The sequence below is a fragment of the Molossus molossus genome, unplaced genomic scaffold (genome assembly GCF_014108415.1).
Source record: "Molossus molossus isolate mMolMol1 unplaced genomic scaffold, mMolMol1.p scaffold_m16_p_9, whole genome shotgun sequence".
Lineage (NCBI taxonomy): Eukaryota > Metazoa > Chordata > Mammalia > Chiroptera > Molossidae > Molossus > Molossus molossus.
In genome coordinates, this window is record NW_023425403.1 from 100,734,095 (window position 1) to 100,844,596 (window position 110,502).

At 39.3% G+C, this 110,502-nt stretch overlaps 1 protein-coding gene across 1 annotated transcript; it reads right to left on the bottom strand.

Moving 5' to 3' along the window:
* Positions 1–17,660: 17,660 nt before the first annotated feature.
* Positions 17,661–80,503, bottom strand: LCP1 (lymphocyte cytosolic protein 1). Its single transcript, XM_036250325.1, has 16 exons — positions 80,359–80,503; positions 59,938–60,025; positions 59,143–59,306; positions 58,811–58,940; positions 50,391–50,523; positions 49,009–49,090; positions 43,105–43,270; positions 41,366–41,508; positions 38,395–38,490; positions 35,778–35,973; positions 33,402–33,480; positions 32,712–32,826; positions 31,905–32,038; positions 25,377–25,500; positions 22,086–22,210; positions 17,661–19,402 (listed from the first exon to the last, which is right to left on the bottom strand). The coding sequence occupies exons 2-16, from the start codon at positions 59,999–60,001 to the stop codon at positions 19,270–19,272; spliced, it is 1,884 nt and encodes a 627-aa protein (XP_036106218.1). The 5' UTR covers positions 60,002–60,025; positions 80,359–80,503; the 3' UTR covers positions 17,661–19,269.
* Between the last annotated feature and the right edge of the window lie 29,999 nt (positions 80,504–110,502).

The window sequence follows — 110,502 nt, forward strand, 5'->3', positions numbered from 1 at the left end:
GAACTTGTAGAGATTTAGTTTGTGTCCTATTATGTGGTCTATCTTTGAGAATGTCTCATGTGCACTTGAGAAGAATGTGTATTCTGTAGTTTTGGGGTGTAATTCTCTGTAGATATCTATAAAATCCATTTGGTCTAGTGCTTCAGTTAGAGTCTCTGTTTCCTTGATAATTTTTTGCCTAGAGCATCTATCCCGTGCTGTCAACGGGGTGTTGAAGTCCCCTGCTATGATTGTAATGTTGTCGATTTCTCCTTGGAAGTCCTCCAGAAGATTTTTAATATATTTTGGTGCTCCTCTATTGGGTGTATATATGTTTATCAAGGTTATATCTTCCTGTTGGATAGATCCTTTCAATATTATGTAGTGACCGTCTTTGTCTCTAGTTATGGTCTTCATTTTGAAATCTATTTTATCAGATATGAGAATTGCTACCCCAGCTTTTTTTTGCTTTCCATTTGCTTGGAAAATTTTTTTCCATCCCTTCACTTTCAACCTATGTGAGTCTTTTGTTGTGAGGTGGGTCTCTTGTAAACAACATATGGAGGAGTCATGCTTTCTTATCCAATCAGCTACTCTGTGTCTCTTTATGGGAGCATTCAGTCCATTTACACTTAAGGTGATTATTAATATGTACTTATTTATTGCCATTTTTGTTTAGTGTGGTTCTATTTTTCTTCCCATTTCTTCTGGTTATTACAGCAATCCTTTTAACATTTCTTGCAGTGCTGGTTTGGTGCTAATGTATTTTCTTAGCCTTTTTTTGTTTGGGATGCTCTTTATTTGACCTTCTATTTTGAATGATAGCCTTACTGGGTAGAGTAGTCTTGGATTCAGATTCTTGTTTTTCATGACTTTGATTACTTCATGCCATTACTTCTGGCCTGTAGTGTTTCTTGTGAGAAGTCAGTTGAGAGCCTTATGCGGTTTCCTTTGTAGGTAACCTGTTGCTTATCTCTTGCTGCTTTTAGGATTCTCTCTTTGTCTTTAATTTGTGGCATTTTAATTACTATGTGTCTTGGTGTTGGCTTGTTTGGGTTCTTCTTAGTTGGGACTCTCTGTGCTTCTTGAACTTGAATTCCTTCTTTCTTCACTAAATTAGGGAAGTTTTCTGTCACTATTTTTTTGAATATATTCTCTATCCCTTGCTCATTTTCTTCTTCTTCAGGGACTCCTATGATGCGAATATTATTACGTTTCCAGTTGTCCCACAGTTCTCTTAAGCTGCTCCTGTTTTTTAACAGTTTTTTTCTTTTGTTTTTCTGATTGGTTGATTATTTCTACCCTGTCTTCTAATTCACTGATCCGGTCCTCAGCTTCCTCTACTCGGCTTTATAAACCTTCCAATGTGTTTTTCATTTCTGATATGTAATTTATTATCTCTTCTTGATGGTTTTTAATTTCCAATTGGCTTATTTTCAGTGTCTCTATGTCCTTACTCATGCTGTTCAGCCTCCTCAAGATCATGGCTCTGAATTCTAGTTCTGTTAACATGCCTAATTGCTCCACATTGATCTCATCTTCAGTGGAGGTCTCTTGCTCTTTCATTTGGCTTCTCTTTCTGTGTTTCACCATTTTGGCTATCACTGTGGGCTTTGGACCCTGTCAAGTTTTCCCTGTGGGTGTTGCTGTTCTGCTGTTTGTGGCTCCCTCTCCTGTGTTTAGATGAGCGAGGGAGGACCCCCGTTAAACACCACTGTCAAGTCTTACTTTCCTGGTTAAAGTTGTTAGTCCAGGAAAGGTACTGTTATCCTCTAGCTTTTTGCCTGGAGGCTAGCAGTCAAGGTTACTTGATGAGTTTTGGGTTGTCAGTTGATTGAAAAACTCCCTCAGGTGCTCAGCACAAGGGGATTTCATGAGGGTGGGGCAGATGCTGGTTGTTAATGAGCCTCAATTAGCACTTCAGTGGCCCATAGGGTGGGGTTGGATCTCTGAGGGAGGGGCTGCTGCCTCTCCCCAGAGCCCTGGGAAGGAGCAAGATGGCCACCGTCCTGTGTGACTGCCACTCAGCAAAAGCTCTGAGCGCCCCCCAAATCCCGAGTGTTCCCACACAGTTCCAATCCAGTCTTCCCTCCGTCTGCTGGAGCCCAAGGTGAGTGGCTGTGGCTTTTTTAGCCTCTGTCCCGGCTCTGCACTGTGGAGCTGCTTGGGAGTGTAACCGGAGGGCGCTGCTCCCAGCTAAGGCCGCTGCCGAGCTGCCCACCGTGGGCTCCCAGCCCCTGTCTCGCGCCTTCGCAAGCCTACCAGGACCGAGTCAGTGTCCCTCGTTATATGGTCCTCGCAAGCTGCTTTTCTGTTGCTTTTTCCCATCAGTTTGTTTGTGTTATAGTTGTAATTCCAGTTTGGTTCTGGGAGACGGTGTGTGTAGCTCCGTTCACTCTGCCGCCATTTTTTGTTTTTTCTTTGGGATTCTTAGGATATATTCCCAGAAGTGGGATTGCTGAGTCAAAAGGCAGCTTTATTTTTAATTTTTTGAGAAACCTCCATACTGTTTTCCAAAGTGGCTGTACTAGTTTACATTCCCATCAGCAGTGTACTAGGATTTCCTTTTCTTTCTTTCCTCACCAGCACTTGTTTGTTGATATATTGATGGCAGCCATTCTGGCAGGTGTGAGGTGATACCTCATTGTAGTTCTAATTTGCATCCTTCTATGATTAGTGACATCAAGCATCTTTTCATTTGTATACTGGCTATCTATATGTCCTCTTTGGAGAAGTGTCTATTCAGGTCCTTTACCCACTTTTAAATTGGATTGTTTGTTTTCTCTTTGTTGAGTTGTATGAGTAGTTTATACATTTAAAAAATTAGCCTATTATCAGAGGTGTCTTTGGCAAATATGTTCTTCCATACTGTGGGTTCCATTTTCATTTTGGTGATAGTTTCTTTTGCTCTGCAGAATCTTTTCAGTTTGATGTAGTTCCATTTGTTTATTTTTTCCTTTGTTTCTCTTTACTAGGAGATGTATTGGTAAAATTTCTCCTATGTGAAACATCTGAGATGTTACTGCTATGTTTTCTTCTAGGATTTTTATGATTTTGTGACTTACATTTAAGTCTTTTATCCATTTTGTGTTTATTCTTGTATATGGTGTACGTTGGTGGTCTACTTTCATTTTTTTCCCTATGTATCTGTCCAATTTTCCCAACCATTCATTGAAAAGACTGTCTTTACTCCATTGTATGTTCTTTCATCCTTTGCATCCTGGCCACTTGACCAGAAGATGGTGGCTTGCAGGACTGGAGGGAGGGTGAGTGTGTGAGAGAGTGTGAGTGGATGTGAAGGTGGACAACCAAACCCAAGCAGTGAAGAGATGCAGAGCAGAAGGTTCCTGTGCTGTGGATGGGAGCAGCCGGCTACCGTGGTAAGCAGCCCTTCAGGGTGCTTCTCCCTGCCCCATGGGGAGGTCCCACCATTTTGGAAGATCCCACGTCTTCACTGGGAGGAGGCAGTGGGAGCGGCTAGGGCTCAGCAACCTGAACCCACCAGCGCACCTGGCACCATTGGACCACTGGACACTCTGTGTCAACACAGATTGGTGCACAGTAGTGGAGCTCCCAATGTGCTGGTCCTGGAAGCTGTGGACAGCCCAGAGCCCAGCACCATCCTCTATAGTAGCAGCTGCATCAGAGTTGAGATATACCCCCAGCAACAGAGGCTGGGGAGGAGACAACCATCCCCAGGCAACAGAAGCACAGACCAACAGCTGAGACCCATCCTCCAAAACTAAAGCAAAAGCTGAGCAGGAGTTGAGCCGCATGGGGCAGCAGCACTCCCCAGCCACCAGCAGCAGAACCTGGGGCTCCACAGAGGCCTGTGCAGTCCATCTGCTGACCCGCAGGAAATGCAGGGTGCAGAGGCACTAGAGAGGACTGTGCAACCCAGCAGGGACTGTGTGATCCAGTTAAGGGAGGGACCTGAGGAGTGCTGAAGCAGAAGAAAGGGATGTGCGACAGAGCAGGGACTAGGCAATTCAGTTACCCACGGGACCTGTGGGGTGCTGAAGCAACAGAGAGGCCTGTGCAACCCAGAAGCCCATAACATAGGCATAGAGCCGGGTCCCCAAAGGGACTGTGTGATCCAGTTACCCGTGGGACCTGCAGGGTGCGAGGGCACCAGAGAGGTCTGTGCAACCCAGCTGCACACAAGATAGGAATAGAGGATGTGAAAATAGAGGCAGAGTGAACATAAACTACACAGACGATCTCCTAGGACCAGATGAGAATTACAACTGAAATAAAGACAAATCCTCAGAAAAAAGCAACAAAAGAGCAGCAGGACAGGACCATAAAACCAAGGATACTGGTAGGATCTGTGGAAGCATGAGAGGGTGGCAGGCTGGAAGCCCATGGACAGCAGCACACTTAGCTGTGAGCAGCGCCCTTGGGGAATAAAGACCAAGCCTGCTCCACAGCACAGAGAGCCAGGGCAGGTGCTAAAATAGCCACAGCCACTCACCTGGGGGCTATGGTAGTGGGAGGGCAGACTGGGATGGAACTCTGTGGGGACAGCTAAAATTTGGAGAGCACTCAGAGTTTTTGCTGAGTTGTGGCCACAAAGGATGGTAGCCAGTGTGCTCCTTCCCAGAGCTGTGGGGAAAAGCAGCAGATGCCCCCTCAGAGATTCAGCGTTTCCCAGGTGAGTCAAAGAAATGCAAATTGAGGCTCCTTAACAACCAGCATCTATCCCACCCTCTGGAAATCCTCTTATGCAGAATACCAGGGCTACATTCCAAGGCACTGAGTAACTGAGACTAAGCCACCAAGAAAAAGCTAGAGGATAACTGAACCTATCCTGGGCTTGCAAATCTACCCAGGAAAGTAAGACTTGAAAGTGGTGTTTAACGTGGGCACACCCGGCTCATCCAAACCCAGTAGAGGGAGCCACAAACAGCAGAACACCAACACCCACAGGGAAAATTTGACAGGCTTAAAAACCCACTGAGATAGCCAAAATGGTGAAACAAAGAAACACATCCTAAATGAAAGAACAAGAGAACTCTATTGAAAATGAGATCAATGAAATGTGGTTAAGCAAATTATCAGAGGTAGAGTTCAGACCCATGATCTTGAGGAAGCTCTATAGCATGAGGAAGGACATCAGCACCATGAGTAAAGATATAGAAACATTGAAAACCAACCACAAGGAAATGAACAATGACATAGCAGTAATAAAGAACACATTGGAAGGACTAACCAGCAGAGTAGAGGAAGCTGAGGACCGAGTCAGTGAATTAGAAGACAGGGTGGAAAAAAAATCAACCAATCAACAAACCAAAAGGAAAAAACAATAAAGTGACAAGATGATAGCTTAACAGAACTGTGGGAGAACAGAAAACGTAACAACATTCGCATCATAGGAGTCCCCAAAGAGGAAGAAAATGGTCAAGGGTTAGAGAATATATTTGAGAAAATAGTGACAGAAAACTTTCCTAACTTGGTGAAGGAAGAAGGCATTCAAGTTCAAGAAGCACAGAGAGCCCCAAGAACGAAGAACCCAAGCAGGCCCACAGCAAGACACGTAGTAATTAAAATGCCAAAAATTAAAGACAAAGAATCCTAAAGGCAGCAAGAAATAAGCAATAGGTTACCTACAAAAGAGACCCCATAAGACTCTCAGTTGATTTCTCAACAGAAACACTACAGGCCAGAAGGGAGTGGCATAAACTAATCAAGGTTATGAAAATCTAGGATCTCAATCCAAGACTACTCTATTCAGCAATGCTATCATTCAAAATAGAGGTCAAATAAAAAGCTTTCCAGACAAAATAAAAGCTAAGGGAATATATTAATACCAAACCAGCACTGGAAGATACGCTAAAAGGACTGCTGTAAGTAGTAAAAAAATAGGAAGAAAAATATAACCAGACTAAACAAAAATGGCAATAAATAAGTACATATCAATTATCACCTTAAATGTGAATGGTTTGAATGCTCCAATAAAAAGACACAGAGTAGCTGACTGGATAAGAAAGCATGACTCATCTATATGTTGTTTACAAGAGACCAACCTAACAACAAAAGAATCACATAGGTTGAAAGTGAAGAAATGGAAAAAAATCTTTCAAGCAAATGGAAAGAAAAAAAAAAAAAAAGCTGGGGTAGCAATAGTCATATCTGATAAAGGAGATTTCAAAATGAAGATTATAACTAGAGACAAAGAAGGCCACCACATAATATTGAAAAGATCTATCCAACAGAAAGATAACCTTGGTAAACATATACGCACCCAGTTTAGGAGCACCAACATATATTAAAAATCTTTTGGAGGACTTCAAAGGAGAAATCAAGAGCAATACAATCACAGCAGGGGACTTCAACACCCCGCTGACATCACTGGATAGATCTTCTAGACAAAAAACTAACAAGAAAATACAGACTATAAATAAAGTGCTATATCAAATGGATTTAATGAATATCTACAGAGAATTACACCCCAAAACTGCAGAATTCACATTCTTCTCAAGTGCACATGGGACATTCTCAAAGATAGACCACATGTTAGGGCACAAATAAAGTCTCTACAAGTTCAAAAAGATTGAAATAATATTAAGCATCTTCTCACATCACAATGGCATAAAACTAGAAATCAATTGCAACAAGAACAGGCAAAGACACTAAAAAACATGGAGGCTAAATAGCATGTTATTGAACAATGAATGGGTTACCAAGGAGATCAAGGAAGAAATTAAAAACTACCTGGAAACCAATGAAAATAAACACACAACTACACAAAGTCTATGGGATGCAGTGAAAGCAGTTCTGAGAGGGAAGTTCATAACAGTACAGGCCTACCTCAGGAAACAAGAAAAATTTCCAATAGACTAGCTAACCTCACAACTTAAAGAACTAGAAAACAAACAACAAGAAAAACCCAGAGAAAGTAGAAGGAAGGAAAGAGTGAAGATCAGAGGAAAAATAGATGACCTGGAGACCAAAAAACAATTCAAAGCATCAATGAAACAAAGAACTCGTTCTTTAAAAAGATAAACAAGATTGATGGACCCTAAGCTAGACTAAGAAACAAAGAGAGAGAACCCAAATACACAAAATCAGAAATGAAGAGGAGAAATAATAACTGACACCACAGAAATAAAAATGATCATTAACAAATATTAAGAACAATTATACGGCAACAAATTCGACAATCTAAGCAAAATAGACAAATTTCTAGAAACACATTGTCTCCCAAAAACTGAAATGGGAGATAGAAAACTTGATCAGATCAATAACAATAAAAGAAATTAAAGATGTAATCAAGATTCTCCCAGCAAACAAAAGCCCTGGCCCAGACGGCTTCACGGGGGAATTTTACTGAACATTCAAAGAACTAATACCTATTCTCCTGAAACAATTTCAAAAAGTTCAAGAAGAAAGAAGACTTCCAAACTCATTTAACGAGGCCAGCATAATTCTAATTTCAAAACCAAAAAAAGACACTACAAAGAAAGAAAACTACAGACGAATATCCCTGGTGAATATAGATGCCAAAATCCGGAACAAAATACTAGCAAATCAAATCCGGCTACACACAAAAAAATTATTCACCATGACCAAGTGGGATTCATCCCAGGGATGCAAGGCTGGTATAATATTCACAAATCAATAAATGTGATACACCACATAAACAAAATGAAAGACAAAAATTATATGATCATATCAATAGATGCCGAAAAAGCATTTGACAAAATCCAGCACCCATTTCTGATAAAAACGCTCAGCAATGTGGGAATAGAAGGATCATATCTCAACATAATGAAGGCCATATATGAAAGACCTACAGCAAACATCATACTCAATGGGCAAAAATTAAAAGCTTTTTCCTTAAGAACATGAAGAAGACAAGGATGCTCACTTTCACCACTCTTATTTAACATAGTACTGGAAGTCTTAGCCACAGCAATCAGACAGGAAGAAAAAATAAAAGGGATCCAAATGGGAAAGGAGGAAATGAAACTGTCATTATTCGCAGATGACATGATATTATACATAGAAAACCCTAAAGACTCTATCAAAAATCTATTAGCCTTAATAAATGAATTTGACAAAGTAGCAGGATACAAAATTAACATCAAGAAATTGATGGCATTCTTATACACCAATGATGAAATCACAGAAACAGAAACTAAAAAACAATCCCATTTACCATCGCAGCAAAAAAAATTAAGATACCTAGGAATAAACTTAACCAAAGAAATAAAGGACTTATTTGCAGAAAACTAGAGTCATTCAAAAAAGAAATAGAGGAAGATAAATAAAAAGTGGAAGCACATACCTTGTTCATGAATTGGAAGAACTAACATCAGTAAAATGTCCATAATATCCAAAGCAATTTATTCAATGCAATCCCCATCAAAATACCAATGACATGCTTCACAGAACTAGAAAAAATACTTCAAAAATTCATATGGAACCAAATAAAGATCCCAAATAGCCACAGCAATCTTGAAAAAAAAGAACAAATTTGGAGGGATCACATTAACAGATTTTAGGTAATACTACAAAGCCACTGTAATCAAAACAGCCTGGTACTGGCACAACAACAGGTAGATAGATCAATGGAACAGAATAGAGAACCCAGTAATAGACCCAAGACAATATGCTTAATTAATATTTGACAAAGGTGGTAAGAGCATACAGTGGAGTAAAGACAGCTCTTTAATAAATGGTGTTGGGAAAATTGAACAGCTACATGCACAAAAATGAAACTAGACCATCAACATACACCATACACAAGAATAAACTCAAAATGGATAAAATCCTTAAATGTGACTTATAAATCCATAAAAATCCTAGAAGAAAATGTTGGCAACATAATTTCAGACATCATACGCAGTAGAATTTTCACTGGTACATCACCTAAGGCAACAGAAACAAAAGAGAAACTGAACACATGGGAGTACATCAAACTCAAATGCTTCTGCACAGCAAAAGAAACAACCTCCAAAATGGAAAGGCAATCTACTATATGGGACAGCATCATTGCCAATGATACATCAGATAAGGGATAAATTTCCAATATATATAGAGTGCTCATACAACTCAACAAAAGGAAGACAAACAACCCAATTAAAAAATGGGCAGAGGAACTAAATAGACACCGCTCCAAAGAGGACATACAAATGGGCAAGAGACATATGAAAAAAATGCTCAACATCACTAATCATCAGAGAGATGCAAATTAAAACAACAATGAGGTATCACCTCACACCTGTCAGAATGGCCGCCATCAACAAATCATCAAGCAACAAGTGCTGGCGAGGGTATGGCGAAAAGTGGACTCTAGTACACTGCTGGTGGAAATGCAGACTGGTGCAGCCACTATGGAAAACAATATGGTGTTACCTCAAAAAATTAAAAATTGAACTTCCATTTGACCCAGTGATCCTACTTCTAGGAATATACCCTATGAAGCCTGAAACACCAATCAGAAAGAATATATGTACCCCACGTTTGTAGCAGCACTATTTACAATAGCTAAGATCTGGAAATAGCCCAAGTGTCTGTCAGTAGATGAATGGATAAAAAAGCACTGGTACATATATACAATGGAGTAAGTACTATGAAGCTGTAAGAAAGAAAGATCTCTTATCATTTTAGATCACATGGAGGGACCTGGAAAGTAATATCTTTTTTTTTTCCTCACCCGAGGACATTTTTCCATTTTTTGTTCAGGTAGAGTGGGAGGGAGAGAGAGGAACAGAGAGAGAGAGAAACATCGATGCGAAAGGAACACATCGAGTGGCTGCCACCCGCACAACTGACCAGGGCCGGGGACAAACTGCAACCGAGGTATGCGTCCTTAGCGGGAACCGAACCCGGGTCTCTCAGGACCACAGGCCGACGCTCTAACCGCTGAGCCAAACCAGCCAGGGCTGGAAAGTAATATCTTAAGTGAAACAAGTTAAGCAGAGAAAGACAACTATCACATGATCTTACTTATTTGTGGCATATAATGTACACAACATTTTGAGGAACGGGATAGTTCTAGAGATGTGGAAGTGGGGAGAGATAGACTGACGATCCCCAGAGGAGCGGGTGGTGGAGAGAGATAAACCACAGAACTTATATGCATGTATGCATGAACAATGGACATGGACAACAAATCTGGGGACCGGGTGGGGAGGGAAAGGGAGAGGCTATCAGTGGGGGGAAAAGGAGAAACATCTGTAACAAAAATGAATAAATGAATTAATTAAAAAATTAATTGACCATAATGGCATGGATTTTCTGGGGTCTCTGTTTGGTTCCATTGAGCTATATGCCTGTTCTTGTACTAGTAACAGGCTGTTTTGATTACAATGGCTTTGTAGTATAGTTTGATATACAGTATTGTGAACCCTCCAACTTTTTTCTTCTCAAGATCACTGCAGCCATTGGGGGTCTTTTTGAGTTCCATATAATTTTTGAAATATTTGTTCTAGATCTATGAAATATATTGTTAGTATTTTAATAAGGATTTTATAGATTTCTTTGGGTAGTATGGACATTTTAATGATGCTAATTCTTTTGATCTATGTACGCAGTATCTGCTTCCACTTGTTTTTAACTTTATTTTTTTAGTGTCCTATAGTTTTTCTAGTACAGGTCTTTTACCTCCTTAGTTAAGTTTATTCCTAGGTATCTTATTTTTTGTTGTTGCAATGTTAAATGGAATTTTTTTGGTTTCTTTTTCTGAGAGTTTATTATTGGTGTACAAAAATGCCATCCATTTCTGGATGGTATTTTGTATCCTGCTACATTGGCAAATTCATTTATTAAAACCTAGTAGTTTTTTTTAATCGAAACTTTAGGGTTTTCTATGTACAACATTATGTCAGCTACAAGTAATGGCAATTTTAATTTTTCCTTTTCAATTTTGATGCCTTTCATTTTTGTCTTGTCTGATCTTTGTGACTAAGAATTCCAGTACTACGTTGAATTAGAGTGGAGAAAGTGGACATCCTGTCTTGTTCCTGTTCTTAAGGAAAATGCTTTTAGTTTTTGCCCATTGAGTATGATGTTGGTAGGAGATTTGTAATATATAGCCTTTATTATGTTGAAGTATCATCCCTCTATTCACATTTTGCTGAGTTTTTATCAAAAACAAGTGCTGGGTTTTTTTCAACTGCTTATATTTTTGCATCTAGTTATATGATCATGTAATATTTATCCTTCATTTTATTTATGTGGTGTGTCACATTTATTATTTGCTAATGTTGTACCAGCTTTGCATCCCCAGAATAAATCCCACTTGATCCTAGTATATGATTTTTTTTTGTATTGCTGGATCTGATTTGTTCATATTTTGTTGAGAATTTTAGCATCTATGTTCATCAAGAATATGTGTCTGTAATTTTCTTTCTTTGTAATGACTTTATCTGGTTTTGGAATTAAGATAATGTTGGCCTTGTCAAAAGAGCTTCAAAGTCTTACCTCCTCTTGAAGTTTTTTGAATAGTTTGAGGAGGATAGGTGTTAGTTTTTCTTTGAATATTTGGTAAAGCTCACCTGTGAAGCCATCCAGTTCAGGACTTATGTTTGCTTGTGAGTTTTTATTACTGCTTCAATTTCATTAGTTATTATAATCCTATTAAACTTTCTGATTTTTCCTGATTAAATTTTGGAAGAGTATTTTTAGGAATTTGTCCATTTCTCCTAGATTTTCCATTTTATTGACATATCATTGTTCATAGTATTTTCTTACAATCTTTTGTATTTCTGTGATGTCAGTTGTTATCACTGTCATTTCTGATTTTATTTGTTTGGGTCCTCTCTTTGTTTCTTTTCTTTTTTTTTTTATCCTCACCCGAGGACATTTTTCCATTTTTTGTTCAGGTAGAGTGGGAGGGAGAGAGAGGAACAGAGAGAGAGAGAGAGAGAAATATCGATGTGAAAGGAACACATCGAGTGGCTGCCACCCGCACAACCGACCAGGGCTGGGGACAAACTGCAACCGAGGTACGCGCCCCTAGCGGGAACTGAACCTGGGTCTCTCGGGACCGCAGGCCGACGCTCTAACCGCTGAGCCAAACCGGCCAGGGCCTCTCTTTGTTTCTTGATGAGTCTAGCTAAAGGTTGATCTATCTTGTTTATCTTTTCAAAGAAACAGCTCTTGATTTCATTGACCTTTTGTATTGTTTTTTAGTTTCTATGTAATTTATTTCTGCTCTGACCTTTATTTTATCCATCCTTCTACTTACTCTGTGCTTTCCTTATTGTTCTCTTTCTAAATATTTTAGCTGCAGGATTAGATTGTTAATTTGAGATTTTTCTTGTTTCTTGAAGTAGGCCTGTAAAGCTATGAATTTTTCTCTCAGGAGTGCTTTTTCTGTTTCCCATAGATTTTGTGTTGTTTTGTGTTCTTTTGTATTTATTTCCAGGATGTTTTTATTTCTTTCATGATTTCATTGGTAACCCATTTATTGTTTAATAACATGCTATTTAGCCTCCATATGTATGAATGTTTTTTAGTATTTTTATAGTAATTGATTTCTAGTTTCAGGCCATTATGATCTGAAAAGATGCTTGATGTGATTTCAATTTTCTTGAAATTGTAGAGACTTATTTTGTGTCTTAATATGTGATTTATCTTTGTGAATGTTCAATGTGCACTTGAGAAGAAGGTATATTCTGCAGCTAAGGGTAAAATGTTCTGTAAATATTGATTAAATCCATCTGATTTGTTATGTCATTTAAGATAGCTGTTTTCTTGTTGATTAGCCTGTATAGAAGATCTGTCCAGTGATGTCAGCAGAATGTCAAAGTCCCCTACTAGTACTGTATTGCTGTTGCTCTCTCTCTTAAAATCCTCCAGGAGTTTTAAAATATATTTTGGTGCTCCTATATTTGGTACATATATGTTTACCTGGATAGATCCTTTTGGTATTATGTAGTGACCTTCCTTGTCTCTTGTTATGACCTTCATTTTGAAGTCTATTTTGTCAGATATAAGTATTGCTACCCCAGCTTATTTTTTGTTCCCATTTGTATAGAATATTTTTTCCATCTCTTCACTTTCAGACTGTATGTATCTTTTGTTTTCAGGTGGGTCTCTTGTAGGTAGCGTATAGATAGGTCTTGTTTTCTTATCAGCTACCCTGTGTCTTTTGATTAGAGCATTTAATCCATTTAAATTTAAGGTTATTATTCATAGGTACTTATTGTTGTCATTTTATTCTTTATGCTTATGTTTTTCTCTGTCTCTCTATTTCCTCTGTTCTTGCAACAGCCCCTTTAGCATTTCTTGCAATGGTGGCTTGGAGGTAATAAACTCCTTTAGCCTCATCTCTGCCCCCCCATTTTTTTTTTTTGTCTGGGTAGCTCTTTATTTCACCTTCAATTTTGAATGATAGCCATGCTGGATAGAGTAGTCTTGGTTTTAGATCTTTGCTTCTCATTACTTTGAATATTTCATGCCATTTCCTTCTGGCCTATGTTTCTACTGAAAAATCAACTGGCAGTCTTATGGGAGCTCCCTTGTAAGTAAATGTATGTCTCTCTCTTGCTGCCTTTAAAATTATTTATTTGATTCAGTGTTTGCCATTTAAATTTTGACGTGTCTTGCTGTGGTTCTCTTTGTGTTTATTTTTATTGCTACTCTCTGTGCTTCCTGAACTTGTGTGACTTTTTTCTTCACCATGTTAAGGAAGTTCTCTGTCAATATTTCTTCAAACAGGTTCTCTATCCCTTGCTCACTTTCTTCTTCCTCTGGTAACCCCATGATGCATTTTATGTTGCTCCATTTCATGTTGTTCCACAGTTCCCTTAAACTGTCCTCATGCTTTTTAAGTACTTTTTATTTTTGCTGCTTTAGTTGAGTAATTTTTTTCTACCTTGCCTTCTAATTTGCTGATTAGACCTCCAGCATCTTCCAATCTACTGTTGATTCCCTCTAGGTTATTCTTTATTTCAGCTGACATTGTTCATTTCTGACTGGTTCTTATTCATGGTTTCTATATCTTTTTTTCATGCTGATATAGTTCCCACAAAGGTCTTTATAGTTCTTACTAAGTTCCTAGTAGTTTTCACTGAGTTGTTTGAGTATCTTTATAACCATTACTTTAAACTCTATATCTGATAAAATGCTTACCACCATTTTATTTAGCTCTTTTTCCTAATATTCTTCCTGTTATTTTATTTGGGGCCTGTTTTTATTCCCCCCCCGCCCCCGCTTTTTTTCTGTTTCTTCCTGTGTATTGAATAAAACAGCTATGCTTACCTATCTTGATTTGGTGGCCTTCTTGTGGGAATTAGTGGTGTCATGTCCTTGATCTTCTGAGCTGGGTGCACTAGAAATGTCCCTTGTGTGGGTTATGTGGGCCCTCCTATTAAACTTGGGTTTTGATTGCTCTTGTCCTATTTGTGGGTGGGCTCAGCCCTCAAGCTTGTTGACTGTGAGTCTTAACCCCGACTATGGCATGCCATTTATTATACCAGTGTAGACAAAACAAAATGAGACAAAACCAGATTAAATGAAAACAACATAAAGGAAAACAAGACAACAAAAAGATAAAAACAACCACAACAAAAAAGGCTCAAACAAACAAACAAACAAACAAACAGAAAACACACACACAGAAAAACACCAGAAGACATGAGACCAACAGAAATACAGGAGGAAAACAACAACAACAAAACAAGAGAATGTTAAAGATGGAAGCAACAAGAAATAAAGTATACAATGTAAAAAAAAATTTAACAAAATAATAACTTTAAAAAGTAATAAAATATAGAGTAGGAAAAGGTAAAATAAAAAAAATTAAGTTAGAAATAAAAGTTTTTAAAAGTAGAAAAAAAGAAAAAAGTACACTAAAAGGAAAGATAGAAAATATGAGAGAAAAATCATACCAAATCAACCAAACAAACAAAAAACCCTTTAGATCTGCTATTTGTGGAGCTTGTTGGATTTTGCTCCAATGTTGTTGGATCTAGCCCCTTGCTGTGTTGGTCCCAGGCTTCCTGGAAAATTCTCTGGTGCAGGCCAGTGTGAGCCACTGTTCCTGCCTGGTCCTGGGCAACCTGACTGAAGCCCTGTAGGGTGGATCCCTAAGTAATCCGGTGGGCAGGGCCTCTCTAGCCCTGAAGCTGGATCGGCTTTGTGACTCGCACCTTGAATGTCCTTGTTCTGAGCTGCTCTCCTTTCACCCAAAGAACTGGGCTCTGCAGAGATATCTGGGTCCTGATCAGGATGATTTAAACAGATTCTTGTTAGGGGCGGTGCTCATAGCTTGTAGGAGGGGTGAAGGGGCACTTCCTCTTCTTCCAATGCCTCAGCTCTGCTGGGTCACTGGAATCCCTTGTCCCATTCTAATCCTCTTCATATATTAACAAACATGCTTGCCTAAATGGTACTCCTCAGTTTTGACAAGCCAGACAGCACAAACATTACTGCCATTTTACTGAATTAGTGGTGAGATAGATGGTAGGTATTGACTAGACTATCTATGTTTTTGTGTCTCACATATGGTGGGTTATTAAACATATGTAGACTTTAGATATGAGAAATATTTACACAGTTTTTTCCTGTCATCCATGAACAGACTCAGTTGGTGAACTCTTTCAGAAATGAAGAGAGAACACTGAGTAAAGAGCAGTCTTTGGCAGCTGAGAGTTTAATTACTAGGAATTTATTCAGAAACTGTCTGTGACTAAATTTTACAAGAGGATCATTCCGGGCTGCTAACTTGTTCTGAGCATCAGCTCTGGTCTCTGGATCATGAGGCTGGCAGGGATTTGCTGGACAAAAACAATGTCAAGTTCACTAACAGAGCACTGCCAGCATTTAATCCAAGTGGCCAAAAGTTAGTACAAACCTCTGCAAAGTTTTCATTCTGAGCTAATTTTCTACAAGCCCCCAAACTTTATTTACAACTTTGTTACACCATTTATCACATTCTGCTTTTTATTATATATATATATATATAATTTTTAATTATATTATTATATATATATTTTATATATATGGTGTGTGTGTGTGTGTGTGTGTGTGTGTGTGTGAACCTTATCTCCTTGCTGGATTAACATGCTTCTTTACACATAAAATGGAGAAGTTGGAATCAGCTTGAGGGTCCATCTCAATTCACTGTTCTTTGTCAAATAATTTGAGGAACCTTAGGAAGAGAATCTGTTTTACTATCTAATGTTCAATACCTCTGCTAGAATAAAAATTTAGCAAGTACCTATCAAATTAAAATGAACATTGTGTGCACAAGAAGTGGATATAATATTACTGTGACCTTATGTGCTGAGGCAAACTAAACAGCTTAAATATCTGTTTATAAGCCACTTGTTAAATACAGTTAGGCTCAACACACAATAGACTGCTAAGCATCTGTTCAAAAGCTTAAGGCAGATCATATGGACCAATATGGAACAATCTCCAAGACATAAGTGAAAAAAGTGAGACGCAGAATGATGTGTAATAAATTATTTTGTAATACACTTTGCAATTTAAAAAGGTGTGCAAAGAATATTTCTAGAAAGATACAAAATAAGTTACCAGTAGTTGCTGATGAGGAGGGAAACTAGACAACTAAGACAGAGGTATTGGCGGGTTGATAAACTAGCTCTCTGAAGATTAAAAAAAAGTCCTATTTGTAGAGTTAGATTATATCTGTGGTGTAACTACCCCCATCATGGACAATTTCAAGCCAACAATGGTCTAACAGTAGCTCACAAAATTGGGTTAAGTGAACTGAGGTGAGCTGGCTTCAAAGCACACCACGAGCTACGGGCGTGGGAAGGTGGCCTACTTTCCACTATAGACCCTATGGTACAATTTTAATTTTTGATGCCATGTTTGGACTATTTAAAATGTAACAATAAACTTTAAACTTAGAAAAATGATCATGCTGAGATTGCTGCATTCCTTTATCCTTCTCTTCTCCAAGAGAATCGTGGTTTTCCTTCCTCGAGAGCACTACCCTGCTATCCTGATCCATTCAGGAGACCTGCCAGTGCAGTCTTGTACAAAAAACACTTGATATTTTTAACCCTTTTACAAGTAGGGAGGGCAGCTACCTTCTTAGTGCAGAAGCTGCAAGAATGTTCTAGCCAGGAATGAACCATCACCAAGAAGCTGCTGCTAGTGCAGCCACGACACACAGCTTGAGCACAAAAGCTCAGTTCCCTAGCAGCTGTGTGCCTGTGTGATGCCTCATGGTAAGAAAGTGAAGATGCTTTTCTGTCACAGCAGCCCACCTGGCAGGGAGCCACTGCAGCAGAAGACCTCAGCATATCCCTCCCCTCTGCCTGCCAAAGTGAGGCCCAGCCAGTTAGTGAGGAGACCTGGGCACTGCCCACCCAAAAGATTAGTTCTCAAATCGCTCTAGAAGCTGTTTGACATCAATCCCCAAGACTGGCTTTTGTTCACAACTGGGTGCAGTGTGTTACTAAGAATTTGTGTTTCAACTCTAATTTTTAGCCTCCACTTTGTCAAACTCCCTCCATCTTATTATTCAGTTTTCAGCCAAAATATGTCTTAGTTTCCTCTGTTACAAGCTCCAGTCTCACCTTGTCCTTATCAGTCACTCACCACACCCATTGGTTTATTTGTTTAGCATTTGTTTATTTCCTGATCAGCTGACTACAATGCCTGTCTCATTTATAGGCATTTATAATTGAGTGCCTGGCACTCAGTTAGTGCTGGCTGAATGAATGAATTCATAAGTTATAACGCCATCAAAGGATATTCAATATGAGGAACATTTTATTTGGAGAGATTGTGAACATTACCTTCATTTTCAATTAAGGCAGTAACATTCTTCCTCAAGGCAGATGGAAGAGAATTGTCTGAGGCTACATTACGTGCAGATTAAGACAAAGCCAACCAATTTGTATTCAGATGCCACAGAAGCCACACATTGGCTTCCAGAGCCCATAGCCGAGGAGCATATCCAGGGTGACACATTTCAATGCTTTGAAAACCAGCTAAGTTCCATTACATACCACCCCTAAAGAAGATACTTCATTGATGAGTCCTTTCAGCACTGTAGAGAAGGTCTGGTTCACAATGTTCTGTTGCTTCTTAGCTTTCGGTAGGCTTTCATGGAAATTATATAACCTATTAGGTTTGCTTAAATTCACACTATTTCTCTGGCTTTATTTTGGAATTCTTTAAATATGTAGGAAATTTTATCTTCATAAAGCAACTAAGCCAGTTTTACATGATTAGGTATGGCTAGGTATGTATGTGAATATGTGTGTGTGTGTGTGTGTGTGTGTGTGTGTGTGTGTGTGTGTTGGGGTGGGAGAAGTGAGCTGGGGTCCTGTTCATTGGCACATATTGCCCCCCTGGGAGTTTGGGGGTGGCAAAAAGCTTTTACAGTACCAAAAAAGTAAACATTGATAATATGGTGGCCTGGCAGCAATCAAATACACTAAGATCTCAGAGCAAATTAAAGCAGAGCAGGATTGTTCCCACTCACCATATATTTAGCCATACCACAAGAGCTAGGTTCAACATGCAGGGCTCTGGACATGGAGAGGCAAGTACCAAAGGACAGATGCTTTGCTGTGGTTTTATGCTGCCTTCTGGTGGTTTAACGCTCAATTACATCCATTTTGGATCTAACCAAGAGTTAGGAATCTACCTGAAGGCATAGTATTAAAGTTAGATCTGGTCTGAGCCCAAATACTATTGGCTGAAAAAAAAAGAAACCCTGATAACAAATGGGACCTGAGCTCTGAGGAAAAGCTTGGATAATGAGTCATTTCTGCAGGTTACTAGAGATTCTTGGGCCTGACTGATCTGTCAGATGCTCCAAATGGCCTTCAGAAGTGGGTCACAAAGAAGGCATAGTTCTGTGAGGGTGGAGAGCAAAGTCACAGGGAGAAGGGAGACAGAAAGAAAGGCTTGTCACAGATCAAATGTCAGCCTCCAGAAACAGGCTTTAGGATGGGTTTGATAGTTCCCTCTGCTGGTCCTCACTTTAAAGAAAATAGCCAAATTAAGCTGGTTTGAAAGATTATGTTAAAATTAATAACACTGCAGCTTCTATACTTGACTAATGCAGGAAGCAGAAATGGTACTTGGAAAATAAGTTCTTTTTTTTCTTTCTAGATCTGTCAAAGAAGCAATAAATTCAATAGTAAAAAAATATTTGTAAGAAATTGGGTCTTTTGCAAAGAATGAAGCACTTTTTGTTAAATACAGAAGAGGCTAAATATACACTTTTTGGATCTTGTGTAATGTCACCAAGCTGAAGCTGCAGTGGCTTGAACTGTCTCCGCGCTTCTGGGGAGCCTCTGTGCTGAGCAGACAGGTGTGCTGCCTCCAGCCCCACCCTGCTGGGCCTTACACCCTCTTCATTCCTTTCCCCATGAGGCAGGCAAACACTGTCATGACCATTTTGGGGTTCACTTCAACCAGGTCTTCTGGAAGGGCATATACTCTTGCTCCAATTTTTCGGGCCATAGAGATAGCATACCTAAAAGGGAGAGAACAAGAAGAATGAGGAGAGCCAGAGCAACAAAGCATGAAGGGGACCCCTCAGGATCATAGGTATAATCATTACATAGTATGTACTGCTACATATGCTACATGACAGAGCTCAGTCCTGGTATGGCTAGAGCCAGTCACTGACATCCTCCCACCTTCATGGGCAAATCTTGGCTCGATAAAGCTCCTGACTCCCTCAGACTTGCTGTCTAGCCTACCAAATTTATTATTACTTGTCCTTAGATATCCTCCTAGCTCCTGCCACTTTTGATGCCTACACCATGAGTATTTTCTTGGGCTATATGGCAACAGAAAAAGTGATCAAACTGGAGAAGAATGTGTACTAGGACAAGTTTCAGACTATATTTCAACGACAAAAACATACTTACATGGAAAAACAAAGGAAAAATGCATCTGTAATACTTTGACCTTACACATCAATTATTTTATTCCTTGTTCCATTCCAACCCTTGTGCACATATACACGTATTTATTTATGTGGCTATGATACTAGAATAGTCAGAGTTTTATATTATACATTTTTCACATAAAATAATCATGAGAACATTTTTCTCTATCTATAGTTATAGGAATATAATTTAATTAGCTGTAATTTATTTCAAATGAGCCTACATTACTACCTGTCAGTTCTTTCATTCACTTTGTTATCTAGCAACTTCTTACAATAACTACTCCAGAGATTCTCCATTGCTCCCAAGTCCCCAGCACTCTCCTTGCTCCGCTAAAATAACTTTATTCTTACTTTATGGATCAATTAAATTAAGAATATCAGGCCAAACTAGTCCTTATAGTTTCTTCTTGTCCGTCTCACAATCATTTCCTCTATATTAATCATTAATAAAATAAAATATATTTTCAATTAGAAAATATAAAGAAAAATTATTTAAAAATTAGAAAATAGAGCTTCAAAAAAATCATGTACAATCTTGCCACCATAAGCGTTTTTAAGATTTTGCATAATTTCTTCTACCCATTTTTAAAGTAGTTTTGTATCTTGCCCTTACTCGGAGAGTGTTTAGGAGCCTGGGCCCTGAAGTCAGACATTGAATCTTAGCAGAACCACTTAATAATCATAAAAACCTTGGGCAAGTTCCTGAAACCTAGTCATATCCATCTTGAACATCTAGACTCAAGCTCTTTTCAAAGTCATTTTGTTATTGTTGTTGTTAATTTCTGGGTCTTCATACATGTTCTTCCCTCTGCTTGGAGTGTTCTTCTTATCTCCCTCATCTGTCTAGTTCCTTCTTATTTGTCCTTTCAATCCATCTCAGCATTGAGTTATCTGCTCTGCAAAGCTTAAGTTTCCTTCCTGTCTCCTTCATAGGACCCTCTACCACGCTTCCATACCACCCATCACACTCTATTGTAATTGTCATTCAATTATTTATCTTCTCTTCATTATATTGTGCTAAATATCAGCATACCAGAAACGCAGGTCACCACATCCCCAAATTGGGAACAGAGAGGAGGACACTGTTGGGGATACACACACACACACACACACACACACACACACACACACACAGTGGGTTAAATTGTGTTCCTCAAAAAAGGTATGTAAAAGCTCTGTCCCCTAGTACCTCAGATTCTGACCTTATTTGGTAATATGGTTGTTTAAGATGTAATTACTTGAGATGAAGCCATGCTGGAGTGATGTGGGCTCTAATGCAATATGATTGGTGTTCTTATAAGAATAGTGGAAGAGACACAGACAGACGCACAGGGAAGACAGCCGTGTGAAGTCACAGACGCACAGGGGAGAAGGCCATGTGGAGACAGGGGCAGAGATTAGATTGATGTGTCTGCAAGTCAAGGATTGCTGGCCAATGCCAGAAGGCAGGAGAGAGGCAGAGAACATGTTCTCCATCATAGCCCTCAGAACAAACCAGTACCGTTGACACTTGATCTTGGACTTGCCTCCACAGAGTGAGAGAATACATGTCTGTGAGATCACCTTGCTTGTGGTATTGACTATGGCAGTCCTTGGAAAGTAATACAACCTGCTCTGAGAAAGGCACTTCTCTAGAATAGAGGTCTCCACACAAAGGACAAGATAGTAAATATTTCAGATTTTGTGGAATTTGTAGCAGGGAAACATATAAATACACACACACACACACACACACACACACACACACACGGCTGTGTTTCAATGAAACTTTATTTATAAAAGCAGACAATGGGACAAATCTGGCTCCCAGACTATAATTGTCTGCTGATCCTCACTCTACACGGTCAAGCAAATGGCAGTTGCTTACAAGCTGGAGAAGACTGTGATCTTGAACACCATCCCCTGCCCATTTATATATATGGATATTCACAAAAAGGGTGTTTGTATTTGGGCTGGCCTGCCATAAACAAACTGAAGTCTCCTATAGATGTGATTAGAAAATTGGTTCTATGAAAAAATAGGCTTGCTTATCAATGAGAAGAATACCCTTGCTTTTTGTCTTGCTCCCTCTAATGTTAGAAGACTTAAACTACTATTGCACAATATCTAAAATAATGATAATGGGACACAATAAGTCATGAGAAGAGAAAGCATCAATAGTGAAACTAAAGTGTTTGCAGAAAGACACAAGCAATAGACTTTATAGGTACCCAGTTACAGTTGGGTCCTTCCCTCCCTGACCTCAGGTCTATTTACGTACTTTGCATTGTTGAGTTTCTCTTCATTGTTCAGGTTTTCTGTCTTCAGAAGGTCATAGTTAATGGAACCTGGTTGAATGGCATCAATAAGATCCAGAACAGGCAAGCTTGTACTAATCTTGGGGTCCTGTACACAAAGAAGAGAAGAGTGGGTTTTATCAGTATGCCTCCCAGGTTACTTCTGTTTTGCTCAAGGGAAGTGGGTGTTTCTTTCCTCTTAAATATGAAATATATACAGCCTGGTCTGGGAACTGCAACAGTGTTGCACATTAATTGTAGTTTCAGATCAGTTGTAGTTTCTGTAGAGGCACAAGTAACTTCCTAAGTAGCTCACTAAGCGGAGGAAACCCATTGTCTGACAACAGGCAGGGAGCCATTGCCAAATAGTGAGAGAATGAAAGTAAGCACAGCTAGAGAAAAGCAGAGAGGTTGAAATGTTTAATGCAACTACTGGTATGAGCAGAGGAAGAGATGATTTAAAAAAGAAACCATCAGAAAGGAGAGACCAAAGACGCTAGGAGAAGCCTTGCTTCATCTTGGGGGATGGGCAGGGATAGTGACAGGATCAGCTGGAGAGGAGTTTTAGTAGATGCTCATTTCTTGGAGACCTCAAGGGAAGGAAAGAGTCATAGGATCAGGGAGATAGTGTTGGCAACAGTAACTAATATTTATTGGTGTCTCACAGTTTGCTTACCACATTTTTTTTTTTTTCACAATTGTAGGTTGAATTTTCTTCTCACAATAATTCTTTTTTCTCTTTTTTAAAAATTAAGTTAATTGGGGTAACATAAAATTTAATTTTTATAAAATTAAAATTAAGAATCAAGTATACAATTCTATAATACATGATCTACATACTGTATGTGTTTACCACACCAAGTCGAGTCTCCTTCCATCACCATTTATCCTCTTTTACCCACTCCTACCTCCCCCCAACACTTCTTTCTCTCTGGTAGTCACCATACTGTTATCTGTGTCTGAGATTTTTTCTTGACGCCTACACTTTTTTTTTTAATCCTTACCGGAGAACATCTTTGCATTTATCTTCAGATAGAGCGGGAGGGAGAGAGCAAGGAAGAGAGGGAGAGAAACATTGATGTGAGAGAGACACATCGACTGGTCGCCACCACATGACCCCAACCAGGGCGGGGGACAAACTGCAGCCGAGGTACCTGCCCTTAGTGGGAACCGAACCTGGATTTCTCTGGTCCGTGGGCCAACGCTCTAACCACTGAGCCAAACTGACCAGGGCTTTCTTCATCTTTTAAAGTAAGTTACCTCACTTGTCACCACAGATGTAGGCATTTGATTTAATTTACAGTGAGTATAGGGAATCTCTGAGGTTAAATTACTTGCTGATAAGTGGTGGACCTGGGATCTGAACCCAGGTCTCACAATCCAGGCCTCTTTCTTTGGCATTCGTAAACATTCTGATGGTCACACCTGGAGCTGTCAATGTTCCCCTAAGGTGTAAATGCACAAAACTGTACCATCTGTCCTCTCTGCTAGAGACCTGTGAGTGCAGACATGGAGAGGCACCTGCTTGCCCCCATCCAAGCACAGTCAAGTCCAAAAGCTTCACACTTCAAGGGCCCAAATCAGATCAATTCTAAGCAAGAAACAAGGCACAGGACACCTGCATGATGCTAGGTCCCTAGCACTGGTACTCTGTATAGGTAGAATAATATTTAAAAAAATATATAATGGGTCCATTTTTATTTACTCCTGGGTAATATACAAACTACCACAAAACTAAAATCAATGGATACTCCTAATCTAAATCGCACCATCATGCTCAGCGTCTGTCTTCACAGAGCCCCTCAGTGGAGAGCCCTGGGGAGCAGGCTAGGAGGCTCCAGCTCCACCTTCGTCCCTGCTTTCTGTCCATGACCCTGCAAGGCTGTCAGCAGGCGGAGAAATGGTCAGAACTCAAAGGTGAGAAGGAGATGAGGAACATTTCCGCAGTGGTTAATCAAGAGTGGGTTGTGCTCTTCTTGAAGGGTTTCCCTTAAAAAGCAATGTGGGGTAATTTGACATTTTCCTTTTATGGCCCTTTTTACTTAATCAATTCTGAAATGACTTAGAGAACAGGAGAAAGTTAACCCAGAGAGAAACAAGGAGCAAAGAATTGTCAAACATTCCCAAGAGTGAACCCCCATGAGAATATCCAGGAGAAGGGAGTCATGGGCGCAGGGCAGCTGTTTACAAAGAGATGCAGCCATTGAGCCAGTGGCTCCACAGTGACAATTAAGTGACCTGTAGGTACACAGTGCTCTACATCCTCATCCACAGTCAAAGCCACTTTCTCCTCACTGATGGACCATCACTGGAAATCACTAGCCTCAACCTCAGGAGTTACTTGAGCTCTAATTTCCTCACCTATAAAGTGAAGAAAAGCATAAAGCTGACTTCACAATGTCTGTGAAGATGAAATGAGACATTACAAACAAGGAGCCCCTGGGACTCAGCCCGCTCTCCATGGGGCGTGCCTTCTCCTCTGTTCTCCACCACCTTCCAACTGTCTTTGTGGGAGAACTTGCTCATGTCTGGCACCAGCCTTCGTATTTCTGCTCAGCAATCCAGACTGAAGGGGAGGCTGTTACCTGTGATGAGCTCACAGGGACTGGGCCCTCCGGGTACAGCCCAACCTTTCTGCCCTTTCTGGTGGGGAGAGATTTTACCCTCCCCCCCCCCTTGATTTTGAAGCAGATGATTGATATCTTGATAAACTGTCTCACTGACTCTATTAATACAACTCCAAACTAGTCTTTCCCCCAGTCTTGACCTTTAAACCAGAAAAATGTATTTAAGAGAGCACAGACATTATAATACGAATGAAGTGCATAGGTCCCTTGAGGAAGGATCTAGTTATTGCATAAAACATGAACTAAGAAATTTAATAAAAGAATGCTGTTATTAATGAAAATGGGATTTGGATACAAGTATATACCATATGGGAGATCTTGTAGCATTTTACATTTCACCATCATAATGTTAACAGTCTCAATAATGGAGCTGTGCCCATTTAAAGATACTATATTTTGTGTTACTTTGGAAGAATAATGCCTGGAATGTATGTAAAAAATGATGGGTTTTTAAAATTAATTATTGCAGGAGAAAGTGACAAGAGGTTTGTGAATGAAATGGTTTATGAACACCAATAATGGACCATTCAGCAAAATCAAAATTGGAACCTGAACAACCTCACACTTGAGGTCACTTTAAAATAAATGAAAAACAATAGTGATAAAATGGAGCTCGGGTGGTCACGAGCAGTAGACTAAGAATTTTACCTTGAAACTAGAGATGGATGAACGTTTCTCTGCATTCTTCAATGTTTCATTTACCCAGCTGACAATAATGTCATCATTGACCTTCTGCCCACCTCCAATTTCTTCCAGGATATTCAGTGTGTACCTGAACAAAATCAAGAATGATTTCTTGAGAAAAGTTGCCAGATAATTCAACATCACAGAAAGTAGGTAAGTAGAAAATGTTTTTTCTTTCTAGGTATGTCACAAAAGATAACCTGGATACCATTATATTGGTAGGGCATGGGGGAGGAAAATATATACACATTCATTTTTTTTAGGATAACTTAAAATGTAACTTTATGGTTTTTAGAGTGAGATGAAGAGCAACACCTCCTTGTAAGCATGCTCCCTGCTTCCTGGGTAGGAAGAGGGCAGATGAGCAGAGAAGCAAGGAGAGGAAAATGATGCAAAAGATTTGAACCAGTAATGCTTTTCTTAAAGGAACTGTAAAAAATCAAGGAACAATTCAATGTTAGAAAAAGCCTACGTAGCCGACATATTAAAAAAAATACATAAAAGAGTTTCCTTCTTATATCATAGAAGTTGAAATATTAGGACTATCTCACAATGAAGGTCACTTTAAAATAGAAACCAAATGTCCTGGCTGGTTTGGCTCAGCGGTTAGAACGCTGGCTTGCGGTCCAGAGAGACCTGGATTCAGTTCCCGCTAAGGGCACATACCTCAGTTGCAGTTTGTCCCCAGCCCTGGTTGGGTCATGCGGGTGCCAACCACTCGATGTGTCCCTTTCACAGTGATGTTTCTCTCTCTCTCTCTCCCTCTCCCTCCCTCCGTCCCACTCTATCTGAACAAAAAATGGAAAAAATGTCCTCAAGTTAGGATAAAAAAATAAAATAAAATAGAAACCAAAGTTAATCTCTAGTCTGAGAGTAAGAATCACCTTGGATACAGTTATGAGAACTGGGTTTGTTTGGGAACTTATTAGGAAATCTCAAGTTCTTAAAATTTCATAGAACTGAGAAAACTTACCATTCCCTAAGGCCACTCCTTCTGAGAGGGGAAATACACAGAAGAAAGCCAAGCAGTTGAGCAGGTTTGTTGGCCTAAAGGTTAAGGCTCATAGCAGAGGGTCAATTTGCCCTTGAAAAACCTTCAGGGCTAGGGTTTCAGTGTGCCCTGTTCATTCTGAACCTCGTGTCCTGTCTGGAGAGAGGGCTACCCAAATGAGGGCATCCTCATTGGTTGCCTGGGGTTCTGCGTACACAATCCACTGGATGTCCTCTCCCACAACTTCCTGATTCTATGGAAAACACAATTCTCCCACAATTTTTCACATGGTTTCAAGTTTAGTCTCTGAAATTGGAGTAATGCCCTGCCTTCTCCGGGTTATTGCACCTTTCGATCATTGCAGGTGGGAGGAAAGGGCTCCTGCGACTATATACTGGGTGGGGCAAAAGTTGGTTTACAGTTGTGAATATGGGAAACAGAGTTTATTCTTGTATTATTTATTACTATATATTTTCCATATAAACAACTTAAACCTACTTTTGCTCCACTGTGTGTGTGCGTGCGCGTGTGTGTGTAATCATGTTTACCAATTTGGCATCAAAATCCTCTCAATCATACCTCCTCCAAGTCCCTCAAACCAACTGGCTCTCCTTCATTCTGCCTCTCCTCCTCATAGAATTACTTTTCTCAATTATAGTTCTGATCATGTCTATTAAAGTGACCCTCCATGGCCCAAAGAATACAGGTCAACTTCCTTAGAATGGCACACGAGGACCTTCATAATTTGGCCTTAGTGTCTCTTTTCAGTGCATCTCTGATTTCTTATCCCCCCCTCTCTTCTCAGCCTTGTCCCCAGGCCCCCAGTGAATACACACTCCCCTTTCAATCTCACAGAGCCACCTCCCTGCCCACACCACGTACCCTCCTGCCTCTGTGGCTCAGTTATGTGCTCTGGCAAGAGATTCTAGTTCTTCGAACGAGTTTCAGTTCAGCATAATTTTTTCTGACCCATACAGTGTATTAATCATTGTTGCTGCACTTACTTCCAGCCAGTTTCCCAGAACTTCTGATGGAGTTGATGTGCATGTGTCTGCCTACCATGTCCTCCCAGACAAAAGCCATAACCCTGTTCCTCATAGTGTGTTTAGGGTTAGCAGAGTGTCTAGTACATAACTGAGCATCTAGTATATGACGTAGGGAAGTGGTGGGTGAAATAAATAGAATGAATTCTCCTATAGGAAGCAAGAAGATAATGAAAGCGGATAGTATTTAATGTGGACCGAGAGATAGAACCAAAATGCTAAAGACTAATGAAGACCAATGGGATAAGTCCCAGGTAGATTTTCAAAATATCCCTAGTTTGGAAAACAACCCTAGTTTTGATCTGTTCATAATGATGATGTTTTATTGTAGCTCTGGCATGTTGTTTCTGAATAATTAGCATGTGTATTAAGTTATTAGCATCTACTATAACATTTAAGCATTTTGGCCTATTATACTCATTGAGGATGGTAGGTTAGTGCTTACTTCCTTTGGGCACGTCTATATAGCTTGATGAAAACACAGCTCAAGCCCTGGCCGGTTTGGCTCAGTGGTTAGAGCATCAGCTTGCAGTCCCGAGAGACCTGGGTTCAGTTCCCGCTAAGGGCTTGTACCTCGGTTGCAGTTTGTCCTCGGCCTTGGTTGGTCGTGCAGGTGGCAGCCACTCAATGTATGTGTCCCTTTCACATCGATGTTTCTCTCTCTGTCTCTCTCTCTCTCTCTCTGTCTCTCTCTCTCTCTTCCACTCTGTCCCTCCTACTCTACCTGAACAAAAAAATGGAAAAAATGTCCTTGGGTGAGGATTAAAAAAAAAAAGAGAGAGAAAACACAGCTCAATCTTCTAGCAGCTTCACTCACCTCAGGGATGATTCTCACATGGACAGACACAGTGCTTTTGACCTAATTCTTGAGCTAGAGAAGAAAATGGCACAGAGGAGAAGCTTACCTTGTACAAAGGTCTATCTGTGAGAGTATATATTTAAAAGTCACTAAAGAACAGGGAAGTTTAAAAAGATGCAGAAAATTGTGGAGGCAGCTCACTGCCTTCAGAGGACTGAGAATGGCCTCCATGGTGGCAGTGCTCTGGCGAGCTCAAAGTTGGTGTTCTGCCAACTCACGGGAGCTGCAGAGGTTTAAATGGACTCTGATACTTGCTTATAAGTACAATGGAAAAACAAAGGGAAGAAAGAATAAAATTAGGTTGGAACTTCAAGTCTAAGCACTAAATGTAGATACAAAATTTAAAACAGAAATTAATTTGGCCTGTGTCTACCTATGATTTTCCTTGTAAAATACTCCATATTATCAAATATGTTTAGGGACACCCTGACCGGTTTGGATCAGTGGTTAGAGCATCGGTCTGTGATCCAGAGAGGCCCAGGTTTGGTTCCTGCTAAGGGCATGTATCTCGGTTGCAGTTTGTGCCCGGTCTTTGTTGGTCGTGCAGGTGGCAGCCACTCGATGTGTCCCTTTCACATTGATGTTTCTCTCTCTCTCTCTCTCTTCCACTCTATTTGAACAAAAAATGGAAAAATGTTCTCGGGTGAGGATAAAAAAAATATATGTTTGGGGACAACTGTGCTATTACTAAGAGATCTCTCCAGACAAGATCTCAGTACCACAGGTGTTTGTAAAACTGTGCTACATTGAAAAATCTTTCATGAAAACGAATGGGCACCAGGAGCCCCAGCTTCAGCCAGGGCCTCAGTCAGACAGACAGGATTGATGAGGGGTACAGTGTGGGCCTCCATGAGCTGCTGTCATTACTTTTGTTGCTTTCCTGCCTTCCAACACTTATTTTGTTTACTTAACATTTGAACCAGAATGACAAACCTTGGTGTTTTGTTTTTCAAGGACCTATTCCAAATTCACTGCCCCAGTCTGTTTGATTTGGGGAGAATCCCCTCAATTGTCTGCCTCAGACTCTCTGTTCATTTGCTGGAGTCTAACTGGCAGCCTACTTCTTTCAGGCTTTGTCTCCAAATTAATACATACATGCAGCTTCTGGAGCTTCACTCCAGGGAGAAACATGAATTAAGTCACACGAACATAGGTTCTCATTAGGTGCTGTAAGAATTCTGCCTGGTCAGAGCTATCAGTATAGGGGGAAAAGCAAAGCATTTAAAAGTAAACAATTTTATACTTACAGATTTGCTTTCTAAAAGTCTTCCAAAAAATGCTTTTGTACCAAAGTTTTTCTTACAATTTATTTTCTATTTGTATATCTTATTATATTTCACTATTGTTTAATAATGTTACCATCTAGTTCTCATAAAAATCAAGTTTATAGGCAGCTCTAAAAGATATCTAAATTTTTCTTTTAGAGAACTAGCAGAAAATTCTGTTTCTGGTCATGATGTGGTAACAGGGACCTGTTTACGCTTCTGCCTTAAATGCCTAAAACACAATGAAAAAACACATGATACAATGTTGTTCAGACATCGGGTAACCGAAAGCACTAAATCTAAACAGTGGCCTCTGAAAGAGGGAAAACAAACGTGGCACACCCTAAGACTGCCCCAGCTCATTGGAGGAAGCATTTCCAGGCTGTAGTGCAGGGAGAGAAAACCTGAACGGAGCATGAGGGTCCTCCTGAGTTGAGGGGAGGGACTAAGAACTCAAGGAAGCCAAGGTGCCTAGAATTTGTGGGACAGAATACCAGAGAAGAGAAAGTTGCCTGTAAAGAACAGAATCATTTAGAAAGAAAGTTCCAGAGACCTTCAGAGAGTTTGCCTCGTCTCTGGCTGAGCACTACTCAGTGCATGCATGGGAGGAAATGCTGGAGGTTGGGAAAGAACTTTCAGAAATGATCAGGCAGAATAACTGGAGCTCACATGGGGCTGGAAATAATTTGGTTCCCTTCATTCAGACCAGAAGAACCATCTAATGATACATGGAGCATCAAGTAAAGTACTCAGAAGAGATGATCTCAGTATTGAGATACAAAATTAGCTCAAGTCTAATTAAGGCTTTAAGTAATCCTCAAAACAAAACAAAAACAAAAAACAAAACAAAAAAAAACAACTGCTTTTAAGTAATTACTGCATCCCAAAACTAAATTCTAGAATATTTAGAGGAAAACAGAAATATCCAGCACACATCAAGGTAAAATTCACAATGTCTCACATACAATAAAAAAATTAGGAGGCATGCAAAGAAGCAGGAACAATGACCCATAATGAGGATAAAATCCGTTAATAGAAACAGACCTAGAAATAATAGTTATTGTAATTATATTCTATTTGTTCAAGAAGGTAGAAGGAAGAACTATGGGAGATGCCAAAAATATCCTAATCAAATATTTCCACATGAAAACTATAATGTGTCTGGGATAAACATTATACACACTGGATAGGATTAATGGAAGATTAGATGTTGCAGAAGAGAACAACGAATTTGAATACAAAGGAATAGAAACCACCCCAAAAGCGACATATAGAGAAAAAAGTGAAACATAGAGGAGAAAAATGAATAGAGCTTCAGTGAACTCTGGGGCAACTTCAAATGATCAAATATGCGTGTACCTGGAATTCCCCCCTTTCCTAAAACAAGGGTGGGCAAATACAGGAGACATATTTGAAGAAATAAAGGCTCAAATTATTCCAAATTTGATGAAAACTATAAACCCACAGATTCATGACAAATCTCAATTATGAGAAACATAAAAGGACATTATAACAAAATTGCTTAACACCAGTGATAAAGAGAAAACCTTAAAAGAGATCCAAGAAAAAGGACATATTACTTACAGAGAAAGATAAAAATGACAACAGCTTTATCCTTAGAAACAATGCAGACCAAAAGAGTACATACTATCTTTGAGAAAAAACTATCAACCTAGAATTCTACACACAGAGCAAATATCTTTCAAAAATGAAAATGATATAAAAACTTTTCAGACATATAGAAACTGAAATTATTCCTCTACACTATTAGAAATATTTCAAGTAGAATGCAAATTATATCAAACAATTTGTTTTCTATACCACAGGAAGAAGAGGATCAGAAATGGCAAATATGTTGGTAAATGTAGCATATTTGCCCCTTATTTTGAAAACCTCTTTTAAAGATAATAGACTATAATTAACACAAGTCAATTTAAAGTAAATGAATGGAAAAAAAGATATGCCATACTAACACTAATCAACAAGAAGCTGGAATGGCTATATTAATGTCACAAAAAATAGATTTCAGAGAAAAGAATATTGCCAGGCATAAAGAGAGTCATTCCATAATGAAAAGGGGGTGACTAATTAAGAGGACAAAATAATCTAAAATATTTATGAGCCTAATAAAAAGAGTTTTAAAATACCGAAAACAAAAGTGATAGAACTGAAAGAAAAAAATAATAGAAAAAAATTTTTTAAATATTCTTTTGGTTTTATATTTAGCTTAAAATATAGTTTTCCTAGATTAATTCACATTCCTAAAATTTTTTTTTGTACTTTTCTAGGTTAATAATACACTCAATAAAAAGCCATATCCCTGAGTTGCATTACCTTCTCATTAACTGCCAGATCAAGGCCAATGTTAGCGTGCGGTTTCCTTCATTGAGATCTTGTCCACCAATGCCAACCAGGGAAAACTTAGCTTGATTCTTCCCCAGTTCCACTGCATAGTTACAATTCTCAAGCTGTTAATGAGGAGAAAGGGCAATAATCTAATGTCATCATCTCTATGGTGATAAATACCAGATGAAATAAGATAATAAAAATAAAGACACAAAATGAAATAAACATGATCAGATTAAATGATCTCTGAAGTCTCACCTGATTCTGTAATTCTAGGATTCTAAATTAGTTATGGAAATTTTCATCTTTTTAAAAATAAAACCTTTTATTTCCACCAAAAATATTCAAAGTGTGTGCTAAGTGCAAAACCAAAATAAATTAATCATTATGAACATTTTCATGGCTATGTCATATAAACAAAGCCATGTTCAGTTCATTGTCCATAATATTCCTAAAAGAGCTGAATTCAAAGGTTGGCATGGAAAATCTGGATTCTCTATCCCATGTGCACACAGAGGACTGACATGGGACAGGCATTCTGTGGCTATGCTTGGATGGTAAGAAATGTTTGTGCCAACCCCACTGCTACTTTTCCAAAACAATGTGTTCCCACTGTGTTGACATTAGACAAACTATTTGTACCAAACTGCCAGTACAAAGTTCCAATCAACAGAAGTAATGGACTCACTTTAATAAATCTATTTAGGTTTCTGATTACTCTGCTGTTATTTAAACCCTGGATAAACATTCACGGGTACTCTTGCAGGCTTATGCCTACTGGACATCTTTATTTACCTTCTTCATATTGCCCCCCAGTTTGGGGTATGGTGGTTTGTTTACTCTGTTCCAATCGACAGGGACTTTAATCTTTTCATAGAGCTGGAAGATGACCAGGGCATCTGATAAGTCACTGAACAAAAACAAACACAAAAGAATTCTCAGATAGCTAACATTTCTGAAGGGCTTATAGTAAGCTAGTTGCTTCCTTATATATTAGCTCAAGGAATATTCACAACTTGGTATAACTGGTGTTTAGCAGTTCCGTCTTTTGAGGTAAACAAACTGGCTTAGACATTGAGGGAACTGCTCGAGGCCTTCCCCAGGACCCCTTACGTCCCTTCTGCTAAAACACATTGCCTCCAGGAAGAAAATATGGCTCTAGTAAGTGACATAGGAGATAATCACAAACTTAACATTTATTGTTTTGCGTGCTTGTGAACAGATCATAGGCTGGCAACATATAGTACATCTGTCCTTTTGTTGGGTTATGATTTTGTTCTAAACCCACAGCAAGGCTGGTGTATGAAAGTGAGTTTCCCTCCTTCTGAACATCCAACATCAGCAGGTCAATTTGGCACTCCCCCTTCTCATCAAGGTACTCACATTTTGTGAAGAGAACTGCACATCATAGTGGTATTTGAAATCTTGGGGATTTTTCAAGGTCTCGATGTCTCATGTTAAGAACGAGTCTCCAAATATTCTTACCTGTACAAGTGATTAACTCGAGGGTTCACGCCCAAGGAGTTCATCCAGTTCCTAAACGTCCGCTCTTCTCTTGTCTCACCTAAATTAACAAAGACTGATTATCTTTCAGGCGCCTAGAAAATATGCTTTATGAAAGTTTAACTAAAGAGGCTGTAATAAAAACTTAAGTAGAATTTGAAAAATTAATTAAATAATCCCTGGTGGATTTGGATCAGGGTTGCTATTCTGTGTTAATTTTTTCTATTTTAATTTAACAAGTATTTCTATGGCATCTATTATCCGTGTTCAAGATCCTGTGTGGGTAAACTGTTCAGAGCTGGCCCTCAAAGGCTTACATTCTTTCTGGAGAAACAAGACTTTTAGGCATCAAAGAGAGATCATGCAAGTCAGAGGGCTAACATATAAGGTAGACACATATTATTTTTCTTTTATTTTTCTTCCATTTTTTGTTCAGGTAGAGTGGGAGGGAGAGAGAGGAACAGAGAGAGAGAGAGAGAAACATCGATGTGAAAGGGACACATCGAGTGGCTGCCACCCGCACAACCGACCAGGGCCGGGGACAAACTGCAACCGAGGTACGCACCCTTAGCGGGAACCGAACCCGGGTCTCTCAGGACCGCAGGCCGACGCTCTAACTGCTGAACCAAACCGGCCAGGGCAAGGTAGACACATTTGTTATTTGAGTTGAGATAAGGGAGAGAATAGTATGGGCTAAATTTAGAGGGAGTGGAAGCTGAGTTTCACCTTCTGGCACTTGTAAAATCTGGATAGTGGAGAAGACAGGGGAGGATTTGGGGGTATGGGAAGGGGTGGGAAATAGTGTCAATATGAGAACAAAGAGAGTGATAGGCAAGGTCTTATTAAAACTGTTAGGAACTGACTTTTTTGGGAATCTGTGGTGTTCAGTACACACAGATAAGGCTGCCCAGTGGCTGCATCCAGAATCAGGGATCTTTGAGTGTGAAGTAGCAGATTTGGATCGATCTATTAGACAATGTCAGCCAATATGGTTCTTTTTTATGTTACTATAGTAAGTTCTTGAGCAAGGCAGAGATATAATGAGAGCAGTAATGTGATGTGCCTGGCAGTAGTGTGCAGAATTTCCGGAAGGCACTCTACATTTAAATTAAACATGCAGAGGGGACCATGCTTGACACTTGCACATGGCATATTTGAGTGCTTAAGGAATGGAGGAATAGGCCCCTAAGACCTATTGAAATAGTTGGTATATGATTTATATGAGTCCAAGAGAGCCGAAAGAAAAAATAATTATCAAAAAAGCCATTCTGCAGGAAGAATTATTAGTCTTTGCTGATTCAATACATTTGGGAGTGAGGAAGAGGGAGATATCAAAGTGGAACACGGGGATTTGGTAACTGAAGAAAAAGTGTGGTATGATTAATGGAAATGGAGACTTTCTGAAGGAAAGGGGATAAGATGGGGGTAGAGTAGAGAGATGAGTGGGGGAGGGAATAATCAATTCTGTTTTGTATATACTGAATTTCAAGTGACAATGAAGGGCCCAAAGGGGAATGCTCTAGAGGCAGCTGGAAACGGGTGATTAGAGGGCTCGATATATATGGAGTCAGCAAAATCCATGGACCCCCAACCACAGTTTACCAAATGACACAAATGCAGTAGAGTTGGACGCTCCATTGATTCTGCACTTCCAGCCACAGCAAAGCATTGCAGAACAAGGACCAACCAGTATGCTAAATCTGGACTTCCTTTCTCTGGTGATAGTCATTTAATATTAATTTTGTTTTGATTTTCCCATCTTAATATTGAGAACAATTCATGATGGAGGAAAAAAGTAAGCATCTCTGGCACTTACCTATTAGAAACTGACTAAAATGATATGTTTTTTGTTCAATCTTAAGGTATTAACTCCCCAAATACAACTGTCAGGGATTCTGCCTCAAAATATGGTTGTGTGTCTCCTATAATCCAAATCAAAGGAACAAAAACCTCAGTAAGCACTCCCTAGAATAGTCAATGTCATTGTTAGGTGATGACTGACTGTAGTTTCTTGCCTCTAGGAATTAACACTTAGTCCAGTAAGTCCATAAATTAGATTCCTGGAAGTTAGGATTTACTTCATCTGATAATTAAATTATTTGTCTTCCCTAAAACAATTCTGATATTGGATAAAGCCTTTATGTTATAGATGTGACATAATAAAATTTGATTATTCTTGCTTTGCTGTAACTGACTTGATTAATCTATTTTATTCTCTTTCTTATGTATCAGAGCATCGATGACCTGTTTGCAATCTTCTCTGACATGTGAGGGGTTTATATTTGCTGAAGAGGTGATTTTGAATTGCCTAGAATTGTGAATGATTTTTAAACTCTCAATCAGCTGGTTTCCAGTTACCTTCAAGAGCTCCCCAGTCTATATCCTGGTTCTCTGGTTTGTGCAGGGCAGGATATCTGTTGAAGAGGTTGGCAATGAAAGCCAAGTTCAACTTGGGGTTCCCTCGGACAACATCCGTGGCTGTGACAAACTGCCGGCAGCCCAGCCTGTCTGCCTGCTGCAACATGCATTCCGCCCTCTGGATGTCGTCCTTCTCCTGCAATGGAACAGGACAGGTCAGCTGGCAAGGCGCTCCATGCACAGGGCAGATGCGGGTGACAGAAAACAATGGAAATCTCACTGAAAGAGACCCTTGGTGCTTACCCTCAAATACACTTCATAACAGCGTATTATTACTTATATCCTCCTGAACCAAAATCAGAAAATTACAAATAAGAGGGATCTCGGAAGTTAAGTAATCGAGTCCTCTCATCTCTATAAAGGACCATTTCAGATGAGGCTGGCTGTCCTGCTTTAAAAAATATTCAGTAGAATCTATAGTTTATTAAGTGAATCTCAATTATTTTCCACCATTAAACTTACTTTTTATTATTTCTTACACAGGCCATGAAATTTTGTCTACCAAAAATGTTCATTTATTAAGTAATACATTATATTCCTATTTTAGTTCATCAAAGATACATCTGCCATTAAGATATCTGACAACCACATTTCTCACACTGAGTTGATATACATGCAACTTAAACAACATAAACATGATGAGTTATTTAAACTACGTATTGCCATTAATAAATCTATAATACCAATTTGGCTTTTGCAGACTTCAGATTGAGAACCACTCACTGAACATATTAAAAGTCTATTAAATAGTTCTAGTGAATCTCCTGTCATTTGTAAGCAGACTCTTATTAGAAAACTCTTGTTCAATTATGGTCTACCATCCTTAAAGCACTAAGAGCATATGAAAAAACCACTTTTCAGGTAACAAAACTTTAGTCTGAAATTATTTCTTAATATGATGCTTTACTAGATAACACTATATACATTATACATTTCATGAGTTTTATTTCTCATTCAGGAATGAGTTGACTTTAATGTTAACTCATTGGATTGAACTCTAATAATATTGATATGCAAAAATAGGTAAGGCATTTTCTCAAGATCAATATTGAAATGGTGGCAAAACTGAAGTTGTTTTTTTTTTTGGTACATGCCCCTAGCTGGAACCGAACCCAGGACTCTCTGGTCTGCAGGCCAATGCTCCAACGTCTGAGCCAAACCGGTCAGGGAGCAAAACTGAAGTTTTAACATTCAGACCCATGTTGTCCTCACTATTTTAAAGAACTCTCAAACCAGACACTTCTAAGAATCTCCACCATGCTGCGCAGTCCTTTCCTGCCATTACCCTAATGATGTCATGAGGCAGGGCTGTGGCTGGGTGAATTTTGGAGCTGTCCTGGGTTTACATTCTTGCTGTACTAGGCACTGGGCTCTGTAGCCATGAGATGATTATTAGCTTCTCTGACCTTCAGTTTTCTCAACTCTAACACAGTTTAACACTTACCTCAGTGATGTTTGTAAGGATTAAACGCTGTGTATGCAACATACCTGCTGTAGTACCTGGCACATTGGAGGAACTCAGCAAGTAGGGATTCCTTTTTTTATTATTGCTATAGGAAGAGCCCCGGCTTTGGATCAAAGAACTTACAATAATCTATCATATGATCTTGGACATAATAACTAACCCTTCTGAGTCTCAGTTTTTTTCATCACTACTAAGTAAAAAATTTATTTATTTGTATAAATATTTCATCTATTTCCAGAAATTACACTCAGGTATCTAAAAGTGGAAATAATAATACTTCTAGAAGCTGTACAGCCTATTGACTGATGGGAGATGTGCAGAAGTGCCTCCCATGGGCTAAGGCATGTATCTAGTACTAGTTTCTTTCTTTCTTGAATGTTTATCTCCAGATTTAATTTCCCACAATTATTACCCTAAAATTGTTAACAGATTTTTTTTTTTTTTATCCTCACTCGAGGACACTTTTCCATTTTTTGTACAGATAGAGTGGGAGGGAGAGGAAGAGAGAGAGAGAGAAACATCAACGTGAAAGGGACACATCGAGTGGCTGCCACCCGCACGACCAACCAGGGCCGGGGACAAACTGCAACCGAGGTACATGCCCTTAGCGGGAACCGAACCCGGGTCTCTCCGGACCGCAGGCTGATGCTCTAACCGCTGAGCCACACCGGCCAGGGCTGTTAACAGATTTTTATAGTTTTGTTTTGTTTTTAATCCTCACCCGAGGATACTTTTCTACTGATTTTTAGATAGAGTGGGAGGAAGGGTGGGTAGGAGAGAGAGAGAGAGATATCAATGTGAGAGAGACACATCAACTGGTTCCCTCCCGCAAGACCCCAACCAGGGCTGGGGATCGAACTATAACCGAGGTATGTGCCCTTGACTGGAATCGAACCTATAACTCTTTGGTCAGCAGGCCAACACTCTAACTGCTGAGCCAAATTGGCCAGGGCCAGATTTTTATAGTTTTAACAGGGCTTTAAACAGAGATGTCTCCTCATGGAACCTGAGTCAGGGTCACACAGGTCAATGGGACTGCCAATGCAAAGGCAACACTGTGTCCTCTAAACACAGCTTGGAACATGGCCTCACCCTTAGTCCTGACATGTCAATCACAACTGCAGGAATGCCTTCTTCATCTCCTTTTGGGGCCACCTGTTCCAGCAGGTGGTAATAAGCTTTTGAGTCCTGTGAGAAATGAAGAAATTACAATGTCAAATTACATACTTAGCACAATAATTTCCCCAAAGTAAATATTTTTCATTTATTATTCGACTATCATTCAAGAATGCAATTTAATTAATAAAGCAGGAAACATTCACTAGTTTGAATTTTCTATGTGCCTGTTTACATACTATATTTGCCTTTCTTTTTATAATGAGTGTAACATTAAAAATGCAGGACATACACAAAGGGCAACCCAAAGGTGCAAATACTATTCTTTCTTTCTTAGGGAATAAAAGTGATTTATTAACATGTAGTAAATTGTATACAGAAATATACATACTCTTATATCACTGCAGAAGTCAGTTAGCTAAAGTTTAATTTTTAAAAAGTGACAGAAAAAGGAAGCAGCAATTTAAAGCAGAGTTTAAAAATGCATTTAGACAGACGTCAGCTAAAAAAAAATCTTTTAAACAAGCAGTTTTTATGAAAAGGAGAGATATTTAGATGACAAGTTCATTTAATGTTTATCTAGAAGCTAGAAAAGTGGTTAAGCTTAGCTATAGCAGATTACATATAGATACTGAATTCTCATGTCTTCTTAGATTCAGGAAATATACTTATTGACAAAAAGAATGATCAGAATTGTAGTTTTAAAATCATTTCATGAAAGCATGCAGATGTTCAGGTAATTTATCTAAACCATTTAAAGAGATTTTCATTTCTGTTAAAGACAGAAAAATTAGCTGTTGTTATGTTTTTTGTTTTTAAACTGGGTAGGGCCTGGGGAGAGCAGAGGTATGCTCACCACCTGTGACATTAGAAATATGAGAACAAGAGAATACCAGTCATTGATGTTGCACCTGTGGAAACTGAGTTTCATTTTTTTTCTTTCTACCTTCCCCTCCTCTAAATTTTCACTGTAGCTATTTTGAAGCCAGTGAAAGTTCCATGCAGGCGTTGGGCATGAATAAAATCTGTCTACCATATGTTACATCTATTTAGCCTTGTTAAGAATTACCTCATTGCATCTGATCCTAAGAAACCTTTTTTACTCTACTGGAAACATTCTCCCCACCTTTGCTGACTTGCTGTGATTTAAGGGCATCTCCAAGTTGCCTGTGGCTCATACATACACGGCACAGCGCTGACCTTGTTTGGGATGCGGCGGCTCCCTGAGAACAGGCTCAACCACCAAGTAAGTGCTCAGTTTGCCAGTTCCCACCTCATATAGATACTTCCCAAGTCCAGGTAAACTTATGGTTAGACTAAACAGCCTAATTCTGGCTGAAAACTTGAAAACTTTGGCTGAAACAACTGCAGAGCTTAGTCGTAGGGCACAAAGTAGACAATGCTTTGCAGTTTCTGTTAAATCCCATTCAACTGGTGGTGCTAGGAGACTGTTCATAATCAATGAAAGTGGTGTAGTTAAAAAAAAAAGAGCCCTGGCCAGTTTGGCTCAGCGGTTAGAGTGTCGGCCTGCGGTCCGGAGAGACCCGGGTTCGGTTCCCGCTAAGGGCATGTTCTTCGGTTGCAGTTTGTCCCCGGCCCTGGTTGGTCATGCGGGTGGCAGCCACTTGATGTGTCCCTTCACATCGATGTTTCTCACTCTCTCTTCCTTCCTCTCTCTCCCCCCCACTCTATCTGTACAAAAAATGGAAAAATATCCTCGGGTGAGGATAAAAAAAAAAAAGAATTTGGCATTATTATCTTACGTCCTAAGGAATGGGGAGCTTTACATTACAGAAGCTTCTGTGTAACTGGCACCATGCCTGACAGACCCTGAGTTCTAAAAGCCAGGAGTACACAGTGGAAGAAAGCTGTTTCTCAAAGAATTATCAGCCTGGGTTGGCTCCTTGTGAGTAATGTGACCTTTCCTCTGGCTCCCTTTGGAGAAACTTTCTTTAAGTTTTGAGAGAGGGGAGACTGAAGTGTTTTTTGTATGCTGCATCCCGCATCTCGCACCACTTGCTCCTGGGGACTGCCTTCTGGGGTTGGTGATTGCTTCCTGTGCTCTTCTGTCGTGGCCCACCTGCCATCAATATCAGCAGCTTTCCCTTCATCCTGACATGAAACTTCACACCAACTGAAAGCCAAGTGCATGCTTTCCTCAGCCTCGGCCCTTTGAGATCTCTGTTGCAGGATCCATTGCCTCTTCTGCACACTCTGGGGTAAATTCTCATTGCAGACCATTTCCAGAATCATTATCTTTTAAAAATCACTCTGCTTTGTACAAAAAAACCTTTCAAGAAATTCACAACTTGTTTTCTTAGAGAGGCAGGAAAGTAAGCAGTCAAGTGCATGAAGCATGGAGGCCAGCCGCTGCATTTAAATCCTGACCCTATCCCCAGCTATGTGAACTTGAACAAGTCACTTAACTTCTCTTTATCTCTGTTTCCTTATCTGTAAAATGAGAAAATAATAATTCTTGTCTCAAAGGTTTGTTGTGAGGATTGAGTCAATAAATGTATAAAGCAGAACAGTGCCTGCCATGCAGTCTACACTATGGGTGCTGGTACCAGTGCATTAGAAGAGACCTCGTTTAATTTTGTTTTAGAGGAATTCCGATCCGATAGTCTCAGTAATAAAATCAAGAAGACATTGCAGCCCTACACATACTTGACAAGCAGTCTTATCTCTTGCCCTTCTTCTAACTCATCCTCGTTGCTCTACTTCCTGGTGCTATACTGCAAGGAAGACCGGCTCCTTCTGTTGCTGTGCAGTCGCCAGACCGGGACAGACCTCAGCCGCCCAGCACTCAGAGGGAACAGCGAGCACGCGCCTCTCTAGAACCAATCCGAGTCCATGGAGCCAGGCTCATTGCCTTGGTCTTCTCTCCACTGATGCCCCAATTCCCCTCACTGCTGCAGTTAGCCGTGTTCGAACACACGCCTCCTACCTTGATGTCAGTACTGAAGTTGCCGATTTTGCCGCAGCCTGCGTTTTCCAGGTGGTAATTAGCCCATCTCAGCAGGAGCTCCTCAGGGGAGAGTTTCATCAAGTCCTCCAGACTCTCTCCTTCTCTCAGAAGAGCAACCAGAACTGAGGAAGCACAAAAGCAGAAGTAAAATGAATACAGGGAATATTGGGGAGGATTGGCTATAACTTTCAGTGTGCTCTGCTGGAAAGCCAAAGATAGTGATGTTATCTCTGTGGGGTAAAGGTATTTACAGTTTTCCCTATGGGTAAACACTATTGTTATTTGCTAAAACTAGGTATAGGGTGCTGTGAGTTTATTTATTATCCCTATTTTTCAGATGGGAAACAAAAGGCACCAATGAATCTCAATGCTATGCCTAAGAATGAGTTGGCAGAACCAATAAGACTGTTGGCTCGGAACGCTCCACTGGGTCTGTCAGATCACGTTCCATGAGATGACAACATTTTTGCTTTTAAGAGATCAATTGAAAAATGTTTTTATTGATATTTTAGTGTGAGGGGAAAGAAGAGGGAGAGAGAGAAAGGGAAGCATCAACACCAACCAGCTGCCTCCTGCACGCTCCCTACTGGGGATCCCGTTGAAACCTGGGCATGTGCCCTGACCAGGAATTCAACCGGGACCTCTCAGTCCATGGGACGATGCTCAAGCACTGAGCCACACTGGCCGAGCTAAGAGATCAATTTTGTAATAATAACTATGTTCCATTTTCTGTCCCCATATGTGTTTTATATTTCAAATGCTTACCTGAGTAATTATAGCAGCTGAAAAAGTATAATCAACTCTTTCCTCTATATTTCCCAGATGAATAAATATTTCTTGCTCAGTTAAAAGGTTTAAATTTAGATTTAAATTTAATGAGGTCATTATTTGAAAATCTATAGTCTTTCTTGTCGGTTCTGAGTTCTCTCTTTGTTTCTTCTTCTTCTTTATATTATGCTTAATCTATTGGTTTTATATTACCCCAGGATTCTTCACTGATTATTGTGATTTGGACCTTAAAAGTATATAATAACATTTATATATAAAGTACAACGATTCGAATTTGGCTATAAATTTCATATTGATAGGATCTGTACCTGAAAATTAAAAAGTAACACTGTACTTTATATGATACTTATCAAGACTGTTACTTCAATCTAAAGGACAGGGATGTAATTGCTTAAATGCAGATAGGATGCTCAGAGCAAATAGAAAAATATTCACAGCTACGTATTTAGTAAAGAACTTGGAAACGCTAAATGTAATTTTCTATCATCTTGGCAAGAACTACACCAAGTTTCTCCTAATCTGTTGCAGTCATTGAAGTATATGAATGTGAATTGTTTCAAAAAATACCAGCTAAAAGTAGACTTATTTATTATTAAATGTCTAAAGGCAAAATTAACTCAGAAAAGCTCTCGAGGTTGGAGTTGCAGATAGCTAGACCGAGCTATCGGTGCTAAAAATGCATTATTATTCATCTGTAGTCTTAAAAAGCTTTCATTCCATAATTTAAAAAAATCTGGTCTGTGTGGATAAAATGAATATAGTTATATTAAGTTCATTAAATCCATTGTATTCAATGAACTTAATATAACTATAGTTTTCAAAAATTAAAGATTCTGAGGTTGACTATTCCTGACATCACCTGCTACAGTCCCCAACACATGCAGTAATAAACAGCCACGTCATTAATACCATTTGAAGTTTGCTTGTACCTTCATTTCTGCTGAGTTCGATGTCAGCAAACAACCCAATCTTGATGATTTGCCACAAAAGTCCCAGGACCAGGTAAGGCTTCCCCTCCTTTAAGTCCTCAGCCCCAATGTTCACCACATGGCACCCGATGGCTGAGGCAGAGTTCAGAGCCAGGTTCAAATTCTCCTGAGGGAGAAAAATTATGCAAGTTTTGTTTTTGACTGCAAATGCAAATGATGATTACTGATTGGCAGCAATGATAATATTTTGCTTTTGGAAGTTAACAGGTCTAGAAGTGCTAGATTTTGACATTGAGAAAAAGCAGTAAATAATAACTGGAAAAGAAAATCCAGTAACCCAGACACAGGGCTGATGCAGTGTCTAGTCAATCAAAGCAGAACTCTGAGGTGGAGGCCCATTCTGGTCAGAATGAAACAAAGGAATAATATATTTTTCTGTTTTGCTATGTGATGGAGCTTTCACATTCAACCTCTCCATCAGCCAGAAAAAAGGGGGCACCTTTGAGGGGAGGACATACCCTCATTACCTTATCAGAGTCTATCATTAATAACACAATGGTTGATTATGAAGGTCGAAAAAGCAGAAAATAGCTTTTGGACTTTCAGATTAAAGGAATAAAAAGGTACAAATCAGATTCGTAGAAAAGATAAGAGTGGTTCTTACTAGGATAATGTGTTGAGTATCTGTAATATCTAGGGACCTTGAGTATGCACACACACCTACACAAATACACACCCATGTGTTCATATACACATTCACATGTATGTTCTTATAATTAACAACAACGTATAATGTCACTCATATATGGTTGGAATACAGTCAGTGAAACTTAGTCTAGAATCTGTATACTATACTTGGGTCCAAAAAGGAGGATTTATGAGGCAGAAATGTATAGAAGTTGGTTTCATGACAAATTAGCAAAACAAAAACACTGGCTACCAGTGACTTAGGAAAATAACTATGAGAAGAAAAGTGTTTTTTTTTTTTTTTATCCTAGAGTATAATTCAAATTATGAGTAAAAAATATATGAGTTCTCCTTATAACCAAGAGTATGAGTAAATTTTTTAAAACTTATCTTTATTGTTGAATGTATTACAGATATTCCTCCTTTTCCCCCCATTAACCCCCTCCTCCCCACTTCCACCCCCCTCCTGCCTTTCCCCACACTGTTTTCTTGTCCATTGGTTATGCATATAAGTTCTTTGGTTTATTTCCCCCCCCATCCCCTTCCCTTTGAGGTTTGTCAGTCTAACAACCAATTTGTACTTCTTAATCCCTTCACCTTTTTCACCCATTTCCCCACCCCCCTCCCATCTGGCAACCAACAAAATGTTCTCTGTAGCTATGAGAATGTTTCTGTTCTGCTTGTTCATTTTGTTTGTAGATTCAATTGTTGATAGATATGTATTCATTGCCATTTATTTGTCACAAGATTTCATATAATAATAGTTTGGTGGTGATGAACTCCTTTAGCTTTTTCTTGTCTGGGAAACTCTTTATATGGCCATTGATTCTAAATGACAGCTTTGCAGGATAGAGTAATTTTGGTTGCAGGTTCTTGCTTTTCATCACTCTGAATATTTCTTGCCACTCCCTTCTGGCCTGCAAAGTTTCTTTTGAGAAATCAGCTGACAGTCTTATGAGGGCTCCCTTGTAAGTAACTACTGCTTTTCTCTTGCTGCTTTTAAGACTCTCTCTTTATCTTGAACCTTTTGCATTTTGATGATGATGTGTCTTGGTGTGGGCCTCTTGGGGTTCATCTTGTTTGGGACTCTCTGTGCTTCCTGGACTTGTATGTCTGTTTCCTTCACCAAGTTGGGGAATTTTTCTGTCATTATTGTTTCAAATAGGTTTTCAATTTCTTGTTCTCTCTCTTCTCCTGGCACCCCCAAGATGCGAATATTGATACGTTTGAAGTTGTCCCAGAGGCTCCTTACACTATCCTCCTTTTTTTGCATTCTTTTTTCTTTTTGCAGTTCTGATTGGGTGTTTTTTGCTTCCTTATATTTCAAATCGATGGTTTGCTTCTTGGCTTTACCTACTCTACTATTGAATCTGTGTAAATTATTCTTTATTTTAGTTAGTGCCTTCATTTCTGCCTGTGCATCCTACATTTCTGACTGGTCCTTTTTTATGCTCTTGAGGCCCTCACTAAGTTCACTGAAGTTCTCACTAAGTTCATTGAGCATCCTCATAAGCAATGTTTTGAACTCTGCATCGGTTAGGTTGCTTATCTCCATTTTGCTTAGTTCTTTTCCTGGAGTTTTGTTCTGTTTTTTCATTTGGGATTGTTTCTTTGTCTCCTCATTTTGGCTGCCTCCCTGTGTTTGTTTCTATGTATTAGGTAGCGTTGCTATGTCTCCTGCACTTCCTAGGGTGGCTTGTTATAGTAGGTGTCCTGTAGGGCCCAGTGGCACAGCCTCCCTGATCTCCCAGCTGGGCCGTCAAGGTGCACCCCTAGTGTGATCTGTATACCCTTCTGTTGTAATTGAGTCTTGATTGCTGTTGGCACATCAATGAGAGGGTTTTACCCACCGACCTCTGACTACTTTGGATGATCAGCTGTGCAGGGGCCCAACACACAGAGCAAGACTTACTTCAGCAGGGCTCTGGTACCCACTGAGTCCATTCCTTGAGTGTGTCACTTGTGGAGGTGGTTGGGTGGTGGTGCTTCACAGTGTTCTGAAGCTGTCCACTGGGTATGCTGGTTCTGGGGCGAGGTCAGCCACTGCCTGTGTTCTACCCGGGGCCACCAGGCATAAGCTACAAAGTGATCTGTGTGCTGGCATATTTATAACCCAATAATTGATGATTGGTAAATTATTGTGCTGCCCCATAACTGATGACTGGAAAAGTCACTGTGTGCCCTCTAGCTGAACCTGTTTAGTTAAATTAACCTCAGTAAATTGGAATACTCCCTGAACCAAGAAATTGTTGGGAGCTGGCTACACATCTGACAGAGTCCACAGAGCTTGGAGGTCTTGAGTCAGAGACTCGGCCTTTCCCACAATCTTAAGGAATTAGGCTTGCATTGTGTTTGTGCAGCTCGGGGCTAAGTGTGACCCAAAGTACCTTGAAATATCTGAAATACCTGGGTGTGCCTAGGTGCGCTTGGGTATGTGTGAGTGTGCTTGGGTGTTCCTGTTATCCGTAAGGCAAACTAATTCTATACTGTTTTGCTGTGGCCCTGGGCATTATATCAAGAAGATTCTATTTTTTGTGAGGTATAAAAGGTGTGTAATAAAGCACATCGGGGCTGATTCTGAAGACTCTGTCACAGGAGTGTTCGGAATCAGATGCTGGCCAGCTAATAAACGGCTCTTAGTTGGACTTCAATTCTCTAGTTGTCTTTCTTTGACTCTGTCATGCCACAACATTTCGAGGTCCCAGGGCTGGTCTCTGAGAACTCAGGATCAGTCGCTGGCCAGTTTTGCTCTTTATTTGGCTTTAATTTGGCTCTGGTGGTCTCTCAGTTCTCTCATGCCACAACAATCTGCAGATGGCTGCTTCTTGTGCTGGCTTGGAGGTGCCAGGAAAAACCAAGCTGTGAACGAAGGCCGGCTGCTTCTAGTGCCAGGCCTGGGGCCACTTAATGAGAGGTATGGGCTAGTTGAGAGCAGATGCTGCTTGTTTTGAAAGAATTTAAGAAAACCTAAAGCAGTATCCAAGATAGGCCAATCTTATGGTAAAGCAATTGGCAATAGTTTGGGTGGGCCTGAAAGTTGGGTGGGGCGGGGCCTCAGGGAATCACCAGGGCAGGGCAATCAGTGTGAGCCAGGTTGTGGGAGTCCCAGATATGGCGGCTGTCTGCCACCCCAGGGAAGGGCTCACCAAAGGAACATCAGCCTCCACCAGCATGTTTGTCCAGGAGAAAGCTGCCTCTCTAGCCCTGGTCCCAATGCCAAACAGCTCAGTTCTTCCCCATATATCTCTGGTGCCTTTTGAGCTGCCTCCCCCACACTGGAGCCTGGAGAGTGCGAGTCCGAGTAAGTCCATGCACGGGCCCTTTAAGAAGAGCTGCCTGGGGCTCCCACAGCCTCAGCCTCAGTTTCTACTGGTTTTATAGCCAGAAGTGATGAGGACTTCTCTCCTGGCACTGGAACCCCTGAGCTGGTTGCCTGGTGTGGGACAGGAACCCCTCAGTCCTCAGGGAGGACCTTCCCAGCCGAGGTGTCCTCCTGATTTTTATCCGCCACATGTGGGTGTGGGACCAGCCCGTCTGCCTCTGCCCTTCCTACCAGGCTCCATGTGGCTGCTGCTTTAATTCCGTAGCTGTAGGACTTCCATTCGGCTCAATGTCAGGAGGTTCTGAAGGATGGTTGTTCTGTAGTTTAGTTGTAACTTTGATGTGGTTGTGGAAGGATGCGATACCGCATTTACTTATGCTGCCATCTTGACCCTTTTTCCTTATACTTAATTGTTTTTACAGATGTCCCTCCTTTTCCCCCCATTGACCCCCTTCCTCCGCCACCCCACTTCACCGTACTGGTGTCTGTGTCCATTGGTTATGCATATATGCATTGTAAGTTCTTTGGTTTATCTCTTTCTGACTTCCCACCTTTCTTCCCTCTGAGGTTTGTCAGTCTGTTCCCTACTTCTATGTCTCTGGATCTATTTTGTTCATTATATTCCACAAATAAGTGAGATCATGTGGTATTTGTCTTTCTCTGACTGACTTTTTTCATTCAGCATAATACTCTCCAGGTCCCTCCATGTCACCTCAAAGGGTAAAAGATCATTCTTTCTTACAGCTGCATAGTATTCCATTGTGTAAATGTACCAAAGCTTTTTTATCCATTCATCTACTGATGGACACTTGGGCTGTTTTCAGATCTTAGCTATTGTAAATAGTGCTGCTATGAACATAGGGGTACATATATTCTTTCTGACTGGTGTTTCAGGCTTCTTAGGATATATTCCTAGAAGTGGAATTACTGGGTCAAATGACAGTTCAATTTTTAATTTTTTGAGGAAACATTGGATAAGGGGTTAATTTCCAAAATACATAGAGTATTCATACAACTCAACAAAAGGATAATAAACAATCCAATTTAAAAATGGACAGAGGACCTGAATAGACACTTCTCCAAACAGGACATACAAATGGCCAAGAGACATATGAAAAAATGCTCAACGTCACTAATCATCAGAGAGATGCAAATTAAAATGACTATGAGGTATCACCTGCCACAATGATTGAGTAAATTTAACATAAAATTTCTTCATATAGGTTTAACCATCATTGCTCTCTTTGGTTAACAATTCTATTTAAAAGTACACAGGGTTGATTAAATCCAAACAGGATGTAATATATTGTTCATGATTGAAGAAATGAGACATAACATCTAAGCAAGAGAATTACAGTAATGTTAAAATACTGTAACATAGCATGGAGATACAGCTTACTACCGGTGATTGTTCTAGTTAATCAACACCCCGAGGGCATAAAAACAGGTGCTATTTATCACTCTGGTGGCTGCCATAAAGAGCACCGTGAAGGCTGTAGGAGCATGTCCCGGTTTTACCCCTCACTTAGAAAGTCTTTTCTTTTCAGCTAAAATGCTGTGTATTTGACATCACCTCAAAGATAAAGTGCTAGGGAAAGTTTGAGTCAAAACTTCACTGATGTGAGTTTTACTTGTAAGTGGCCAAAACAAAGAATTCCCCAACTACCCACACCCGCTAACCTCCTATCTCCAATGCCCCTTACCCTGCCCCTGTTATATTAGTAAAAGCATAAACAGAAATGTGTCTCTCTAGCCCCACCAGTCATGATAATCACCAGTCCATATTCTGGGAATTGGGAATAAGGTCTGAGCCCTGAACAAGTCTGACTCAGCAGGTTTGGTGCACATTCACTCCAAGCACAATCCTCTTTGAAAGGAACAGAGGGAAGACATACCTGAATGGTGAAAGGAGTGAGTTTCTTTTTGTTAATTGTTCTTTCATCAATTGTGTCAGGCACTGAGAGGTTGATCATTTTACTAAAAGAGAAACAAGTAAGGAAAGCAGGTTTCTACATAACAGGGCCCAGGTATATTCTAGCAAAATCATAAACAAGATGGCAGTATTACCTGTGCTACCCAGTGCTTAAATATAAAATCAGTTATGCAATTTTGATGAGATTCAAACTCTCTGTGGGAAAGGTTAATATTCCTAAACTCATACCAATATATTGAGCCAGGAAATAAGGACCTCAATTCATTCACTTACCTTAAAAACTACAAAATTATCTTGGTTTCTTTAGCATGTTAGGAAATTCTAGGTGCATAGCCAAAGCAAACCCCCTATGTGTGCTTTACTTTCTCAGCCATAAAAATCATTCCACTATATAAATGATTATTATACACTTTTGAGCTTATATGATATCTAAATTTCTGATACCTGGCCAAACTATATTCCTTTAATCAATCAGATGATAAAATGTTTCATATCTTCATGTAGTCATCACTGTATCAGTACTTAGAAAATTTCACCCACTCAAGTATCTAATACATTGATCAGACATCCAAAGCAAGCAGATATTGCTTATGAAAAACTGATTTTACCCGAGTTAGCATTGATTTAACCTTCAATTGCTCCTAAAAAAATAAACTTCCTATCTTATTTTTAAAAAGAAATTTAGAAAAAATATACTAAGAATAACAAAATCAAAGAATATTAAACTTGACTATGACTATATCTTTTTTAATGAAATGAGATATTAGCGTTAACATTTTTTTCTTAACAATTTTTAAGCAACTATCTTTTTTTGGTGGTTGTTTAAAGGTGTATTTTTATAACTTTATCATGTGTATATACATATTTTAAAAAAAGGCATTTTACTACAATGTAGGCAAAACAAACTGCTAAATCATAATTTGAAAAATATGAAACTGGAATAAACTAGAAGCTCTTAGAGATGGTGCTACAGAGATGTGACTGAAAGAGTGTGAGATATCCCCGATACTGAAAAGCTTACAGTCCAATTACATAGACAAAATATCTGGATGTCAAAAGTTATGTAACAGTCCAAAGCAGGACACTATAATGGCTTCCAAATTATTACAAACAATATGTGCTTTAAGAATTCAGTTAAGGGAGAAATCACTGGAGATTGGGATAGACCAATTAGCTCTTGAAATTAGTTTTCTCTCCTGGATCTGCTAAACAAAAGTCCCAAAAAACCATTTCAGGTCCAGCTGATCACCAAAGGAATTTGACCTAGGATAAACACAAGTAATTGTTGGTATTCCAGAAAAGTCTAGGGAAACCTTTGGGAACCAAAAAGGAAGTGCTATTTACCAAAGGACGATGCCATCCCCGACAGCACTGAAGAGATCATTTGTGTTTGGATTCATCGGGATGACATGCCGACAATCAGGGTCATTTTCTAGAGCTTTGTTTATCCAGTTAACAAAGGCATACTTCTCTTCCTCTGCAAGTAAATGATTAAAATAATTTATTTGCAAAGTGAAAATCTAATGTAAATAAAATGAGACACGTGGATCTTAGATTCTTATGCCCAGGAGAGACATTGCGAGCTTATCTCATCCATTATCCAATCATCGCACATTTATTGACATTTTTTCTTTAAATATTTTTTAAACATCAACCAAAAAATTTATTATATATAAATTTAGTAATATTGTCATCCTGATTTTTAAAAAAATAAAAAACAAGTTATATTTGTCATCACTTTTTTTCTCATTTCTTACCTATAAACTGGCAAAGATATTTATATTTTATTTATTTTTTTTATTTTAATAATTAATTTATTTATTTTTGTTACAGATGTTTCTCCCTTTCCCCCCACTTATACACCCCTCCTCCTCCCTCCCTGCCCTGTCCCCAGCTATGTTGTCCATGTCCATTGTTCATGCATACATGTATATATAAGTTCTGAGGTTTATCACTCCCCCACCACCCCCTCTTCTGGGGATTGTCAATCTGTACCCCACAGCCACATCTCTGGGACTACTCCATTCCTCAGACTGTTCAATATATTCCACAAATAAGTGAGATCATATTATACTTGTCTTCCTCTGTTTGGCTTGTTTCGCTTAGGATAATACTTTCCAGGTCCCTCCATGTCGTCTCAAAGGATAAGAGATCTTTCTTTCTTACCGCTGCATAGTACTCCATTGTGTATATGTACCACAGCTTTTTTATCCATTCGTCTACTGATGGACAGTTGGGCTGTTTCCAGATCTTAGCTATTGTAAATAGTGCTGCTACAAACATGGGGGTACATATATTCTTTCTGATTGGTGTTTCAGGCTTCTTAGGGTATATTCCTGGAAGTGGGATCACTGGGTCAAACGGCAGTTTAATTTTTAATTTTGAGGTAACACCATATTGTTTTCCATAGTGGCTGCACCAGTCTGCATTCCCACCAGCAGTGTACTAGAGTCCCCTTTTCTCCACACCGTCGTCAACACTTGTTTGATGATTTGTTGATGGCGGTCATTCTGACAGGTGTGAGGAGATAACTCATTATTGTTTTAATTTGCATCTCTCTGATGATTAGTGATGTTGAGCATTTCTTCATATGTCTGTTGGCCAATTGTAAGTCCTGTTTGGAGAGGTGTCTATCTAGTTCCTCAGCCCATTTTTTAATTAAGTTATTTGTCTTCCTTTGGTTGAGCTGTATGAGCACTCTATGTGGATTGGAAATTAACCCCTTATCTGATGTATCATTGGCAATTACGCTCTCCCATACAGTGGGTTGCCTTTCCATTTTGGTTACTGTTTCTTTTGCTGTGCAGAAGCTTTTAGTTTGATATAGTCCCATGTATTCATTTTCTCCTTTGTTTCTGTTGCCTTAGGTGATGTATCAGTGAAAATTCTGCTGCGTATGATATCTGAAATTTTGTTGCCTACATTTTCTTCCAGGATTTTTATGGATTCATGAGTCACATTTAAGACTTTTATCCACGTTGAGTTTGATTCTTGTGTATGATATAAGTTGATGGTATAGTTTCATTTTTTTGCATGTAGCTGTCCAATTTTCCCAACACCATTTATTTAAGAGGCTGCTTTTACTCCACTGTATGCTCTTGCCCTCTTTGTCAAATATTAATTGAGCATATTGTCTTGGGTCCATTTGTGGGTTCTCTGTTCTGTTCCATTGATCTATCTGCCTGTTTTTGTGCCAGTACCAGGCAGTTTTGATTACAATGGCTTTGTAGTATAACCTGAAATCTGGTAATGTAATCCCTCCAGCTTTGTTCTTTTTTTTCAAGATTGCTGTGGCTATTCAGTGTCTTTTTTCATTCCATATGAACTTTTGAAGTATTTGTTCTAATTCTGTGAAGTATGTCTTTGGTATTTTGATGGGGATTGCATTGAATCTATAGATTTCTTTGGGTAGTATGGACATTTCAATGATGTTAATTCTTCCAATCCATGATCAAGGTATGTGCTTCCACTTTTTTATACCTGCCTCTATTTCTTTGTTCAATGACGTGTAGTTTTCTGTGAATAGGTCCTTTATTTCATTGATTAAGATCATTCCTAGATATCTTAATTTTTTGTCGCAATGGTAAATGGAATTTTTTTTTTTAGTTTCTCTTTTTGTGAGTTCATCACTGGAATATAAGAATGCCATTAACTTCTTGCCATTAATTTTGTATCATGCTACTTTGCCAAATTCATTTATTAAGTCTAGTAAATTTTTGATGGAGTTTGGGGTTTTCTATGTATAGTATCATGTCATCTGCAAATAATGACAGTTTAACTTGTTCCTTTCCAATTTGGATCTTTTTTACTTTTTCTTCCTATCTGGTTGCTGTGGCTGACACTTCCAGTACTATGTTAAATAGGAGCGGTGAAAGTGGGCATTCTTATCTTGTTCCTGTTCGTAAGGGAAATGCTTTTAATTTTTGCCCATTGAGTATGATGTTGGCTGTAGGTCTTTCATATATGGCATTTATTATGTTGAGATATGATCCCTCTATTCCCACATTGATGAGTGTTTTTATCAGAAATGGGTGCTGGATATTGTCGAATGCTTTTTCAGTATCTATTGATATAATCATATAATTTTTATCTTTCATTTTGTTTATGTGGTATATCACAGCTATTGATTTGCAAATATTGTATCAGCCTTGCATCCCTGGGATGAATCCCCCTTGGTCATGGTGAATAATTTTTTGATGTATTGCTGGATTTGATTTGCTAGTATTTTGTTCAGCATTTTGGCATCTATGTTCATCAGGGATATTGGTCTATAGTTTTCTTTCTTTGTAGTGTCTTTTTCTGGTTTTGGAAATAGAATTATGCTGGCCTCAGAAAATGAGTTTGGAAGACTTCCTTCTTCTTAAATTTTTTAACATAGTTTGAGGAGAATGGGTGTTAGTTCTACTTTGAATGTTCGGTAAAATTCCCCCGTGAAGCCTTCCGGGCCTGGGCTTTTGTTTGCTGGGAGAGTCTTGATTTCATCTTCAATTTCTTTTGTTGTTATTGCTCTGTTCAAGTTTTCTCTTTTCTCGGTTCAGTTTTGGGAGACTACGTGTTTCTAGAAATTTGTCCATTTCGCCTAGATTGTCAAATTTGTTGCCATATAATTGTTCATAATATGTTAACAATCTTTTGCATTTCTGTGGTGCCAGTTATTATTTATCCTCTTTCATTTCTGATTTTGTGTATTTGGGTTCTCTATCTTTGTTTCTTGGTGAGTCTAGCTAAGGGTCCATTAATCTTGTTTATCTTTTCAAAGAACCAGCTCTTTGTTTTATTGATCCTTTGAATTTTTGTTTTTTGGTCTCAATGTCATTTATTTCTGCTCTGATCTTTACTATTTCCTTCCTTCTACTTGCTCTGTGGTTTTCATTTTGTTTGCTCTCTAGTTCTTTAAGTTGTGAAGTTAAATAGTCTATTAGAGATTTTTCTTGTTTTGTGAGATAGGCCTGTAGTGCTATGAACTTCCCTCTCAGAAGTACTTTCGCTGCATCCCACAGATTTTGTGTTGTTGTGTCTTCATTTTCATTGGTTTCCAGGAAGTTTTTAATTACTTTCTTGATCTCCATGGTAACTCATTAATTGTTCAATAACATGCTATTTAGGCTCCATGTGTTCAAATGTCTTTGCATGTTCTTGTTGCAATTGATTTCTAGTTGCATGCCATTGTGATCTGAGAAGATGCTTGATATGATTTCAGTCTTTTTGAACTTCTAGAGATTTAGTTTGTGCCCTAACATGTGGTCTATCTTTGAGAATGTCCCATGTGCACTTGAGAAGAATGTGAATTCTGCAGTTTTGGGGTGTAATTCTCTGTAGATATCTATTAAATCCATTTGATCTAACACTTCATTTAGAATTTGTGTTTCCTTGTTAATTTTTTGTCTAGATGATCAATCCAGTGATTTCAGCTGTGTGTTGAAGTCCCCTGCTACTCTTGTATTGCTGTTGATTTCTCCTTTGTAGTCCCCCAGAAGATCTTTAATATATGTTGGTGGTCCTATATTGAGTGCATGTATGTTTACCAAGGTTATATCTTCCTGTTGGATAGATGCTTTCGATATTATGTAGTGGCCTTCTTTATCTCTAGTTAGTGCCTTCATTTTGAAATCTACTTTATCAGATATGAGTATTGCTACCCAAGCTTTTTTTTGCTTTCTGTTTGCATGGAAGATGTTTTCCATCCCTTCACTTTCAACCTATGTGCATCTTTTATTGTGAGGTGGGTCTCTTGTAAACAACTTATAGATGAGTCATGCTTTCTTCTCCAGTCAGCTGCTCTGTGTCTTTTTATGGGAGCATTCAATCCATTTACATTTAAGGTGAATATTGATATGTACTTATTTATTGCCATTTTTGTTTAGTGTGGTTCTATTTTTCCTGTTTCTTTTAATTATAGCAGTCCTTTGAGCATATCTTGCAGTGCTGGTTTGTTGTTAATATATTCCCTTAGCCTTCTTTTTGTGTGTCTGGGAAGCTTTTTATTTGACCTTCTATTTTGAATGATAGTCTTGCTGAATAGAGTAGTCTTGGATTCAGATCCTTGTTTTTCATGACCTTGATTACCTCATGCCGCTCCCTTCTGGCGTGTAGTGTTTCTGTTGAGAAGGCAGCTGAGAGCCTGATGGGGTTTCCTTTGTAGGTAACCTGTTGCTTATTACTTGCTGCCTTTAGGATTCTCTTTTTGTCTTTAATTTTTGGCATTTTAATTACTATGTCTCTTGGTGTGGGCCTGTTTGAGTTCTTCTTACTTGGGGCTCCCTGTACTTCTTAAACTTGAATGCCTTCTTCCTTCACCAAGTTAGGAAAGTTTTCTGTCACTCTTTGTTCAAATATATTCTCTAACCCTTGACCATTTTCTTCCTCTTCGGGGACTCCTATGATGCAAATGTTATTATGTTACCAGTTGTTCCACAGTTCTCTTAAGCTTTCTTCCTGTTTTTTAATTGCTTTTTCCTTTTGGTTTTCTGATTGGTTGACTTTTTCTACCCTGTCTTCTAATTCACTTATCCGATCCTCAGCTTCCTATACTATGCTGGTTAGTCCTTCCAATGTGTTCTTTATTTCTGCTATGTAATTTTTCATTTCCACTTGGTTGGTTTTCAATGTTTCTATATATTTACTCATGGTGCTGATGTCCTTACTCATGCTGTTGAGCTTCCTCAAGCTCTGAACTCTACCTCTGATAATTTGCTTAGCTGCATTTTATTTAACTCATCTTCAATAGAGTTCTCCTAGTCTTTCATTTGGGATTTGTGTCTTTGTTTCACCATTTTGGCTATCTCAGTGGGTTTTGGAGCCTGCCAAATTTTCCCTATGATGTTGGTGTTCTGCTGTTTGTGGCTCCCTCTACTGGGTTTGAATGGGCCTGGGTGGGCCCACGTTAAACACCACTGTCAAGTCTTACTTTCCTGGGTAGATTTGCAAGCTAAGGAAAGGTTCAGTTATCCTCTAGCTTTTTCCTGGAAGCTAGTAGTCTCAGTTACTCAGTGCCTTGGAATGTAGTCCTGGTGTTCTGCATAAGAGGATTTCCAGAGGGTGTTAATGAGCCTCAATTTGCATTTCTTTGCCTCACCTGGGAAAGGCTGAATCGGGGGGGGGGGGGGGGGGGGGCTGCTGCGTTTTCCCACAGCTCTGGGAAGGAGCACATTGGCCACCATATTTTGTGTCCGCTACTCACCAAAATCTCTGAGTGCCTTCCATATCTCGGCTGTTCCCACAGTATTCCAGCCCAATATGCCCTCCTTCTGCTGTAGCCCCCAGGAGAGTGGCTGTGACTATTTTAGTGCTCTGTCCCAGCTCTCTGCACTGTGGAGTGGGGTTGGTCTTTATTCCCCAAGGGCGCTGCTCACAGCTAAGACTGCTGCTGTCTCTGGGCTCCTAGCTCTCCACCCTCTCGCTCCTCCCCATATCCTACCAGTATCCCTGGTTATATGGTCCTGTCCTGCTGCTTTTCTGTTGCTTTTTTCTAAGGATTTTTCTTTATTTTAGTTGTAATTCCTGTTTGGTCCTGGGAGATCGTCAGTGTAGCTTCCATTCACTCTGCCTCCATTTTCATGTCCTCTAAGCCTATCTTGTGCGCAGCTGAGTCACACAGGCCTCTCTGGTACCCCCACACTCTGCAGGTCCCGTGGTAACTGGATTGCATAGTCCCTTTGGGGACCTGGTTCTATGCCTATTTTATGGATTGCTGGGTCGCACTGGCCTCTCTGGTGCTTCAGCACCCTGCAGATCCCGAGAGTAACTGTATCGCACAGTCCCTGCTGGGCTGCACAGGCCTCTCTGCTGCTTTAGCACCCTGTAGGTCCTGTGGGTAACTGGATTGAACAATCCCTGCTGGGTTGCACTGGTGTCTCTGGTGCCCCTGCACCCTGCAGGTCCCACGGGTGGGCAGCTGGATAGCACTAGTCTCTCCAGGGCTCCAGCTTCCCACTGCTCTTGTGAGCCGCTGGACTGCACAGGCCTCTGTGGAGCCCCATTTCCCGCTGCTGGTGGCTGGGGAGTGCTGCTGCCCCGTGGGACTCAACTCCTGCTCACCTTTTGCTGTAGTTTTTGGGGATGGGTCTCAGCTGCTGGTCTGTGCTTCTGTTGCCTGGGGATGTATGTCTGCTCCCCAGTCTCTGTTGCTGGGGGTATATCTTGACTCTGATGGGGCTGCTACTATGGAGGATGGTGCTGGGCTCCGGGCTGTTTGCAGCTTCCATAACTGGCACCTTGGGAGCTCCACTACTGTGCACCAGTCTGTGTTGACACAGAATGTCCACTGGTCTGATGGTTTCAGGTGCGCTGGTGGGCTCATGTTGCTGTACCCTAGCTGCTCCCACTGCCTCCTCCCAGGGAAGACCCGGGATCTTCCAAAATGTTGGGGCCTTCCCACAGCGCAGGGAGAAGTGCCCTGAAGAGCAGCTTATCGCGGTAGCTACTACTCCTGTCCACAGCACAGGAACTTTCTGTTGGGTATCTCTGCACTGCTCGGGTTTGGTCGTCCACCTTCACATCCACTCACACTCTCACACACTTGCTCATTCTCTCACACACTCACCCTCCCTCCCGTCCTGCCAGCCGCCATCTTCACATTTATTGACATTTTAAAATCTCCGATGACTTGGTCTATAGGCACAGAATCTTTGTTCACTCCAAGAATACACAGCAAGCAGATTTAGAAGCTATATATATGTGTGTGTGTGTATATATGTAATCATTTTATATTTAGAAACAAATATATAGCTGTATTTTATATATGTAAATATATATAATAAAAATGTTTTTTTCTTTATATTTATATATAACTTAAATATAACTGTGGTCTAATTCTTACCGAATAAAACTGGAGGTTCTGCCCTTATTCCTGATTTAAAAGTGGGATGGTCACAGACAATCCTTGCAATATCTGAGTTTCTTTATAATAATATTGCTATGAAATAAAATCATTTGTGACATAATCTTTCTTTTCTATCAGTAATGATGCCAGAGATCAATTTTAGAAATTTTAATAAAATTGCAGTTATGCCCATCACTGTGTTTCTCAATTTGTGTGTCATGGAAAGCAATAGTGTCCCTCAGAAGAATCGGAGTTACAAAAGTTTGAGAAACACTGCATGCATATATCACTGCCTTAAAGTTTTATAATGTACATTTACATAGCAAAAGGCTGTGAAAATTTCTGTATTTCAAAATAAAAGACTAAACTTTGTCTTAACAATTACTGAATGGTACTTAACCATGAACTTATCTTTAAGAGCAACTAATGTTTTGAAGAACTTAGTTTGTTGGATTACTGTACTGTTTGGGCTTTTAGAAGTTTTCATTAAGGCTGTTAGATGGTAGCTTTCAGAATCTTCAGAATAAATATACAACTTTCTTCCAAATCAATGACAACACAATTTTTTGGACCACTCAGCAGGCATTAAGAATAAACATGAAGTTTGAAGGTAGAAACCTGAGTAGCTCATTTTGTCCAAAAGATTTACAAAGGTATTTTGTCAGCCTTTAATGTATTTTTTAAATGCTGATAAGATTATTTGGTATTGGGCTCTACCTAATAGGAAACTGCTGGCCCACTTATGCACAGGAAAACAGGCAGTAGTCAATAAACTCAACTTCTGTCTTTCTTTGCACTCCTTAAGTTTGAATACCAAGTTTAGAATCCGTAATCCCAGAAGACATGGATCCTTTCTACATGGTTTCCTCTCCCTCTGTCTTCAGCTCTCTTCTTATCCCAACACCTTTTCTACCTCCATCCCACACCCATCAGTACAACTCACCTGAATAGGAGTGTTGGGTGTCAACACTAGACTGCTCTGAAGTACCACCAATTGCACAAATCCCTTCCTTCTTATTGATTGCTTTTCTAAAGGTCTTGGCAACATCAGTGCTTTTTAGGCCATGAAAAACCTGCAAAAATATAATGTATCTATAGAAACCCAATATGTGATCAAGAAAATCACAAAGATTATGCAATGCTAAAACAAGGAGAGTAAAAATGCATTTCTGGATATATATATATATATATATATATATATATATATATATATATATATTTAAATTAAAGTCCCTAGTTTCAAATGCATCTCCTTGTATTCTGCATCATACTCACCTTGATAAACTCATCAAAGCTGATCTTCCCATCCTGGTCCAGATCACCTGTAGCCATCAGGTTTTCTGTAATTTCTCTCACTCTGTACCCAGGCAGAGGCAGGCAAGCAGCCTTGAACAAGTCATTTAATTCATTGCAGCTGATGTACCCATTCCCATCAGTATCTGTAAGGCATATGACAAGCTGTAGTTTGAGCAATTCAACTAAAAACATGAAGAGAGATGAAAGAAAGCTAGGTGGAAAGTGAGCAGGCAGCAGATGCACTCATTCAGGGGCCATGGCCTGATTCCATGCAAGAGTCAGAATCTCACAAGAGGCCTGTTGCTATTGGATATGGTCATTAACATCATTTCCAACATCCAAGAGTCATAATTTCAAAACAGAGGTCTGGCAACAGAATCTAAAGAAACTCTAATAGAATCAAATAAGGAAATAAACCATAGGCTTAGAGATAAAGAGCAAGAAAAAGTATGAAATAAAAAAGAAAACAAATATATACCAAAATAAATAAATAACAACAAAGTCAAACAATGTAGATGCAATAAAAAGATGAGACTGAGGAGCCATTTCCAGGGAAAGCTACAGGTAAGAAAGGGTTCATAGTCCATGTTTAGATAGACAAAGATGTATTTTTCCTGAACGATGTCTTTCAGAACTAAGTTCCTTAGTGTCTTCAACCAATGCCATTCTATTCTTGTCACTTCTGCTATTTTTCTCATTTTACCATTTCAATGAATCTGTCCTGAAGTTAATAAAGGGAATTGTGCTGCTGCTTGAGGTACCAGATCTACTCACCAATTTTGGCAAAAGCTTCTCTGAGTTCCATCATTTCTTCATCGGACACTGAGCCTCTGGCCATTTTGTATTGCTTTAGGTAGGCGATCTGCAGAGGGAGAGAACATAAGGAATGACTCTTGTGCCTATTAATTGTTAATGTGCCAATTTCCTTAAGAAGCAATCTTCATTTATTCAGGAAGAAATATTTCTAGACATCCCTCTTGATTTGTAACTATCTTTCAAGAGTATAAGAAGTATATGTATTTTTAAACCTTCCACGTGGCGCTGTCCAAAGATGGCCCTCTCCAGTCTCTGCTCTCCCTGTTAGGTACTGACTGCTGCTTCCATCAGGGGTGAAGCTTACTTCCCTCCCCTTGGATCTGGGCTGATCCTGTGACTGCTATGACCATTTGGAAGGCTGGAGAATCCATGTCTGGAACTGGGAACTGCTGCTTCCTTCCTTATGGAATGCTCATCCTTGGGATGTTCCCTCTCACAGCCATGCAGGGAGATGTCCAAGCCACATGAAGAAGCCAACAAAGGAGACCTGGATACTCGAGTTAACAGTTCCTGTTGTGCTCTCCTCAGCGGCCAGCTACCTGACTAGGCCATTCTGGATGCTTCAGCCCATTTGAGCCCCCAGGTGTCCACAGTCCCAGTCTACATTACATGAAGCAAAAAAATCACCCAGCTGTGCCCATTAAACCAATACAGTCAAGAGAGATGATAAATGATCATTTTAAATGACTAAACCTTGGCGTAGTTTGTTACACAGAAATATACAACTAAAACACAACTTTTACCTAGAGGCCTTTTAGACATATTATCACATTTGTATTTAAAATTAATATGTTTGGCCAGCCCAACAGATACATTTTATAACTGACAAGGAAGTTATCAAAGTTCTAAATATATTTAGGGAAAAAGGAAGACAATTTGACCCACTAAGAATTCATATATGGAAATCTAAGGGGCCTCTAGGTGTTCTCTTCTCAGAAAGGCTAGTTTTGCTGACAAACTCAATGCCAGTTTGTCACTGGAACACTTTCCCTTTCCCTGTGCATCATTGCTGCTTTCAGGTGGGTAAAGAGAATGAAACAGAAAATGAACTATTTGGAGAATATAATGCCCCTAGCTAACCCACACCAGCATGTTTCAAATAGGAGTTCCACTGCAGCTTACTGAATTTCCTGGAGAATGGGGGTATTTCTATAATTATATTTTGGGCATTTTACTAAAAGTACTGATTTTTAAAAATATTTTAAACTTGTGAAAGGATGTTGCTTTAAATTGATTTCCTTTTCAACATTTTCACATTTTTCTATAATGCAATACTCATTCCCAGTGGCAAACAACAGCACACAAATAGGAAACAGTTTTAATACATACACCTGCAGGCCAAAAATGCGTTATGCTAAATTTTGAAAATCCACCTTTATTACTAACCAATTTATTATACTGTCATGTACATATAGTAGTGCTTTCAAACTTTTGTTTCTCCTGTGACCCTTTGTTAACAGAAACTTTATATGCAAATGAAAGTGAACAGATAAAAAACAAAACAAAAAACAATGCTGGGAACCTTTGGCTGAAGAAACCCAAATGCCCCCTGCCCCCACAATCCCTCCTCCTTGTCACCTTGTGTACCAGTGGGAATGACAGGGAGCATGGTTTTAAAACTGTGGGATGACATATATTGTTATTTTTGCAATTCCTTAAAAATATATTTTATTATCATTAAAATTAATTTTATTATTACTTGCCTTATATATCTAAAAAGGTATTGGTTCATTGGGTTCTCTGAAGGATAGTGGAAATGCTATGGCCTTCACAGTATAAGCAAACACAGTCTCATTACACAGCACAGTGACCCTCAGAGGCAGGTCCTGGCGTCTGGCTTTCTTGTCTTCACTTCATTTCCCTTCCTTCCTTTTCTTGGTCTGTCTGTCTCTCTCCCTCCTTTATTTCTTTTCCTTCTTCTGTCTTTTTCACTGTCTTGTTCCAAAAACAATTTAAGCCAGGTTACAAAAACATATCTAAATTTAAGAACTGAACCAATAAGATTATGTAATCTGTGAGAAGGAGAAATAAGACGTTGGCAGGGAAGAACATTAATACTTCAAATACATGGTCAGCACTGCATATTTTGCCAGAAGTGAGCTGAAAATCTAGCTCCATGTTTGCTAGAAGCTAATGCAAAATGGGAAATACTATTGGTTACATAATTCACTCTATCTATATGAGACAAATGAACCCATTTTCTTAGGGCTGCAGAAATGAGGCTGATAGCAATACCTTATTCAGGCCCCTTTGCAAAAGAAGACACTGTGGCAGTAGTAAACACAATTTCGTGGGTTTTTTTTTAAATGTTCCTCAGTGAGTGTATATATATTCTCATTTTTTAGAGCAAGATGCAGAAGCTCAAGAAAATTGAGATATGTTATCTCAGATTACACAGGTAGGTAGAAGAGCAGTTAGGATTCCAATTCTCAGCCTTTTCTCCTTTCTCATTATGTCTATTGATGTTCAATACCTTCACATTTCTGTTAGGCACTCATTTCATCCATCCATTCAGTCACTCAGAATCTTTCCATTGAGTATCTTTAATATGTATAACCCATGGGAGATGAAAAATAACTCTAACACAAAGAGCATATTTAGGTGCTCTAGCTTAGGAAGCTTTTGCTTTCATGTGTTAAGAAATCAAGTCTTCTGTTTTAAGAAAGTAGTGTATAACCTTACATTTTACTAAATTTGTGTGATTAATTTGGTTTGGTTCAACTTTTATTCTCTAACAGTACTACATATATGTAGTAAGAGAAGGCTCTCACCCATCATATTTTAACAAGGCTTTTGGTAAAATCTGGTCTAAAGCCCTAGAACTGGCTGGCCCTTCATGGTTTTAGGTATCTTAACACCTGTCCTGTTGGTTCATAAATGTTCATGAGCTTATGAAATAAATTTATTCATTTAATAAATATTCAGTGAATGTCTACCACAAGCCAGACACTGTTTTTCATCTCAGGGGAGGCATGTCTACACAAACTTGGTTACCCAGGAAGCGCGAGACAATGTGGAAGGTAAAGAGAATGAATGGATCTCTGAACTGAAACTGGACTCTATCCTTTGACATGAGTTTTAGATTTTAGACCACTGTGAAAGACTGGTGAGAAATACAAGTAAAGGCAGGAAATGAGGATGTATTTTAAGGGTCAAAAGCAGGACCAAATAAGAAAAGAAAGAATTATATTTTGAGGTGGAGAAAATAATAAATGAAGACCATGCTATAGTAAAAAAGTAGAAAAAACATTTTAGCCTAAATATTGCATGGCCCATTCATATATAAGACCTAGAAAGAGAAAAAAAGCATTGTAATGAATCCATGTGATTTTTAAGCCATGGCAGGTAGGTCAAGATGAAAAATCTGAGCATCTGAATAACCACATTTTGCTGAGATTTATAAATGGGATCAATTCAGAGAAGCCATATAGTGAGACAGCCTTCAAATTTTAAAAATCCAAAACACATCAATGATTAAATAACCAAAGGAAAAAAGAGTAGATTGAAATAGCTTAAAAGATGAAATTGGAGAATGAATAGTCAACAGCCTAAGTTACTGGGATACTGTTTGCTGGGTGAGTCGCCTTTAACATCAGAACAAGCAGAAAGTCTGGAAACACAACCCAATTTTTAGAGACAGAAGGAATCTAAGGAATAATTTATTACAACCACCTCATTTTATAGGTCAGGAGACTGAAGGTCTAATAAAATAAAATGCTTTGTCTACATACAAGTTCTCAAAGTAATGCCAGGCAACAATTTGTCAACACAGTTGCTGGTGAGCAGAGCAGCACAAGAATGCAAAGACCATTAAAAGGGCCATTATAGTCCATAACTGCAAAGAGATCCTTTAACTAATTGAACTGGGTGTGCAAACAGCAGCATTTTTCACAAAGCAGAGAAACAGGAGGACAAAGTCATTAACATGCAGATCAGACCATTTCTAAGAAGGACATTATTGAGGTTAGAATAAAATATTAGGTACTTGACATACTCTTCTAACAATGTGTTTGCCTGGAAAAAAATACAACCATTTTAATGCATACCTATTTGAAGGTATGAGTTACAATAATGTTGGTAAAATTCATAAAGACAATTGGTGAGTGTTTCAATTTTCAAATTACTGGCACCATATTGGCAGCAGATTCTAGAGAGGTCACTACATTAATGAAGCATTTGGAGTCTGAAAAAGTGAAAGGCATGTCCTTTCCAGGGCGTGAATGAGTAGTTCCTGCAGCACTGCTTTACTGCTTCTGCAGTGTGGCACTTTTAATGACTGCATCATCTCACTGTGCCCTGCCTGCAACCGCTTTAGGGTCTCTTGTAAATCAGTGGTAAATTTTGGAACCTTGTTTTTGAATCACTGCCCAAATCTAAAGAAGTGAAATGTACAATACGGCCTTCAACACAAAATCTAAGAAGAAAAATCTCAAACCATTCTCTAATTCACATCTGGCTGCTAATTATTTTGTGAGCAAATACATTTATTAAATCAATAGTTATAGAAACCCATGACATTTGGCCAAAGAAAGTACTGGTTGTTCATTGTTATAAGATTATTTTTAATATCATAAGAGAATCAAATAACCCCTCAACTGTCAAAAGCCACAAAACCTGATCATTTCTCTAAGTCAGTGAGTTTTGAGTCCCTTCCTAAAGGAGGCTGATATTTTTCAGATTGGCAGTGAAAGCAAATTTCTGAGAATGACTTCTTATAATAAAAGCACCTGCCTCAAATCTCTGAAGTCTGAATATAGAAACTATTTGTAGGTGTTTACTATAGCATACAGAGCTATAGGATTTACAAAAGGAAATTTGTTTTCTAAAATAAATGTAAAACTGTAAGCTGAATTTTCTCGGAGTAGAGAAAACTAATAACGAGAAGGAGCAGAAAGAAACAGGTGACTTATTTGGAGTGAAATGCTCATGGGCTGGCATAATTTCTGAAATGTGACAGGTGTGTTGGTCAGTGTTTTGATTCAATATATTGATGTCCAATTATATAACTGCCAGGATCAGGGTTACACCTGTAACTGGCATCACATTGCCAAGGGACTCTTTTGAATGTGCCCTACTTTTCCTGCAACTTGACACAGTGAGTCAAGTAAAACTGGAAACTCAGGACCTAAATTCCTAGCTTGAGCTAAAAAATTTCAGTGTGTATCCAGGGGGAACTGTACAATTTCTGAACACCTCAATGAACAGTGAGTAATCCAAAACAACATGTAATCTAGAACATGATTAATATTGCAATATTTAGCATTAGACTATGATGACTAAAGAAGTAAAACATAAAATGCATAGGACTTCAACACAAAATAAAAGACCTGTATGTTTTTTTTAAGAAACTTAGATAACAAAGGAGCTTGGCTTTCATCTATTCCTATCCCCTTGATTTTACAATATAGGCCACTTTTGGGAGTCTAACTATGAGGATGCCATTTGTCTATAGATACCACTATACCAAAGCTTTCCATAAAAGATGATTCTGAAAATGTATTTTAAAAACGACTTTAAGAAACCAATTATAAATGGTCTCAAATACAAATAACCACTTAAATGGGCTCTCAGGAATTCTTTTGTCAAGTCAAAATTTCTTTCATATTATCTTTTTTCTCCCTGTGTAATTACTGATTCTCCTAGGGGCTGCTCCAAAGTACATAATTCTTATTTCTGCATTCTCAGAGGGAAAGAAGAGCAAGGCAGAGGCAGGTATTCACAGCACAGACTTGGTGGCTCTTTTCTCTCTCTGTCTTGGGCTATAAACAGTATGGGAGCCAGCAGGCCACATTCCTCCATACCTGATGGACCTAATGTTGCTCTGAAAGCCATTGTGGTTTGATCACAGCATGGAGGGGCTTCTGAAGCTGTAAATAACACAGAACACACAGCCTGGCCCTGTCACCAGCTAAGAAGTGCCCACAGCCTCTCTACTCTCCCCCAGCACACCCCCAACACCTGTTTTCTACGAAGAATATAATACAGAGCAAAATTCTTGCAAGCAAAGGCAATACTCCAGGCTACAGGTTGAGGAGGCCCCCATTGTCTTGGTATCTCTCTCTTTCCCTGGGCTGTAGATAATAATACTCCTGGTGTTAATGTCGTGAAACTCCACAGCTACCCTTCATTTCACATTCTACCACCAGGAATTTAAGATCCAGACCTTCCTCTATTGAAAGCTCAGGGTATCCCTAGGTCTTTTAAAAAGTTGACTATTAATATGAACTAGTTGATTATCCACTATTAAACAACTACTTCAATACCAGATGGCACTCATTCATTCATACATTCATTCTTTCACTCCACCTGTGAGCACTGCTCTGGTTACTGGGACACACACATAGGGCTTCATGAAGCCCACAGTTACATGTCAACTTACAAATGGGACACAGAGACCATAGCTCATGTATTGAAAAAAAGTTACAAGGATCAAAAATAAACAAATGAAAAGGATAAACACAGGGCTAAAGGGAAAAAAGATTAGCTAGGAGTAAGAAATCACAAAAGCTTATTAAAAAAATCAAACATTGAAATCAGCCCATGCATAAAAGTATTCAGAAATTTATACATTTGTACATCTCCAAGGACATCATTACTGAAATACCCAGCAGGGAGTGGGAGAAAGTGCTGAACTGGTGGGTTGGGAGACCTAGACTACTGCCTGTGTAACATCAGACCCTATGTTGCCTCTCTGGGCCTCAGTTTCCTCATCTACAAATTGAGAGATGAAATCCCTTCTAATTTAAAAGTTCCAAAAGTCTATTCACTAGTTGACAAGTGTGTTGTGCACTAGTTAAAGTCAGGGTATGGTGTATTTCAAATGAGCCTAGAAATAGGGGAAAGGGCTTTCAGGAGCTGTGGCTGGCCCTGATGAGACTTCTCCAGGAGGTACTGCCTATGAAATGCACCCTGCCTCTACCATCCCCACCTGGCTCCTGCTCTTACCTCAGCAGCAAGTCAAGCTCAGTCCTCATGCACTCTTCGTACTGACCCAGGCAGATGCCCACTGCACAGCTGCTCAGCACGGTGCAGGGAGGTTACCAGAGCAGCATGTAGGATCTGTTTTCTGGGATGTCTCCACATATAGCATGCTGACGCAGGTCCCTCCTAGCTTCTAGGCAAGACTGTATTATACAAACTGCCTGAGAAAGAAAGCCACCCACTATTTTCTTAAAAATATCCAAATACAGAAACCCTACACCTCTCTGGTATCTCATATCCCTACCCTGTAACCTAAATCTTTTCTGATACGATTCAAGCTCCCTCTCTCTTGGGCTCTTCTCAGAGTGAATAACAGAAGCTGCTCAATTCATAAAAATTCTGTCACTTGCCTTGCTGGCTGCCACTGGGCTTCTAAAACAAAAAATCTTTTAACCAAGTTTTGGAGGCTTATTTTCCATATCCTTATTTATTTTTTATTTATTTTTGCATTCATCTTCAGACAGAGAAGGAAGGAGAGAGGGAGGAAGAGAGAGAGAGAAGCATTGATGTAAGAGAGACACATCTAGTGGCTGCCATTCACATGACCCCAATAGGGGCTGGGGACAAACTGCAACTGAGGTATGTGCCCCTAGTGGGAACTGAACCCGGGACTCTCTGGTACTCGTGCTGATGCTCTAACCGCTCAGCCAAAGCAGCCAGGGCTATTTTCCAAATCTTTAATAGTTTTCTTTGCTATCTTCTAGGTCTGTGCCAAGTTCCTTAAATGATAATGTAAGAATAACAAAGTCATAGAATGTAGACATGAATGGATCTCAGAGATTATCTGTTTGGCCACTTTCTCCTGTCATAGAGTGAAATGACAACCAAGTTAAAGAATGTACCCTAAGAAGCCTGAAACACCAACCAGAAAGAATATATGTACCCCCATGTTCATAGCAGCACTATTTACAATAGCTAAGATCTGGAAACAGCCCAAGTGTCCATCAGTAGACGAATGGATAAAAAAGTTGTGGCACATATACACAATGGAGTACTATGCAGCTGCAAGAAAGAAAGATCTCTTATCCTTTGAGATGACATGGAAGGATCTGGAAAGTATTATCCTAAGGGGAATGAGCCAAGCAGAAAAAGACAAGTACCATGTGATCTTACTTATTTGTGGAATATAATGAACATAACAGTGTGAGGAATAGGGTAGACCCAGAGGCATGGAAGTGGGGTACAGACTGACAACCCTCAGAAGAGGGGGTGGGGTGAGGAAAGAGATAAACCACAGAACTTATATGCATGTATGCATAACCAATGGACATGGACAACAAAGCTGGGGACGGGGTGAGCGGGATGGGGAGGAGGGTGTCAATGAGGTAAAAAAAGGAGAAACATCTGTAACAAAAATAAAATAAAATAAATAAATTAAAAAATATATATATTTAAATTAAAACATAAAAAAAAAAAAGAATGTGCCCAATGTCACAGAGCTTGTTGGGACTGGAATCTAGGCCTGCTTATTTCTCCTCTTTCCTTGTTAATAAGCTTTCGTATCTAAGAGGGAATGTTGCTCTTCAAGATATGCTCAACATATAGTAAGTATAATTTCCTGATTTCAAATAGCTTACAAATATAATTTCATGTATGTTGCCTATATATATAAAAAACTTAGTCTAGGCATTGAGAAAGTGTTGTTTAGGTTTAGGTTACAGCAACATATACCAAATACTATGCACACATACTATTGGCACCTTCTAGGTTACAATGACCAGGGCAAGGTGAAGTCTCCTGGATTTGTCTGTATATTTATTCTTGACTTTGCATAATGGTCTTCTGATTTTCCTGAGCAACCAAAATCAAACCACATCAAAACAACTCAACCTCAGGCACAATGCTCAAAAGACAAAATGCCAAGCTCATAGACGAATACTAGAATTACACCCTCATACTTGTAAAAACAATTCGTACGGTTTCACACATTCTGGTCTTCTGACTGTTGAGTGGGGGTCAGTGAGCCCTTCCTGTTTTTAACTTGGTTCAGACCTCTGCAACATGGCACCTGTGTCCATATTCATGTCTTCCAGCACATTATGAGATCACAAGCTGTATGTCACCTCATAGCGCTGCCTCAGTATCTGGCACGGGTGCTCAGAAAATGAGTTGTAGACATGAACAAAAAAACTCATCATCTAGTGGTATACAGGGTTCTAGAAGTCTATTGTCACCTTCTTTTAGGAGTTTAATACTTATATTCTTGTTGTACATACTTATAATATCCCTCCCACTGAAAGGTACAAACACCTAGCACAAGGCAAGTGAATGCTCCAAGTTCACATCAAACCCTGTGGCTGGAAAAATGACTTTGATAAGCAGATATGGGAACTAAAGAGCAGCAAATTGTCCCTAGGCAGTCTTCCAACTAGCCATGGAAAGAAATGAACCCTGGCCCCACCGTAATGATCACAAGAGAGACCACCACAGATTTCCCACAGGTGGCACTTCAAGCTGTTTCTGTGAATCCTACTGGCTGCCAGTGATGCTTGGTAGTAGGTCTCTAGCTAAGTATGTAGTGTCTGACGCTGAACAGAGTCCTGCTGAGGTGGGAGGAAAGGGACTGTAAGGATGAAGCAGTGACTTAAAGGAGGGTAAAACCAAGCCAGGATGCATAAATTCTGTGTCCAGGAAATCAGTAGGAATGGTGCTAGAGTTGATCTAAATGCAATTTGCATATCCCTATCTGGACTATGAAATTCATCCTCTGGTAATTCTAAATGTCTACCATAAGCAAATTTGTATATTTGCATATTTCTCCTTTCAATAAACACCTGCCAAATACCTACCATATATGTCAGGCCCTGGGCTAGATGCTGGAGACACAAAGATAAGATGTGACCCTTGATTATTGAGTAGGTGAGAGAGATACCAGCCACTAGAATATAGGGGGACTTTTTAGACCCACAGAAAAATAGCTCTCCCCTGGAGAGCCAAGCATGGCCCTCCAGAAGAAGTGATATTTGACTTGGATTTCCACAGGTGAGGAGGAGATTGCTTAAAGACTAGGCAGTCTTGATCCTTAAGCATGTAGGATGATTAATCTAGATTCTCTCCATAGAAGGCTAGCTATATTGGAGTCAGAGGAAACAATAGCTCAAGAACAAATGAGAAGACCAGTTAATGTTTACTGAATGGTTACTTAATGCTAAATGTTTTATGTGCATTATCATATTTAATTCTCACCACAATCCTTTGGAGTATTCCTCTTTCTAGATGAGGAAATCAAGGTTTAAAAAACTGGCCCAGGGTCATATTGCTATGAACTGAGGAAGCCTCCAGCTCATGCCAAAGCCTAGTGGTGGCAACACCTACCGTGCCTGCCCACTGCAGGCCAACACAGATGTGAGCCTTGCCGGAGGCACCTTTCCTAACTCCTCTGGCCACTGGATTTCTGTATCTCAAGTTTCTCTGCTCTACTTTGGCGTTATTCAGGTTACTCAGCTCTGACCTCATGTTAATTAGGGACACACACACTTCTGCAAGATTTTACTTACAATTGGGGCTCTTCCTACACTCTTTTGAGAAATTCTAATTGTTTCCTCTCTTCAGTTCCTCAACACCTTGAGGGAAGAGTTAAGAAAACTATGACTGTCCAGGCGGTATGAGTTAGAGACTGAGCGTTGACCCATGCACCAAGAGGCTACCAGTTTGACTCCTGGTCAGGATATATTCCCAAGTTGTGGGCCTGATCCCTAGTGGGAGGCATGCAGGAGGTTGCCAACCAATGTTCTCTCTCATTGATATTTCTATCTCTCTCTCCCTCTCCCTTCCTCTCTCTCTAAAAAATCAACAACAACAAAAAGAAGACTATAACCCTGGCCAGTGTAGTTCAATTGGTTGGGTGTCATCCTGTGCACAGAAGGGTTGCTGGATTGGTTCCCAGTCTGAGCACATGCCCCGGTTGCAGGCTTGATCCCCAATGGGGTGTGCAGGAGGCAGCCTATCGATTCTTAGCTCTCACATTGATGTTTTTCTGTCTCCGTCTCCAGTCCTCTCTATCTAAAAATAAATAAAAATATTTTAAAAGAGGAATATGAAGACCATCAGGTTAGATCTTGACCACTTCTGCCTGTATCCCCTGCCTCTGGTAGACAATTGGGGCTCTTTTTATTATTAATGGAGATTATCTCCATTAGTAGCCTTTAACCTGTCATCCACTCACATTTAATAAAGCACCGTTATAGTTCTAGATACTGGACAAGATGAATAGTTCATAATCCTTGCTCCTGGAGGACACATAGTCTGTGAAGAAAAATGGTTATGCAACTTGAAGACTACACTAATCTGAATATTTTAAAACAGCAATTTTCAACTGGTATGCTGTAAGAACTTTTAAAACAGGCAATGCAATTATTTTAGTCAGGGGCACTGACTTCTTTTCTCTTAGAATGTCAAATAAAAATATGACAACCGCCAACACAATCGCTGTCCAGTGTGAATGAATCAAAATTACACCTATTTTTTTGTCAGATCAACAAAATATATATATATTTTTTGGTGTGCCGCAAAATTTTAGTAATCAGTTTATGTGTTCCATGAGATAAAACAGGTTGAAAATCTCTGCTTTAAGGTGTTATTACCATGGTGCAATAGGAACACAGAGAAGGAAGTGCTTCACTCTGCCTGAGGAGGGAAGAGAAAGCAGCATCTTAAAGGACCAGTAGGAGTTTTTCAAAGAAAAAGAATGGAGAAGGGCACTTCATTTCTCCACATAAAAGAAAATAGCCCTGTAAAGTGAGGAAACAGGCAGGAGCACACAGGGAAGCTGTCCAGAGTTTAGCATGACTGGCCAGGGATGCAGGAGGCTGAACTCCAGCAGAATCTGGGGGAGCAACACTGTGGTTCTCACCTCACTACCTCGTTTCCAGGAGGGAAACCTGGGTGATTTACACTGTCCTTGATATCTTCAGTTACAGTGGTTTTGCATTCACTTTAAGTAACACAAATATTCCTTATCTTCCTCAAACAACAAAACGACTCTGCCTAGAAGCCAGGTCAGTTTGTTTGTATGCACATAGCCTGCGCCTTTATTGTCATCTTCCAGTTAGAAACCACAGATCTGCTATGTGAGGAGAGAAGTGGACATGTTAGAAAATGGGAAAATGGGGGCCCTGGAAAGTGACATTTCTCCTCAAAGCCTCAAAGTGAGTCAGTGACTAGTCTGGAAAGAGAAGTAGAGCTTCTGAATCTTGGTCTGGTCTAGCCATGGTATGGGAAAAGCAGAAGTCAATGAGCGTCAAACAACCTAAAAAATAAAAATACCTCTTCAGATGTACTTTACATCTTAGATATGTGGATGAAAAGGAGAACAGGAGGAGTTTCTTCCTTCTAGTGTTTCAAAAATGGCACAGGCTCCTTAGATCCATGGTTTCATATATGCTAGAATACGACCCACCTTTCTCCCAGTCTTGCCAGTGGAAAGGCATTTCAGACATCCCACAAACCTCACCCAAATGCTAAAGAGCCTATCTCCCTTCATAAAATTAGGCTTGATATATAGATAATGAATTAGGAAGCAACATGGTATGGTAAAAAGATACTGACTTTCTGGTGCAACTGCTTCTTGCTGTGTTTGTAAATGTTACTTCAATTTACAACCCTCAATTTCTTCACGTCTAAAAAGAGGATATTAATAATCCACCCACAGTGCTCACCCCATAGGGTTGTGTTAGAATTAGATGAGACAGAGTGTTTAAGTTGCATAAAACAGTGCTTGGCAAAGGAAGGAAATGAGGGAGGGAGGGTGGAAGGCAGAGAGGGGAACGTAAAGAACTAGAACCTTTACAAAATAGTCTTGGGGAATGAAATCAATTTCCACTATAAACTGTATGAAATATTATATAGCGTCCTCATCTAAAATCCACAATTACATGTATGTATGTGTGTGTGCGTGTGTGTTGGGGGGTTAATAAATCTAGATTTCCTATCTGTGCTGTATCTTCATATATTTTGAGCTTGGTTTGTTTGGGCTCTGGTACCACATTTCTCATCAAGTGAGTCTGAAAAAGATATTTCTTAATTGGTAGATGATACCAACTAGAAGCCAACAGCATTGGCATTGTCTGACCTCATGTTGAGTGGTCAAGGGGCCCTAGACTTATTAGTCTTACCTAAAATACTGATGGTGGAAAGTACCTTCTAAAAGTTGAGAAAGTGTGGCCAGAGTGGGGAAATTACAGCAACTTTAAGAAAAGCCTGACCACATCCATAATGACTCATGAAGAGAAAAGAGATCTTTGGGTATCTGTGATGAGAACTATGGGGAAACATTTCCTCACTCTCAGGTGCACCAATGCTTGGGACTGATTCTGTTAGCCTATACTCTACATCTGTCTGCTCTTCACTTCCTAACTCTCCAGACATTTTCTCTATTGAGTTTGAGCTGGAAAACAACTGAGACAACATGCTGCAATATTTGCATATTAGCAATGACAACAGAAGATTCTATTTATTCCTAATAATGTGACCTCACTTTCTATAGGCTCCTTGGAGTAGTTCTTTTAGAATCTCTAATGGCAAGCTCATTCTCAGGAAAAAAAAAACACATGAGGAGTTACAGATAAATTGAGGCAGAAAATTTAATTTTTAAAAATAGGTATTTATTTATTTATGTATTTTTAGAGAGAGAGAGAAACATTGATGTGAGAGTGAAACATTGATCAGCTGTCTCCTGCTGGCCCCCCACTGGGGATTGAGTCCACAACCCAGGCATGTCTCCTGACCAGGAATCAAACTGGGACCTCTCAGGCCATGGGATGACACTAAACCCACTGAGCCACACCAGTCAGACAAAGGCAGAAAATTTTAGTTTGATGGACTATACTTATTTTCACTTTGTTTGAAGTCATGGTTTGATTGGCAAGTACTTATCAATACCAACTTACACTGGAATATGCTGTAACTTTTTTGGGGGGCATGTCAAAAATGTAAATAACTAAATAATCTATACCATCATAACCCTAATTTTAAGGACTTTTGTACCATAAAATCCTCAAGCATGTATTTGCTTTTTTTCCAAATATGTTTGGTATATCAGCAAACCATCAAAAGTAGAGTTGAGATCTCTGTCCAATGGAAAGGTGACATTAGGAATAATCATCCACTAGTCAATCAAGAAAGAAATACTTAGACTTATTAGAAAGCAGCTAGAGGATGATGTTAGAAGAGATAATGTCATTTAAAAGCACATATTTGCACTTTTAAGAAATGAGATATATAATGAGAAAAGGCAAGGTATGATGAATCTTGGCTCTGGCACTTACCGGTTCTGGGACATTGAACTTGACCCTCCCTGAACCTCAGTTGTGTCATCTAAGATGATGACCACACTAATCTTATGCACCTTTTGTATGGAAATATAAAAGCAAACATATACCAAGTGCTTAGCATGATGCCTAGCAAATAGCAATGACTCAATAAGTCACTAGTGATGGTAAATGTAGCATAGATTGATAAAATGGGGCAATGAAAGGCCTGGGGAAAATGAAACCAAGAACAGACCTGTGAAACAGATAGGACCTTCCCTTATTTTAAAGAGGAAACTGAGCTTCAGAAGGCCTAAGACAGTTGCCTATGCTCCACATTTAGTAAAAGGCTAGAATATGAATCCACATTTGCTCTCTTCTTTGTATCATATCTGTTTGTTTCATGCATAGAAATTGCAGACACACACTCAGACCCAAAGATTTTAAAATTTGACATTATATATATTATACACATTATATATTATATATATATATATTATACAGGAATAGGCAAAAATAGGTTTATAGTTGTAATAAAAAGAAATCATACAATAATTAATAAATAAGAACACAAGAATAGACTGTGTTCTGGGTACTCATACCTGCTTTTGCCCACCCCTGTATAGATTATGTTGCAATTGCTTTTTTCTGTAATCACAAGAAAGAAACAGAGAATTAGGAATATTTTGATGAAAAAAATCTCAACTTGAAAGACACGGAGGGATGGAAAAAAATTTGAAAAACTGCTCCAAGTTACCCATGATATTCCATCTTTCCAAAGGGAAATTTTTTAAATGTTTATAAAGCATTGGAAATGATAGGGAAAGTTCATTTCACATTTTTAAGATGAGGAAAGGGGGCTCAATAATATAAAACTGCATACTTGTTTCTCATTTTTTTTCTTAATTTCACTTTGCTTCATTACCTAGATTACTCCATAAGGGATGTCTGTTACAATCTTCTCAATCTGGCCCTCCTAGTGAAGGTAATGTGAGCTGATAATGTCAAGAATCCACATTTTAAAATGCTATACCAGAGGCAAACAAAGGTGCAGTTCTAATTCTAAATTTTGCCTAAGAAATGATGAAAAGGAATTTGTGCACTTCTTCCCTTCATATATTTGGATACACAATTTAGATGAATTTTAGTGATAACTATAAAACTGAGGGATCAAAATGCAGGCTAGTATTTAAGTGCAAAGTAGTTATCCCATTAATTCATTTCCCTTTAGACAGTGCAACCAGAGAAAAATGGAAAACAAATTATCTGGGAGATTGTAATTCACATGCATAATTAATTTGCCCACTGAATTCCGTATTTGGGCTTTTCTTCCTGTGGAGAACATAATCTCTTTTTTATTTTAGCCTTGTGAGTCAAGACGTGTGTGTGTGTGTGAAAGAGAGAGAAAGAGGCCTCTATCCATGTAACTGGATGGAGCTGGACTAAAACAAGAATCAATGCTTCAACCACAGAAATGTGGCTTTGCTAGTTTCTTCATTTCACATCTTAGCTTTTCTTTCCACCAGAAAAAAAAACCCGGCCATATTTGAGAAATAAGCCTCTATATATCCTGTAGGTAGTGTTGATACAGGCTCTGTAAGTGAGCAAAACCTAACTCAGTAAGTGGGTCACTTTTTACCTCTATACTTCAACTCACAATTAAAACAATCCTTCATTCTTTTGCAGTTTTTAAAATACTTATATTTGACCATTATTATATAATTATAGATGTACTTGGGTCTAAATTCTAAGTTGTTTAACTTATTCCTATCAGTCACAACAATTAGAAAGTGTGTCACTTGACTAAAAGTAGTTTAACCTTCTAAGACTGATAATAACCTTTTAAAGCCTTTGAAGGTAGAGATCATGTTTTGTGACCCAGGCAGAGGCTTATAAATTGGTAAAAACCAAATAGTCAAGTGCATAGAGGGGCTGAGTAAGTACTGATGATGTTGATGATGATGACAATGAATATAAAGAATAGACTGTTTAATAAAAGCAATTATAACATAGATGCATTTATTTGGGATGTTATGATTATTTAAGTTCAGCTTCAGGGCTTAGACGTAAATAGCACCATTGTCTTCTGCCTGTTTACTCCAGAATTTAGCAGTTAATACAAAACTGATTCAACTGTAGAAAATTAAAGTACTCAAATATGTATTTGAACAAATTAACTAGTCTTGGATTATTGTGACAACTACATGCATTAATGCAGTTAAAATGCTCACAAAATACTCAATTGAAAGTGAGTAGTACATAGTATTAGTTGTTATAATTAAGGTGATAAATTGAGTCTTTTCTCCACCTATGCTGCTTGCAGTATCTTACAAGATAAAGTGTTATTAAATTACTGGGAAGACAATGTAATGACTGGAACTGACAAACCAAAACAACAGAACAGTCAATAGTATAAGGAAGTTGGATCAGGAGCGAACTGAGAAAAGCAACAAGGAGATGCCATCTGGGGAGCCCAGTAGTTACAGCAGCTGTATGGAGATGCCCCTAGAAGATGAACATCTAATCAGGTGGCAACTTCTTAGAACTTCCAAATGAAAACAATGTAAACTGCAATATTTTTTATTTGAGAAATGCACTGCCATCTAGCAAAATGGGGACTCTTGAAACTTTTGAAATCTGCTGACACTGATTAGTTTTATATTTTGGTGAACTCTAATTATAATTTTTATTTCTGCAGGGTTTAATATGCAGATGGAATAGCATCATTTCATTGGCAAATAACTGTAACTAGGAAAACAAGCACACAAAAGAACCCTAGCAGACAATTAGACTAAATAATGTCACTCTGCTATCAAATCTGCTATTAGTCATAAAGTCCAATTCCTTTATAATCTTACTTTATACATTTTTTACTTCATAACTCTAATCTTGTAAGAAAATTTATTAAATCATTTTACCTAACCTGAGTTTAAAATGTGTTTGCTCTTTCTCCTATATCACAGAGGGGCTTCCACTCTTTAGGAAACAAAGAGAAGTTGACTTGAGAATTTTCTGAGAATATTCAAAATGACTAAGTAAAAGTTAATGATATTTGGTCCCTTGTTCTTTGTCATCAAAGAAGCCCATTATCAAGTAGATAGTTTTGGTCAGGGTAGCTAAGTTTTAGCTCAATGAATATATTTAGACTAAGATAATGAGATTATAATTTTGCCTGTTTTCAATGGTTATTAGACAATTTCTTAAATTCCTTGAAGTCAATGTCCATTTAGTGCTTTGAGGCTAAAATAAAGAACAGTGCTTTAGCAAGAAGAAAGCATGGTAGAGTGCAAAATATTATATTATTAATGTATCTCCTTTCATAGCAGTCCCTGGGGAAACTCAGTAAATGTTAAGTTAATGAGTGAAATCAAAGAAAAGGCTCCCTGACAAAAAAATACTTGTGACACATTTTTAATTCAATAAATATTATTAGCAGCTATTGCGTGTTAGGGAAAATAGAGAAGGAGCTCCGGCTGTCAGGAAATATGGACTTGAAACTAAAACAATATTATTACTGCTATACTTACTCTACGATCAAAGCATTAAGCAAACACACACAGAAGAAACTTTGTGCAAGAGCATAGGGGTTCAGTAGGAAAACCTTCCCAAAGGGCATGCTTCCTGACCTGAGCCTTGAACAGTAACCAGAAGTTTTACAAATAAAGAAGAAAGCAAAAGAAACAGAGCCAAAAAAAAAAAAAAAAAAGTAGTGAAAGAGCATAGAACTTTCTGGAGGCTTGTGGTCTTGTGCACCCAGAATGGGAGTAAGTGAGGGGGTGGGGGAGGCAGCTAGAGCAGAAGGAAGTGACAAGATATAAGACTGGGGAAGTGGTTGAGGCAAGTTTGTGAAGGCACACCATTCTTGAGTCAAGTTATGCATGAGTTAAAAGAAAATACTTTATTATTATATGAAACCTGCAACTCTTATTATAAAAACAGAAATGTTTCTGGGTTTACTGCCATTTTTTTCTCCTCTTTCTCTCTCTCTCCCCTCTTTCATGCTCTCTGCGTTTCTCAATCCCTCTGTTTCCCTCTCTTTCCTTTCTCTTCCAGCTTTCTTCCTTGCCTCTTAAAACTGTGAGGGCCCAGATCTCTTCAGTCAGCTTCAGAAATAAAAGCCTTTAATTATCTACATCTGGGGGGAAAAAGTATTTGGGTGTGGAATAGAGAATCTGGAATAGGTACACATGTGTATAGAGGCAGCATAGAGGCAGAAATCCTGGCTACCTACTGCCCCTTGCCCTCTCCAGCTGCCCAGGAACCTTGGGCCAGCTCCTTCAATGATCTAAGCCCACTCCTCATCTGGAAAGAGGATGAACTGCTATAGTGTATAAAGATTGCCTGCACATAGTAAGTCATTATAAATATTAAGTGTTATTACTTGTCTCATTCTCTCTAATTTAAATAGATACATTTGAATGAGACTTGACTTGTTAGCTTCCCCTTCCCCAAAGGATTCAGAAAATGAATTATAAATGATGTTAAAACCCTGAAGTTGTTTCCAAAATTACCAACTTTTTCAAGGCATAATTTATGAAAAGGACAAAATTTAAAATGTGACAAAAAAAAAAAGCATCCTTGAGATTGTTAATAAAATGTCCCCCAAGCACAACGCCATCCCCCCAAAGCAGTGCTTGACAAAAGGACAAGACCCAGGAGATTCTTCTTCTCTGATGTTACTGGCAGTGAACTAGAAAGAAGAGGAATGGATATTTTATAACATTTCAGCTTGATGCTTTAACAAGCTAAACCTGATTTTAATCAAGAGACTTTTTACTACTTTGAATTAACTTTTTCATATTCCGTTTTATTCCCTCCCTATGTAAGGAAAATGTTGACATACTTTTGCATCCTACTTTATTTAATTTTCAGTAATATTTTTACTTAAAATAACATTCAGTGTATTTTTTAAATTTGTTCTTTTGGTGGGGTTCAACTCCACCTCTCCCAATTTCACATTTTTTTGGGGGTGAGATATTTAAAACAATGTTGATGGTCACATTTGCCATGTCCAGAAATTCACATTTACAGGTAAATGGTTAATTTCATTCAAAATTGCTAGTGCAGGTATTCTTTAAACAATTTTATTTAATAGAAACCAATTATGATAGATTTATATAAAGTTAAAATAAAAATATGTGAGGATAAACCACATTTGTTTAATAATTTTTAAAAAAGTATCCTGAGGGAATAATTATAGAAAACAAGTTGCTATCCTTGATTAAGAAAAATTGGGTTTTGCTAAGCTTACTGCTGATAAATGAATCCATTTCCAGTCTGAATGGCTTTTATGTTTATCATATGTCAATAGTTCTTAATATTGTTGGATAATAATAACTAAATAAAGTCTGATGCTACAAGATCCAAAGTCTCTGTTTCAACAAAGTTCCTACAATAAATATCCCATTATCAACTTTATAAGAATTTCTATTGTAGAAAGAAATCTTTATTCCAAATTTAATGGTCACTTGTATGATAATTAGCATAACGAATAGTTCAGACAAATCTATGAAAAAGTACAATTAAGCAACACAAATTGCTTTTATTATTAGAGAATAAATGATAAAGAGGTGGCCTCTAACTCTATGTAGTTATTAAGCACACCCATTAAAAACTGTTGGCACCAAAATCACTTGAATAATCAGTAGCACACTAACATGTGACTCAAGATGTTAATATATCCACTAAAGTATTTAAAGAAGTTTTTTAGAAAAACAGAACCAGAATAGCTAAAATTAAACCACTCCCATTAGGCACAATCTAAATGATCAATATGCACTTTCCTGAAAATGTTTTTAAAGTAGATAAAATCACAGTAAATAGTCTCCCTGAAATAAAGCAGTAGAAATAAATCAGACCATGATTTGGTTTAAAAAGAAAAAAAAATCATAGTTTTGGGGGGTGATAACAGTAGATAGCTGTAGAAGCCACCCACAGAGCAGAGGGGTCCCACTCTGGACAGCCACGAGGTAGACCCTGCACCATTGCTAAGCGGTTGAATGGGGGCAGGGCTCACAAAGGGCTCAGGTGACAGGTGCCCAGATCTCTATTCCTCTGGAGGTAAAATCCACAATCCACACAAACAGAGCCACCCAACAAGCAAAACAGTACAAGCACTTAGAAATGACAAAAAGACATAAAGAAAATTTACCTTATAGAAAAACCGTCCTCAGTAGTACTGGCGTGTGATCAGAAACTCCCTTCTTTCTGATTTGCAGAAGAACTTTGTCAACCCTGAGTGTGTGGTCACAAGGCAGGAAGTGACTAAAATGACAAATCATCAGCCAAGAAAGAAATAGATTTTGTCTTTATAAGGGCATTTTACTTAACTTTTTTCATGTCCCCTCCCCCCTGCCAAATCACCTGACAGAACAGGTCATACTGAAATTTAGAAGCCTCTTACCACTTCCTCTTTAAAAGCATTTTTCTCTTCCTTCCTTTTTTTTTCTCTCCTCTAGCTGTTTGTTAGGTTCTGGCTACTTAAACCTGTCTGATTTCAGATAACAAGGCCAGGTCAGCCTGCTACCTGTCTTTCTTTCTCTGATCTCACTTGCAAATGTAAAGCCCAGGTTTCTGTCTACTTACAGCAAAGATAAACAAATTATTCATTTTTAGTTGAGGAGCCAGGGGTAAAAGTAGCAGTACACCTGAAACAAACTAAAAGGGATTTCCCTGGGAAAGCCCGCCCCAGCCTATACCAAATCTCTCTTCAGAGTCCCCAAACAAAACAAAATAAACTCTTTAAAGGGAAGGGCTAGAAATGCTAGGTCACTATATTATTTACTCATTCTTTTATGTATAGAAGAGTGCTAAGGATCTCTTTAACCCAATTAGTGATTTCAATTATTTAGACGTTTCCTATAAAGAGCACTAGTGGATAACTCTGGCAGCTGTTCTGGTTAAATGGGAAGCTAAATTTCTTCATACAGACCAGATTTATTGTTTGCATGCACATTTAATGAAATTAACAATAGAATACAAAAGCTCTATTCTTGCCCAAACCTCTGATGCTTGTCTTGAGGTCAAATTCCCATTTTCAAACCTACGTGCTCAAGGGCTCAGCCTAACAGTGGTTGTGAAAAGTGCACAGAGCTGAGTAATGTTGACATCTCCACATTGTCTGGAGATTCTGTGGCTCCAGCAGCCAGCCTGCTATTGAGGAATCCAGAATATGTATGTGGCTGTGCTCCAGATCTGACAGTGAGTTGAAGATGTTTGTTTGATCATTCCATTCACATCTGTGTTTACAAGGGGCCTGGAACCCTGCCAGTGGGTACACTGGTTGGGGCACTGCCTTTATACTTCTTTTGCTGCTTTGATTCCTCCTCTCAAAAGGTCCTGCTTCTGACCTCAAATGTTCAACCAAGTTGTTCTGGTTTATCTAGTCCTTCAGCCAGTGGTAGGCAACTTCTTAGTCAGAACCCCACAGGGCAGAAGAATAGGAAGAGATGGTGGAGACTGAGTCCATTTCAGAAGTGGTTCACCTCACAGAGAACTATCAGCTCACTTGTGCCTCCCCAGGGAAGTCTAAGGAGGTGAATAGAACCCTGTTTTCTCCAGTAATAAGTTGCACAAGGGTTAGAAAAAGCACCTACATTTTTTGGGGGACACTATAGGAACATCCATGCCTTGCTGTCACAGGACTAACTACAGTACAATGCAGCCAAATGCTGGGTTTCCATGCTGGTGGAAACAGTCATCACTGACGACCCTAGACAGGGCTTTTATAGTCTTTTGGATATAAAAAGGTGTGAAGTGACTGAGAATCTCCCTAAAAAACTGGTTCAGTATCCCTGTGATTTCAGGATGGAATGAAGGTCCAGCAGCAATAATGAAAACATGAAACTTTCATAATAATGAAAACTTCATAAATGAAAACAGATTCATTTTGCGCACCTGGGAAAAGGAAAGCAGCAGCATTCTATATCTACTGTTGCCTGGTCTTCAGAGACCTGAGGAATCTATGAAGAAGAGCAATATGTACTTAAGAACTGGTTCAGCAAGTGTTTGGGTGCCTATCTCTAGGCATGGATGATTCAGAAATGAATAGGATGCAATCCCTGCTTGCAAGGAGTACTTGCTCTAGTAGGAGAGGCAGACATGTAAGTACATAAATGCCATCTACCACGAAAGGGGTGAAACAGCAGTGGAACAAAGTGCAGATCTGAGTGAAGCTGACTTTTAAAAACGGTGAAACATGCTTAATTATGATTGGCAGCTGGTGCAAGTAAAAAAAAGATTTAGGATTTCAGATGATGTCTAGATTTTGGAGATGAAAGCCATTGCACTGTGCTGCTTACAACCACCCAGCTGAAGGAGTTTTTTTTTACTCTAGCACCAACTCAGCTTTGGCTCCATATCAGCCACTCACCACCACCTCACCCACATCCTGGACAACTCCCTCCATCTTCATCTCTTCATCCGCCTCTCAGTGCCAAAAGTCTACCAGACGTAGGCAACTGTTAAAGTCTTAGATAAAGGCGTTTTAAAGAAAAGTATTTTACCATTCTCAGTGTTTAGAATTTCTTGTGGATCATGATAATAAACACTAGACTGCCTTTTGGTTTTAATATTTTCACCTTCTCTATACACAATGCACCCCTGATGACCTGCACCCAGAGTGGACCTCTCCCACCCCCACTCACCACATGCCTCTACCGCCACCTGTGCCACATCTTCACTGGCTGATACTTTGCTTTCCCTGTCCCTACTGCCCTCCCCTATGTCAACCCCACCCACAAAGCCCTGGAACCCAGAGTCTCAATACCTAATACTGCACAACCTCCTACCCTCACAGAAACACAGACTTGAAATGTTATAAATTCAAGCTGCTTGCCTTCAGATTACTTCTCAGAAATACTTCTATTCTATTTCATTATTTACTGAAAGCAGGTATTCTCACCCTTGGGTCCATAGATCCCTAAAATGTATATATAACTTTGTGTGTATGTGCTTTTTCCTGAGTCCATCATACTATTCATTAGAATATTAAAGAGGCACCAAAAGTTCTTACTTCAATCTACTCTACTCTCTCGCATCCTTCCCTGGCCCCAAATTCCTGTCCCTTAGTGATGGAGATGATCAAGTCATCTGGTATGAGTCTTTTCTACTATTACAAGATCCATCATTTACTCCTCTCCTTCAGTCTTAAAGGAGGTGTTCTTCCATCTTCTCAAGGTCAATAGTTTCCCATTCTAATCTTAATCTTATATATTCTGCTTCCTTTGATACCCTGCTCCATCAATTATATTCTTCTAGAATCTTTAATCACTTATACTCCACCTCTTCCTGTTCATTTACTCATAGGATTCATACGAAGGAAAAATACTTCTGCTTCACTCTACTGCTTACCCCTCAACATTTGATGAGCATGGAATGACAATAATTAAGAAGTGCACAGTCCCCGCCTTTGTAGAATGTCCACTGTAGTCAAGAACACAGACAAGTGAAAAGGCAAGTGCCACTCAGAACCATGACAGATGTAAAGCAAAGTGCCTGTGGGAACACAAAGCACTAAGCCAGACTTGGGGTCTTGAAGGCATACACAGGGAGCACCATGGAGTGGTTAAGAGTAAAGTTGTCGGGCCACTTGTAGGCTACAACCCCACTCTACTATTGGACTAGTTGTGTAACCTTGGGCAAAGTATTTTTTAACTTCACTGGCCTCAGTTTTCTCACTTATAAAATAGAGCTATGTATAGTGTCTATTTTATACAGTTGCTATGAGAGGTAGGTGAATTATATATGTAGAAAACTCCGTAGAGTGCCTGCCACATAGTAAATGCTATATATGTGTTCATTTGTCTTTTAATATTTATACCAGGCTTGAGACTAGACCCTTGACACACATTATTTTATTTATTCCTCACAACAACCCTATGAATTGTTTTATTCTTTAATATGTAAATAACAGTATGGTTCTCATGCCATAAAATTCACTGTTCAATAGTGAAGTTCAGACTTCCGGTCAAGATAGCAGGTAGGTAAATGCGGTATCGCGTCCTCCCACAACCACATCAAAGTTACAACTAAACTACAGAACAACGATCATTTAAAACTGCCTGAAATCAAGCTGAATGGAAGTTCTACAACTACAGAATTAAAGCAGCAGCCACATCCAGGCTGGTAGGAGGGGCGGAGGCTGACGGGCTGGTCCCACACCCACGTGTGGCGGATAAAAATCAGGAGGACACCTCAGCTGGGAAGGTCCTCCCTGAGAACTGAGGGGTCCTAGTCCTACACCAGGTGCCCCGCTCAGGGTTCCAGTGCCAGAAAGAGAAGTCCCCACAACTTATGGCTGGAAAAACCAGCGGGAACTGAGGCTCAGGGAAGCTGACATGGCTGGAGCCCCAGGCAGCTCCTTAAAGGGCCCACGCACAGACTTATCGGACTCACTCCCTCTAAGCTTGGAGGGGAGGCAGCTCGAGGGGCACCAGAGACACACAGGGAAGAACTGAGCTGTTTGGCGCTGGAGTGAGGGCTAGAGAGGGGGCTTTCTCTGGGACAAACGTGCTGTCAGAGGCCTTTGTTCCTTTGGTGAGCCCTTCCCTGGGGCGGCAGACAGTTGCCATATCTGGAACTCCAGCAACCTGGCTCACACTTGTAGCCCCACCCTGGTGATTCCCTGAGGCCCCTCCCCACCCAACTTTCAGGCTCACCCAAGCTGTTGCCACTTGCTTAACCATAGGATTGTCCTGTCTTGGATCCTGCTTCAGGTTTTCCTAAATTCTTTCAAACAAGCAGCATCTGGTCTCAGCTAGCCCCATACTGCTTGTTAAGTAATACACAGAAACAAACACAGGGAGGCAGCCAAAATGAGGAGACCTAAGAAACAGGTCGCAAATGAAAGAACAGAACAAAACCCCAAGAAAAGAACTAAGCAAAATGGAGATAAGCAACCTAACAGATGCTGAGTACAAAATACTGCTTATAAGGATGCTCAATGAACTTAGTGAGGGCCTCAAGAGCATAAAAAAGGACCAGTCAGAAATGATGGATGCACAGTCAGAATTGAAGGAGGCATTAACTGAAATAAAGAATAATTTACACAGCTTCAATAGTAGAGTACATAAATCCAAGAAGCAAACCATCGATTTGGAATATAAGGAAGCAAAAAACAGCCAATCAGAACAGCAAAAAGAAAAAAGAATCCAAAAAAATGAGGATAGTGTAAGGAGCCTCTGGGACAATTTCAAGCGTGCCAACATTCGCATCTTGGGGGTGCCGGAAGGAGAAGAGAGAGAACAAGAAATTGAAAACCTGTTTGAAACAATAATGGCAGAACACTTTCCTAACTTGGTGAAGGACACAGACATACAAGTCCAGGAAGCACAGAGAGTCCCAAACAAGATGAACCCCAAGAGGCCCACACCAAGACACATCATCATCAAAATGCAAAAGGTTCAAGACAAAGAGAGAATTCTAAAAGCAGTAGGAGAAAGGCCGCTAGTTACCTAAAGGGAGTTCCCATAAGGCTGTCAGCTGATTTCTCAAAAGAAACTTTGCAGGCCAGAAGGGAGTGGCAAGAAATATTCAGAGTGATGAAAAGCAAGAACCTACAACCAAGATTACTCTATCCTGCAAAGCTGTCATTTAGAATCGATGGCCATATAAAGAGTTTCCCAGACAAGAAAAAGTTAAAGGAGTTCATCACCACCAAACCGTTATTATATAAAATGATGAAGGGTCTTTTTGAAGAAAAAGATAAAATATATGAACAAACAAAATGGCAATGAATACATATCTATCAACAGTGGAATCTCCAGACAAAATGAACAGGCAGAACAGAAACATTCTCATAGATACAGAGAACATTTTGTTGGTTGCCAGATGGGAGGGGGGTTGGGGGAATGGGTGAAAAAGGTGAGGGGATTAAGAAGTACAAATTCATTGCTAGACTGACAAACCTCAAAGGGAAAGGGGTTGGGGGGTGGGAAGAAATAAACCAAAGAACTTATATGCATAACCAATGGACACAGACAATAGTGTGGGAAATAGAGGGAGGGGGGCAGGAGTGGGGATAAGGGGGTCAATGGGGGGAAAATGAAGAACATCTGTAATACATTCTACATTCAACCATAAAGATTTAAAAAATAAAATAAATAAAAATTAAATTCTAGAATAGCAAAAAAAAATGTGAAGTTCAGTGGGTTTTGGTATATTGACAGAGCTGGGCAACCATGATACTACTATATGATTATAGAATATTTTCTTCATCCTCCAAAAGAAACTTTGTACCCATTAGCTGTTATTCCTCATTCATCCCCACCTCCCAAACCCCCAGCTACTAATCTGTTTTGTCTCTGTAAATATGCCAATTCTGAACATTTCATAAAAATGAAATCAAACAATATGTAGTCTTTTGTGACTAGGTTCTTCACTTAAGCAGAATATTTCCAAGGCTCATTCACATTGTATCATGTATCAATGCTGGAGCCCTTGCTATAGAAGAATATTCCATCATATGTATATAACACATCTTATTTATCCATTCATTAGTTGATAGACACTTGAGTTGTTTCCACTTTTTGGATTATAAATGTTGCTATTCATATTTATGTACATGTTTTTGTATGATGTATGTTTTCCTTAATTTTTTAAATCAAAGTAATACATGCACATAACTTTAGATGTCAACTATTACTTCAAGGTTTAGGTGAAAAACCAGTCTCTTGATACATTCACTCTCTACCTCCAATTCCTATTGCCCTGAAACAATTATTTTCAACAGTTTTAGCTATTTCTTTGGCTACTATATATATTTTTAGATGTTATGCTTACACTATGTCTTGACTGTTCAGGATCATATTGTTTTTTCTACTTCTTACTTGGAGATGAAGATTTGGCCCTCTCACTCCACCAATGTGCACACGGGGGCCCTCCATCATCCGCCAAGCAGGTTATGACACCTTCTTACTTAATTAACATTTCATTTTTATGACTGTGTAAATACTCACAGTGGAATTATATAGAACACTATGTTTATATTTCATTCTGCTATCTTTTTCTATTTGCTAGGTTTCTATGTACCTATTACTAATTCTATACTGAACACTCCAACAGAGATAAAATAAATTTAAAAAATCAAGAAATGAATCTATTTCTCTTTTGAAGGGGTCTTTCCCCTAGTCCTTGATTCTCCTGTCTGGTCCTGCTGTCCAGTAGCCATCCAGAAGCTTTCCTACAGCAACATCCTGGGAATCCCCTTTCCCCTCCTCTAGGTAGGACCTCCTGTTTCTGGACCACATATCTTCCACTTTCTTGGTTTACTTCCTAGTTTTAATAAGCACATCCTCTAGTAGATTCCTGGGAAAGATTTCTTGGGACATAAAGGTTTTGAGACATTTTATAATTGAAAACATGTATACTCTTGGAAATCGACACTGGAAATTATTTTCTCTCAAAATTCTGAAAGAATTGTTCTGGTATATTCTAGTTTCCAATGTTGCTGTTGATAGGTATAATACCATTGTGATTTAAGGTCTTTTTTTCCACATTATATTTTTAAATTTCTAGAAGTATTTAGAATTCTCTTTTTATGCCTGGCATTCTGAAATTTTAAATGTCTTAGAGTGGGTCTCTTTTCATCCACTGTGCCTGGGACACAGTGATCTCTGAATCTAGAAACTGAAATATTTCAGTGCTGGGAAGTCAGTCTCTGTCTCTGTTTTACTCTGTTCCTCTCTCTTCTTTCTTTTGTTTTCTATGTTCTCTTTCCTTGGGATTGAATTTATTGGTTGGGTCTTCTGAACTGATTCTCTAATTTTATGTTTTTTCCTTCTATTTTCTGCCTCTTGGCCTTCCTGTTCTACTGTCAGGTTTTTCAACTTTTTCTTTAAGTTATCAATTGAACATTTATTTCTACTATCACTTTTAATAACTAAAAACTCTTTTCTCAGGATCTTTTTTTTTTCCATAGCAAGATGGGGATCAGGGCCAGGGTATGAATTGTCTCACTACTCCTTATTTGAACTTTCTACCAATCCTTCTGTTTTTCAGCTCCATCTTGCACCCCACCTTCAAAAGAATGCAGATTTCTCAGTTTTTCTGAGTGTCTGTGGTGATCTGAATTGCTTCTTGTTGGCTGGTCTCATTACAGGATTAGAGTTCAGCATTGCTGTGTATCCTTAAGCACTTTCCACAGTCCATCTACTTTAAGGCCTCCAACATTCTGCTGACATCACTTGTCTCCTGTCACCTCCTTGTTGGTCCCCTTGCTAGACTTGGAATCCCATGAGGCAAAGGGTTGTGTTTGTTTTGTTACTTCTAGACACTGTATGTGGCATTTCAAAAATATTTGTTAAATAGTCCTAATACTATTTATTAAAGACACTTTCTCAACCCCATTGTATTTTCTTGCCTCCTTTGTCATAGATTATTTGGCCATACAGGTATAGGTTTATTTCTGGGTGATCTATTCTGTTTCATTTATCTAAGTTAGTCTGTTTTTATGCCAGTACCAAGCTGTCTTGATTACTATAGCCTTGTGGTATAATCTGAAGATCAGGTAGTGTGACAGTAGAGAGGTTCCTCAAAAAAATTAAAAATAGAATAACCATAGGACCCAAAAATCCTACTTCTGAGTATTTATTCAAAAAAATCTGAAATTCTAATTAAAAAAAATATATGCATTCCTATGTTCATTGCATTATTCACCATGGCCAAAATATGGAAGCAACCATTGATAGACAATTAGATAAAGAAGATGTGGTGCATATATAAAATGGAATTCTTACTCAGCCATAAAAAGAAGGAAATCTTACTCTTTGTAACAACATGGATGGACCTAGAGGTTGTTATGCTAAGTAAAATAAATCAGTCAGAGAAAGACAAAATATAATTTTACTTATATGTAGAACCTAGAAAACAAAATAAATGAACAAACAAAACAGAAACAAACTCATAGGTACAGAGAACAAACTGATGGTTGCCAGAGGGGAGGACAGCTAGGGACTTGGTGAAAAGGATGATGAAATTAAGAGGTACAATTGGAAGTTACAAAAAAGTCATGAGGATGTAAAGCATAGGGAATATAGTCAATAGTTTAATAACTAGGTATGGTGCTGGTAGGGTACTAGACTTATAAGGGAGATCACTTTGTAAGTTATATAAATGTATAACCACTATGATATAGATCTGAAACTAATATACTATTGAATGTCAAATGTGTATATATGTATATGTGTATACATATATATACAAATATGTGTGTGTATGTATGTATATATATATATATATATATATATATATATATATATATATATAAAGAGGACTAAGCTAAGACTTATGAAGGATGGGATAAAAAGGAAAGGCAAATATATACTCTAACCATTAGGGAATGGCAATGTGCAAAAGATCATAGGTGAGAAAAAGCAAGATACATAAAGAGCCTGATAAACACTGAGTATTCCTGCAGTAAAGAGTGCAAGGGAGGTTGGAAGTGAGGATGGGGGAAGGTGCAAAGAAAGAGAAAAGGCTGGAGACTTTAGCAGAGACCAGATCATGGCAGGTCTTTTCGCTGTGTTAAGGAGTTTGGACTTTAGTATAACAGTAATAGGGGGCTATTTTAAGATCTGTATTAATTTCCTAAGGCTTTTACAATAAAGTACCAGAAACTGGGGTTGTTTAAAATAAAGTTTTTAAACACAAATTTAGTGTCTCATGGTTCTATAAACTACATAATTGATTCAAAATCAAGACAGCAGGGTTGGTTCCTTCTGAGGGCTGAGAGGGAAAATCCCTTTTATGCTTTCCTCTAGTTTCTGGTGTTTTTCTGGCAATCCCTGGTATCCTTGGCTGTATCCAATTTCCCCTTTATTTATAAGGAAAGAGTCTTATTGAATTAGAATATACCCTAATGAACTCATCTTGCTGTGATCATCCTCAAATACCCATTTTGTCAGGTAATATTCACAGGTACTAGGCGTTAGGATTTCAATATCTTTTGAGGGGGGCACAATTCATGACAGGGTCTTAAGCAGAAAGTGACACAAACAGACCTGTATTTTAGAAAAATCCCCCTACTTTCAATGAAAGAAATAATATGGCAAGAATTGAAATGTGAGTGGGGAGGATAAAGATCAGACTATTCCAGAGGCCTTTAGTACCATATAAGGTGATGGTAGTTGTGGTGGGACAAAGAGGGGTAGGTAGATTAAAGGGACACTTGGTAGGCAGAAAGAATTAGAAAGAACTGATTAAATACTCAGGAAGAAAAAGATTGAATAAAGGAGGAGGAATCAAAGATAACCCGATTTCTGGAGGAAACTGTGTGGTACCATTCAATGAGACAGGGAATGCAGAAGTGAGTTTGCAGAAGAGAAATTATGAATTTAGGAAATGTTATCTTATTTCCTCAGTTCCCACACAGTCCTTATTGGGTTGCTCTTCTCATTGTTATTCTAAAATTGTGATATAAAAACTTTACTTAGTCTTCAATGTCCTTGCCTCTACGCAACATTTGACACAGTTAAGCATTTCTTCTTTTTTCAAATTCTCTTCTCCATAAACATTATTTTTATTTAATCGCAAAATGAACAATTTTATTTTTAAACCCTGCTTTCATATTAAATATCTAAAACTGAACTCATCATTCCTCTGACAAATAAGCTACTGCACCCCATCCCTTACTTCCTTAGTTCAGCCAGGAGTGCATCATTGGCCCAGAATTGTCCAGAGTACTCCTTGACTCCTAGTCTTTTCTCAGTTTCCATATGTGGTCAAAGTTGCATCTACTTTTCCCTCATAGTCTTTTCAAATTTTTTGCTTTCTGTGCCTCTTCTACCTTATTTAAGTCCTATTACCATACCCTTGGAATTTGGGTTCGTTTTCTGATTTCCTGTTTCCTGCTTCACTGCTCTTTAATCCATCTTGCATATTGCCACCACAAAAGTCTTCATAAAGCTACACTTCCCACCAATCCCTTGCTTACTAATCATCTGAGATTACTCATCACTTCCAGGATAGTACCCAAATTGCCTCAATTCATCTTTCAAGCTTCATTGTAACAACATAAGTCATTTGGTGTTCTTGAGCTGGTCTGCTAACCCTCTAACATGCCTATACATTTTTCATTGTCTATCAGATTCTTTTTTTTTTTTTGGTATGTGCCCCTAGTGGGAACCGAATCCGGGACTCTGCTTTGCAGGCCAACGCTCCAACTGTTGAGCCAAACCGGCCAGGGCTATCAGATTCTTACACTCTCTGTTCTGCCTGCTCTCTCCATTCTCCATTTCTATAAATCTGAATCATTCTCCTAGAACAAAGAACAAGACCAGCAAAATGACTTGTGGAGCCAGTGCAAAACTAAAATGAGGGCTCCTTTGTTCACAAATGATTAAGAATGTTCAAGTGTTGACAGCAGAGCAGACAGCCAGATGTTGAGCCTTCTGAGCACAGAACACTGTGAAACTGCATGGGTCATATATGCTTGAAGCTGGCCTTGACCAAGAATCCTTCCTTCAATAACAAGAAAAAGGAACAATTCTGGAGGAATCAAACACCCTGACTTCAAACTATACTGCAAAGTTATAGTAATCAAGACTGTATGGTATTGTCAGAAAAACAGACACACAGACTAACAGAATCAAAATCAGAGCCCAGAAATAAACCCACACACATGCAGGTAACTAATTTATGAGAATGAAGCCAATAATATACAATGGAGGAAAAAAAGTCTCTTCAATAAATGGTGTTAGGAAAACTGGACAGCCATAATCAAAACAGCATGGTGCCCAGCCAGTGTGGTTCAGTGGTTGAGAGTCAACCCATGCACCAGGAGGTCGCTGGTTCAATTCCCAATCAGGGCACATGACCAGAATTTGGGCCAAATCCCCAATGGGGTGCACGCAGGAGGTGGCCAATCAATGTTCTCTCTAATTGATGTTTCCATCTCTCTCTCTCCCTCTCCCTTCCTCTCTCTCTAAAATCAATAAAAAAATTAAAAACAAAACAAAACAGCATGGTACTGTCATAAAAACAGACACAAGTTCAATGGAACACAATAAAGAACCCAGAAATAAACCCATATCCATATGATCAGTTAATAGATGACAAAAGAGGCAAGAACATACAATGAAGTAAAGACAGTGTATTCCATAAATGGTATTATAAATTGGACAGATACGTGCAAAAAAATGAAAGTAGACAACCTTCTTACAATATATACAGAAATAAACTCAAAATGAATTAAAGATTTACATGTAAGAATTAAAATAATAAAACTCCTAGAAGAAAACAGGCAGTAAAATCTCTGACATTTCTTGCTTGGGTTGGTGTAGTTCAGTGGCTGAGCATTGACCCAGGCATCAAGAGGTCACCAGTTCGATTCCCGCTCAGGGCACATGCCCAGGTTATGGGCCCAATCCCCAGTGGGGGGCTTTCAGGATGTTCTCTCTCACGCATGTTTCTATCTCTCTCTCCCTCTCCCTTCCTCTCTATCTAAAATCAATAAAGAAAAATTTTTTTTAAAATAATCTCTGACATTTCTCTTAGCATATTTTTTTCTGATATATCTCCTTAAGTAAGGGAAATAGAAGAAAAAGTAAATAAATGGGACTGGATCAAACTGAAAAGGTTTTGCACAGCAATGGAAATCATTAACAAAATGAAAAGACAACCTACTGCCCTGGTGGGTCTGGCTCAGCAGTTAGAGCATCAGCCCATGTACCCAAGGCTCACACACAGGTTCAATTCCTGGTCAGGAGCATGTGCCTGGGTTGTAGTTTCCATCCCCAGGCCCAGTCGGGGTTGGAGTCATGAGGGAGGCAACCAATCAAGGTGCCTCTCTCATATTGATATTTCTCTCTCTCTCTCTCTCTCTCTCTCTCTCTCTCTCTCTCTCCTCTCCGTCCCTTCTACTTATCTAAAAATTCATTGAAAAATATCCTCAGATGAGGGTTAACTACAACAACAACAAAAGACAACCTACTGAATGGAAGAATATATTCACCAATGAGATATCCAATAAGGGGTTAATATCCAAAATTTATAAAGAACTCAGACAACTTAACACCAGAAAAACAAAGAACCCAATTAAAAGAATGGGCAGAGGACCTGAACAGACAATTCTCCAAAGAGGCCTTATGGATGTTCAATAGACATATGAAAAGATGCTCAATTTCACTAATCATCAGAGAAGTGCAAATTAAAACTATGAGCTATCTCCTCACACCTATCAAAATGACTATCATCAATAAATCCACAAATAGCAAGTATTGGTGAGGATGCAAAGAAAATGAAACCCTTGTGCACTTTTGGTGGGAATGCAGATTGGTAGTGCCACTATGGGAAACAATATAGAGGATCCTCAAAAAATTAAAAATGGAACTGCTATGACCCAGTGGTCCATTTCTGGGTATATATCTGAAGAAACCCAAAACACTAATTAAAAAAATATACAACCCTATATACATTAAGCTTTATTTACACGAGCAAAGATATGGAAACAGCCAAGTGTCCATCAAAGATGACTGAATAAAAAAAAACAAGTGGTATGTATATACAATGGAATATTAATTAGCCATAAAAAGACAATGAAATCTGCCCTGGCCGGTTTGGCTCAGCGGTTAGAGCGTCGGCCTGCGGTCCAGAGAGACCCAGGTTCGGTTCCCGCTAAGGGCACGTACTTCGGTTGCAGTTTGTCCCCGGCCCTGGTTGGTCGTGCGGGTGGCAGTCACTCGATGTGTCCCTCTCACGTCGATGTTTCTCTCTCTCTCTTCCTTCCTCTCTCTCCCTCCCACTCTATCTGTACAGAAAATGGAAAAATGTCCTCAGGTGAGGATAAAGAAAAGAAAAAAAAAAAAAGACAATGAAATCTTACCATTTTCAACAGCATTTTTGGACTTAGAGGGCATTATGTTTGGTAAAATAAGTCAGATAAAGACAAATATATGACTTCACTTATATGTGGAATCTAAAGAGCAAAGTAAGTGAACAAACAAACTGAAACAGACTCAGAGACACAGAAAAAAGACTGATGATTGCCAGAGGGGAGAGGAGTTGGGAAATTGGATGAAGAAGGTAAAAGGATCAAAAAGTACAAATTAGTAGTCACAAAAAAGCCATGAGGATGTTAAAAAGCACAACATAGAGAATATAGTCAATAATATTATAATAATTATGCATAGTGCCAGGTGGGTACTGGAAATATCAAGGGGGACACTTTGTAAAGTATATGATTGTCCAAATAATATGCTGTACACCTGAAACTAATACAAAATAATACTGAATGTCAAATGTAACTGAAAAAAAAAAAACAAACAACTGGACGGCCCTATATAAAAGAATGAAATTATACCACTATCTTACACCATACATAAAAATTACCTCAAAATAGATTAAAGACTAGAATGTAAGACCTGAAAAAATAACAGACAAAAAAGAGGAGCTCCCTTCTCTTTGTTAGATGGGATGCTGCTCAATTCACGAATCATTAAAAAAGCCAATTAGATTTAAAAATTTTAAATAAAATAAAATAGAAAAAAGAAAACATAGGCACTAGGCTTGTGGACATTGGTCACAGAGGTGTTTTTGTCAATTTGACTCAAAAAGAAAAAAAAAAGCTTTTGCACAGCAAAGGAAACTATGGTATCAACACAACAAAAAGGCAACCAACTGAATGGAAGAAGATTTTTGCAAATGATACTTCCAATAGGGGGTTAATATTCAAAATATATAAAGAACTCATACAACTGAACAAGGAAAAGCAAACAATCCAATTAAAAATTGGACAAAGGATCTGAATAGATTTTTTTTAAATTTTAATATAATAGATTTATTGTGATGTAATTCACATATCATACAGTTCACCCAAGTATTCAATTTGACAGTTTCTAGTGTATTCACAGAGTTGTGCAATCGTTACCGTAATCAATTTAGAACATTTTCATAACCCCAAAAGAAATCCCATATCATCTAGCTAGCATTCCCATTTCCCCCAATACCTCTCAGCCCTAAACAACCACTAATCCATTTTATGTCTCTATAGATTAGCCTATTTAGGGCATTTTATATAAATAGAATCATACAATATGTAGTGTTTGTGGCTGACTATTTCACTTAGCATAACGTTTCCAGGGTTCATCAATTTTGTAGCATGTGCTTCTTTCCTATGACTAATTTTTTAAGAAAGACATATAGATGCCCAAAAGACATATGAAAAGATTCTTAACATTACTAGTTTTTAGCCCCGGCCCGTTTGGCTTGGTGGTTAGCATCAGCCTGAAAACTGAAGGGTCACAAGTTTGATTCTATTCAAGGGCACATACCTGGGGTGCAGGTTCAATCCCCAGCCCCGATCAGGGTCGTGCAGGAGGCAACCAATCAATGCATCGAAATCGATGTATCAATGTGTCTCTCTCACATCATCAATATTTCTCTCTCTCTCTCTCTCTCTCTCTCTCTCTCTCCCTCCCTCCCTCCCTCCCTCCCTTCCTCCCTTCCTCCCTCTCGCTTTCCCTCCCTCCCTCCCTTCCACTCTATCTAGAAATTAATTTAAAAATATCCTTGGATAAGGAGTAACCAAAAAACAAAACAAAAAAACCCCAAAAACATTACTAGTTTTTAGGGAAGCAAATCAAAACCACAATGAAGGCCCGGCTGGTGTGGCTCAGTGGTTGAGAGGTCACTGGTTTGATTCCTGGTCAGGGCACATTCCAAGGTTGTGGGCCAAATCCCCAGTGGGGGGCATGCAGGAGGTGGCCAATCAATGTTCTCTCTCATCGATGTTTCTATCTCTCTCTTCCTCTCTAATATCAGTAAAGAAAAACAATTAAAAACAAACAAACAAACAAAACACCACCATGAAGGCTCCTAGCCTCACACCAGGTTCCACAGGCCAGGATCCCAGTGCCTGGAAGGAGAAGTCCTGATAAATTCTGGCTGTGAAAACCAGTGGGGAGCCCTGGCCAGTTTGGTTCAGCGGTTAGAGGGTCGGCCTGCGGTCCGGAGGGACCCGGGTTCGGTTCCCGTTAAGGGCACGTACTTCGGTTGCAGTTTGTCCCCGGCCCTGGTTGGTTGTGCGGGTGGCAGCCACTCGATGTGTCCCTTCACGTCAATGTTTCTCACTCTCTCTCCCTTCCTCTCTCTCCCTCCCATTCTATCTGTACAAAAAATGGAAAAATATCCTCGGGTGAGGATAAAAAAAAAAGAAAGAAAGAAAGAAAGAAAACCAGTGGGGATTGTGTCTGAGTGAGACAGAGGAAGGCTTAAGTCACAGGCATTCCCCTTAAAGAGCTTACACATGAATTTGTTCACTGAAGGACTAAGTCACTCTGAGCTCCAGCACTGGGGCACCAGCCTGAAAAGCACCAGGTACATACAAGGAAAAACTGAATTGTCTGCCTTCAGGATGAGGGTTAAAAGGGCAGCTTTCTCCCGAACTGAAGTGCTGGCAGAATCCATTGTTCCTATGCTGAGCCCTCCCTGCACCCAGCTTGCACATGCAGGCTGACACCAAGTCTGAGTCTCCATCAACCTGGATAACACTGTTTGCCCCACCCTGGTGATTCCATGAGACTCCACCCCACCCAAATTTCTGGCCCACCCAAGCCATTTCCAGTGGCAATTTCATAAAAACGGCCTATCTCTGCTCAGGTTGACACTTTCCTAAAATCTCTCAAAGGCTCACAAACTTGAAACAAGCAACATCTGGCCTTGGCATGCCATATACCAATAGTCAAATGGTTCCAAGTCTAGTATTAGTGACAGCCAGCCTCAGTTCACAGCTTACTTAGTCCCTCTCAGGCACCTCCAAGACCAGCACAAGCAGCAATCATCTGCGCATCACTTTGTACCTCATACCAGGTGGCCCTGGGCCAGGCACAGGCAGTGGCTGACTTTGGCCAGCACCACAGCCCCTCCCCAAAAGCCCCAGAACCAACATACCTGGTGATGAGCTTCAGGCCACATCAGAGCACCACACAACCACCTTCACAAACCACACACACAAAGGGTGGACTGGCAGGTACCGGAGCCCTCTAAAGCAAATCCTGCTCTGTGAGGTCAGCCCATGCACTAAAGTTCCTCTGCTGTGGTCATGGCCAGTCTTCACAGCCAATCAACCTGAGGATCAATCCTTCCCATCGTCATGACGACAACAATCAAAGCTCGACTACAACAGGAGGGCACAAAAAACCTACACAAGGGACACTCCTGGAGCACTCAAGTCAGGTAATCAGGGAGACTACATGACTAGGCCCCAAAGAACACCTACTACATAAAGCCACTCTGCCCAAACTGGGAGATGTAGCAACTCTATCCAATATATACAAACACAGGGAGGTAGAGAGAAAACAAAAAACATGTCCTAAATGAAGGAGCAGAACAAAATTCTACAAAAAGAACTAAGCAAAATGCAGACAAGCAATCTACCAGATGCAGAGTTCAAAACACTGGTTAAAGAAGATACTCAATGAGCCTGGCTGGTGTGGCTCACTGGCTGAGCATCAACCCATGCATCAGGAAGTCACTGGATTGATTCCCAGTCAGAAAAGATGCCCAGGTTGTGGGCCAAATCCCCTGTGGGGAGCATGCAGGAGGCAGCCAGACAATGTTCTCTCTCATCAATGTTTCTTTCTCTCTCTTCCTCTCCCTTATTTTCTTTCTAAAGTCAATAAAGAAAAAAAATTTTTTAAAAGATGCTCAATGAACTTAAGGTAAAAGTGGTTGAACTCAGTAAGAACTTTAAAAAAAATAAATGAGAACATTAAAAAGATAGAAAACAACAACAAAAAGAAGAACCAGTCAGAAATGAAGAACACAATGATTATAATAAAGAATAAAATACAGCAGCGGTTCTCAACCTGTTGGTCATGACCCCTTTGGGAGTTGAACAACCCTTTCACAGAGATCGCCTAAGACCATCGAAAAACACATATTTCTGATGGTCTAAGGAACCAGACACACTCCTCTATCCATCTCCAGGCAGGTCCGCCGACTTGCAGATACACCCACATACAACATGAGGAACTATATTAAAGGGTCGCGGCATTAGGGAGGTTGGTTGAGAACTACTGCAATAGAGAGAATCAAAGGTATATTAGATGAAGCAGAGGATCAAAGCAATGATTTGAAAGACAAGGTAGTGAGACTTCCAAAATGGCAGCAGAGTGTATGGAAGCTACACAGACCATCTCCCAGGATCAAACTGGAATTACAATGAAAATAAAGGCAAATCATCAGGAAAAAGCAACAGAAAAGCAGCTTGGAGGAACATATAACCAAGGACACTGACTCAATCCCGGTAGGATTGTAGAGGCACAAGAGGGGGGCTGGGAGCCCACAGATAGCAGCAGCTTAGCTGTGAGCAGCACCCTCAGGGTTACACTCCCAACATCTCCACAGGGCAGAGCCGGAATACACGCTAAAAGAGCCACAGCGACTCACCTTGGGCTCCGGCAGAGGGAGGGCAGACTGGACTGGAAATGTGTGGACACATTCAGGATTTGGAGGGCGCTCAGGGCTTTTGCTGAGTTGTAGCCACGCAGGACAGTGGTCATCTTACTCCTTCCCAGTGCTCCGGGGAGAGGCAGTGGCCTTTCCGGTGGAGATTCAACCCCCCTCCACCGGTGGCCACTGAAAAGCAAATTGAACCTCATTAACAACCAGCATCTGCCCCACGCTTGGGAAATCCCCTTACACTGAACACCTGAGGGAGTCTTTCATTCAACTGAGAGTCAAGGCTCTTCAAGTAACTGCGACTAATAGCCTCCAGGTAAAAGCTAGAGATTAACTGAATTATTCCTGGGCTTGCAACTCTGCCTGGGAGGGTAAGACTTGACAGTGGTGTTTAAAGTGGGTCCTCCCATGCTCATCAAAACCAAGTAGAGGGTGCCACAAACAGAAGAAGACCAACAACCACAGGGAAAATTTGTCAGGCTCCAAAGCCCACTGAGATAGCAAAAATGGTGAAACAAAGAAACACATGGCAAATGAAAGAACAAGAGACCTCTACCGAAGATGAGATAAATGAGGTGCAATTAAGCAAGTTAACAGAACTGGAATTCAGAGCCATGATCTTGAGGAAGCTCAACAGCATGTGTAAGGACATGAGCACCATAGGTAAAGACATAGAAATGTTGAAAATCAACCAGTTGGAAATTAAAAACTACCAAGAAATGAATGACATACCAGAAATAAAGAACACATTGGAAGGTCTAAACAGCAGAGTACAGAAAGCGGAAGACCACATCAGTGAATTAGAAGACAGAGTAAAAAAATCAACCAATCAGAAAAAACAAAAACAAAAAAACAAAAACTAAACAATTAAAAAACAGGAAGACAGCCCTGGCTGGTTTGGCTCAGAGGTAAGAGTGTCGACCTGTGGTCCGGAGAGACCTGTGTTTGGTTCTCACTAAGGGCACGTACCTTGGTTGCAGTTTGTCCCCAGCCCTGGTTGTGTCCTGTGGGTGGAAACCACTCAATATGTCCCTTTCACGTCAATGTTTCTTTCTCTCTCTCTCCCCCTCCCACTATATCTGAACTAAATGTGAAACAATGTCCTTGGGTGAGGATAAAAAACGAAACAAAACAGAAAGACAGCTTAAGAGAACTGTGGGACAACTGGAAATGTAATGATAGGAGTACCCGAAGAAGAAGAAAATGAGCAAGGGTTAGAGAATATATTTAAAGAAATAGTGACAAAAAACTTCCCTAATTTGGTGAATGAAGAAGGAATTAAAGTTCAAGAAGCACAGAGAGCCCCAAGTAAGAAGAAACCAAACAGGCCCACACCAAGACACATAATAATCAAACTGCCAAAATTAAAGACAAAGAGAGAATCCTAAAAGCAGCAAGAGATAAGCTACAGGTTACCTACAAAGGAACCCCCATAAGGCTCTCAGCTGACTTCTCAGCAGAAACACTACAGGCCAGAAGGGAATAGCATTAAGTAGCAAGGTCATGAAAAACAAGGATCTGAATCCAAGACTACTCTATCCACCAAGGCTGTCATTCAAAATTGAAGGTCTAATAAAGAGCTTCCCAGAAAAAAATAGGCTAAGGGAATACATGAGCACTAAAGCAGCACTGCAAGAAATGTTAAAAAGACTGCGGTAATTAGCAGGAGAAAGAGGAAGAAAAATAGAAACACACTAAACAAAAATGGCAAGAAATAAATTCATATCAATAATCACCTTAAATGTAAATAGATCAAATGCTTGGATAAAAAGACACAGAGTAGTTGATTGGATAAGGAAGCATGACTCATCTATATGTTGTTTACAAGAGACCCACCTCAAAACAAAAGACTCACATAGGTTGAAAGTGAAGGGATGGAAAATAATCTTCCAAGCAAATGGAAAGGAAAAAAAGCTGGGATAGCAATACTCATATCTGATAAAATAGATTTCACATGAAGGTTATCACTAGAGACAAAGAAGGCCACTACATAATACTGAAAGTATCTATCCAACAGGAAGATATAACCTTGATAAACATATATGCACCCAATATAGGAGCACCAAAATATATTTAAAAACTTCTGAAAGATTTCAAAGGAGAAATCAATAGCAATACAATCATAGCAGGGGATTTCAACACCCTGTTGATATCACTGGATAGATCCTCTAGACAAAAAATTAGTAAGGAAATACAGACTCTAAATGAAGCACTAGACCTAATGGATTTAATAGATATCTACAAAGAATTACACCCCAAAACTACAGAATTCATACTCTTCTCAAGTGCACATGAGACATCCTCAGAGATGGACCACATGTTAGGAAACAAACTAAGTCTCCATAACTTTGAGAAGATTGATATCATATCAAGCAACTTCTCAGATCACAATGGCATAAAACTAGAAATCAATTGCAACAAGAACATGCAAAGACATTTGAAAACACGGAGGCTAAATAGCATGTAATTAAACAATTAATGAGTCACCGAGGAGATTAAGGAAGAAATTGAAAACTTCCTGGAAACCAATGAAAATGAACACACAACAACACAAAATGTATGGGATGCCGCAAAAACAGTTCTGAGAGGAAAGTTCATAGACAGGTCTACATCAAGAAAGAGGAAAATTTCTAATAAACTAACCTCACAACTTAAAGAACTAGAAAGCAGACAAAAAGAAAACCACAGAGCAAGTAGAAGGAAGGAAATAGTAAAGATCAGAGCAGAAATAAAGGCCATAGACAACAAAAAACAATTCAAAATATCAATGAAACAAAGAGCTGGTTTTTCGAAAAGATAAACAAGATTGATGGACCCTTAGCTAGACTCACCAAGAAACAAAGAGAGAGAATCTAAACACACAAAATCAGAAATGAAAGAGAAGTAACAACTGATACCACAGAAATACAGATGATTGTTAACAACTACTATGAACAATTATATCGCAACAAATTCGACAATCTAAGCGAAATGGACAAATCTCTAGAAATAAATAGTCTCCCAAAACTGGACCAGGAAAAGAAAAAAAACTTGAACAGACCAATAACAACTAAGGAAATTGAAGATATAATCAAGACTCTCCTAGCAAACAAAAGCCCAGGCCCGGATGGCTTCAAGGGGGAATTTTACTGAACAATCATGAAATAACTAACACCCATTCTCCTCAAACTATTTCAAAAATTTCCAGAAGAAGGAAGACATCCAAACTCATTTTATGAAGCCAGCATAATTCTAATTCCAAAATCAGTAAAAGACACTACAAAAAAAGAAAACTACAGGCCAATATTCCTGACGAAAATATACACCAGAATCCTGAACAAAATACTAGCAAATCGGATACAGCAATACATCAAAAAAAATTATTCACCATGGCCAAGTGGGATTCATCTCAGGAATGCAAGGCTAGTACAATATTTGCAAATCAATAAATGTGATACATCACATAAATAATATGAAGAATAAAAACCACATGATCATGTCAATAGATGCTGAAAAAGCCTTTGACAAAATCCAGCATCCATTTCTGATAAAAATGCTCAGCAATGTGGGATGGGAATAAAGGGATCATATCTCAACATAATAAAGGCCTATATGAAAGACCTAGAGGCAACATCATACTCAATGGGCAAAAACTGCAAGCATTTCCCTTAAAAACAGGAAGAAGACAAGAATGCCCACATTTGCCACTCTTATTTAACATAGTACTGGAATTATTAGCCACAGCAATCAGACAAAAAAATAAATAAAAGGAATCCAAATGGGAAAGAAGGAAGTGAAATTGTCATTATTTGCAAATGACATGATACTATATTTAAAAAACCCCAAAGACTCCATCAAAAATTTACTTGACTTAATAAATGAATTCGGCAAAGTAGCAGGATACAAAATTAACATCAAAAAATCAATGGCATTCTTATCCACCAATGATGAACTCACAGAAAGAGAAACTAAAAAAATAATCCCATTTACCATCACGGCAAAAAAATGAAGATACTTAGGAATAAACTTATGCAAAAAAAAAAAAAAAAAAAGAACCTATTAGCAGAAAACTACACGTCATTGAAAAAGGAAATAGAGGAAGATATATAAACAAGTGGAAGCACATACCTTGTTCATGGATTGGAAGAATTAAAATCATTAAAATGTTCATATTACCAAAAGCAATCTATAGATTCAGTGCATTCCCCATCAGAATACCAACAACATACTTCACAGAACTAGAACAAACACTCCAAATGTTCATAAGGAACCAGAAAAGAACTCAAATAGCCACAGCAATCTTGAAAAAGAAGAATAAAGTTGGAGGGATCACATTACCAGATTTCAGGTTAAACTCAAAAGCCACTCTAATCAAAACAGCCTGGTACTGGCCCAAGAACAGGCGCATGGACTAGTGGAACAGAACAGAGAACCCAGAAATGGACCCAAGGCAATATGCTCAATTAATATTTCACAAAGGTGGCAAGAGCATACAGTGGAGTAAAGACAGCTTCTTTAATAAATGGAGTTGGGAAAATTGGACAGCTACATTAAAAAAAAAAATGAAACTAGGCCATCAACTTACAGCATACACAAGAATAAACATAAAATGAATAAAAGACTTAAATGTGACTCATGAATCCATACAAATCCTAGAAGAAAATATAAGCAACAAAATTTCAGACATCATATGCAGCAGAATTTTCACTGATATATCACCTAAGGCAATAGAAACAAAGGAGAAAAATTAACAAATGGGACTACATCAAACTCAGAAGCTTCTTCACAGCAAAATATACAATCATCAAAATGGAAAGGCAATTCACCCTATGGGAGAGCATAATTGCCAATGATATATCAGATTAGGGGTTAATTTCCAATATATAGAGAGTGCACATACAACTCAATAAAAGGAAGACAAAGAACCCAATTAAAAACTGGGCAGAGGATCTAAATAAACACCTCTTCAAACAGGACATACAAATGGCTAAGAGACATATGAAGAAATGCTCAACATCACTAATCATCAGAGAGATGCAAATTAAAACAACAATGAGGTATCACCTCACACCTGTCAGAATGGCCACCATCAACAAATCATCAAACAACAAGTGTTGGTGAGGGTGTGGAGAAAAGGGGACTCTAGTACACTGCTGGTGGGAATACAGACTGGTGCAGCCATTATGGACAACAATATGGTATTACCTCAAAAAAATTAAAAACTGAACTGCCAATGACCTAGTAATCCCACTTCTAGAAATATATCCTAAGAAGCCTGAAACACCAATCAGAAAGAATATATGTACCCCTATGTTCATAGCAGCACTATTTACAATAGCTAAGATCTGAAAACAGCCCTAATGTCCTTCAGTAGATGAATGGATAAAAAAGCAGTGGTACATATACACAATGGAGTACTATGCAGCTGTAAGAAAGAAAGATCTCTTATCCTGTGAGACGACATGGAGGGACCTGGAAAATATTATCCTAAGCAAACAAGCCAAACAGAGAAAGACAGGTATCATATGATCTCCCTTCTTTGTGGACTATAATGAACATAATAGTCTGAGGAATAGGGTAGTCCCAGAGATGTGGAAGTGGTGTACAGACTGACAGTCCCCAGAAGAGGGGGTGGTGGGGGAGAGATAAACCACAGTACTTATGTGCATGTGTGCATGAACAATGGACATGGACAACAAAGCTGGGGACAGGGTGGGGAGGGAGAGGTAGGGGAATCCATTGAGGAAAAAGGAGAAACAATTGTAACAAAAATAAATTAATTAATAAAAAAATAATAATAATAAAAGAAAGACAAGGTAGCAGTAAACACCTAATCAGAAAGCAAAAAGAAAGCATAATTTAAAAAATGAGGATAGTTTAAGAATTCTCTGGATAAATATCAATTGACCAACATTTGCATCATAAAGGTACTAGAAAGAGAAGAAAGAGATTAAGAAATTAAGAACCTATTTGAAGTAGTAATGACAGAAATGGCCCCTTAACTGGCAAAGGAAATAGACATATAAGCTCAGGAAGTGCAGAATGCCAAACAAGATAAATCCAAGGTGGTCGCTCCAAGACACTTTAGGATTAAAATGCCAAAGGTCAAAGACAAAGAGAAAATCTTGAAAACAGCAGAAGAAAAGTAGTTAGTTTTCTACAAAGGAACTCCCATAAGATGGTAAGCTGATTTCTCAACTGAAACTTTGCATGCCATAAGGAATTAGCACAAAATACTCAAAGTGATGAAAACCAAGGACCTACAACGATTATTATTCTACTCAGCTCTGCTATCAGTTGAAATCAAAAGAAAGAGAGAAGAAAATATGGCGGCAGAGTGAATGGAGCTACACAGACCATCTCCCAGGACCAAACTGGATTCACAATGAAAATAAAGGCAAATGTTCAGGAAGGGGCAACAGAAAGACACCTTGGAGGACCACATAACCAGGGACACCAACTCAATCCTGGTAGGCTTGCGAGGATGCCAGGGGGGGCCGGGAGCCCACAGTCTGCAGTGGCCTGGGCGGGGACCGGGAAACTTGGAGGTGGGAAGTTGCTGCTAATGCCTCTGCTGAGACCCCTGCCTGAGTCCTGCGAACTCTGCTGCCTGCCAAGCCCTTGGCTGGTGCTGCCGGGACTCGCTGGGGCCAGGAAACTCAGTGGCGGGAAGTAGCAGCTAAAGCCTCCGCTGAGACCCTACCTGAGTCCTGCAAACTCTGTTGCCTCTCAAGCCCTCGGGTGGTACTGCACGGACTCACTGGGGCCAGGGAACTCGGCAGCAGGAACTTGCTGCTAAAGCCTCCACTGGGACCCCGCCTGAGTCCTGCGAACTCTGCTGCCTGCCAAGCCCTCAGCTGGTGCCGCACGGACTGGCACGGACTGGCTCCGACCAGGGGACTTGGCGGAACTGTGCTACCCAGGCTGACTCCTGCGAACTCTGTGTGCTAAGCCCTCGGCTGGTGCCGCACAGATTCACGGGGACCAGGGGACTCTGCTGGAAGGTGCTGCCACCCCAGCATTGTCCCGCTACCGCGGCTCAGTCCTGGGGCTTCTGCTGAGTGCAAAACCCTCTGCTGGTGCCACAGCCATGGCCGCCCTTGGCTGGAAGCAGCGCTCTCAGGTTAAAAGTCCTATGCTGCTCCACGACGCAGACTCTAGACAGAGGCTAAATTGGCAGCAGCCACTCACCTTGGGCTTCAGCAGAGGGAGGGCAGACTGGACTGGAACTGTGTGGGGACACTCGGGTTTTGGAGGGTGCTAAGAGCTTTCGCCGAGTGCAGCCACGCAGGACTGTGGTCATTTTACTCCTTCCCAGGGCCCTGGGGAGAGGCGAGGTGGAGGCCCCTCCCTCAGGGATTCAATCCCACCTGGTGGCCATTGACATGATAATTGAGGCCCATTAACAACCAGCAGCTGCCGCAACCTCGGGAAATCCTCTTACACTGAGCACCTGAGGGAGTTTTTCAGGCAACTCAGAAACCAAGGGTCTTCAGGTGACCTCTACTAATAGCCTCCAGGCAAAAAAAAAAAAAAAAAAAAAAAGCTAGAGGATAACTACCATTCCCTGGGCCAGCAACACTAACCAGAAAAACTAAGACTTGAAGGTGGTGTTTAAAGTGGGTCCTCCCTGGCTCATCCAAACCCAGGAGAGGGAGCCACAAACAGCAGAACACCAACACCCACAGGGAAAATTGGCAGACTCCAAAGCCCACTGTGATAACCAAAATGGTGAAAAACAGAAACAAAAGCCAAATGAAAGAACATGAGACCTCTACGGAAGATGAGATAAATGAGGTGCAGTTAAGCAAGTTAACAGAACTAGAATTTAGAGCCATGATGTTGAGGAAGCTCAACAGCATGTGTAAGGATATGAGCACCATGAGTAAAGACATAGAAATGTTGAAAATCAACCAGTTGGAAATTAAAAACCAACAGGAAGAAATGAAGAATGACATATCAGAAATGAAAAACACATTGGAAGGTCTAAAAATCAGAGTAGGGGAAGCTGAGGACCAGATCAGTGAATTAGAAGACAGGCTAGAAAAAAATCAACCAATCAGAAAACCAAAAGGAAAAAACGATTAAAAAACAGGAAGACAGCTTAAGAGAACTGTGGGACAACTGGAAACGGAATAATATTCGCATCATAGGAGTCCCTGAAGAAGAAGAAAATAAGCAAGGGTTAGAGAATATATTCAAAGAAATAGTGACCGAAAACTTCCCTAATTTGGTGAAGTAAGGAGGCATTCAAGTTCAAGAAGCACAGAGAGCCCCAAGTAAGAAGAACCCAAACAGGCCCACACCAAGACACATAATAATCAAACTGCCAAAAATTAAAGACAAACAGAGAATCCTAAAAGCAGCAAGAGATAAGCAACAGGTTACCTACAAAGGAAACCCCATAAGGCTCTCAGCTGACTTCTCACAAGAAACACTACAGGCCAGAAGGGAATGGCATGAAGTAATCAAGGTCATGAAAAACAAGGATCTGAATCCAAGACTACTCTACCCAGCAAGGCTGTCATTCAAAATAGAAGGTCAAATAAAGAGCTTCCCAGACAAAAAGGCTAAGGGAATACATTAGCACCAAACCAGCACTGCAAGAAATGTTAAAAGGACTGCTGTAATTACCAGGAGAAATGGGAAGAAAAATAGAACCACACTAAACAAAAATGGCAATAAATAAGTACATATCAATAATCACCTTAAATGTAAATGGACTGAATGCTCCCATAAAAAGACACAGTGTAGCTAATAGGATAAGAAAGCATGACTCATCTATATGTTGTTTACAAGAGACCCACCTCACAACAAAACACTCACATAGATTGAAAGTGAAGAGACGGGAAAAAATCTTCCAGGCAAACGGAAAAGAAAAAAAAGTTGGGGTAGCAATACTCATATCTGATAAAATAGATTTCAGAATGAAGGCCATAATTAGAGACAAAGAAGGCCACTACATAATATTGAAAGGATCTATCCAACAGGAAGATATAACCTTGATAAACATATATGCACCCAATATAGGAGCACCAAAATATATTTAAAAACTTCTGGAGGACTTCAAAGGAGTAATCGAAGCAATACAATCATAACAGGGGACTTCAACACCCCGCTGACATCGCTGGATAGATCCTCTAGACAAAAAATTAGCAAGGAAACAGAGATTCTAAATGAAGCACTAGACCAAATGGATTTAATAGATATCTACAGAGAACTACACCCCAAAACTACAGAATTCACATTCTTCTCAAGTGCACACGGGACATTCTCAAAGATAGACCACATGTTAGGGCACAAACTAAGTCTCTACAAGTTCAAGAAGATTGAAATTATATCAAGCATCTTCTCAGATCACAATGGCATGAAACTAGAAATCAATTGCAAGAAGAACATACAAAGACATTTGAACACATGGAAGCTAAATAGCATGTTATTAACAATGAATGGGTCACCGAGGAGATCAAGGAAGAAATCAAAAACTTCCGGGAAACCAATGAAAATGAAGACACAACAACACAAAATCTATGGGATGCAGCGAAAGCAGTTCTGAGAGGGAAGTTCATAGCACTACAGGCCTACCTCAAAAAACAAGAAAAATATCTAATAGACTGTCTAACCTCACAACTTAAAGAACTAGAGAGCAACGAAAAAGAAAACCCCAGAGCAAGTAGAAGGAAGGAAATAGTAAAGATCAGAGCAGAAATAAATGACATAGAGACCAAAAAAACAATTCAAAGAATCAATAAAACAAAGAGCTGGTTTTTTCGAAAAGATAAACAAGATTGATGGACCCTTAGCTAGACTCACAGGAAACAAAGAGAGAGTAACCCAAATACACAGAATCAGAAATGAAAGAGGAGAAATAACAACTGACACCACAGAAATACAAAAGATCGTTGACAACTACTATGAACAACTATATGGCAACAAATTCGACAATCTATGCAAAATGGACAAATTTCTAGAAACACATAGTCTCCCAAAACTAGATCAGGAAGAGATAGAAAACGTGAACAGACCAATAACAACAGAAGAAATTGAAGATGTAATCAAGACTCTCCCAGCAAACAAAAGCCCAGGCTCGGACGGCTTCACGGGGGAGTTTTACCGAACATTCAAAGAAGAACTAATACCCATTCTCCTCAAACTATTTCAAAAAATTCCAGAAGAAGGAAGACTTCGAATTTCAATTTATGAAGCCAGCATAATTCTAGTTGCAAAACCAGAAAAAGACATTACAAAGAAAGAAAACTACAGACCAATATCCCTGATGAACATAGAAGCCAAAATCCTGAACAAAATACTAGCAAATCGGATCCAGCAATACACCAAAAAAATTATCCACCATGACCAAGTGGGATTCATCCCAGGGATGCAAGGCTGGTACAATATTCGCAAATCCATAAATGTGATACACCACATTGAAAGATAAAAATCATACGATCATATCAATAGACACTGTAAAAGCATTTGACAAAATCCAGCACACATTTCTGATAAAAACGCTCAGCAATGTGGGTATAGAGGGATCATATCTCGACATAATAAAGGCCATATATGAAAGACCTACAGCCAACATCATACTCAATGGGCAAAAACTGAAAGCATTTCCCTTAAGAACAGGAACAAGGCAAGGATGCCCACTTTCACCACTCCTATTTAACGTAGTACTGGAAGTCTTAGCCACAGCAATCAGACAGGAAGAAAAAATAAAAGGGATCCAAATTGGAAAGGAGGAAGTAAAACTGTCATTATTCGCAGATGACATGATACTATACATAGAAAACCCCAAAGACTCCATTAAAAGTTCACTAGACTTAATAAATTAATTTGGCAAAGTAGCAGGATACAAAGTTAATGTCAAGAAATCGATGGCATCTATACACCAATGATGAACTCACAAAAAGAGAAACTAAGCAAAAATCCCATTTACCATAGCGGCAAAAAAATTAAGATACCTAGGAATAACTTAACCAAAGAAATAAAGACCTATTCGCAGAAAACTACAGGTCATTGAAAAAGAAATAGAGGAAGATATAAAAAAGTGGAAGCACATACCCTGTTCATGGATTGGGAGAATTAACATCATTAAATGTCCATATTACCCAAAGCAATCTATAGATTCACGCAATCCCCATCAAAATACCAATGACATATGTCACAGAACTAGAACAAATACTTCAAAAATTCATATGGAACCAAAAATGACCCCGAATAGTCTCAGCAATCTTGAAAAGAAGAACAATGTAGGAGAGATCACAATACCGGCTATCAGGTCATAATACAAAGCCACTGTAATCAAAACACCCTGATGCAGGCACAAGAACAGGCATATAGATCAATGAAACAGAACAAAGAATCCAGAAATGGACCCAAGGCAATATGCTCAATTAATATTTTATGACAAAGGTGGCAAGGGTATACAGTGGAGTAAAGACAGCCTCTTTAATAAATGGTGCTGGGAAAATTGGACAGTTGCTGGCAGAAACATGTAACTATACCATCAACTTACATGAGAATAAACTCAAAATGGATAAAAGACTTAAATGTGACTCATGAATCCATAAAAAACCTATAAGAGACTGTAGGCAACACAATTTCAGACATCATATACAGCAGAATTTTAATGACACATCACCTAAGGCAATAGAAACAAAGGAGAAAATGAACACATGGGGACTACATCAAACTCAAAAGCTTCTGCACAGCGAAAGATACAATCATCAAAACTGGAAAGGCTATCCCCTGTATGGAGAGCATAATTGCCAATGATATATCAGATAAGGGGTTAATTTTCCAATACTATAAGAGTGCTCATACAACTCCACAAAAGGAAGACAAAGAATCCAATTAAAAATGGCAGAGGAATCTAAATAGACACCTCTCCAAACAGGACATACAAATGGCTAAGAGA

Excerpts from the sequence above, each read along its gene's own strand:
- LCP1 (XM_036250325.1), bottom strand. The coding sequence starts at position 60,001 with ATGGCCAGAGGCTCAGTGTCCGATGAAGAAATGATGGAACTCAGAGAA. Across the intron at positions 50,524-58,810 it reads CACCCAACACTCCTATTCAG|AGGAAGAGAAGTATGCCTTT; the intron begins GTGAGTTGTACT and ends ATTTACTTGCAG. Across the intron at positions 49,091-50,390 it reads GGGGATGGCATCGTCCTTTG|TAAAATGATCAACCTCTCAG; the intron begins GTAAATAGCACT and ends TTTCTCTTTTAG.